The sequence below is a fragment of the Podarcis pityusensis genome, assembly GCF_964106645.2.
Source record: "Podarcis pityusensis genome assembly, chromosome: 3".
NCBI lineage: Eukaryota > Metazoa > Chordata > Lepidosauria > Squamata > Lacertidae > Podarcis > Podarcis pityusensis.
Window position 1 is genome coordinate 5,555,843 of NC_138026.1, and position 116,877 is coordinate 5,672,719.

Here is a 116,877-nt window from a genome sequence, read left to right on the forward strand (position 1 = left end):
TCCCCACTAGAATCCCAGCTGCCCACCAGGCAGAGGAGCAGAGCTTGCCAAAAACAGTCAAACTGATTTATGGGGGAAAGCAGAGGAAGCCATTTCACCTCCAATAGCTTGGACTGGTGTCACACTGCAAAAAGAAAAAAAGAAAAAAGGAACTGAACATGTTCAAACCATGTCTTTGTGTCCCGCTAACTGACTAGCTTATTTTCACAGAGGTGCCTGCTGGAACTTTAATTATTATTATTATTATTATTAATAATAATAATAATAATAATACTCCACCCATCTGGCTGGGTTTCCCCAGCCACTCTGGGTAGCTTCCAACAAAGTATTAAAATACAATAGTCTGTTAAACATTAAAAGCTTCCCTAAGCAGGGCTGCCTTCAGATGTCTTCTAAAAGTCTGGTAGTTGTTTTTCTCTTTGTCATCTGGTGGGAGGGCGTTCCACAGGGCGGGTGCCACTACCGAGAAGGCCCTGTGCCTGGTTCCCTGTAACTTGGCTTCTCGCAGCGAGGGAACCGCCAGAAAGCCCTCGGCACTGGACTTATATAGGATAAGTGCTCCTTCTGTTCAGGATTCGAGCCAATGCATTCCATTCTCCCTCCCAACAGTCAATCAGAATTTTGTAGCTACTGGGACAGCTCACTGAGCTGCTTCCGGTCTTCCCCTACAATTCAGCATCCTGCCCTTCTCAAAGACTCCTTGTACTTCTGCAAACATTGAGGCTCCTACACGGATGGAGGCATTTTCATTCTAGAAGCAATGCAATTTTCACTACTTTAGCGATGGCCAGAACATTGGACACAGTGGGGGGGATCAGAGGCAGAGCAAGGTGGCTGCGGCCCCCACGTGGCAACGCTGCAAAGGAGGATCGTGGCAGCGGCCCTCACACGACGATCAGGGCGGCGGCCTTGTGGGGGGGTCGCCCCACCCCCACCGCACCGGGTACCTGAGGAGATAGCTACGCCCCTGTGGAGGATAACAGATGATGATTCTGTCTACTTCAAAACACAAGACAGTTGTTATTAACAAACTTACAAATAATTACAGAAGAACTAAAAAAGCTAGCAGAGCTTATGAACCAATAGTCACTACATGTTAATAATGGCTAAAACCTGGTGCTATGTATAACAGAAAAGTGTTCCTATTTCCTTTTCTCTCAAATTTGAGCTAACCCCTCTCCTATGACTAAACTGGAATTTTTCTGCCCACCAAATGCAGTTCCTCATCAACGGCCTAAAACAGGGGTGGAGAACATGTGGCCCTCCAGATGTTGAACTCCAGTTTCCATCTGGCCCAACCAGCCTGGCCTTGGGCAAAGGATGAAGGGAGCTGTAGTCCAACAACATCTTGAGGGCAACAGGTTCCCATTAGTGGTAAAGGATGAATATTTATTTACTGATGAAATTTGTATATCACCCTTCAGCCGCACATCTCAGAGTGGTTCACAACATAAAAATGCAAGATAAAAAATACAATTAGAAACAAGAACAAAACCAAACTCCCTTCCACAAACACATTTAAAAGGGGAAGGGATGTTAATCAGCCCAAAGCCTGGTTGAAGATGAACATTTTCGCCTGGCGCCTAAAGATGTATAATGAAGGCACCAGCCTTGGGAAGAACATTATGCAAATGGGAAGCCATTGAAGAAAAGGCACATTCTCATGTTGCCACCCTCCGGACCTCTTGTGGAGCACATGAAAAAGGGTCTCAGAGGAAGATCTCAGCATCCGGGTGGGTTCATATGGAGTTTGTGGCCCTTAAGGTTTGCAGTCCTGAGCTGTTTAAAGCTTTATAGGTCAAAACCAGTACTTTGATTCGGGCCTAGGAGCTAACTGGCAGCCAGTGCAATCAGGCCAGGATCAGTGTAATATGCTCAAACCTTTCTTGCCCCGGTGAGCAACCTGACTGCCAAATTCTGCACCAGCTGAAGTTTCTGAACCATCTTCAGAGGCAGCCCTGCGTGTAATGCATTGCAGTAATCTAACCTAGAGGTTACCAGAGCATAGACAACAGACACCATAGGGACAACATTAGAAATATTGAGACTTAAAATGTGGGTTGTTTATCATGCCTTTCTTCCAAGGAGCTCATGACCACAGCCTTTTCCCCTTTTATCCTTGCTACTGCCTGGTGAGGTAAGTAATGCTGAGAGACAATGTCAGGCCTAAGGTTCATAGCCATGTGGGGATTTGAACTTTCATTGTCCCCACGATCCAACACACTAATCACACTGGCTCTTTTTAAATATATCAGAGCTTCCACTGAAGCTTTGATTTCTGCTCACCCAGAGCCAGGAAATGCGTGCTCATGAGGGAAGGAGTTGAAGCACCCCTAAAAGGCAAGGTGTTGGTTCCTCTCCTCAGCGTGCCACGAGGAAGCACCAGTAGCTAGAACATAGGAAAGTGCCCTAGAACATCTGGCTCAGCTTTGCCTATTCTGACTGGCAGTTGCTCTTCAGGCCTTTATGCAGGCTTCTCTCCCCATCCTACCTGGAGATGCAACAGATTCGGTCTTTTGAATGCAAAGCAGTTGCTCTACCACTAAGCTACACAGTTCTTCCTCTATGCTGAATGCCTGCCAGGCAACTGAGGGGAAAGGTGAAGAGGAGATAATCAGCACTGCCCTGGTAACCTTGAGCCTTCTTTAGGTAGCCTTGCCTTCCAAATCCCGAGAACAAAGTACGTGGGTAAACAGAACACTGGGAATAATGTTTCTTGGGGTCATAAAAGGTAAGAGAGATTTTACTTTCTTGGGCTTCATGATCACTGCAGATCGTGACAGCAGCCACGAAATTAAAAGACGCCTGCTTCTTGGGAGAAAAGCAATGACAAACCTAGACAGCATCTTGAAAAGCAGAGACATCACCTTGCCAACAAAGGTCCGTGTAGTTAAAGCTATGGTTTTCCCAGTAGTGATGTATGGAAGTGAGAGCTGGACCATAAAGAAGGCTGATCGCCGAAGAATTGATGCTTTTGAATTCTGGTGCTGGAGGAGACTCTTGAGAGTCCCATGGACTGCAAGAAGATCAAACCTCTCCATTCTGAAGGAAATCAGCCCTGAGTGCTCACTGGAAGGACAGATCGTGAAGCTGAGGCTCCAATACTTTGGCCACCTCATGAGAAGAGAAGACTCCCTGGAAAAGACCCTGATGTTGGGAAAGATGGAGGGCACAAGGAGAAGGGGACGACAGAGGACGAGATGGTTGGATAGTGTTCTCAAAGCTAACAACATGAGTTTGACTAAACTGCGGGAGGCAGTGGAAGACAGGAGTACCAGGTGTGCTCTGGTCCATGGGGTCACGAAGAGTCGGACATGACTAAACGACTAAACAACAACAACAAAAGACCCCCAACAGTTAAATCCAGTCGCAGATGACTCGGGTTGCGGCGCTCATCTTGCTTTACTGGCCAAGGGAGACAGCGTTTGTCCGCAGACAGTTTTTCTGGGTCATGTGGCCAGCATGACTAAGCCACTTCTGGCGAAACCAGAGCAGTGCACGGAAATGCCGTTTACCTTCCCACTGGAGCGGTACCCATTTATCTACTTGCACTTTGACGTGCTTTCGAACTGCTGGGTTGGCAGGAGCTGGGACCGAACAATGGGAGCTCACCCTGTTGCGGGGATTCAAACCACTGATCGGCAAGTCCTAGGCTCTGTGGTTTAGCCCACAGCGCCACCTGCGTCCCTTTCTTGGGGTCATAGAATCATAGAATTGTAGGGTCATCAAGTCCAACCCCCTGCAATGTAGGAATCTTTTTGCACAGCGTGGGGCTCAGGACCCATGCCCCTGAGATTATGAACCTCATGCTCTACCGACCGAGCCCAGCCGATGATGACTGTGAGAGGTCACTTTATCCATGTGCATAAACCATGGGAAGATTGCCCCCCCCCCCGGGAACATGCCCACTTTTAAAGCAAAAGACAAGAAAAGGTATATTTCCAAATCAGTTTTTGCAGGCTCCCATGTGAGCAAGTGCAATCACTGCCTTTAACTTCCTCTTCCAGAGGTATGATCTGCAGCAGCAGAAGAATTTTTCTGCGTATATACACATGCATTCATAGCAACGGGCCCCACAAACATAACAGAAGGCCCATATGTTGAAAGACTAATCTGCTGTAATGAGAATTGCCGCGTTTTGGGGGCAGCGTAGTGGGACAGCTCCACAGCAGCTGTGGCTTACTCAAGCGGCAGCTAATTTCGTGAGCTGAACTTAAGGATATTTCCCAGAACTACAAAACAATGAATAGCGGTATTGTTTCAGATTACCATGAGGGGCTTACATCCTCCCCCTGACTGGAAGCAGAGGGAGGAAGCCTTTATCGATGGTTCTGGGGCAGAAGTGCGGGATTCCTGGCTAGTCCATCCCAGGCAGCCCCCAGGGGAGCAGAGGGGACTGAGGGGGAAGTAAGGGAATGGGGCAGGACAAAGAAAGAGCAGCCGCCTCAGGAAAGGAAGCACTTCAGATGACAAGGCAGGCCAAGAAGGCCAGATCCTCCTGGGCCTATCTCAGTTCTTGTTACATTAACTTGTTTTAGAAAGGCATAATAATAATATATACATATATTTTAAAAAAAACAAAACTTGAGCAGGCGAGACTTGGTCTAAAAGTGTCTCCAAAGCATGCTAAGCTTAATGTTCTATATATTTAGAGTGCCTTTCTAAACCAGTGCGTTCATTGTTTTGGATATAAATAGGCTGTTTTCAGAACATGTGAGTCTAAGTTAAGCATCGTTTACCAGGGGCTTAAGAAGCATTTCAAAGTTTTCAAAAGAAAGATGGGATTGAAACTTAAGCCCTTTGAGATCTGATGCAGTGCAATGGAAGCACGTGGGTTGAGCTACAAAGCTCTCTCTTCAGCCATGAATGCCGTATGCACCCTTTCCCAACGTTGTGGCCTGCAGATGTTTTGGAGTACGGCTCCTAGCAGGCCCATAACTTGTAAATGGTGCAATGGAATGCGACTGATGCTGGACTGGACTGAGCATCAGTCCCTTCTATTCCGCTCTTTTTTGCTTTACAATTTTTGCAAATATTAGAAAACCAGAGGCCTCAAAGAAATTGCCAGCAACACTTGCTTCTGCAAAAATCTTAACCTGGACTATATCCAAGGCCAGAAAAACTCCAGTTTTTTTAAATGAAAGTTTCTGTTCATAAGGACTGTAAAGATGGGCTTTAAAGTGGGCAGGCGACTAGTGTGGACACACCTGGCACAGTGCAGTGCTCCTTCCCTGGGAATTATGGGAAATATATCCAGATAAATAGAAATCGGCTTCTTTTGCATGATTTGCAGAGTTGCAGATGTTAAGTTGTGGGTGAACATATCAGACAACACAGCGATTCTTCAAACAGCTCTTGTTTATTCACAGGCCAGAACAGAACTGAACTGAAGGGTTCAGCCAGCCTGCTTATAGAGCTCCACTAGAACGCAATAGTAACCATTTTCTGTAACTATCCAGTCACTGAATGTCACTTTCAATCCCTTATTTGCATATGTGGACCTGAGTGAAAACTATCTATAGTATCGCCCTGCTGGCCCAGGGTGAGAACTTCAGTACATAACAGCAGAATGAAGCTTTTATTGTTGGAGAATCCAGTGACTGGTATAAACTCCAGTTTTGTGTGTGCACGTGTGTGTGTGTGTGTTTTAATCAGGTGTTAAAAATGCTTTTCTCATTGTGAAATGGACCATTTAGTCAGATGGCATGGTTAAGTTTTAGGTTGTCTTTCTGCATCTGTCCAGGGGTTGGCACTGCAAATTTGTTACAGGTTTCGTACATGTTAACAGAGCCCTGGCAGACAATTAGGTTAGATCCAAAGAACTTTTTCAGATTAAAAGAAAGCAAACAGGGAACTGGAAGAGGGATTGATTTTACTTTTGTTGTAATTAGGGACAGATTGCAAAACAGTATCATTGCACACAGTGCAGTGGGTTTTCTAGACAATTTCCATCCTCTTCACCCTGTGCACAGTTCATTCCTATAAATATAGTTCTTTATTGCTGTGCAGCTGAGATGACTTCAGAACTAGTGCACCACAATGGACAGACAGGTTGTCGAGCTGGACAGGATCAAGTTCAAATCTTGCTGGACAATTCACAATTTGTCAGCTTAGCCTGCCTCACAGCATTGTGGGGGAGTGATGTTGTAAGGATAAAATGAACTAACCCCAAATACATTGCCCTAAGCTGTTTGTAATAACGGAAGGAAAGAAATATGGTTTAAAAATGAAAATAACCCAGATTCCAGAGGGGTAGCTATGTTTCATTCATACATACATACATACATACATACATAAATACCCCACCCCGCTTAAGGCAGTTTGCATATAAAAATGAGAACCGCTAAAAACATAGAAAAACCCACAATCATGTAAAAAGCAATTAAGCATTGAAAGGAGAAAAACATAAACAACACAATCAAGAGTAGCAGGACATGTGATAGAGCAGCCTCAAAAATGAGTGTACAAAAAAATAGAGCAACACACACAAAAACCCCTTATTAAGCCCCCAGCCCCAAATCTGTGTTACAGTGGTACCTCAGGTTAAGTACTTAATTCGTTCCGGAGGTCCGTACTTAACCTGAAACTGTTCTTAACCTGAAGCACCACTTTAGCTAATGGGGCCTCCTGCTGCTGCCGCGCCGCCGGAGCATGATTTCTGTTCTCATCCTGAAGCAAAGTTCTTAACCTGAAGCACTATTTCTGGGTTAGCGGAGTCAGTAACCTGAAGCGTATGGAACCTGAAGCGTATGTAACCCGAGGTACCACTGTATATGTTTTCAGCAGGGGTGCCAACTTGAATAAAATATTGTGGGGGTCCAGATAGCACAATCAATCACATGACGCAGTGAACACAAACCATTTGAATGGCAGTGCCTATCAACTCAAATATTTTATTGTGGGGGTCGAAGCCCCCACAGCCCCATAGGAGTTGGCTCCTATGTTTAACAGAAAGATTCCAATTAGCCTTTGTCATTGCTCACTTAAAGAGTAGGTTGATCTCATAGGTGGCAAACCATAAACACAGGCACTTGAACCCTATTCAGTGGCGGTCTGAAAAAGGGTATATAATCTGTGACTTTTTAAATGTTGCAATTGTTTTCTCCCCATCCTCTTTGTAATTTTCAAGACTACCAATGGGGGGAAAAAGGGAAAGGGTTTTGTTCGTTGGTTGCTCTGAGCATGAACAAAACCAGAATAAATTCCACATTACTGAGAGCAGGAATGCCGTAGCAAAGGAGAAAGGGGCAGACGATATGCATGCAGAACATGCGCCTTGCGATGTGAACTGCATAGCAAAGAGCAGATTATAGAACAGTCCTGACTTATTTTCACAGGCAGCTATTTTGTAGTCAGCATAAGGAGCAACCACGAATAGAGAATAGCAGACAAGACACAAATTACAACATTGACTAAAAGAAGAATGCTGATCATGTGGCACTTTAAACGGCAGACCAGATGTCTCAAGAGATGCATTCAGGGGTTTGTGATTCGCTTTGTGTGTTTTCCTTTGGGCGGGGGGAGTTAGCTGCAACGAAATAGTCTTGCAAGGCAGTCTCACAACTGTCAGTCCTCCACAACCGTCTAAATTAAAAGGTGGGGAAGATGTCTGGCGACCTGCTAACATTTGCAGTAAAACAGCGCTGCGGGTATGAATTGCAGCGCAGTGTGCATGTCAAATAAGAGTTGCATTTATTTATTTATTTCGCAAAATTTATACACCACTTGATTGTAAAAAACAACAACCCTCAAAGCAGCTTACAGAAGAGAAAACCGTAAAATCAAGAAGAAGAAGAAGAAGAATCACAACCATGCTTTAAAAACCATGCAAAAGTTAAAATCCCAAAACGGATTAAAATTACCTCTGAAAATTAAAATTACTAGTTTTGCAGTTCAAAAGAGCAGGGCTTGAATTGTGGCTGAGGGTCTGCAGTACAGTCAGGGAACTGGCTGCATCCTGCCAGTGTAGAGTGCAGATAATGTTTCAGATACATATACAGTGGTACCTCGGGTTACATACGCTTCAGGTTACATACGCTTCAAGTTACAGACTCCACTAACCCAGAAATAGTGCTTCAGGTTAAGAACTTTGCTTCAGGATGAGAACAGAAATCGTGCTCCGGCAGCACGGCGGCAGCGGGAGGCCCCATTAGCTAAAGTGGTACCTCAGGTTAAGAACAGTTTCAGGTTAAGAACGGACCTCCAGAATGAATTAAGTACTTAACCCGAGGTACCACTGTACTGTATAAAGAAAATTACTTTCCCTCTCATTGGGAGGGTGGGTGCAATCAATGAGCTACATGTCTCAGCACCTCACATCAAGGAACCATAAAACTCAGCTCATCGTTTTTAAATTTCATCTATAGCTAGAAAAGAGGTTTGTTCAAGTTTTTTATGCAGCCAAAACAGCAGCATCTACACACAAGAGACAAGTACCGTATTTTTCGCCCTATAGGGCGCACCAGCCCATAGGGCGCACTTTTTTGGGGGGGGAGGGGGAAATAAAGGGGGAAAAAATTATTTCCCCCCCGAGCCCCAAAGAGCAAAGAAGCTATGACAGCGAGCGGGATGGATCCCGCTAACTGTCCTGGCTTCGTTTTTAGCCTCGGGGCTGGGGGTCCGGGAGCGAAGGTGAGGTTGCGCAACCTTGCCATCGCTCCCGGAGCTTGCGGGGCTGGAGTCGGGGGAAGCTCGGGCTTCCCCCGACCCCAGCCCCCAGAACGGGTCCGGGACGACTAAACGACTAAACAACAACAGAAAGATAATACTATTTATAAGGTCACTCACACATTGGCACCTTTGAAGGCAGGGTGCAAGATTCAAGGTCCCTGACAATGACTAATTAATCAAATGGAGGATAATCAAATGGCTACTAACCACAGTGGCAATGTTCTACTTGTGATCTTCTGTACTTCCTCCAAGCAAGGCAGCAGTCCCGCTTCTAAGGATAACAAATGATGGTACAACAAATTGATTTGTGCCTTCAGCACATTGGGGACCTGGGTGCCCGAGCACCCACAAAATTCCCCATGTGCACCCACAAATTTCAGTGCCAGGGCCATGCCCACCCACAGTCGCGAGGCCCACTGACAAAGGAGGTGATGTCTCTCTTACTGCCCCTGATTCAGTTCATTTGGGAAGTCACAAAATATGCACGCTTCAACTGCAACCCCATCACATTTATCGATTCTTCTGATGGCACAAGTGAAAATAAATATATAAAACACTTGGCTTCTGACCAGAAGCAAGATAGTTTCCACCCTTGAAACTATGTGTGTATTTTTGGTGCTCTACTGGCTTTGCATCCTTCAGAATTTTTAGACCTCCCGCACCCTGCATTGCCGGACATCAAGGCACCATCATTCATCTGATTTTGTCCGTCTTCGCCAGGAATGAACTTCGAACAATATGGCAGTCGCTGGCCTGACTTACTCTCTCACATTGTCACTTTGAATCTAAAGACAGAGCCACTTGGTCGGTTTTAGAGTTCAATGTAAAACCATTGACAAGTCCATTAGCCTTGGGTACTCGGGATTTGTTTTTCTTACTACCATTTTTAGAGTTTCATCTCTTGGCGCTCTCTCTCTCTCTTTATATATATATATATATATATATATATACAAAAAAACCCCACACCTAATTTCTTTATTTTAATTTTAATTTTTTAATTTTATTTTTAATACACACATATTGCAATTATACAAGCATACAAACATACATTTCACACAATCCTTAAAAATCTTCAAACATACTCAGTCCCACAGATAATTCCTTTTCCCATCACCATCCACCACCCCTCACCCCACCTTTGCGTTAGACTTCCAATCAACTCAATTGCAATTTCTTTCCACTTCTATTACCGGTACTTTCTTTCACACACCTTTAACCTAATTTCATGTTCCTTTTTCTATTACACATTGTTATCCATCTTATTTAGTATTTCAGTATTTAAAACGGAACTTGTTTATTCTAATACGAGTTCTGATTTTTCAATATGGTTTTGCAAATATCCTTTAAACACCTTCCAGTCCCTGTCTATCTTCTCTTTTGAGATCCTTCCAATTTCTCCCATTGTTTTGGATATATTGTAATACTCCAATAATTTGGCAAGCCACTCTGTTTTTGTCGGTATAACACCACTTTTCCAATTTTTCGCAAGCAATAGCCTTGTCTTTATATTTCTTTATATTTATATAATTATATAATGTCTTTATATTTACTCACACCTAATTTCAAGACACTTTTACCACAGCATTTATGTTTAGCAAGCGTACGCTCATAGATGAGTGTGGGTCTCCATTAGCCTCCATCTTTCCCTCTAATAGTGAACTTGTGTGGACAAATACCTATCCATTTTAAATTAAAATGGGGCTGTTCAAATAAGAAGATAATGGCTTTTTCACGGGCTCAAGGGCTAGATTAACCAAAGTACAGAAATGTGTACATTTTTTAACAAAATCCCAAATGGCCCTGTGAGTTTCCAGGACATCAAAGGAATCTTGAGGACACAGAGATAATAAAAGGATTCAGTGATTCACATCTGGAGGGAGAAATGCTATGTTTTTGTTTTTTGAAAAAATCAACAACCGCCCCTTTCACTAGACAAGGTCTTGTGCAGTCATAGCACTTGAGAAAGTTCTGTGGAGGCTTTATAAATGTGAGTAGGGGAGCAGACCAGCCATTCATTGGGAGGAAATTATTCACAATAAATATTCTGTAAATTCCTTACAGATATACAACAAAGCCTAGTACAATGAAGTCAGCAAAGTCTTTTCTTTGCAGTAGCATCATAACTTTGGAACTACTTACCCAAGGAAGCCCATCTGTCTTGCTTTGGGAGGCCCGTACATTTTTTGAGACTCATTCTTATGGACCTTAAAGACAAACTGCTGATTTGTTTCTGACTGTCTCCCGCTTGGACTACTGCATTGTGAGGGGAGAGAGACTTTCTGTTCTTTATCAGGCAATAGTGCTTCCACCTGCCTTGCCCTGGGAGCCTTTCCCAGACCATGACATTAAGAACAGTAGCAGCAGCAGCAGCAGCAGCAGCTGGGAAAAAAGGAGTTCAGGGATATTTAAAAAAAAAAGTTTTATAAGTTGTGTGCTTGTTTCTCAATTTGATCCTTTTTTATGGTTTTGTATGTTTTGTGCTATTTTATGCATTGAAATTTGCTGCAATTTTTATTGATTATAGATTAGTAATTCTTTCTTGTGGTTGATGAGTGTAAACTGTTTAAATTATCGTTTGCTGATGTTTAATTTTACTGTTTATGATGGATTGCTGAAAGTTCTTTTGTTTGATAAAAGTTGTTTATTTTAAAGTTATTGTGACTTTTTATATTCGATCAGATTGTTACTATTAATGTTTGATGTTTCATTATGTTTTTATTTGTGTTGGAATCCACCTAGAGTGGCTGGGGCAGCCCAGCCAGATGGGTGGGGTAGATAAATTAAAAAAAAGTTGTTGTTGTTCTGCATTGCACCATTATCTATTACAAAAAGTTTCTCTATTACAATTATTCTATCATTTTTCTTCCACTGCTTTTATCCGAATCCTGCCCACGCTTTCATTTGAGGACAATATTTTTATAAATATTCCATGAAAGGCCTCTGTGCTTCTATAAAATGTTCATCATTTTGATCTCCTAATTTCACTGTCAGTTTTGCCATTTCTGCATAGTCCATTACTTTCAAAAGCCACTCTTCCTTCGTTGGAATCTTCTCTTCTTTCCATTTCTGGGCATATAATATTCTAGTTGCTGTTGTCACATACAGAACTAGTTTGGCCATCTTCTTTGGAGTCTTCTGTCCCTATTATGGATATACAGTGGTACCTCTGGATATGAACGGGATCTGTTCCGGAGCCCCATTCACATCCTGAAGTAAACGTAAGACGCGACTGCACGTCTGCGCGTGCGCAGATTGCGTTTCACCGCTTCCGCGCATGACGTCATTTTGAGCATCTGCGCATGTGCAAGCAGCGAAACCTGGAAGTAACGCGCTCTGTTACTTCTGGGTCGCCATGGAGCACAACCCAAAAATATTCATTCTGAAGCTACTTCAACCCAAGTTATGACTGTAATGAAAGCTTCTGGTCTTTTGGAAGTAGCCCATTTAAATATTTTCATTTCATTTCATTACATATCATTTCCCAAAAGCCTTTAGCTTTTTTACATGGCCACCACATATGGAAGAATGACCCAGCTATCTGCTTACTTGACACATTTTTTGACATCTTGGGCAGTTTATTTGTCGTATGATTTGTGAGTTTAGAATGAGTGGGGCAGCATTTACTCCAGGCTAAAAACTAACTCAGGGCATATAACTTCCCTACCATCTGTGGGACAGGGTAATTTAAGTCTGAAGATCCTACACACCTGGCAAGTCTAAGATGCTCTAGTTGTGCATGGCATCCAGTTGCAATGGTGATGCAATACCCCACATCTATTTCCCCACCACCACCATTGTTGCTACAACAGCTGTCACCATATTGGTCCCTCCACAGGGAACCAAGACTAGTTCAGTACATCTCTAGCAGAAAGCACACCTACACAGTTTCCTTGTACCTAAACTTCAGATGCTGGCAGTAGGTTAGCTAACTGACTCTGAACTGCACTTCGTTAGCACATATGAAGTGTCCGCATGATGCCATCAGCCAACAAACCACACGTCAGCCGCAAGTTTATGCTGCTTCCTTGCTGCAGTTATTTCTGCAACCAAATTAGCTCAAGTAGGCACATAGCATAGCTCTCTCCTCAAGTCAGTGTCCCAGTTCCTGCTGGCGCTGCCGGCAGCTCAGTACCCCCGGCTGAGCTATTGCTTACTTGTGCCAACCTTATTTAATCTTCCTTTTTATTTTGATGGTATCCAACAGTCTTGAGATGCAATGGAGTGCACCTCGGGGGTGAAGTGAAACCACTGGGGAGTCACAGCACCTGCAGAGACCGTTAACTCAAAACTGTTGCCTCCCGTGTTGTTTTTGCTGCATTAACAGCAGCAAAGTGACTTCTCCAGGGTGCAAGCCCAGGCAGCGAGTCTGAAGGCCTTCTCTCTCAGCCGCATTGATGTGGTCCAAAGGAAAGCCCAGCAAGACGTTTGGCACCAGCTTGGCTGCAGGAGTTGCTGGAAAGAGGCGTACAGGACATGCATCTGTCTTCGGGATTCCGCTCCACTCCAGATTTGCGTAGCGGTTATTTTTATAACCACAAACACCAAGGAACACAGGAAGCTGCCTTATACTATCTCAGATAATGGTCTTCTGCATGGGACCAGACCATGTGCTGGACCACTAAGCTACGGATTCTTCAATATAATTTAAAGTATATCATTTTAATTATTTTAACAACACCATTCCTAAGCTTCTAAAAATACTTCTCCCGGCTCCAAGTCCCTCTTTTTGAGGGTATCCTCCCCCGCAGAGCCCAACTCGGAGTAAAATAATTAGTGTGCTGTGTCCTCAGTTTGCTCTGCTGACTTGGGTGGTGACATCACTCCTTTTCCTTTTCTCCCTCCTTCCAGCTCAGCACCACCTGGATGGGGCTGAAAGCAAGACTGAGCATCAGCTGCTGCTGACATCTCAGTGTTAAACTACAGATTGTAAGGATAACTATTTATTATCCTGGCTCTCACTCTTCCATGTTATTACGAAGTGTCCTCTGGCCTTTTACCGTGGGGAACAAGAGCTCTTCCCTTGCTGTTAAATACAGATCTTTCCAGATTGGGGGTATGTGTTTTGGATAGCAGAGCTCAGGGTCTCTTTATCCAGGGAGTTCTCTAAAATGGCATTCAGCGCAGCCATCTGCTGTCATGAGTCACACACACTTTACACTTGCATCTCCCCTATTCTTATCATAATGAACTTGAATAACCTTGGGCTGCGCTTCAGCTGGTGATCACAAAATGCGCCAATTTACCTCTCCCCCAGCATTTAAGATGGATAGTTCCCTTTCCGCTTCTTGATTCTCTGCTGAAAGTCAGAAGAAACAGCACCCCCACCGCAAAAGGAGGGAGGACTATCGTGGATGTAATAATTCCAGGAAAGGTTTGAAAGCCAGCTGGGAAGTGTTTATGGCTACCACACACCAGCTGCTTCCTGGTGGTCATGATACAGGTGTGCATTTCTTCGGAGGGAATTGGAGATTTCCTGTTCCCCGTGGTTGCCATCCTTTTACCAAGGGGTGGGGTTGATTTTGCCATGAAGAAAACCAAAATGCTGCACGTCAGGCAAATTCTGACTGCAGTTCTGCGTAGCTTTTGCAAGCTGTTTCTGAAAAACCAAAGTGTGTTGTGTGTGTTGATGAGGTGCTGCATTCAACATCAGAATTCCAAAGCATTTAAGAGGGAAGAGGGTTTAGTTAGGGCAGGTGAGAGGTGGGAAAAGGAAGACAGTGAAACATACACTTTTCAGTTATTAAGTCTGCAGGCCTTTCTGCAGGTCAGTGGGGCTAAGCAGGAGGCACGCACTGTTGTGCCTTAGGGTTTACTCTCTGCTGACACGTTGTGTAAGGAACATTAGTGAATGAATTGTTTAATTCTTCAATAATCATTTGTTGTCTTTGGACAATTGCCTCTACTTCTTTTACAGGTCTCAATTAGACCGACTGCCTTTCTGCTTTGATTAAGCCATGTCTGGATCTCAACGGAGGGAAGAACAAGGCATCCATCAACAGAGGGCAATACAGGCGACCGCAAGTGGGGTCCACAACAAAATGTTGCGGCGTACCTCTGGTATGTGTGCAATATCTCAGTCTGCAGCTGAGGGGGATGAAATATCAAGGATAAGAGTAGAAACTCTTAAGCTGGGTCTGTCTTCAAGTGTCATTTGCTTTGTTCCAGTTTTGCTGGATTTGACCTGAGAGGAACCCCCAAGGTAGCAATTTAAAGTACCGTATTGGTCCGAATATAAGCCACACTCCCCCCCCCCGCCCAATTCTGACACTGAAAAGTTAAAGTGCGGCTTATATATATATATCAGAATATTTAGAATTAGCCAAATTGACAGATATAATAAGACAAAAACAAAAAAGTGAAGTGAAAAAGGAATGGGAGTGTCTAAATGAATTCCTTGGTGTATACACTGAACAGTAATTCAATATGGAATTTCAATAGGAAAAAGGCCCCCCTCCCCTTGCAGATGTATGAAAACCAGGAATCCTTGAGCCTCACCGCTCTCTGCGTTTAGAGAGACCCATAAATGAACCCCCATGGGAAGAGAATACCATTATCTGACTTTGCAGGGAGAATAACCCCATCTACCCCCCTCCTTATAAGGGACGCGGGTGGCGCTGTGGGTTAAACCACTGAGCCTCTTGGGCTTGCCGATCAGAAGGTCAGCGGTTCGAATCCCCGCGACGGGGTGAGCTCCTGTTGCTCGGTCCCTGCTCCTGCCAACCTAGCAGTTCAAAAGCACGTCAAAGTGCAAGTAGATAAATAGCTCTGGCGGGAAGGTAAATGGTGTTTCCGTGCGCTGCTCTGGTTCGCCAGAAGTGGCTTAGTCATGCTGGCCACATGACCCGGAAGCTGTACACTGGTTCCCTCGGCCAATAAAGCGAGATGAGCGCTGCAACCCCAGAGTCAGTCATGACTGGACCTAATGGTCAGGGGTCCCTTTACCTTTTACCACATCCTATGTTAGACTTCTGCTCAGAGCACTAGCTAGTCGAGGATCCAGGGGTTGTTCAGCTGGCATAGCATGAGACTTAATCTGGGGGTTGTGGGTTCAAGCACCATGTTGGGCAAAGGATTCCTGTATTGCAGGGGTTGGACTAGATGAATCTACAATTCTAGGATTCTGTGTCTGCTGGGAGTGCGCTGTGGCAGGGCAGAGTGCTTCACTCCCAGAAAGGGCACCAATGGAGTGATGTCCATTTGTGAGAAGAATAAGTCCCAGCCTCTTGGGACCACTCCCACCACCTGAACTGTTGATGGGTGGGAGGGGGATACATAGCAAGCTGGTTCAAATCCAGCTGTGGTAGTCCAGAGGCTATTTTGTTACTTTTTGCTTTTTCTTCAGTTGGTCCCAATAAAAGGTATTCCCACATGTCACTTACTGAACCCCAAGGAGACTCCTTTGCCAACAGACTCCAATGACTGCACCACAGTCTACTCTGAGTAACAGGAAGATCCAGAGATTTCCCACAGCTAGGAATCCTACTGCCAACAGCTGCAGAAATGGACACCATCCCTTTACAGTGGTACCTCGGGTTACGAACTTAATTCGTTCCAGAGGTCTGTTCTTAACACGAAACCGTTCTTAACCTGAGGCACACTTTTGCTAATGGGGCCTCCTGCAGCCGGCACGCGATTTCTGTTCTCATCGTGGGGCAAAGTTCATAACCCAAGGTACTACTTCCAGGTTAGGTAGGCTGTATGAATTGTGCATTGCTTTGTAACGATTTGTTGGGTCTATGGACCGTAATAAAGATTGATTGATTGATTGATTGATTGATACTTCCAGGTTAGCGGACTTTGTAACCCAAAGCTTTTGTAACCTGAGGTGTTTGTAACCTGAGGTACCACTTGAACAGTTGCAGCACTCGTGACTATCTAATTCCGAAGTTTTTAACCTTTTTGAGTCCATGGTTCCCTTGACCAACTACATTCTTTCTGTGGTACCCTGGTTGGAATCATGTTGCAGCGCCAGCAGCCCCTCCTCTTTTCAAATACCCTCCTCTGTGAAGTGTTCCCTCAGCCTCCTCTCCCCTCTCCTTGGGAGTCCTCCAAGCAGCCACTGCCACCCCCAAGAGAGGTGCCTCCTTACACTGCCTCCCAGGGGGCTGGGAAGAGGATGCCCCCAGCCTTAGCGGCCTGACGGAAACTGGCCAAAGGTGAATGTGAGGCCAGCACCTTACTCACCCTGGGAGGCAGCAGTGGGTGCCACTGGGCCTGCAAAGGCTCCCCTTTGGCGCTGTGCACTCAGCTTCCAGGCAGGCCTTTGCACACAGCAAGCACAAGGAAGGCCAGCATGGTGCCTGTCTGCCTGCCCAGCCTCCCACTTGTCTGTCCATTCCCAACAGCAAGGGCTGGCTGGGCTCCCTCACCCACTTGCCTGCTTGCTTCGAGGTTGCCTCAGTTCCTGGGAACCAGCACCCCCTGGCCCGCCCCAGAGGCACCATTCACTGGCAGAGCTTGTAGCCAGGGCTGCTGCAACAAACAGCTGTGCAAGCCTTTAGGAGGCAGAGATGCGAGAGGGGATCGTAGGAGGGAGGACAGGAAAGATGGACAGAGGCCAGCATTACCTCACACTGACCTGAACACTGCAGATTGGTAACTTCTTCACAGGGAATCCTGGTTACTATAGTTCTGAGAGTTAGCAATATGTATATAACACAATATTGTGGGCATCTAATGTAGTGTTGTTTTGCCCTGGAGCAGTAGAGGGAAACACTAACCCACCTTGGTAAGATTCAAATGTCTTAATCAGGACACTGCATTCTTCCACAATTCTGTCCTCTATGGACCTTTTCCCCATGCCATAGTCCTGTAATGTGCTTAGCGTAAACCTCCACATCACTTTCCAGTTTTCACCATGTGAGAAAAGAACACCTGAAGAGCAGAGATCAAGTTTCAAGTTATCATGGCCACGATAATATGTTTGGGCTTATCTCACCCTTCTTCTGTGGAACTGAGGATGCCTCTTAGCTGGTCCCTCTTCCGGTCTCTGATAAGACACACATTCTCCAGAACTTCAGCAACATCCCTATGGGTTGTACCCTCAGAACACGATTGGAGAGGGGGTTCTCCAGTTTATGGCCCTTCAGATGTAATGGTACATTATCTTATGACCAGATTCTCCTATTCCCTCAACACTACTCTTTTGCTGGCAGTGACAAAGACATCTGACATTATCCATCCAATGGCTGCAGCGACACTGGTCGATTGGCAGGCTGTCCTCCAAGCTATAATTTCAACTAAGAATCAGTTCTATGAACCTTTTGGCACAGATTCTATATTGCTATGATAACTAAATTTCACAAACAGTGAGAGGGCATCTGAGGAAGGAGGGAAGGGAAGACGGATGGAGTCAGTGTTGCCTGAATCAGCCCTGATGGCACACTGGTTGAAAACCCCTGGCCTGCTCCAAACTCTCAAAGATCTACCAGTTCCCTTCGACACCACTGAGACCTTTATCTTCTGCCTCTGCTGCAGGACCACTAATGGTGGTCCTGAAATCAGCAACTTGCTTTTTGTTCAAGGTAGTGAGCTTGCCTTACCTTCTCATCTGTTCCAGAATTGTGGGCCTACTAACCTCTACCTCCCCTTGCTGGTGGGACACCCTCATGGATAAGGACAGCTATATAGCAGGCCCATCAGACCTCAAAGTGAAGACAAAAATACAGAATGAATACATTTGATTTGGCCGAGAATATTTTCAATCTCAATATAAACGATACCTTGGCATCTCCACATGCTGTATTGCTAGGTTCAAAGATATCAAAGTGGGGGGGTGGGGGTGGGGAAGCAACATAAAATGTTTACTTGCTATCTTTTGCATACCAGGCTGTTAAAATGCACAGGAGCATGGCAGTATCCTGCTTTTGGCAGTGTTTTCCAGAGCATGGTTGGAGGTATTTACAAGCTGGATTTAGCAATATCTCCACAGCTGCAGAGAGCAAGAATCGGGTATCTCTGTTCCTGCAAGGTGTGCTCTGCTCATGACAGATCTAATTCCGAGCAATGGATACAGTGAAACCATTCAGTGTTGACCAGTGTTTTAGGTAACACAAAAAGCAGTGTAGGAGTACAGTTCATCTCATTTCTTCCCTCATCCATTAATGCAAAACAGAGCTGTCAATCAAGCTGCTTTAGCAAGAAAATGCCTTTTTTGTATTTTCACAAGTTACCTCCTGCAATGTTTGATTTTTAGCGGTCATTCTGTGCTGTGCAAATGCACAGCATCACTTCGGACAACTCAGTAGTGGATGCAAGACTCCGAGGATGTTTTAAAAGTTGATGACTGCACTCAGCGAGCTTTACACAAAGAAGCATTGCCACAGATAGCCACCTTGAAAGGGCAGCAGTTTAACTAGTGCATTTTAATTAATATATAATACAACCACAGATGTTACTAGGTCACCTAAAACCTGTAAAGCTTCTAGGAAAAGGAGGAGAGCGTTTTATATGGTCAAATAAAGGATGGCAATATTGCCTTGCCTGAAATTAAGGCTGATTGGGTATCCAATACTGTAATTCTTAGTTCTTCCATACATAAAAGCAAGAAAGTAATCAATAGCCTCTGGAGAGTTACATGAATGCAGAAGGAGACCTCCTTTAGAAAACAAGGCTGAAATCATAGGCTTACTTGCTCGGGGGCAAGTCCCACTAAATTTATTGGGAATTGTTTCAGAATGCCAGCATGATTCCCTATCAAGAGTTAAAGTCCCTTGGGCTATGGATATGCAGTATGTCATCATGTTTAGAAAGCTGCTATGAAGTGTGAAGATCCATGGCACTGATAGGAAGACTTCCTGTTCCCTAGCTGAGCTGATACATCTAATCCCAAGTGAGATCATGAGATACAGAAACCAAAGATGTTTGAATTTTAAACCCTTCTCTCTAGTTCCTGAGATTTGTGGACAGATCACGACGACTGAGAGCTAGTGTGGTGTAGTGGTTAAGAGCTGTGGACTCGTAATCTGGTGAACCGGGTTCGCTTCCCCGCTCCTCCACATGCAGCTGCTGGGTGACCTTAGGCTAGTCACACTTCTCTGAAGTCTCTCAGCCCCACTCACCTCACAGAGTGTTTGTTGTGGGGGAGGAGGGGAAAGGAGATTGTTAGCTGCTTTGAGACTCAAAGGGTAGTGATAAAGCGGGATATCAAATCCAAACTCTTCTTCTACAGTGGAACCTCGGCTTTTGAACATAATCCATTCTGGAAGACTGTTCAGCTTCCAAAATGTTAGAAAACCAAAGATCAATGGGCTGGCTGCAAAGTCAAAGGGGGGAAAACTCCCTGGAAGCCGTTTGACTTCCAAAAAACGTTAGAAAATGGAAGCAATTACTTCCGTGTTTGGGTTCCAAATAGTTCGGCTTCTGAGACGCTCGAAAACTGAGGTTCCATCGTACTGAAGTCAAGAGTCTTCTGAAACAAAGGGTGGAAACACAAATCTGTTTGAAACATTTTGGAGTCTCAAAAGATCAGGATCTTGGAGCTGAAATGTGTACGTTCTGTGAACTGCACACTGATCTCACAGGGGGGAAAAAATAGTACATCACCTCTCCGAGAGAGCTGGGTCTCTCAGACTCACAAGAGGATTATCAACTAGGCTACAGTACACTTTCAGTATCTCTATACCTAAAATGCTTTTATTACACTGGACCGTCTCTTCAAGGTTGATAGCACTGAAAGCCTCACTCACTGTTGATCTGGTTCTCTCCCCTGTGAAACTGGATATATCTGTGTAGGAAGAGGGCAGGGCAAGAATGAACCCAGGGACAGAGAATCAACAGAGAACGAATTCTGTTCTTACATGTTAAGAGAGAGAGGATAACTTGAGAATTCTGGAATTACCACTAGAAATGGGATTATTTTTTTTAAAGCAGTAAACCATATCAAAATAGCATTTTGCATTTAACGACCTATAGTGAAGTTACAGTAATTTAAAAACATTTGGGTTGGATGTAGTTTCTTTCCTGATACAAAATGCCAAGACTGGAGGAAAAGTTAGGATTAACACAGAGGAAGCCTGACACCATACATGCACACACAGAGCTGATTTTACTGGCACTGCATAAGACTGCAGCCTAGTATCAAGTTAAAGGTAAAGGTAAAGGGACCCCTGACTGTTAGGTCCAGTCGCGGATGACTCTGGTGTTGCTTTATTGGCCAAGGGAGCCGGCGTTTGTTCGCAGACAGCTTCTGGGTCATGTGGCCAGCATGACTAAGCCACTTCTGGCGAACCAGAGAGGCACACGGAAACACCGTTTACCTTCCCGCCGGAGCGGTACCTATTTATCTACTTGCACTTTGACGTGCTTTCGAACTGCTAGGTGGGCAGGAGCAGGGACCGAGCAATGGGAGCTCACCCCGTCGCGGGGATTCGAACCACCGACCTTCCGATCGGCAAGCCTTAGGCTCTGTGGTTTAGACCACAGCGCCACCTGCGTCCCTATAAAATATCAAGTTAGGGGGGCACTATGTTGTCACCACTTCCCAACGCACTTACAATGGAGATCAATGTCTCCTCCTTCCTCATGGAAGAACTGCAGGCACAAATACAGTGGTGCCTCGCAAGACGAAATTAATCCGTTCCGCGAGTCTCTTCGTCTTGCGGTTTTTTCGTCTTGCGAAGCACGGCTATTAGTGGCTTAGCGGCTATTAACGCCTTAGCAGCTTTAAGAAAAAGGAAACAAACTCGCAAGACGTTTCGTCTTGCGAAGCAAGCCCATAGGGAAATTCGTCTTGCGGAACGACTCAAAAAACGCAAAACCCTTTCGTCTAGCGAGTTTTTCGTCTTGCGAGGCATTCGTCTTGTGGGGCACCACTGTATTGTCCTGCATATGTTGAGGGAGTGCAGGTGAAGAGCAGCTTTGAATTTAGGACCAGTTTGTGGAACTGAATTTCTCCACCTGAGATCAGTGAAGGAAAAAGTAGGATGAGCTACAATATCCATGACTGCACTTTCTAGATCAGCTGCTACCGTGGGGAAAGGACATGACAACGCTTTCCCAGTTCACGCTACAATTTCCTTGTGCTAAGAGATTATTGCTCAGAAAATGTGTTTGGGTGTACCTTTAGTATTCTAGAATGCAGCACAAAGATACACCTTGGTTCTTCTCATCTTTCAGATACCCAAACCATTCGGTTAAAGACTTGCAAAGCATGTCACACAGCTTTTCTTTTGATATGATGTATTTATATTTACATGGTACATTTTTAAAGCAATAGCTACAATGATCATACATATTAGAAACAATAAAAAAAGAAGTTAAGAACTAAAATATACATCATACACTTGTATATATATTCTTTACACAGAGGTAAAAAGGCTTATAAAAATCAATACAACAGAGTTTTAAACTTTTAGTATACAGATACATAATAGAAGGTTTGCTTCAGGCACTTAAATTTGTTAATGTGAGCAAGAGCTTGGGGGGGGGGGAAATGTTCCGAACTGGGGGGAAAGAAACAGCTTTTGGTTAATGGATTGTTACCACAGATACAAAAATAAAATCTGAATAATTTCTCAGATGATTAATGTCAGTACTGAAAAACCAACAGAGGAAAAACACTACACACTGTTCAGTTGCAGTGTGGAGATCAATGGGAAATATTTACAGGGGGGAAACCCCCCTCCCAGCCTCCCATTTCTACCCTTGTGCCAATTTCGCTGCACTAACGAAAACACCCCCCAACAACTCACATGGAGGGGGAGAGAGGGAGAGGGAGAACAAACATGGAACGACTGAATCAGGATTAAACCAAAACCAGAGAAAAGAGGGAATTTACAGAAGAGGACATACATTGAGGCTTGGAGCATGTCTGCTTTAGCAAAATAAATAGGGGCACTTGAACTGAGAGGCTTCACAACCTGTAAGATCTCTTCTGTAGTGTTGTGCTTTTGTTGGGGGCGGGGAGGAGACCTTACAGAAATTCAGAATAGCGGAACAACTTGCAAAACCAAAATACTGTCCCCATCACTTTGTTATTATTTTATTTTGAGGCTGGCATGATGTTTGCTAGTCACCATTTACAGCGATTTGTCATTTGCTATTAGGCACAAAATATTTATTCCTTCCACGAGTTTACAAAATAAAAATTAAAAAAAAGAAAAGAAAATGAAAAGCTTCCCTTGCCATTTAGCAGTCCATTTACATTTACAAACGTAAAACCTAACCAATGCAGAAACATTGAAGCCTACATTATATATGTTACAGACAAATCCCAAATCTTGAATACCAAAATATGAACTAGAGAGATCATACAGCCAATCTACACATTATATAGAATTCTAGACTGTATCACTGCAGGTTGCATATATTTATTTTTTTTACCTGCTTAATAAGCCTAATAGACTAGCACATCAGAAAAATAGGCATGCTTAATCTCTCTGGTCTGCTAGCTTGTTACAAGCAACGAGTCTTTTGTTGTTGTTTTTAATATGGGGGAAATTAAATGTGACTCCCTAACTTTAGTGGTACAGTCCAGAATTCTTCTGCCTTGGTTCTTTATATATATATATATATGATGATGTCTGGGGCCATCTTTCCATTACCTTTGAGAAATGGAAGTTACTGCAATATGCTCTTTTCTGTATGGAAAGGTAATGTGGGAAGTCCCAAGCCACCTGGGAAGAGCCCACGCTGCACCTCCTCCCAGAAACGAGGGTAATTATTGGCATGGGGAGGAGCTCCAACACAAATTCCCACCCACCCACCGGCCTGGGAGCTTATGGCTGTGCCTTTGTGGTGAGTGGGAAAAGGGCTGTGCTCCAGTCGTCTTCCATGCTGAAAAGGCAAGAAGGAACCCGCAGAAGTCCCTAGGAATGTTCAAGTTTCAACACAGACCCCCACCTCCACCCCAAAGGTCTCCCCGCTTGGTTTCTGAAACGGCTCCTGAAGGTCCCCTGAGTTTCACAACAGTGGCTTATCTGGTGGAAAGAGGGTGCAGGGTCCGTGTTTGCAAACAGGCCTCAAATGATTGCTTTGCCAAATGGCCCTGGATCCTGGCCCATGAGTTTCTGGGTTGGCCCAATGGGTGCCGCCATGTGTCCAGGAGTTTAAAAACCAAACAGAAAAGCTCGTAATCAAATCATTAGGTCAGTGCCTGAGTGTAAGCAGATCTGCTCAAGCTCCAGGTTTCAGCCGTAACATATGCCACACACACCCATTGCATATGTGACAAAAAGCTGTGGTGACTCCTTGTGGCCTGTTTTCACAAGGAGAGTGGCAAGCATGTCGCTATTTGCATCTATTTGGCAACAAAATAAAATAAAACTCAGTTCCTCTTCCTTTAAGACTCATGTCAATGTGCAAGAAGGAGGGAGGGAGGGCAAGGGCAAGCACTCACCGGCACTTGGCTGCGGAAAAAAGATTATGGCAGAAACAGCAGCGCCAGTTCTCACAAGCCGGTGCCTATAGCTGCCTTGGATTACTCAGATTGTACTATGCTATATTATAGCTAAACTGCTCTACATTATTCCTTTGAATAAAAAAAATGGCCATTCCATGTCATATATTAGAAAAATATTATTATTTCCCCAGATAATTACAAGCCTTGTACACAAGACATGGCTTCGAAGAAGAAAATCAAACCCACACAAAGTCAAAAGCATCGTGTCACCCTACTGTACGCATTTCACAAGCAAGAAAGAAGCAGCCTGTTAGAAGGTACAGATCCTGCAAAGCACACACGTTTTATGCACCACCAAGTACTACGGAAATCAAGTGCCTTTCCGTGTTGGGGCACCCACGGATTTCCGCAGGGCCTGCCTCTAACTTAGGTCAGGGCTGGGGGGAAATGCTTCAATCTTCCTAGTGTCTGGTTTGAAGGCACCAAGGTGACCAGGTGCCTGGGATTGACCCAGCTCTGGCCTAAGGGATGTCTGCCCTGGGTTCTCTGCAGATCCCAAATATGCTGGTTCAGTGCATTTGGAAGCAGAAAGAGGCACGACCCTCTGTCGACCCCAGGCGGATCCTGTAGTCTGCACAGCAGACAGAACTGGGGGGTCAGATCAGGACACACCATGGAAAACCCTGGTAACAACATAGCACATCTTCCCCCCTCGGTACTTTCTGCTTCCTATCTGCGCATTAAATCCACCAGGAATTATTCGTGCCCACACTGCAAGTGCGCCTACTTTGCAGATCCAAAGGCTTGGGGGATGGAAGAGACTTGCTGCCCAGGTGGGGGGAAATCCTTTATCGGTCAATTTCACCAATGAACTTGGGGGGGGGGGGGAAAGTGGAAGAAAGAGACCCTGCAATGCGCAGCAACGTTAAAGCTTTCTTGAAACTGACACACACACATTTCTCTACAGCTAGCTTAGAGAATCCCAGTGAAACTGATTAGCTCAGAAAGTTTTACTAGGCTTCTCCGGACTGGTGGGGGTGATGTTTGTCAATTTCACTTTCCCCCCCTTCAGATTCCTGTAGGCCTTCTGAGGAAAACTGAATAATGAAAAAGAGAAGCCACGCCCTTACCTGCGCCCAGGTGATTGTCAAATGCTGTGATGGTCGGATGCCTGTCGTGGTGCTGGATCCACACCCACACCTGACAGTCTCAGATGCAGGCAGTGGTGTTTTTCCCTCTGTCCAAAAAGCTTTCCCCTCATGGGAAGTGGTCCAGGAGAAGTGGTCCAAAAGGCCTCCAAGGAAGAGAGGCAGGCAAAGCACAAATGAAAACACTTTGCACAGACCAGCTCCTGCTGGCTGGAGAGGCGCCCCTGTATTCCCAGGTTGGTTTGGAAACGCTGGAAAAACACAGGGCCCCAGATCCATTCCCCAAATGCTCTTGGATTCTAGAGAGAGCAGAATTGTCACCCATCCTTAGTAGACAAGACTGTAGACACGGTTAAAATAAAAATAAAAATAAAAGACAACTATGTTCCCTCATATGTTTCAAGGTACACCACAAGCACGTGAGTGTACCTGCTAATTTAGTAACTTGTGAAATTCCCCCTTTGTTTCAAATAGAAACACTGTAGGATAGAGGAGTATTTCCACTGTGAAGAATATCAACACTAAAGCTATAATTTCCAATGTTATTTGGAGGAGAAAGACTAAGGTGGTGGTGTGGGGGAGGGGAGAAGAGAGAAGACACTTAAGGGTTTCCCTTTCACGTGTAAAATTGGTCTGAAACACAAGTTCTCAGATTCACAAATGTTATACAGGTGATACTAAGGCTCATTTCCCACATTTTGCTTGAATACTTGGTGATCAGAGAAATCATTCAAAGCAACTGTCAAAAGAACTGATGGGACTCAAAATTCTTACAATAAAGATTGTCAGCGATACTGTGTCATGGTACACATTTGTCATTAGCACAATTTCTATACACACACACACTCTCTCTCTCTCTCTCACACACACACACACTTACTGGCTGCAAGTTGAACACAATTTAAAGTGGGATTTCATTATACCTTATTTCCACATGTGTCGATAGGTTGCTAAATACAGATACAGCCGTAATAAGTTCTGAAAGTCCACCACACTCAACCATTCAACTGAGGGGAAGGGGAGAGGGGAGGTATAAACATGTACAAGACATTCTTGCTTGATTACAGATCAATAATACAAAAGTCTTTTATGCTGCACATCAGTCTGTTAGAACTCAGTGAGCAATCAATGCATAGCAGCCGAGTGGGAAAGGGAGAGAAAGAAAGGGGGAAGAGGAGGAGGGACGAGCCCACCGGTTTCTGAACTCTGGTCAGTCTCCTTGGGCCGTGTGACGACGAACGTAAAAATTGAGAACGCTCCGGACCAAGATGCTCCTTAGCTAAAAGGGGAAAGCTTTGAGTGTTGTTATCCAGCTGCCTTGTGTTTCCCACCGCAACACCTGCACATGACCCCACAGTGATAGCAAGCCCGAAGGGGAAGGTAACAGCACATACAGGGGGCAAGGAAAGACAAGGCGATAAGGGCCAACCACCGGAGGCAAAACTTGTCATCACTGGTATCGCAAGAGCAAGGGTCTGTATAGTCTCCTTCTGGGTCAGACATACAGTGATAGAGCATGCTGTCCGCACACCACATACAGCTGACTTGGCGGATGCAACTCTTTATTCTGTCCGGAGCATCCTGGCACTGACCCCGCCTGTTCTCCTCGTGGTTGAACATGTCCCTGCAGTAGACGCACCTCGACCTCTCCCCATCCTCCTTTCGCCGCCGCGATTTGCACCTGGCAGGCTGAGTCTTAACCACAGCACCCTTGATGTCTTCGCACAGATCGAAGTCAGAGTTGCCCACGTAAGGGTAATTGTAATCATGTTTGGAGGCCTCGGTTTTGGCAAATCGCACATACGAGTCCCCATCGTCCGGATCAATGTACTTCTCCCAGATGGGGGTGTGGCGGTAGTCCTCATAACCCGTCACCCAGATCTTTTCTCGTGGGTTAATCCGCACAATCTCCTCATCGTCGTCCGGGAAGCTGACGTGCCGATAGGATCGTGGGATGGACTGTGGGAGAAGCATTTCAAAAAAAACATCTCAAAAGCTGACAACACACGACACACTCAAGAAGTTTGGATATTAAATATATTTTCTGTTGTTCTATCATCTAATCTCTCTAGACAGATACACACATTTATACACATAACAACACGATACAAGCAAGGCAGACTTCGTTTTAAATTTCTCACGGCTCCAATCACCAAAAGGTATTTGAAGTGGATGAGGAGCACTTTCATTCATTTCGGATGCCAGAAACAGTAATTCTAAAAGTCCCATTATCCAAGTTATTGTGGTACATATAGCTGGAAGTGGATCAAAAGCATTTCGCAGATATAACCCGCACGATATCCCAGCTGTACCCAGTGAGGAACAGCAATACGACCCAGGCTACCAGCAATGACTGCAGTAGTTGGAAAAAGGGCCACTGCAATTGAAATTCTTGCCTGCTGTTGTCAGCTGTAAGTCATATATATATATATATATATATATATATATATATATATATATATATGATTTTTATTGGTTTTACATATAATCACATTATGTACCCTCTTATTTTATCTCTTCGGATCAACTGAGCATTACAACTTCCCTCTCTCCCGTCTGATGGCTTACAAAATTAAACTTTGCATTCCGCTTCGTTTCCTATCCCTGTTATATCATTACCTAAAATTTTGTATTACTCAGCCTGAATAGGTAGCAATTTCATCTTACAGATCTTCAGATAACCCTGCTGGTGATGTTAACTGCTTACAGTTGTCTTTCAAATATAATATAAATGTGTTCCAGTCCTTTTAGAATGCTTCGTCTCGCTGGTTCCAGATTTTTCTGTCAGTTTCGCCAGCTCCATCTGCCACTCTTCTTTTGTTGGCAACTCCTGCTATTTCCATCTTTCGGCTAACAAAATTCTTGCCGCAGTTGTTGCATATAAGAACAATTTTTTATCTTGTCTCGTTATCTCTCTACTCACAATACCCAATAAAAAGGCTTCTGGTTTTCTTAACAAAGGTGTTTTTAAACTTTTTCTTTAACTCATTATATATCATTTTCCAGAAAACTTTTACCTCTTTACATATCCACCACATATGGTAAAAAGTACCTTCTTTTTCCTTACATTTCCAACATTCATTTTTTGTTCTATACATTTTGGCTAGTTTAACTGGTGTTAAATACCACCTATACATCATTTTCATAACATTTTCTTTAAGCGTATTGCATGCCGTAAACTTAATACCTTCATTCCACAACCTCTCCCAATCTTCAAACTGTATATTATGTCCAATATCTTTAGCCCAATGTATCATTACTGATTTTACCTCCTCATCTTTAGTATGCCATTCCAATAATAATTTATACATTTTCGACAATATTTTTGTCTTATCATTCAATAAATCTATCTCAAATCTTGATCTTGTTGTTTCAAAACCATTTTTAATCCTCTTTAAACACTTCATTTATCTGACAATAATGCAACCAATCCCTCCACGATTCTTTTATTTCCTCAAACGTTTTTATTCCAACTGGTTTCCTTCCTCCATCATTACATCTCCGTAGGTGGCCCATTTTCCTTCCACATTTAATTTTTTAACCGCAATCGCTTCCAATGGCAAGAGCCACCACGGAGTTTTACGTTCTAATAGACTTTTATATATATTCCACACCTCATAAATTGACTTTCTTATAACGTGGTTCAGGAATCCTTTATGTATTTTTACCGTCTCATACCATAGATACGTGTGCCATCTAAATCTGTTATTATATCCTTCCAGATCTAACAGATCTGTGTCAGTTTTAAGTCTCGTGCAGCCAGGCTCATGCTGACGTTTCAATTTATCTCAGAAACAGGCAAGATGTATAGCACTGGTGGAGCAGCCAGCTTTTACCTGGAAGCCCTCCCCTGAAATGCTAAATCACTGGGATTTACCTCTGACTTTCTAGGCAACTGGCATATACCAACCTGGCAAGAGAAGTCTTGCACTGCTTCCTGAAGGTCAGCCAAATAGTCCTTGGAAGACTATGGCAAGCAAGCCTTCTTGTCAAGAGAACCTCCACCCCAGCTCCAGCTCCAACTCCCACTAGAAATGTATCCACAGAGAATTATTTGAAGCGTATGGACTCTGGTGTGCCCGTGAGTGGCAGGGGCAAGACAGCAATAGGAAAACACTGAAAACAGGCTTACTTGTTCTAGATGATACTGGTCAGGGTTAAACTGGTCGTGCAAATGTCCCCGGGTGCAAATTCTGTGGTGCTCACAGGATGGAGGAGATGCCAGTGTTCGCAAAGGCTGCTCCCTCTTCTGAGAAGAATTAGAGGAGCTGTCTGTAGCATTCTGTTAGTAACATAAATGGGAACAGGGAAGGTAAGTAACACAGCTCCATTTCCATAGACAATCTGAGCTGCAATCCAGATTTCTCCTTAGGCACTGGGGCCTATCCCCCGCCCCGCCCCCCCAAATCACACTGCCGCCCTATAAACCTCTTTAGAAACACGCATGTTTTTCAGAAACAGCAACATGGTTTGAGAAATGTTGGTCTACAATATATATTTACCGTATTTTTCGCTCTATAACACGCACCCGACCGTAACACGCACGCAGTTTTTAGAGGAGGAAAACAAGAAAAAAAATATTCTAAATGAAACAGTGGATGAATGATTTTTGTGGTTCATGCTGTGGCCACAGACATGTGATCTGACAGTGAGTTTGGAGTAGCCCAATGCAAAAATCCTGAGGATCCATGTGGATCCATGCTTTGTAACCACGTTTTTGCACCACTGCGGCCCCAGGCAACAGTGGGTGCGTGATTTTTTTGGTGCAAGATGTAGCCATGGACATGCTATGTGATCCGATGGTGAATTTGGGGTGACCCAGTGCAAAAATCCTGAGGATCCATGTGGATCTGTGCTTTGTAACCACGTTTTAAGTGGGGAGGGAAGGAAAAGCACTCAAGGGACAAGGAGCACGCGTGGGGTGTGTGGAGAAGGATGCTGCTAATAATGCAGAAGAGGGGTATAAGGGGAGAAGGCTCCTCTCCTCTCCCGCTTTGCTCCTTTAAAGCAAGCAGGCTCTGCTTTTCTCCCTCCTCCCTGCTCATCCCAGGCTTAGCGAGCTGAAAAACTTTGCTGCTATTTAGTGAGCTGAGTGGGGAGGAGAGAGGGACAGAGAGCCTGCTTACACTCGTGTAAGCGGCTCCTCTCCTCTCCCCTCCCACTTTGCTCCTTTAAAGAAGCAGGCTCTCTGTCTCTCTCTCCTCCCCACTCAGCGGCTCTTCTCCTGCTTTGCTGTTTCAAAGCGAGCCACGGAGGAGGGAAGGAAGGGGAAACATGGATCCTCTGCTCACGACTGCAGCAGATCCCCCCTGCCACCCGTAGGCATTCCCTCCATAGCACGCACAGACATTTCCCCTTACTTTCTAGGAGGAAAAAAGTGAGTGTTATGGTGCCAAAAATACGGTAATCTGCTCACAGAAATGAAGTTGGGCAGTTCCTTGGGTTTTGCCTCCTTCGTTGGACACCACTTTGCTTTACAATAAAAATAACGTGTTTTGCGGCACTTGAAAGACTTCGGAAGTTATTGTGTCATAAGCTTTCATGGGCTAGAGTCCACATCATCAGATGCATGCGACGCAGCAGAGACTAACATAGCTACTCTCCCCGCCCCCCCGAAACTGCCTAGTCCAACACACACACACACACACAGCGCACAAAAAGAGTGGGACAAGGGCATATTTTTAACCACGTTTTAATCTAAAATACATGTAAGCTGGGGTCCTCCCAACACTTGTGTGCCTCTTAAAAGTGGAATAGCATTAAAAATACACACCCTGATTTGATTATCTGTACTTATTTTGTACTCCTTGGGTAGTCATACTCAACCTCAGCTCTCAGGACTGGCTGGGAAAAATACAGCTGTATCCTCATATAGCTATGTGACAAGACATGAAGATGCCACACTGACAAAACTGAGCTAACCGATCAACATCAGTTTATTGTCTGCTGCAGCTTATGTGCAAGTGATTTTTTTAATATCTCCACATAGGTTCCCTTCAGGTAGATTAGCATCTTTGCCTATACCAGAGCAGAGAAATGGAACACCTATTGCATCCCCTTGCCCCCCCCCCCCCCGACTGGCTACAAGGAGCCCAGTATCTATGGAATAGTCTAAAATTATTTTATAAATAAATTCGCTGGCTGTTATCTTCCTTCCTTTCTTCTGAAAAAGGAGAAACTGGAGATCAATAAATGTTATGACACTTTACATAAAGCAAAGGCGTATCTTGGAGGAATATTTTGTTTTAGTTTTAGTTGCATCAGCTGTTGGGTTCTATTTCAGTGGCAGATTCCAATTAAAGTTAAGAGTAGATGATCATAACTGCAAATAAGTGACCCCATCTGACTTCTTAAAATATCGTTTCTGTCTGCTCTGAGAAGTCTCTGCCTTCAATAACCTTCCTTTCAACTCTTAAGCACAAGCTCATGAATGCGCAGCTGAAGTCGGGAGGAATTTTTAAAAGCTGTAAATAGCAAAGTATGAATGTAAAGCATGTAGATCTGCATGAAATATTTATCACAAAATTTGCACTCAAATACTTCTATTTTAGAAAAATAGAATATCTCACCTGTCATCTTATTCATTCTTGCATATAAATCTGGAGGGATGAACATCTGTCCCTGGAAAGTACCGTATTTTTCTCCCTATAGGACGCACTTTTCCCCCTCCAAAAATGAAGGGGAAATCTGGGTGCGTCCTATGGGGCGAATGCAAGCTTTCGCTGAAGCTTGGAGAGCGAGAGGGGTCGGTGCGCACCAACCCCTCTCGCTCTCCAGGCTTCAGGAACACATCCGCAGCCTAGGCAGCCTGCGGGAGTTCCCGCAGGGCTGTCTAGGCTGCGGATAGCAGCTTGCTTCCCGGAGTGCCGGGCGCACTGAAAGCACAGCGCCCAGCGCTTCGGGAACACATCCGCAGCCTAGGCGGATAGCAGCCTGCCTACGTTGCGGATAGCAGCCTGCCGCCCGGCGCGAGAGGTGCACTGAAGCAGAGCGCATTGCCCGCCGGACAGACATTGGCCAGCCCCACAAGCTCGGGGGACAGCAAGGAGGCGCAGCGCCGCCATCCCGCTGTTCCTCAACCTGGTTCGGTTTCCCCGACCTGGTTTGGGGGGGGGAATAAAGGAAAAAAAATTCCCTTTATTTCCCCCCCAAAAAACTAGGTGCGTCCTATGGAATGAAAAATATGGTATTTTCTTTCCTCTTTCTGCATGGCTGCTCACTATCTTGCTTCAAAGCCTTTAACCCCCTATTTTGAATTTTATGACCAATTTGCAATTTGCTCCAACAGTTTATAAAACTATGTGGTGGTGGTGGTGTTGTTGCTGCTGTTTAAAGTTCTGGTCTTTTATAGTTCTGGCAACTAAATGTCCATAACTATATTTAAGAAGTCAAAACTACGACTTCATGATCCCAACCAGTTAAGAATTACTTGTCCACAGGCCTGCTGCCTTGATTCATCATATTCTGCATCATCAAGAACAACCTCTTCTGGCACTGCTAACCGTCAAGCAAGCTAACAGTGGAAAGATAATAACTCTGTATATGCCAAGGAAACAGTTAAGCCTGCCACTTTAAGCAGCCTAGGCCTGGGAAGCACCTAGGATATGAAGAATGGACCTACTCAGAGAAGAATCCTCTAAATTAATGGGCGTGACTATTAACTAAGGACCATTAATTTCAATGGGTCCACTCTGACTATACCTTAGTTAGATTCAACCCACTAATCAGGAGAGGCTGATTTTTCTCCTTCCCTCCTTTCTCTATTTTACAACTGTTGCATTTCCCCCACTGCTTGGCTCTGGCTGACTGCCTTTTTGTTTCAAATGCAATTAGACGGAAAAGAACTTCAGTAAAGAAACACATTAAGAAAACTGTGCACACTTTTAAATCTCCATGCATATTTCCTAAAAATCAGAATAGATCAGAGCTCAGTATCAAATCTGAATAGGTCTTCTGGAAGCTGTAGAACAGAAATTTGGCATTTATCTGCCCTGTGGTCTTATAGCAGTTCCCCTGCCCTTCTGCCTCCATGAAGATACCTGGGTCCAAGTCAGCCCTTGGTTGGAACTGCCTTTCCTCCTCTCCCAGCCTGGTTACCAAAGAGATAGGGAAGTCAGGAACAAACTAAGATGCCAGCTGCAACTATCCCTTCCCTCTGAATATTCATAGGAGCCTTGCCAATGTCTTGCATTATAGGCTGCAAGGCAATTCTCTAATCCTTTTCACTTTGTTAACAGGAAGTTGTCAATCATCTTGTTGTCAGGCTGCCAGGGCCGACTTTCTCCAACCATGTTTACATGCCAAGCGTGGCCTGCCCAGTGCATCACCTTGGGGGCAGAAGGCAGGAACACACAAACATTTCTCAGGACTCTGTTTGTCACTCTGGGAATCCAACAAGATGCACATTTTTGTTTTCAAAAAGCATGCTGTTGAATTAAGACCTCTTCTCCCCACTGCACTCACCATCCCAGTCAAAATCCTGTGTGAGTCAAACGGGTAAGAATGGCACATAAAAGCACAATACACTGTGCAGAGTACCTCTAATAAGAATCCAGCTCTCAGGAATATCCTGGATCAAACTTTTATGACATATTGTGATGAACATCTGCAACCATATAGCAGCAGAATTTGGATTTGATATCCCGCTTTATCACTACCCGAAGGAGTCTCAAAGCGGCCAGCATTCTCCTTTCCCTTCCTCCCCCACAGCAAACACTCTGTGAGGTGAGTGGGGCTGAGAGACTTCAGAGAAGTGTGACTGGCCCAAGGTCACCCAGCAGCTGCATGTGGAGGAGCGGGGAATCGAACCCGGTTCACCAGATTACGAGTCTACTGCTCTTAACCACTACACCACACTGGCTTATATATAGATATATAATATACATCTATTGGAATATATAGACCTATTGGAAGTGTCAAAATCCTTGCCAAGGATTATGTTGTTATGGGTTCAACAGAAGCTGCAGCTAGAAATTGTTTATTGCATATTTACACTAAAAGTTACATTGCTATATAGACCAGGACAATACTGTATATAACAAAAAGCTTAAGTTACATAATGGGGTTAAATTACTATGGGCAGGATTCAACTAATGAATCCTGTCAGCTGAAGCCCTATGCAAGGGCTTCTACTAGTGCAATGGGGCCTTCTCCCCTTCTCTTCCCGGAAGACCTCAAAACTGGCTTGGTGTGGTGGCTGGGTTTTAAAACCTCTGCAATAATGCATATTGGGATGCGGGTGGCGCTGTGGGCTAAACCACAGAGCCTAGGACTTGCCGATCAGAAGGTCGGCGGTTCGAATCCCCCGTTGCTCGGTCCCTGCTCCTGCCAACCTAGCAGTTCTAAAGCACATCAAGTGCAAGTAGGTAAATAGGGACCGCTCCGGCGGAAAGGTAAATGGTGTTTCCGTGCGCTGCTCTGGTTCGCCAGAAGCGGCTTAGTCATGCTGGCCACATGACCCAGAAGTTGTACACTGGCTCCCTCGGCCAATAAAGCGAGATGAGCGCTGCAACCCGAGTCGGTCACAACTGGACATAATGGTCAGGGGTCCCTTTACCTTTTAATAATGCATAGGGGAGGAGGGAGGGATTTGGCAAGTCGAAACACTGGCCTTGATGGAATAATCAGCTTAGCGAGGCGTTGAATTCCTCCCTATATATTTTATTTTTAAGAGGTTTTTAAACTGCCCTTAAGTAAAGCTATCAAGGCAGAGCAAAATCAGGACTAAATAAACATCAATTAAGGCAACACACTGGGTGTATCCACCACTCCTATGAGCTTTGGAACAGGTGGGTCTTGTACAGCATTGCAATTTCTGCCCCTTGACAAGGAGAGAGAGAGAGAGAGAGAGAGAGAGAAAGAGAACAAACACCTTGGGACTCCCTGACACAGCCTCTGCTGCAGCATGGGAACATGACTGTGGTCCCTGGCTCCTGAGCACTTGTTGCACCTACAGGGAATGGATCTTCTACAAGAAGACAAGGGTGAAGGGCACAAGAAAGAGCAAGGAAGCCAGAACTGTGCAAGGCACAAGACCTCCAGGACAGGGGAAAAAAAAACAGCAGCAGCAGTCTGGCTCATCAACAGAACAAGTTAGGAGGTGGGTGAGCTCCCGTTGCTAGGTCCCTGCTCCTGCCAAGCTAGCAATTCGAAAGCATACCAGTGCAAGTAGATAAATAGGTACAGCTCCGGCAGGAAGGTAAGGAGCATTTCCATGCGCTCTAGCACTCATCGTTGTGTTCCGTTGTGTCAGCAGCGGTTTAATCCTACTGGCCACATGACCCAGAAAGCTGTCTGTGGACAAATGCCGGCTCCCTCGGCCTGAAGCGAGATGAGCACCGCACCCCAGAGTCGCCTTTGACTGGACTTAACCATCCAGGGGTCCTTTACCTTTACCTTACTCACTATTTCCAAATTCCACCAAAAAAGAAACCTAAACACGTTCTCGAGGGACGTCGAAGGACAGATCAGCCCAAACAACTTTCTAATCACTGCATTCAGCAACGATGGCTCTGAAATTTTCTCTTTTTAGGGAAACCCTGATAAGGTTCTAAGGCACCCCTGGAACATCTGGAGGGCTGAGGTTGAGGAAGCCTGGCCTAACCATCCTATCTCAAGCAGATTGGAAAGAAACAAACAACCATCTGCAGAAACCATTTTTTAATCCTCTTTTCCACCAGATGGTGTGAAGACATTATCATTATTAGAGGGTCTTGTTTCTCATTCAGATTGTCAATTTTCATAATTTTCAGGGTTCCCCTGTACTCCCTAATCTACATTCTGGCAAAACAAACGAAAATTTGTTTTACAAACTCAGCTGAGATGTTGTTTGGGAGAAAAAGGGAGAGCGGGTGGGGGTAGGGGATATGTAAGCGCTGCTCTCCCTCTTGTGTGCGTATTTTAATAGTGTGGCTGAAACATACTTGACACTCATCTGGGAGACCAAAGTAGGCCAAAGGTTTCATGAAGGAGGCAGCAGAAAGAGATCTGGTTTCTTCATTTCATGTTTTTTATGCTGACTACGAAGAGAAAAGGATGCTTGAGTTGGTTAGCAGGATCTAAAGGTCCAGATAAATCTTTCCCATGTGCTATATATACTGCATTATGTATATGGAAAGTCACTTCTAGCAAAGCTAAGACAGTTGTCAACAGGTGGGGTCAAGCATATGCCATAAAAACCTTTTGCTTCAGGCTTCACAACTCCCATGTTCTAAGTAGTCATCAACTACCATGAGGTGTGAATTGCCATGTTGTGTTTCAGAGGCCCTCTCCTTCACTGAAGTGGTGATATTCTTAATTGTGTGGCTTTAGGGGTTAACTGAACCCCTATTGGGGTGACTCAGTAAGTCAAATATGCACATAAGATGACAGGCGGCAAAGTGACCCCAGCAAAGGCTGTACAGATCCATCAGTTGCTACTCTCCATGCCTATGGATGCTTGGCCCAGGATGAGCTCTGCCTGCTTTGTCTTTGCCCATTTACTTCGTGCCAGCAGGGGCAGTCCGTTCCAGTTATTGCAAGGTGTCACTAATTGTTCATCATTTGTATTATTCTCATTTTGGCACAAAAGCACACACTCTCTCTCTCTCTCTGAGTGTGTGTGTTGGGGAACACAACTCAGATTGTGCACAGGGGCACACCTATCAGAAATCATAGGGAGGGAAATACTTTACATTGTGTGAAAAGTATAAAATTTGCAGCACCAAATGCAGCGGTGGCCACTAGTTTTAAATGCTTTAAAAGGACAAAAGGTCAAATTCATCAAAGCACAGCAGCAGCACTGGTCATGATGCCCACACAGACCCATCAGGTTCAAAGGCAACATGCCACGGAGTATCACTGGCTGAAGAGGAATGGTGGCCGGACGGGGAGGTGATTGTCTTCCAACACGCTCTGGGTGTGGACTTCCCAAAAGCATGTCGTTGATCACCGTGAGAAACAGGATGAACATTTGTCTGCTCTAGAAGGAAGTCAACAGCTAGCATAAGCAAACCAGGCTGGGAATAGCCTGCCAAAGACAAGTGTGGACAGAGCACAGGTCCGCACAGAGATGCTAGCTCCACTGACCTGGTCCACACAGAATGCTAAGCCATAGGCTTAGGTTACCTAAGTTAAACTTTCTTATTTGAACCCAACACTTATTCACCAAGGTTTGCTGTGGTACTTTTCCGTCTATAAGACGCCCCCATGTATAAGATTCCCCCTATTTTTGCGGACTCAAAGTTAAGAAAATGGGGGGATTGCCCAGGATTGTTGAGCTTTATTTAGGGGGGATTGCCAAAAATCGCTCACCTGCACGTGTCCCAAAATCCGCCTTCCGTCTGTCCCATCCCAGCAGAAGCTGCCTGTCGCCTGCCCAACTGCAGGAGCATCAGCCAATCAACACCACCCATTGACGCAGCAACCAATAACACGCACAACAGCCGCTGGCAGCTGCGGCAGCAACCAATCAAACATCCACCCTGTGCACTACCCATGTATAAGACGACCCCCACTTTTTGGCATGATTTTTATAGAAAAAACGTAAGTCTTATACATGGAAAAGTACGGTAATTCTTGGTCAAAGTTAACCTTAGCATTCAGCATTAAATGCAAAACCAGAACCTCTAGTCGCAGCTCACAAGATGCAGAGCCACAAGAGAAGAACAGCTCAAAACTCAAAATAAATGGGGGGGGGGGGAGAGAAACTATGCTGTGACGTGGTCTGAGTGAGTGCCTGTGAGATGCTCTGGCTTTAACCACAGTATATAATAAGCTATGATCAACATTAATTATGGTTACTGCACAAGTCCAGGCCTTTATCACAGGGCTGGAGAAATCACTATTCAGAAAGATGCAGAGCTGTGAAACACTCAATTTCTCAGTGGATTTTTATTTTTTTAAAGAATCCATTCACAAAGCCTTCCTGAACCTTGGGTCCCCAAAAGATGTCGGGCCATAATTCCCTGCCACCACAAAACTACCGTATTAAAAGTCAGCAAGAGCCACGTGCTCTTGAAAGGGCGTGCAGCTCCTGCAGGCTTTTCTACGAGATGGGGGAAGGACAGCCCATCAGTGACGGGCTGCCCTTCTCCCTCCTTGGGGGGAAAAGCCCCCAAGAGCCGCACACATGCTCCATGCAGCTCGTGAAAGGGAGTGCGGCTCTTGGGGGCTTTTCTAGGAGGTGGGGGAAGGGACTGAGGGGCTGCCCCCTATCCCTTCCCCCACCTCCCGCAAAAGCCCGCAAGAGCCGCATGCTCTTTAAAGGGTGTGCGGCTTTTGGGGGCTTTTCCCCAAGGAGGGAGAAGGGACTGACTGGCCGTGTCAGTCCCTTCTCCCTCCTCGGGGAAAAGCCCGCAAGAGCCGTGCGCTCTTTAAAGGGCGCGCAGCTCCTGCGGGCTTTTCTACGAGGTGGGGGAAGGACAGCCCATCAGTGAGGGGCTGCCCTTCTCCCTCCTCGGGGAAAAGCCCGCAAGAGCCACGTGGACTTAGGGGCTTTTCCCGCCTGCATTCGTTCCATAAGACGCACACACATTTCCCCTTACTTTTTAGGAGGGATAAAGTGTGTCTTATGGAGCGAAAAATACGGTATTTGCATCCCTTCAAAAGGCTACATAGGAGGTTTACAATGACCCCCATCTTCCAGAATCTGCATCTATGCTTTCAAGGACAGCAATGATAATCTGCACCGTCAGCTTTTCTTAGCTCCCTGAGATTGATTTCGGGACGGTCATCTTGGGAGGGTTTCGACAAGTTTTGCTATTTATTGTCCTGCTGCAATAAGGAGACAAAGCAAATATGGTAGTTGCAGCCTCCTGTCACTTCCCTTCGCTGCTGCACAGAATGAGTGGCTATGCAATAGAGAGAGCACATTACATCATGATTCAGTGGTACTTCCCAAAAGATGAACATTTATCCAAAGGGGAAAACAATCTGAGTGCAGAAAGTGGATTAATTAACTGGAAGCAAAGTGCAATTTCAGATTGCTGGCAAGCAAGATGCATTCTCAGTCAAGGCAAAAATGAACAACTGGCTTTACTCAGGTCACCTCTAGAGAGGAGCAAGCGTACAATGCGCGGAGGCTGGAGAAATTTATTTTCAAACATATGGAAAACATTTGTGGATTGTAATGAGGCTCTGGAGTTAAGGTAACATTACATTACATCGCAGAGATGCCTCCTAAAGGGAAACTTCATCTTTGGAAAACACAAAGTGCATAATTCAGCCACAGTAAAGACCTTTTAGCTCCCTTTGATTTCATTGAAAAGGGGTGAGGAGAAGGGAGAGAGTTAAGTGCATAGTAAACATTCACTGGAAATCAATAGGGCTCATATATGTGCATTGACTTTACCATCTTCCAAATAAACAAAAAGCTTGTTGCCCTTTCTGGAGATACTGAGGTCTTTGTTCTTGGGCTGATTCAGGGATAGAGCACCATCTCTGCACAGATTGCAATTTGCGTTTTAGGGGGGGCAAAGATATACACAGCTGATGTTTTTAAGCAGTACAGACCTGATGCAGATGTACGAAGGTATCTTTGCTGAATAATTTGCTATTAAATAGTATGCCATTCCAGCTCTCCTACAGCAAACCGCCGCCCCCCCCCCCACTTCCATTCTTCCCTCTCCATCACAGAATCTATAAATCACTTCTGGCAGGTAGCTGGGAAGCAGCTGCTAATGATAGTTTTGCTCTGGAGGAGAGGAAGTCACCTTTTAACCCTGCCTGCTGTTGTTTGTCTTATAACTATGACAAAAGAACAGAGGAAAACAACATGCCAACTGTCACGGAGGATCTGGTCACACGCCACAGGAAGCCCATTTCAGGCCCTCAACATTATCAAGCCTTTCAGGCTGAGGATGTTCGTCCTCTATAATCAAAAAGATTTGACTGCATGGGTCCCGGTCCTCATGTCCCCCCCCCCCCCAACTATCTCCACTATTTTCTTCTCATGCAAAAAGAAAAGTTCAGCAATACATTAGAGAGGCAGTCATGGTTTTCCACTGAAACAGAAATGTCAAAGAAGTCTGTTCTTTCAACTTTCATCTCCTTATTTTAAAAATCTGCAGATACTTCCAGCAGTCCCCTCCTCTGCTTACACGACGGCAACCAGATTTTACATTGCTCATTAAGAACAGACTTAAAACTGGGTCACACAAGAGGTTTTTTTCCTTACGGACCGGACTGAGACTCTGCCTCCCCAGTGCACACATCTGTTCTGTTGTGACAACTCTGCTTCAGCCAGCAAGGAGGTCTGAAACAGGGTATTGCAGAGGTGGCTCTGCTGGATCCAAAGTTTGTTGGCTCACCTGACAGGCCCCTGGATTGGATCCCTAAACTGTGGCTGCCTGGAGGTGGCGTAGTTATTGTTAGCCCTCTAGAATGCAAAGAACTGAACAGCAAGTCCCTGTTTCAGTTACTTAGCAAGAAACAAAAACAGGGGTGACATTATTATTATTTTCAACATGCACAGTATTTTACAGAGTACAGTCATACCTCATGTTATGTTTGCTTCAGGTTGCGCGTTTTCAGGTTGCGTTCCGCAGCGACCCGGAAGTACAGGAAAGGGTTACTTCCGGGTTTTGCCACTCACGCGCATGTGCAGAAGTGGCAAATCACGACCCTCGTGTGCGCAGGCGTGGGTTGCGTTCTTTTCAGGTTGCGAACGGGCCTCCAGAATGGATCCCGTTCGCAACCAGAGGTACCACTGTACAAGGCCCTTACAATCTAAAAACTGCCACTGGGAAAACTGAGGAACAGAGAAGTACAGTAATGTTTTGTTGTTGCAGTTTCAGGCTTAGGGAGTGATCCTTAATCTTTTATGCCCTTGTCACTTCCAGGCTGGGTTATTGTAATAAACTGTATGCATGGGTTTGTCCTTGAAGACAGTCCCCAAGCTTCAGTTGGTTCAGAATGCTGCAGCCGGACATCGCATTGTGCCAATTTTGTTTCGGCTTCATTGGCTACCTACCGTATTTTTTGCTCTATAAGACTCACTTTTTCCCTCCTAAAAAGTAAGGGGAAGTGTGTGTGCGTCTTATGGAGCGAATGCAGGCTGCGCAGCTATCCCAGAAGCCAGATCAGCAAGAGGGATTGCTGCTTTCACTGCGCAGCGATCCCTCTTGCTGTTCTGGCTTCTGAGTTTCAGAATATTTTTTTTTCTTGTTTTCCTCCTCCAAAAACTAGGTGCGTCTTGTGGTCTGGTGCGTCTTATAGAGCGAAAAATATGGTATTTGTCCTAGGCTCATTTCAAGGTGCTGGCTTTGGCCTTGGGACGAATGACCCTGGGACCAGTGTCCCTCAAGAATCACCTCTTCCCGTATAAACTTGCTTAAGACCTGTGCTCCGTTTCTGAGGCCTTCCTTATTGCCTATTCACCAACAAAATGCATGGCTTGTGAGGTCAAGAGAGGGGGACGTTCCAGGAATAATTTATCCTGCCCCACTTCTGCCCATTCTTAAAAAACCTTTGGATCAGGATTATTGTTTCTATAAGAACTTGTGCAGGTCTATACTAATGATGCTGTGTGTTTATAGTTAGTATTGTATTTTAACTTGCTCATTGATATTTAATTTTTTTTTTTTTTTTTTTGGTAACGTAGTCCTGAGTATGATTTTTCACAGAAGGGTGGGGAAAGAGGTGCTGAAATAATAGAACAAAGAAATACATATTCACGCGTCTTTGGACTCTGAGAATATCTTTCATTGTACTGATAGCAACCAGACAGATACACGACAGCCTTTAGTGGAGAGCAGCAAAGCCATTCCGAGGGCATAAAGAGCAATTCCTATTGAGAGATACTTACTGTAAAGACATCATCATCTCCAACTTCAGTCTCATTGTGGATTGTTGAGGATGAAGTTGTAGATCCTGGAAAGACATTTTAAAACGGACACTGTTTCTGTATGTAATTATCACAATCCACAACAAGCCTATTGACCCTGGTGCAAAGCGGTGCACGTGTACAACTAGGGAATTTGCTTCGTTTTTGGCACAGATGTGTCTTATAACTTATATATAAAAACTTGCCCATGTTTCAAAAGCCAACTGGTGAAAGGTATGCTCCAGAAAAAAAGAAGAAAAGGAAAAAAACTAAACAAAGAGCCCAGCTGCATGCTTAGAACGGACGTATATGTTCTCCTGGAATGTGGCCAATGTTTTTTTCCCTGCTTGTTTTTACAGAAGCAATTAATTTTATCTGAATATTCTTGGCAAGATCCAAAACACGTATTTGAAAATGGTAAAGAAAATTGTGTCAAAATAAGGGATAGTTATTCTATATGGGTTAGAGAAGTAACTAAGAAAAAACTGCTTCAACAAATTTAAGTTTAGTTTTTTAAATTGCTTAATCTGGTACCATAAAATCCCAAGCAATTCATTCAAGACAAACAACGATTAAGGCTGAAGTCACAGAAAGCTGCTTAAGAAGTCATGTGCTAGAATCATTTGAAACTTCACTCAATATGAGACTTTGTGAGTCAATTAATATTGTATTCATTTGTGGATTAGCTTCAACTATATAAATTCCTAGATCTTACAGAGATTGAAAGCTGAATAACTTGAATCACATCCTCCCTAAGAAATTGAAAGCTGACAAAAAAGACTAAGACTTTGATTTAAGGAGTAGCTCATTTCAGTGAAAAATGTGCGAAATTCAGCCTTCAAGTTATAACAACAACAACAACAAAGCGGCTTAGAAACAAAAAACAGAGTCCCTGGGTGCTGGTTTTGTACCTTCCATGAGATCTTCAATGGCTTTTCTCACACCTCTATCAAATGCTCGTGCATCAGCAGGGCTTAGAAAAGTGAGCCCAAACTTTCTGTTGTCGACTTTCCAGTGATGAAATGTAGGGTTTGCTTTAGTGTAGACCAAGTCCTTCTTCACATAGCATTCCAATACCACCTGGGGTTCAAAATGCAAAGAGGTAAAAGGATGTTAACAAGTGAAGGCCGTGGGTTTGTTAGTTTGGTTCATTACTGCCTCTCGCATCGTCAAAACATGTCTAGTCTCTATGCAATTGCTTTGGTGAGAGAAGCTAGCTCTCTTCACAGAATAGGTCAGCAAAAATAGCTTTGCAAGTAAAACCAAAATGTTTCAAACAGTTCCCGCTGGAATGACAAAGGAACACCATTACATTATACAGTCATACCTCGGGTTGAAGTAGCTTCAGGTTAAGCATTTTCGGGTTGCGCTCCGCGGCGACCCGGAAGTAACGGAGTGCGTTACTTCCGGGTTTTGCCGCTAGCGCATGCGCAGACGCTCACGTGACGTCCCACGCATGCGCAGAAGCAGCGAATCGCAACCCGCAGATGCTGGTCACGTTCGCTTCAGGATGCGAACAGGGCTCTGGAACGGATCCCATTCCAGAGGTACCACAGTACAGAGCCATAGCTGGCGTAGGGGGTGGGGGCTAGCCAGGTGTTTTGTCCCAGGTGAAGCCTCCAGAGGGGCACCATTGAGGCTCCCAGTGTGTAAAAGGTAAAGGTAAGGGCCACTGACCATTAGGTCCAGTCGCAGACGACTCTGGGGTTGCTCATCTCGCTTTATTGGCTGAGGGAGCCGGCGTACAGCTTCCGGGTCATGTGGCCAGCATGACTAAGCTGCTTCTGGCGAACCAGAGCAGCGCATGGAAATGCCGTTTACCCTCCCGCCAGAGCGGTACCTATTTATCTACTTGCACTTTGATGTGCTTTCGAACTGTTAGGTTGGCAGGAGCTGGGACCGAGCAACGGGAGCTCACCCCGTCGCGGGGTTTCGAACTGCCGACCTTCCGATCGGCAAGCCCTAGGCTCAGTGCTTTAGACCACAGCGCCACCCATGTTGTGTATGAAAATGTGCATGGGGAGGGTACCAACCTGGGTCTTGGACCTGGGTTAAATTAAGCCTAGTTTTGCCCCTGACATTATACACTACCACTGCAAACCATTGATGTAGTACAGTATTTTAATATTGCAAACAGATTCCAAAACTTAACCAGAGCTACCCAACTCCCTCTGCAAAATGTGCACCTTTGTCTTGCTTAGCATAAAAACCAAGAAGTTACTCTAGTAGACAAATGTAACAATAAAGTACAGTTCTAGTACCGTTAATAAGGATATGCAAATTTTGTGCATAATAAAATCAAATATATGCAGATAACGCGCGCACACTCTAACTGCCCCACGGCAAACTAACTTGTCACACCCGGCCACTTATTCTGCCTTCTTCTGTAGTGAGCGGCTTGCCTCATTTCTTTGATTCAACTGCAAATATTGAAAGAGAAAATGTGGTGCAGTGGATACTGAATTGCAAGTCGGATGGGGAGACTTTGGTTCAAATCTCCACTTGGCACAGAGTTGCTATGAGGATTAAATGGCAGCGACCCCATGTACAGGGGCTCCAAGCTTCTTAGAGATTACAAAAAATTGTGTTCTGCAAGCGTGTTGGTACTATGGGTGCACCCTGTTAAGTTTCTGCCTATGGGACATTTTATTGTTTTACATTTGATGTGCCTATGCAGGGATGGCTGCTGTTGTGTTCTCAGTAGCCAGCCTTTTATCAAACAGTGGCCCAGGGTAGGTGTATTTATCATATTTCACAGCCCAAACCCCTTCTATGAAGTCAGGATGTATAATAAAGATAGCAGCAAGAGGTCTGTGATTATAGGGCACATTCTTAGATGTGGCCTGATAATGATATATACATGATAATGATATATACATACTAATAGTGAACCAGTTCTCCAGAAGTAGCCAGAACACCACCATCTATGCACAAGAGGGGAGGGAGGTTTTTATCACCCCAAATTTCTGCAGAATGACCAAAAAACCCTAGACAGAGAAGGACAAAATGAGGACTGAGCATGCTCCCTGGGCATGGAGCACTGAGTGTCTGGGTGAGGAAAGAGGATGGAATGGAGTGTCATGGAAAAGAGCATGGCTGGCCAAAATTCAGAACAAGGGCATGCCGTGCACTGCAACATTTTGATGCAGATCCAACTTTTATCACATAAAGCCAAAATGTGTTTAAGTGACGTTGGGCCAACAACTTCTGAAAACAAGAATTTGGTAAGGATCTACTTCACAGGTCATCCACTGGCCATCCCTGGTTGGGCTAAATCTGTAGGTGGAACCTACGTCTGGTAGCTAGCTGATTCGTTCTTGCAGCTTCATGATTTAAATGTGAATCCCCCCCCCCCTTTCCCGTTTTATTTTGTGCAAAGAAGCAGGAACTCTTGGTTCTATAAACAGCTATGGTAAGGAGCAAAGTGTCAATGCGCAAGATAAATTACCCTTGCATTTTTGCTCCGCCAGCCTATACCTCAAGCAGAAGGTGGCATAAATAATTCATTGCCATTTTAAAAGCTTGAATTACTCAGTACAACGTGACTGGCTTTTTCTATTCTTTATACTACAATCTGCGATGCTACAGGATTTTGGCAGGGTGGAGGAAAATTGTCAGTTTCACTTCTTTGAATAAGAAGGTGTTAACTACATAAAAATGGAGGTTTTAAAACATTAATGTGCAGCTGCTATTTTGGGGAGAAAATAGATTGTGTTCCTTTGAAGTAGGAGGAGGGGTTTTTGCCTGATGGGTCATGTATGGTCTTGTGAAATGCTAAGAAAGCTGTGGAGGCGGGGGAATGAAGGGGAAGCAAATACTGAATTAGATTAAATTACCAGTTTGTCTTTTTGCCTTTCTCCGTGGATCAGAAATCCACTTCTTCCACTGCCCTCTGGGCACATGACCTTGCAGACACCAACTCTACTGAGACCGCCTCCTTCTTGCGGCAACCATCCTCCACTGGAGTCATCTCGGGTCATAACCACAGCTTTGACTCTCACAATATAGCTGTCACTGAAACAGACAACAAGAACAAGAGACCGTTAGATCAGGCAGCGCAGTTCACAAATATTAGCATCCACTTATCAGAATCCATGGGGGTGAAACCAGCTAGCTTCTGCAGATGAAGCCGCTAACAGTGCTCTCTGATATAATAGAGAGATACCAGGACCCTTTCATGCTCCAATAAGCCAAAGTGGTTGATTCATATACATGAAGGGAAGTTCTTACTCTGTGAAGGAGAAATGAAACTCAGCATCCTAAAATCTCAAATATTTTGGTTTTGAATAATCAAGAGTTTGTCTTCAGAAATTGGTGTGTGGGCAGTGAAAGTGTTCCATTTTCATGTTTCATTCTGAAACATTATTTTTAATCTTACACATACATTTTGAAGGTAATAATGTATTGCCCACAAAAGCTCTTGCCACAAAAATATGCCTGTGTTTCAACAGTCTTGTTGTGGCAGCTTAGGCAGATGTGAACTTTTTGGGTTAAGAATCAACTGGTGGCAATTGGAAATATGTAATTAATCTGAGGGGATTATGAAGGAACAATTTGACTAGAGGCTGAGCTGGAGCAACAAGAAGCCTAGTGCCATAAGTTCTAGGGTTACCATAGGTTCTAAGTGCATCCATCCACTAGTCTGCCTCCCTTTCCCCCCTGACTGGATTACTGCGCCCAGTGGTGTCACCACTCAGCGGTCGTAAAAGACAACTGAACTTTGGAACATGGAATATACGGACTTTGTTGGATAATGAGCATCCTGAATGCAGAACTGCCATCAATGCAAGAGAGTTGCAACATATTAACATTGATATTGCAGCACTTCAAGAAACTCGAAGAGCAGGAGAGGGACAACTGAAGGAAGAAAAAGGAGGCTACACATTCTTCTAGAAAGAGAACGTTGAATACATGGAGTAGGCTTTGCTATCAAAAACCATCTTGTGAAGCTCCTGTCAGAAGTCCCTACAGGCATTAATGAGCGACTTTCAACCCTTCAAATAAAACTTGCCAAAAACCAGAAGGCCCATATTCTAAGTGCTTTTGCACCAACATTGGATGCCAATGGAGACATGAAAGAATTTTTTTACTCTCAGCTGGATACCATCCTATCAGAGATTCCAAAGGAGGATAAAATTATCCTCCTGGGTGATTTTAATGCAAGAATTGGGTGAGATTTCGAAAAGAAGGAAAGAAGGAATTGGCAACAGCAACCAGAACAAAATCTTACTTTTGACTACATGTGCAGCGAACAACCTTGTTATTGCCAAAATACTCTTTCAACAAAAGAATAAATTTAGAACATCATGGAGGCATCCTCAGTTGAACCACTGGGACCTCTTAGACTATGTTATTGTCCGTGCTAAAGATCGCCGTGATGTGCTCCCTACCAGAGCTATGGCAAGTGCCAACAACTGCTGGACAGATCACAGATTAAGATGTTCCATGATGGCTATCAAGATTATACCTCAATGCAGGCTTCAGAAGGAAACCAAGGCACAAAATGAACACTCAATCCCTTCAAGATCCTATTAAGCGGGACTGCTTCCAAACGACTCTTAAGGACCATCTGCTTTCAGAATTCCCTGAAAACATCGAGGAACACTGGACCAAGCGAAAAACATCCATTGTTGCAACCTGTGAACAAACTATTGGATACCAAACCAAGAGACACCAGGACAGGTTTGATGAGAATGACAGTGAGATTGAATGCACTATTGACAAGAAAAGGAAGGTCTTTCAGATCTGGCAAAGAGAAAGAAACTGCACCACTATGAAGAAAACCTAAGCCAACGCTAAGGCTGAGGTTCAAAGAAGAACCAGAGAACTAAAGAACACCTGGTAGATTAAAAAAACCCCTCAAGAGATCCAGCACTTAGCAAACACTTGTGATGCAGAGTTTCTTTAAAGCCACAAAGACCTTCTATGGGCCAATAAAACATGACATATGCCCCCTATGCTCAACCAATAGTACCACACTTCTAAAAGAAAAAGAAACTATTGCACTGCGCTGGAAAGAACATTACCAGCATCTCCTTAACTGCAACTCCCACGTAGCTGCTGAGGTCCTCTCACAAATTCCGCAAAAACAAATTAGAGATGAGCTTGCAGTACCTCAAAATCTGGGAGAGTTGTGTACAGCTATTAACCAAATGAAAAACTACAAAGCCAGCGGACCTGTTGGGATACCTGCTGAAGTCTTCAAAGTGGACGGAACTGAACTTACACAACAAATTCACAAGCTCATGGAAAAAATCTGGGAGAGAGAGGAGATTCCTGCAGACTTTAGGGGTGTGAAAATTATCAATCTCTTTTTTAAAAGGTGATAGAACGATTGTGGAAATTATCGAGGCATCTCTTTATTAGATGTGGCCAGCAAAACTCTTGCAAGGATCTTAGCAAACCGTCCTCTAACAATATCCAAGACTACCCTTCCTGGATCCCAAAATGGTTTCCGACCTTCTAGGGGGACAGTGGACATGATGTTCACCACTCGCCAGCTTTAAGAAAAATGCAGAGAACAAAACCAACCCCTGTATATGGCATTTATTGACCTGACTAAGTTTCTTCAACACTGTAAATTGTAGTGTCCTGTAGACCATCCTTCTGAAAATTGGCTGCCCAGATTGGCTGTGAACATCCTTTGACTCCTCCATGACAATATAACAGTAACCATTCACAATGGGTTCAGGTGTTAAACAGGGTTGTGTTATTGCCCCAGCTCTATTATTTTCATTGCCATGATCCTACACTTTGTCGAAGGGAAAATCTCCACTGGAGTAGAAATCATATATTGAACAGATGGAATCTGAGTAGGCTGAAAGTAAAGAGTATGGCTACCATAATTTCTGTCATAGAGCTTCAGTATACTGATGACAATGTAGTGTGTGCTCACTCAGGTTGACCTCCAAACCATCCTAAATATTTTTGCAGAAGCTTAAGAAAAGCTTGGCCTATTGCTCAATATCCAAAAAACGAAAGTGCTGCACCAACAAGCACAAAACAACCCCTCTGCAGTGCCACAAATCCAACTCAATGGTGTAATGTTGGGAAATGTCGGTCACTTCTCCTACCTGGAGAGTTATCTCTCCACAAGGGATGGCATTGATGCCGAAATCCAGCAACGTCTGAGCTCTGCGAGTGCAGCTTTCTCCCAGTTGAACTGCAGTGTGTTTGAGGACTGGGACATTTGCAGAGAAACCGAAATGCTTGTTTACAAAGCTATTGTACTACCAACCTTACTGTATGCTTGTGAAACACGGACCACTTATAAATGCCATCTCCAACTCCTTGAAAGATTCCATCAACGGTGACTGAAAATTTTTGCACATCACTTGGGAAGACAGGCAAACTAATACCATTGTACTGGAAGAAGCAAAGATCACCTGTGTCGAAGCCATAATTCTTCAACATCAACTTCGTTGGACTGGTCATGTTGTTCAGATGCCTGATTAACGTCTTCCAAAGCAACTACCCTATTCCGAACTTAAAACTGGAAAGCGTAATGCTGGTGGTCAACAAAAGAGGTTTAAAGACTCTCTCAAGGCAAATCTAAAAAAATGTATTCTTCAAATACAGTTGCAACTGTGTCTGGCTAATCATCAAGCACAGCCTTGCTTAGATAAATATCCATCCTGTCCCCTACTTGTGTGTGTAAGAAAAGAATACGGACATGAATAGTAATGGTAATTCCTTAATTCATGAGGTGAGAAGAAAATGGTAGGTAGGTAGGTGAAGACCAGCTCAGAACCAGCTCCAGCTGGATTTCCCCTCTCATCGCAAGCTATTTGGTTATCAGTTACCCAAAAGGAGGCCAGAAGAAGAGCAGATGCAGGCAAGACCACCTCAGAACCCACCCCAGGGTTGCTCTACCATCAACTCCCCTGCTGGAAGGAGCCTGATGACGTATTATTATTATTATTATTATTATTATTATTATTACTACTGCCATGCCTTTTTCCCTGACTGGGACTCAATCCAGCTTACAGGTAAAGATAAGAACAGCTAAAAACATAGGAAAATAACCATTAAAAACAATTAAACATTGGTTGAAATTATAGATAGATGATAGATAGATAGATGATAGATAGATAGAAGATAGATAGATAGATAGATAGATAGATAGATAGATAGAATCATAGAGTTGGAAGAGACAACAAGGGCCATCAAGTCCAACCCCCTGCCAAGCAGGAAACACCATCAGAGCACTCCTGACATATGGTTGTCAAGCCTCTGCTTAAAGACCTCCAAAGAAGGAGACTCCACCACACTCCTTGGCAGCAAATTCCACTGTCAAACAGCTCTTACTGTCAGGAAGTTCTTCCTAATGTTTAGGTGGAATCTTCTTTCTTGTAGTTTGGATCCATTGCTCCGTGTCCGCTTCTCTGGAGCAGCAGAAAACAACCTTTCTCCCTCCTCTATGTGACATCCTTTTATATATTGGAACATGGCTATCATATCACCCCTTAACCTCCTCTTCTCCAGGCTAAACATGCCCAGCTCTCTTAGCCGTTCCTCATAAGGCATCGTTTCCAGACCTTTGACCATTTTGGTTGCCCTCCTCTGGACACGTTCCAGTTTGTCAGTGTCCTTCTTGAACTGTGGTGCCCAGAACTGGACACAGTACTCCAGGTGAGGTCTGACCAGAGCAGAATACAGTGGCACTATTACTTCCCTTGATCTAGATGCTATACTCCTATTGATGCAGCCCAGAATTGCATTGGCTTTTTTAGCTGCCGCGTCACACTGTTGGCTCATGTCAAGTTTGTGGTCAACCAAGACTCCTAGATCCTTTTCACATGTACTGCTCTCAAGCCAGGTGTCCCCCATCTTGTATTTGTGCCTCTCATTTTTTTTGCCCAAGTGCAATACTTTACATTTCTCCCTGTTAAAATTCATCTTGTTTGTTTTGGCCCAGTTCTCTAATCTGTCGAGGTCGTTTTGAAGTGTGATCCTGTCCTCTGGGGTGTTAGCCACCCCTCCCAATTTGGTGTCATCTGCAAATTTGATCAGGATGCCCTTGAGTCCATCATCCAAGTCGCTGATAAATAGATAGATAGATAGAATAGATAGATAGATAGAAAGACAGTTATACAGCTCATCAATTAAAACCATATAATCACAACAAAAACAGCATGGAACCAACCCTTTCATTAAATGCAGTCAGTTCCACAAAGCCTACTGGAACAAGGTCTTCATCTGCTGGCGAAAGGAAAACAATAAGGGAGCCAGTCTAGCTTCTCCAGGGAGGGAGCAGCCACCAAGAAGGCCCTTTCCCACATTCAAACTAAACTTGCCCGTGAGGCTGGCGGGTCTGAGAGAAGGGCCTCCGTCAAAGATCTCAAAACCGAGGCAGGTTTGTATGAGGGAATATGGTCTTTCAGATACTGCTGCCATTGTTTAAAATACTGTACTACTACTTCTTTTTTAAAAAAAAGATAATATAAGCTGCCTTGGAAGGATTTGTATCTGGAAAGCTGTGGTGTAAATTACTGTAATAAGTAAATTAAAAATTAAAACTTGAACATATCCTGTATTCCAAACGTTCAAATGCAGTAGTTTTCTTTCTTTTATTGGTTCTCTCTCTCTGCTTCTCTTCCCTTAATTCAAACATCAATTTTACCAAAAACACTATTTTCCACATTCTTTAAAAAGATGGATTTCAACTTAAATATCACATTGATTGCCACTTTGAGGACAATTCTGCCTCAACAGCACTAAACAAATTAGTCATTAGCTTTGATCCTGTTCACTTACTGTTTCCTTTATATATTCAAGAATAAACGGATTCAAGAAGGGAACCCAAATCTGTCATGTCCTGAATTAATGACCCCTTTCCCAACATCCAAATTGTTTCCAAAATATATAGTAGACAACCATACTAAGCCTGAACACTCAAAGCTTGCCTGTGAACCCTTTTCTAACTGTGTACAAGACTGAAGCTCCCATCCCACCCCCAAAATACAAAATATACTGAAAACTAAATTTGATACCGAGCTACTTCACGCAACACTGACACAACAACATTTCCTGGTTAGACAGTGTTGTGGGACATCTCTGGGAGAAGAAAAGTCAAAGGAACAAGCCCTCTGACAGACTGAGATGATGAGACCAAGAGTGGCTCCAATGTTCAAGAAGGTGGTTGGCTCCTGCACGTGCTGCAGAGGGAAGTGAGGAGCCGATGGGGCTCGTCAACCTGAGAAGGTAGCCTATCTAGAAGAAGGAAAACTCTGATCCTAAACCTTTGCTGCCTTGCGGGACATCTTTGGGAGAAGAAAAAACCAAGGAGTGAACCGTACAGAAATCCACAGTGGCGTCCCTAAGATGGTTGGATGGCTCCTTGTACACCTCCTTCCAGCAACTCCTGCAGCCAAGCTGGTGCCAAATGTATTACTCTGCTTTCATTTGGGCACCGCAGGACCTCCATACACACTGCCCAGGTCTGCGCACCAGAGAGGTCACTTTGTTGCTGCTAACGCAGCAGAAACAACGCAGGAGACAATAGTTAGAAGAAGAGTTTGGATTTGATATTCCGCTTTATCACTACCCTAGGGAGTCTCAAAGAGGCTAACATTCTCCTTTGCCTTTCTCCCCCACAACAAACACTCTGTGAGGTGAGTGGGGCTGAGAGACTTCAAAGAAGTGTGACTGGCCCAAGGTCACCCAGCAGCTGCATGTGGAGGAGCGGGGAATCGAACCCGGTTCACCAGATTACGAGTCTACCGCTCTTAACCACTACACCACACTGTAGGCAATAGTTACGCATTCCTGGTCTCTGCAGCCGCAGCAGTCAGTGTTATTCTCACCCCTGGAGATGCACTCCATTGTCTTGAGACAGATCTGTGCCAACAACAGATAGCCAGGCCACAAAGGTGCGCCAGGACACATAATCATTTGCTACCCTGCCCTTTTGAGGATACTTTTCTAACATTCCCTCAGGGCAGAAAAATGTAGTTGCTGCTTCATGGTATCAAACACACCAGAAAGAGACGGTAAACCACTCATGAAACTATTTTCGACACCAGTTAAAATGTATACAGTGGTACCTCTGGATGTGAATGGGATCCGTTCCGGAGCCCCGTTTGCATCCAGAAGCGAATGCAACCCGCGTTTGCGCGTGCTGCAATTCACCACTTCTGCGCATGATGTCATTTTGCCCGTCTGCGCATGTGGCGAAACCCGGAAGTAACGCGCTCCGTTAATTCTGGGCCGCCGCAGTGCGCAATCCGAAAATACCGTATTTTTCGCTCTATAAGACGCACCTAGTTTTAGAGGAGAACAAGAAATAAAATTCTCTCCCTCTCTGCGCAGCGCACCTTCAGCGAAGTGGCAGGAGAAGCGGAACCCCTTCCATTTCTCCTTTTCATTTCCATTTCATCGAAGGCTTCGCGTTGCTTTCGCTGAAGCCATGGAGCCTGCATTCGCTCCATAAGACGCACACACATTTCCCCTTATTTTTTAAGAGGGGAAAAGTGTGTCTTATAGAGCGAAAAATACGGTATTTATCCTGAAGCTACTTCAACTCGAGGTATGACTGTACTCTATTGTATGGCCACTGTACCTTCTCTCTCAGAATGAACACAAGAAGAAACAGCATATTTTGAACTCTTCAAGACAAAACTCACACAATAAATGTACCACCATCTCCCCAGACAGCCAACAGAACGATCTGGTGGAAACAAGAGATTGCCATATGCAGTAATATGTCATTCCGTAAGATGCAGGACATGACGGCTGCACCATGGCAGGATTCAGCCCTGGTGCTATACTGAAGTGAAAGCGCCCCTGCCCAGCAATAGCTCCACAGATCCTTTCCTGTATCCACTTTTCATAGCAGAACCACCAAGGTCACAGACGCCCTTGAATGTGTCCCTTGTAATGTGTAACCTGTAAGCCCAACAACTCAAGTCCATTCTTGCAGCAGAGTTTCATCTGTGCAGTCTGCTCTTACTTGTGTTAATTGGCTGATTTAGCTACTTTAGCTCAACTGATATCTATGGTGGTGGAAGCTTAGGGAAAATGCAGGTCTCTGGACTCCTGAGCTACGTGGAAACCTGCCAGCCCTTTCCTTCCATCGCAGTGTCCCAAGGTTTGCATTCATCCCACCCAAAACAAGACTCATAAATTCATCCAATACTGAGGTGGGTAGCCAATTAGCAGGAAAAGCAAAATGGAGACTCCCACTTACAAGGTTTTCTTCAGCATAGCTGGGCAGTATACCATACCGAAGCGAAATATATTGGAGGCTGAGGGGGTGAGATGCCTATCATATGCCCTACACGCCAGCATCCACCAAGCGCATTCCCTTGCGCTGTTTCCATGTGCTGCTTTGGTTTTGCCAGAAGCGGCTTAGTCATGCTGGCCACATGATCCGGACAAACTATCTGCGGACAAACGCTGGCTCCCTCGGCCAATAAAGCGAGATGAGCGCCTCAACCCCAGAGTCGTCTGCGACTGGACTTAACTGTCAGGGGTCCTTTACCTTTTTATATTTCGTTTGCTATTCACCGAAACAGATTCAGTGTAACAGCAGTATCCTTTCAATTTATTTATTTTTAAGTCTGCATTGCAGAATCATCTTGCTTTGACTTAAAATACAACTATAGAACTTGCAGTTTATCTCCAGGGGTGTTTAAAATCTAAAAATACTTTCTGGAGTGTATTCTTTAAGTGTTCCTTGGCAAACATAGGACTTGGGTCAAGAAGCAGAACATATGCGTTTAATTATCTGCTGTCTCTAAATGTGTAGCACTAACAGCGCTCCAACACTCCCCCCCCCCCCAATTCTCTTTCTATTTCATTTAGAAAGCAGCAAGAACAAGAGGCACAAATTTGGTTACTCAAATATAGCTCAAAACACACTGTCAGCTTTCTTGCTATAACATAAACAACTAATTTCCTTCCAAAATGCGTTTTGTACAATAATTATACTTATTATTAATATTTACTATTTATGTAGTGCTTTTAAGTAGTTCAAAATACTTACGCAAGAATCCTTACAACGGGGGTCAGCAAGGTTTACCTCGCCTGGGCCGGTTCACTCCAGCGGAGGTCTCCCCGTTAGCCAGATCGCGCGGGCGTGTAAGTGCGCGCCCACGATTTCCGGTGTCTGTGTCTGCACAGACGCATTTTGCAGCGCCGCAGAAGCAAGTCCCCACGCCATGCTGGTTTAGCGCAGCACGCAGGGACTCGCTAAGTGGGCAGCTCGGTTTGGGGTTGGCTTGTGGGCCAGTTAATAATAATAATAATAATAATAATAATAATAATAATTTATTATTTATACCACAGCCACCTGGCTGGGTTTCCCCAGCCACTCTGGGCAGCTTCCAACAGAATATTAAAATACAGTAATCTATTAAACATTAAAAGCTTCCCTGAACAGGGCTGCCTTCAGATGTCTTCTAAAAGTTTGGTAGTTATTTTTCTCTTTGACATCTTGTGGGAGGGCGTTCCACAGGGCAGGTGCCACTACCGAGAAGGCCCTTTGCCTGGTTCCCTGTAACTTGGCTTCTTGCAGCGAGGGAACCACCAGAAGGCCCTCGGCGCTGGACCTCAGTGTCCGGGCTGAATGATGGGGGTGGAGACGCTCCTTCAGGTATATTGGTTAACGATTCCCGTGGGCTGCTTGTGGCCCATGGGCCTTAGGTTGCCTACCCCTGCCTTACAACAATGTTTTAGTTAGGTTGGAATTGTTATCCCCATGCCAGGCTGAGAGAGTGTGCATCTTTGTGTAATCAATGCACCAAGATACACAATAACTTCATCCATCTGTATGCAAACTTTTAATCCTGGCTTCTCACGTCCCTTGATGCAAGTGGGGAAGAGGACAAACAAACCAAGGACACCCAGTTTAACCATAGCCTCCCGTTCTCCGCAAGCTGGGAATTATGGTTCATGGTTTCCAAACAAGCCAGGATCAGTATGCCAACCTTAAACATGGATTCAACATTCTAGTTTGTGTGCAAGAGAATAACCAAAATTAATTCAATTTGCTCCCAAGCTGCAGCCATCATCCCAAGCTCCAACAATTCATCAATGGGCTCTTTTTAAGTAATCAATGTGAACTTTTTCATTCTTAGTGTTGTATTACCTTGATTAAAATTATGGTAAAAGGGGAAAGGGAAGTCCCAACCTGTTAAATCATCTGCTCCCTGCCTAAAGTTTAAAGGAACGGCTAAACTGATACAGGAAAAGCAGTAGCTGTGCTAACTTGCATTAGGCACAGTGTGAAAACATTTTGAGTGCCACCTCCTCCCATTAGCCTTAACGCTTTAAAACAGAAGAATTGTAGCACCACAACAGATGTAACACTTGAAACAGACCTACTGTGGCATAAACGTCCAAGGAGGAGAGAGCCCACCTCATCATATGCATGGAAGTAGTAGGCAGGTAAACAACCAGGTGTAGAGAAAACATACCGTATTTTTCACTCTATAAGACGCACCAGACCACAAGATGCACCTAGTTTTTGGAGGAGGAAAACAAGACAAAAAATATTCTGAATCTCAGAAGCCAGAACAGCAAGAGGGTTCACTGCGCAGTGAAAGCAGCAATCCTTCTTGCTGATCTGGCTTCTGGGATAGCTGCGCAGCCTGCATTCGCTCCATAAGACGCACACACAATTCCCCTTACTTTTGAGGAGTGAAAAAGTGAGTCTTATAGAGCAAAAAATACGGTATGTAAATGCACTCCCCATCTCATGCCAAAGTACCTTAATATCGCTGAAAGAGTATTTAAGAAGGAAAAGGAAATCAAAGTAAACAAGAACAGCAGTGTGTGTGTGTGTGTGTGTGTGTGTGTGTGTGCAACCCTTGCAGCAGCTCAGTCAGCCTCAAATAAAGCTGTCTTTACTTTTCACTAGAAAGCTGAGAGAGAGGAGGTCATACTTTCCAACAATTATAAACAGTTGAGCCAAAAGACCATTAAAATCCAATGACTATTCTATGCAAAGTTCAGTTCTATACAGAATGACCACAGTGACTTTTTGCAACAGCAACTTTTTGCAACAGCAGTAATAGAAAATACTTGAATTTTGTAGTGGGAGCGAACACTTTTGATTTCACTTGAGTTCTGAACGGGGATGGGTGTGTTAGAAACCAAGCGTCATACGGGAGGCTGGGGGACAGCCCTTCTCTCAGATCCTTTGATGATGGCACCAGTAGATAGCATTCTGCTCTGTTCAGCTAAGATTATGTGGTAGGCTGATCTGCTTGCAGATTTCTCAGATTGGGAATAGCAAGAAATCACTATAGTTAAAAGCATAATTCCATCCTGTAACCATCAGAAGGGGCCATGGATCCCCAAACTGCAAATTATTAAAGCGTTTGGGTGTGATGGAAAGGGGATTTTTGCTATGAAGTCAGAAGCAAGTCTCTGGCCTTCAACAGACCAAGCTGGGGAGCTGAAACTCTTCCAAACTTTACTAATTCTTCTTTACACTTTTAATTTAAAGTGTTGGCCAATACAAGAAATAACTTGGAAAAACCTAAATTGCTTCTCTCTTAGATGGATTTCATTTCGTAGTTAACACTTCCCATCCCCCTCACCACTCAAAAGAGACAAATGCACTAAAGAAATAAGCAAAGCAACTTTGAATTCACTGGCAAAACAGAGACAAACTGCATAAAAACGAACAATTACCCCTCTCACCATAAACAAGTTGTAATTTGAAATGATTTCAGAACCTGTTTATTTTTACAAGCAAGGGGGGAATTAAAATGAGCAAACTTTTCCCAAGCATTTGACTTATAATTCTTCAATAATTCTATAATTAGACATGCATTAAATTACTTTGCACTGATGTGGCTGCAAAAACAGAACCAAGGATGCATGTAACCCTCATATTCTTACACTTTGCGCTATGACCAAACTGAGTTCTGTGGAGCACAAACTCCCTTATTTCTCTCCAGAATCTTCAAGTATAGAACAAACCATTTGGCACAGCAAAAAGCTTTAAGAATAGAGCGCTCCTAATGACTCCACAATTTACAATGGAATAATCATCTGGCTCTAAAGCGTCCATTCAGCAAAAGAACATTATAGTGTCAGAGGTCAAAGGTGGAGGTTGTTAAATGGGAACAGACAAAAGGAAAGGGCGGAATCCAATAAAGAGGCAAATTAATGGCTGAAACACCATTCAGAATCTGCACTAACTCCATTCAGCTTCACATTCTGCATTCGCATTCACATGAGGTCATGGTAAAAAGGAATAAACCAGATTGATCCAATTACTTGGAAAGAGCAAATTTCATTGGCTGCCTGGTAGGTGTTTTTTGTTTTCGGGAAAAACAGAGCTTTATTTGAAGGCTAGCATTCTCTAAAAACAGAATTGAACTCTAATCTCAAATCTACTGGAGGAATCATTTAACTACAGCAGTTCCTCAGATCTTTTACCTAGGGCTGCCATATTTTGAAGAGGGGAAAAAGAGGACGCATTTGCCGACTTCTACTTTTAACTACGGGTCGCTATGGCGACTCTCATTTTAAACACCCCTACTATACGTAGGCTATAGAAGCTGTAATATATATTGCTAGCAGCAATGTTCTTAACTTTCAACAAACGCCCTTCAGATGGCCATGCGTGTCACCACAGTTTGAAGTTAAGCTGGCCCTGCTCTCTCTGGATCTATTTGCTGAGTCTCTGCCTGAAACTCTTCTTCAAAACACTCACGGGAATCACAGCTTTTCTAACGCAGGTGATTACACAAAGTTCTTTTCTTTGCAGATCAAGAACCTATCAATACATTATGCAGATTAAAGCAGCAAGTTCCTGAATCGTGCTACTTCTGGTGGCGGGTATGACATATCTGTCAGATCTGAGCGTGCTTCTGCACAGACAGAATTCCCTGCATAACTAGGAAACCAGAGGGGAAAAAAGGTTTAGTGCAGCTTTCTTTGTGGCAAGCGAATGCATATGCAATCCTAGGCTATCATCACATTCTGTGTGATGTGTAGAATGGCTGCAAGTTTAGCACAGTACAAGTTTTAGTGGTGACCAGTAAATTTTAATACCCACTTAAATTTGCATGGAAACTAAATCACTAGCAGCAACACCCCCCCCCCGCCAAGAAACCCCCAAACTCAAAACCAAACTATTCTGGTGGCTAGCAAGATGCTACCTACTCAGCTGCTATCCAAGTGGTCTACTCTTGGTGATGAATACAGCCTACATTTGAGACTCTGTAAACACAAGCCAACATTGGGAAATTGAAATGGTTTACTTTTAAACACTGTGGGTAAGTCTCCTAACACCATAACAAGAATATCTGCTCCTACTTACAGCAGGCTATAAGGGCTGCAGGTCCTTGTATGATAAATAGCAATAAATCCTTTTGGAAAGTATACATTAGTCTGCATTGCTTGCACACAGAGAAATCAATGCATCACTTTTACCAGAATCACATAAGCAGAATTCCTAGGCTAAAGCATTTTGTTACAATATCAACAAAGGACAAGAACGCTGGCTCAAAAGACAAGTATCAAAAGATCACATTCCTAGGTTTTTTTTTATAAACTAAAATGCTTTTCGTTCAAAGGTTTACCTCTTCTAGAATAGATAAAGCTTAGATGCCTGGAGAAAGACAGGTCCTCTAATAGACACACCTCTGGTATTGCCTTAGACATGTTTCTGGAAGTGGAAGCGGAAGATGTGGACCAGCAAAAACTCTTCTCTCTATTTATTGGAGGGTTGGTCTGAGATCTGGAATCAATGACATCATAGCTTTTGAAGTTAACCAATGAAATTTATTTTATCCCAGATGGGCCAATGGTAGGGAGTTCCTTTCTAGGATACCACCCATGGGATAAAACAAACCTATTAATAGAAGCATGAAATTGTTGACATGTAGACCAGTGAATGGGAGGAGTTCCCTTGTTGTTAGGATGAGGCCGTTTTCCTCCCAGAAAAAAAGTACTGTGCAATCTGCCGTGCTTTTCCTTGCATGAAACAGTGGAAAATGGGATGCCAATTAGGTTTTTTGCTTGGGATAGGCAAAAGGATTTCTATCCCAGGAGAAAGCATATATCCAGGAATCATTGGGAGATGCTATCACTTTGATTGCATTCTGCTGCCCTATCGGTTGATCTTGGGCAAGAGTTATCAGGGGACATGGTGTCCTGTTCTTTTAGATGTGGAGCTACTGGAGTGCTTCTGTGCATTCCTGGCAGAAAAGACACAAAAGGTAATTGCTGCTCAGCGCAATGAAACCTTCTTGTGATGTCCTTCTGGGTCCCATTTCACAGCTTCATTTTCAGCCATCGGGAAGATGCAGGAGTCTTGTTTTCCAGACATAACTCAAGGAGATACTATCTCAACAAGCCCTTAAAAAGCCTGGACCCCCAAAGACATTCAAGGTCATATTTTCCCTTACATCTGGTTGAAATTGCCACAGCATTCTTCTAGGATATTTTTTCTGCAAAAGTTTAGGCTGCAAATGGCCAGAAGTGTAGAATAGAGTGGGCTCAGCAAAAAGCCTATGCCCCCTGCAGAGTTGCCAAAGCAAGATACCTTTTTTGGGGTGGCTTTTGTTGGTGATGGTTGATGTTTCAGCCTTATGAAGATCTGTTTTTAGATCCCAGGTTATAATCAGCTGGTGAGTGAGACAAGCTACAAACAAAAAGCAAGATTAGCAGAACACTCAAAATGTGGAGAAGCCTCACACAACTGGATGGGAAAGTCCAAGGTCACTGTGTTTATGTGATGGAGATTCTTGACAGCAAGAAAAAAGGCAGTGTGCAACCTGTCATGCTTTCTTCACATCCTTGTCGATTTGCCTTGTTTACTATTCATATTTCACATTCTCTTTGAAAGTGTGTTTCTTTGGGGTTCACTATTTGATCGGGGGCAGACTATTGTGATACTTTGGCTAGATTCTTTGGATTAGATCTGTGCATGCTGGTCTGATCCTGACAGCTTGAGACCATGGGTGGGGAAGGGAGAACTTAATGATTACTGATCACAGTATTGAAAATCACAAGAGAATTGCAGGCTGAAAAGTGACATGAATTCCATAGGTGAAAAGGTAAATATCTGGATCCAAGTTTTCGAGCGAAACATCACATTATTTAACATTCCAACAAAAGGCATTTGGGAATGAGCTACATTTTCTGATTTACATCAAACATTTATTTCTCTTCTCTTTGCCTCCTTTGTTCCTCCCCCTGCCCAACTTTCTGTCCTATGAGTCATAAACTCTGTTCTTCAAAATAAAATAAAATGAACGCAGGATGGAGGTGAGTGGGGACAAGAAAGATTGAAAGCAACACTGAAAACAATATAATCCAACTCAGGATATTTCATTCACCTCGCCTTTTGTTATCCCACAAGTACACAAGTGGCAGCCCCCAGACTGACTCCAAGGATAGACCCACATAGTAATCCATCTGGGAGGTTACGCAGGGCAGGCAACTTTCTGTCTTCCAAGATCCAGGAACCACTCACTCACAAGTTTCCTTCCCTGATGTCCAGAGAATGAGCATGTAATAAACTGTGAAAATACAGACATATACACATATCCTCTCTTGCCTTTCCTCTTCTTCTTCTTTGCCAATTGGTGAACGCTTTGTTTTATTCCAGCAGACTTTTGCTTCATGCAGCAAGTGTTTGTTTTTAAGTGATGGCTCCTGTTTCCTTTAGATAATTGTAGATTTCAAATACTGTAAGATGCGCAGAGTGTGGGGTACAATTGCTTTTAATAAAATAACTAGGTGTCATATTGAGAGAGTGAACACACAGAAGTGGGAATTTTAATGAATTGATAATTCTTCTACAATTGCATCCACGGCTGAAAACGGTCCTCAGAGAATTATTTGTTACTTAATAAAAAAAGAAAAAAAGACATACAGATGATGTATGTCATTTTTAAAAATCAAGATAACCTTGTCGTTAGACAACTACTATTCTTCCTGTTTCTTCTAAAACTTCCCAGACAAGTCTCCCTGTAGATAGCATGGTCACATGTGCTATGGCTACAGTTCATTAATACAAGTATTGCTTGCCGAGCCGTGTGTCAAAGCATTTGTCCTTCCAGGCTGTGATGCCTTATGATTAACATTTTTTATTATTGTGTTTTCTTTGCTGCTGTTATGTCTGCATTTTGTTGTTGTTATCAAATTAATACAAAAGGGAAAGCATTTATTCAATAACATTTCTCTATCAAACTTCACTTCTGTCTTTTGGCAAAATATTCCACAGATACGGAAATGATAGGAAGATGGGCTCTGTTGGAAGATGAGCTTTTGCTGGTGAAGCCTGCTTAAAGTTTTGGAGGGGCTTTGAAGGGGACCTAGGGACAACTGGGACATGGTGGTGCTGTGCTCTAACCACTAAGCCTAGGGCTTGCCGATCAGAAGGTCGGTGGTTCAAATCCCCGCAACGGGGTGAGCTCCTGTTGCTCAGTCCCAGCTCCTGCCAACCTAGCAGTTCGAAAGCACATCAAAGTGCAAATAGATAAATAGGCACCGCTCCAATGGTGTTTCCGTGTGCTGCTCTGGTTTCGCCAGAAGCGGCTTAGTCATGCTGGCCACATAACCCAGATAAAGTGTCTGCAGACAAACGTCGGCTCCCTCGGCCAGTAAAGCGAGATGAGCACTGCAACCCCAGAGTTGTTCGCGACTGTACTTTACTGTCAGGGGTCCTTTACCTTTAGGGACCATTAGCTTAAGCTGTGATGCTAAGCACATCTATCAGCAAAACTGGCCCGACCCCTAGGCTTTGTTATGCTTTACAGGCATAGCTATAAATAGAACAGTTGGATTACTGGATCACCAAGCTACACCACCAGGCCACTGGCCAAATGTAAGTGTCCCCACAGACTTCCATAAATGTACCTCTACCTATGGTTGAATTTGTCTTTTTTTCATCCCTGGTTTGTTTTGTTTTTTTAATGCTGCATAAAGCAAATACAGACAAAAATAAATAGCAATACAGCATTTTGTGAAGTATAAAAGAAATTGTCCCTTTTGAATTTGGTGAGAGGGAAATCCTCCCCAGGGCAAGAGCCCTCTGTTATTACTGCATACACCGTTGGTTAAAGTTTAATTTATCACAACTCAAATCAGCTATGATAGATACACTCATCCTTCAAGGAATGTTAGTCACCTGCCAACTCATATAGATAAGAGCCGCAGTCCCCAATGGTATGCTTTGCCATTCAAAATCCAGTTCCCTTTTTGCCCTGTCACTCAGTTCATGAAAAGGTAGCCTTCATCCCCCACCCAAACTCCACATTTCAGTCCAAAGGGGTCATGTAAGCACAAGTTACTCTCCTCAGTGAAACATCTTAAATGCCAGTCATTAAAATGTGCCTTCTTTCCACAACACACCACTGCAGAATTTACAGACTTGTTTTTAAAAAGGGAGACTAGAAACCATGGAAAGAGGAAAAATCCGGCTACCTGAGCCCAGGCACACACAGCATCTAAAAGAGGAAGACACGTACCTGCCGACAGATGCCATTTCCTCTACATTTTATAACCCCGCGTGCAGTTTTTACCATTATTGCCACAATAAACCATACGATAAAATGGATTGCCTTGCTGACTCGAGTACCAGCTGGTTAGTAGAAAAGTGGCTCCCCCCCTTGAATGATTCAGTCTCCTTGACAAATATACTGCATTGTACTAGATGAGTCATCAGAGGACTATTCTGCATTTTATAGGCCAGTTGCGTAGTTCCTCATGTTTCAGCATTCCCACAGTGAATTAAACCAAAAACTGACCAAACACTTCCACCTTTACTCTTCCACCTTCTCCGTTGGTGTTGTTTTAAAAACCAACAGCAGCATCCTGCTATTACCATTTATATCCTGCCCTCACTACTGAACAACCACCCTTGCATTGCCCTGAACCAACTGAATGTCTCAGCACTGCTTCCAGTGTTAGGAGGTTAAAAGCTGCAACACAAACATTTTACTCAGGACCGCTAAGGATGCTAGGGGCTGGTGCTACTCCGATTTGGTGCAATGTACATCTGGGGGAGTGGACCACACCTGCACAAAACAGTGACCAACCCAGTCAAACACATGCCACGGAGCCATGCGAGGCAGCCCACTGCACCGCTGAGAAGTTAGCAAGAGCCTTGCATTGTGGCTTATGGACGGAATCTGTTAAAAATAGCTTCCCCTGATAAAAGAGCAACTGTCCTTAAAATGCACTGAAATATTTATCACAGTGTCATTGTAATAAATACTTAATTCCATTATATATTTTTATTTTCTTCCTCCCATTCGTGATTTGGTGTTGGTCATTATGGAACTACCTATTGGTCTCATCTGGCTGATCACTTGGGGCTTACAGGGGTCAGCAAACTTTTTCAGCAGGGGGCCGGTCCACCTTCCCCCAGACCTTGTGGGGGGCCGGACTATATTCTGAAAATAAAAATAAAAATGAACGAATTCCTATGCCCCACAAGTAACCCAGAGATGCATTTTAAATAAAAGCACACATTCTACTCATGTAAAAACACCAGGCAGGCCCCACAAATCACCCAGAGATGCATTTTAAATAAAAGCACACATTCTACTCATGTAAAAACACGCTGATTCCTGGACTATCCCTGGGCTGGATTTAGAAGGCGATTGGGCCAGATCCGGCCCCTGGGCCTTAGTTTGCCTACCCATGTCATAAGCCATGTCCTTCATAGGGAAGCATCAATTGCCAAGGTCCAACAAACATTGGGGGGAGGGGCATAGGGGTCATTTGTATTGGAGAACTGGCATGGGGAGAAGGGGGCGTTTAACCCCTTCTGCACTCACCAATTCTTTTAAAACCCCTTTGCTCCCAGAGGTTGAGCATATTTCTGGTTTTGGAGCTCAACTGATTTAAACATGGCGGGGGGGGGGGAGAGGTAGAGGGGGGAAGTTGTGGGAATATTAGTTCTACCGCACAAGTGCTCTCCTGCATTTGCACACTTGCATTTCCAAGTGCAAGGGCTACCAAGGCTGGGGCCAGCAAACCACAACTGAAGCTCCCCTATAAGCAAGTCAAAACTGGATGTTAGCACAAACTTCCTACAAAAGAGAAGGGTGCGGAGGAACAGGACAAGCCTCTGCCTAAGAGAAGGGGAGGCTACATAACAATCAGAGAGCAGGAGCAGGTGGAACCCCCCCCCCCCAATTCCACATGTTGGGACCAGCCACTGGAATTGCCTGGAGGGACAGTTAAGAGGTATGTAGAGATGAAAAAAAAAACACCATAATGTGCCAAAAAAATAGTGCCACTGTATTCTGCTCTGGTCAGACCTCACCTGGAGTACTGTGTCCAGTTCTGGGCACCACAGTTCAAGAAGGACACTGACAAACTGGAACATGTCCAGAGGAAGGCAACCAAAATGGTCAAAGGCCTGGAAACGATGCCTTATGAGGAACGGCTAAGGGAGCTGGGCATGTTTAGCCTGGAGAAGAGGAGGTTAAGGGGTGATATGATAGCCATGTTCAAATATATAAAAGGATGTCACATAGAGGAGGGAGAAAGGTTGTTTTCTGCTGCTCCAGAGAAACGGACACGGAGCAATGGATCCAAACTACAAGAAAGAAGATTCCACCTAAACATTAGGAAGAACTTCCTGACAGTAAGAGCTGTTCGACAGTGGAATTTGCTGCCAAGGAGTGTGGTGGAGTCTCCTTCTTTGGAGGTCTTTAAGCAGAGGCTTGACAACCATATGTCAGGAGTGCTCTGATGGTGTTTCCTGCTTGGCAGGGGGTTGGACTTGATGGCCCTTGTGGTCTCTTCCAACTCTATGAGTCTATGAAGAGTGTGGAACTAGAATTCTCTAGATTTTGACAGCCGAGAGAAGCCTGAAACAAGGCAGATAGTTCTGCAGGCTTATGTAAATCTAGTTATGCATCACAACCACCCAGTTTTGATCAATCGTGTATTAACTGTGCAGCTTACAGATGACAGAGCTCAGTAGCAGAAGTGGTTTGCGAAGAGGACGGCAGGCGTTGATGAAAGGGATAAGTGAGTCAGATCAAAAGGAGCACAGAGTGCTCTTTTTAAAATTAAAAAGCAGCATTTATCTAAATATTCAGAGTATGTTAAAGGCTTTAGTCACAACTAAGTTATCAAATAATATAGGAGAAGGCTGGAAGAGATCCAGGCTTGCTGTTTCCAATAGGCGAAGGACTCTATTGAAGAAACATTCACAAAAATGCTACTATTTTTAAATATAGCTGGCTTTGAAGCTCTAATTGCTTTTAATTCACTTGGATTTTTCAAGGAGAGAAAGGGGGAAATTATGAAGTACCTTTGAAACCGTTTCAAGAGCACAGTGTGACACAAACAGCAAGGTATTTTAAAGATTTCATTTTCATTCAAGATAGCAGAAATGGAAAGGTATCTGATGTTTATTTAAAAGCGTACTTCCTTCCCTAAGAGAGATTAAAAACACCATAACAGGCCTGTTTATCATCCTAAGGCAGGCAGGCAGGGGGTGTACTTGAAAACAAACCAAAGACAAGCTTTTCACACTCTGGCTGCTTCCAGACAGATCTGTTTACTGAACATTCATCCTGATTTGTCTGCATATCGGCTCTTTCTTGGGCATTCGCTCCAATTTTCTTTGAAGGGAGGTCACACAATGTTACACCAAAGAATTCTCACCCCACACTTCCCAGTGCATTTTCCTGTCACTTTCCTAACTGCAAGAAGTCAAGTTGTTTGAAGGTTGGGGGCAGGGGGGGGAGAGAAACAGGTTTGTTGTGCAAAAGCACCAAATCCACTTTAATTTTACAACCTGAATTTGCCAGTATGTTATTAAACTCCCCCCCCCCAAAAAAAACACCCCCAGTGACAATATGAAAGCTGCCTCTGTTTCAAAAGAGGAAAAAGAAAAGGAAAATCTTCCACAGATCCATGATGGGCAGAAGAATCCAATGGGTATTCCAGAATGGAATACGTAGAGTCTTCAGGCATATATTATATGATTTAATTGACATAAGAAGAATCCAATGGGTATTCCAGAATGGAATACGTAGAGTCTTCAGGCATATATTATATGATTTAATTGACATAAAGCAGTGGTGTCCAAACGTTTTTTCAAAGAGGGCCGGATTTGATGAAGTGAAGGGCTGTGAGGGCCAACCAAAGGGCCAACCAAAGTTGTTGACCAAAGGGTTGGAGTTGTTGAGCTTCTTTTAGGATTGAAGTTGGTGAGGTTTTTTTAGGGTTTTACCCCAGGAAATAAACTGCCAAAGGGGATGGATTAAACTGACCGGCGGGCCAGATTAGCCCCCGAAACGGACTCTGGACATGCCTGGTGCAAGGGATGTGAACCAACAACAGCTTAAGCCATCATTGCTGGCAAAACTTCCCATGATTTCTCAACAGACACCTCAAACCAAAAAGCCAAGCCATCCCTGTTGTCCTGCATGTAATATCGACACAGCGTTGTTTGGATCATATCTTGACTTAAGGAGAGATCAGCACAAACTGTTTTTCCCCCCTTCACAATGCACAGGAAGTATCTAATTAACCATATCTTCCCATCTGAATGGGAAAACTATGGCTACCAGCTTTGGGATCTTAAACTACCGTCTTTTTTGCTCTATAAGACTCACTTTTTCCCTCCTAAAAAGTAAGGGGAAATGTGTGTGCGTCTTATGGAGCGAATGCAGGCTGCGCAGCTATCCCAGAAGCCAGAACAGCAAGAGGGATTGCTGCTTTCACTGCGCAGCGATCCCTCTTGCTGTTCTGGCTTCTGAGATTCAGAATTCTTTTCCCTTGTTTTCCTCCTCCAAAAACTAGGTGCGTCTTGTGGTCTGGTGCGTCTTATAGAGTGAAAAATACGACAACTTTAAATGGATGAAAAGAGGGAGAGAGAAAGGCATGATAGACTCATAAAATTGAAGAGTTGGGAGGTACCTGAGAGTCATCTAGGCTTCCTCAACCTCGGCCCTCCAGATGTTTTGCGACTACAATAATAATAATTTATTATTTATACCCCGCCCATCCGGTTGAGTTTCCCCAGCCACTCTGGGTGGCTTCCAATCAAGTGTTAAAAACAATATCGCAATACAACAATACAATTCCCATATTCCCTGACCACTGGTCCTGCTAGCTAGGGATCATGGGAGTTGTAGGCCAAAAAAACACCTGGAGAGCAGAGGCTGAGGAAGCCTGATCTAGTCCAACCGCCTGCAATGCAATAATCTCAACACACAGCCCCCTATCCAACTTGAAACCAGACCCAACCCTGCTTAAGCTTTGCAAATGTGCTAGCAGTTCTAGGAGGAGACAGGTATGTGTGTTGACTCTTTTTCTTGTACCTTTCTGAGTCTTCTTCCTCCCTTAAATTCGGGTGGTGGTTGCTATATTAGTACCTCTCATACATCTCTACATGTCTGTCTCCTTATCTGCTCCTCTTGGCTGTGTTGCTTGAATGAGGAAGCGAGTCTCTTGTCTTTCTGACATCATGTATGGAGGCAGAGTTTCTATGTGCATTTATAGGCGTCCTGTGACTGTGTTGCATCCGCTGCAAAAGGAGAAGTAGCGAAGGGGAGCTTGCATTTGCATTTGAACTCTCTAACATGAATTCATAGATTTCCCTTGAAGCTTGTCTCTCTAATCTGCAAAATAGGCAGGAGCTTTCTAGAGTTTCTCCTGTACATACACAGGTAATTTTGACCTGTAACTTGGATTGTTCGTTTTGGGTGAGTGGTTGAGAACCATTTGCTCTGCGTGCATACCGTTTATTCATACTTTCTGGTCATAGCACACCTATCTGTTACAATCTTTGGATGTCCAATAATGTTAGAATTGTTTGGGGCACTCCTGGACCCACCTGAAACCTGTTTGGCTGCTTCTCATGTGTAAACCTTAGTCTTCATTCTCCCCATTTTTTGCTATCTAAGCTGGCTGCAAAATTATGTAACAGGCACACAACAGGCAACGCTTCAGGTTACAGACTCCGCTAACCCAGAATTATTACCTCGGGTTAAGAACTTTGCTTCAGGATGAGAACAGAAATCGTGCTCCGGCGGTGCGGCAGCAGTGGGAGGCCCCATTAGCTAAAGTGGTGCTTCACGTTAAGAACAGTTTCAGGTTAAGAACAGACTTCTGGAACGAATTAAGTACTTAACCCGAGGTACCACTGTATAAGGAAATCAGCCCTGAGTGCTCACTGGAAGGACAGATCGTGAAACCGAGGCTCCAAGACTTTGGCCACCTCATGAGAAGAGAAGACTCCCCGGAAAAGAGACCGTGATGTTGGGAAAGATGGAGGGCACAAGGAGAAGGGGACGACAGAGGACCAGATGGTTGGACCGTGTTCTCGAAGCTACCAGCATGAGTTTGACCAAACTGCGGGAGGCAGTGGAAGACAGGAGTGCCTGGCATGCTCTGGTCCATGGGGTCACAAAGAGTCGGACACGACTAAACAACTAAACAACAACAACCACAGTATATCCAATTCCCTCTCTTCCTAGTTTTTCTAAGTAAAGAAATTTATCTCTTGAAACAAATCAGGTATATAAATAGGCAGAAACTTTAGCATTTCCTGGGCACCATGAATCAATTTGGATGAATGTCCCCTTTGAATGTAAAAAGCTAAGTATCCCGGATTTAAGCCATCTCTAAGAGTGGGTTCACTTTTAATAGCCTTTTTGAAAATGCATATCATAGGTAAGGTTTCAGGAAAGTGGAACAGTCAGGTATATGAAAGAGAAACCTAAAAATAATAGTCTAATAATACTTCAGATGATAAATGCCATAGATTAGGGAACAATACTTAGAGGTCATCTTTTTACCTAGAAACTGAAGTAGAAAGTCTCAGTCACTGTGGTTATGTAGGAAGCTGAGCTGTCAGAGAAAACCTAGTGACCCCATTACAAAACCTACGTATAAAAATATAAGGCGGCTTTTTGTGAAGCCAGATTCCATAAAGTGTTATCTCCAGTACCAGTTTTGAGCACCAGTCCTATCAGCTAATCAATGTAGGTAACATATGTGTGTGTGTGTGTGTATTAACACTGGCAAATTCGCAGTACCCAGTCAGCACCCTTTGCTCCCTTCAGTAGGTTCACAGGTGGAAGTACCGTATTTTTCGCCCTATAGGACGCACTTTTTCCCCTCCAAAAATGAAGGGGAAATGCATGTGCGTCCTATGGGGCGAATGCAGGGTTTCGCTGAAGCCTGGAGAGTGAGGGGGGGTCGGTGCGCACCGACCCCTCTCGCTCTCCAGGCTTCAGGAAGCTTGCCTGGCACCCAGAAGCTTGGGGCGCACTGAGCTCAGCACACCCCAAGCTTCTGGCTTCGCGCAGCTCTCCCACGGCTTGCGGATAGCAGCCTGTTCTGGGGGCTGGGGTCGGGGGAAGCTCGGGCTTCCCCCGCCCCAGCCCCGCACCTGGGGGGGGGAATAAATTTTTTCCCCTTTATTTCCCCCCAAAAAACTAGGTGCGTCCTATGGGCCGGTGCGTCCTATGGGGCGAAAAATACAGTACATCTCTCAGGAGCTGAATTTAAGGTGTGGGTTCTACAACACCCAACTTTTACCAGGTTAAAAAGAAAGAAACACAATTTTATCGACTGATTTACCAAGGTTGTTGAAAAGCAATTTTGATTCTGTACTCCTAGAATTGTTCTGAGAAGGGCTTTCAAAAACTTAACATCTTAAAGTTAGGAGTGAACTATATGTTGGCCTAACCCAAAAGATACTCCACTTTCCCTCATCTAATAACCAAGGCAGAGATAACACATTTTATAAAAAATAAAGGTGGAAACATTAAACTTCAGCCTTTATGGTAAAACAGATCAGGTATAACGTGATGGGTTTTAACAATTAAAGCAGTTTCCACCAATAAAATGCAAGATCTAGCCAATGGCAGCTAAAAAAATCCTCACACAAGCAGCAAGGTAATGAAAAGAATAAATTGTGAAGTCCATGTGTGCAACTGAATGCTTCAATGTACAGCGCTAATGTACAGAATAATAAATAAATGATACAATTTAAACTAGAAGCTACATGTTCAGAATCCCAAGACTTCAAAATAAGATTTGCAACATCCAGCGCTGCTCCCATAAACCCATCCCAAATCCAAATTTAAGAAACTGACATTGGGGATTAAAGAGACCACAGCATAAATAAAATCAGTGATTTATTGAATTTGGATCCTATGATATATAGTCGCACTTCTGTTTACGTAATGCGCGCGGCAAACCCTGAAGTATTTTACCAGGTTTCATCGCGCACACATGCGCAGAAGCGGTCTTCAGATTGCGGAAACCTCGGGATTCGACCGGACCTGTGGAACGGATCCCGTCCGCAACCGGAGGTACCACTGTACAATGATGCCCTAATCTTAAGACCACATATTTGGAAGTTCCATTGAAATCAATATTGTGATCGTAGCTAGGATCACAAGAGCTGAGTATTGAGGGATTTCTTTAAATGGTATGTTAGGGGAGTAGTACCTCTGGTGTGGGGGGCGCGGGTGGCGCTGTGGGTTAAACCACAGAGCCTAGGGCTTGCCGATCAGAAGGTCGGCGGTTCAAATCCCCGCGATGGGGTGAGCTCCCGTTGCTCGGTCCCTGCTCCTGCCAACCTAGCAGTTCGAAAGCACGTCAAAGTGCAACTAGATAAATAGGTACCACTCCAGCAGGAAGGTAAACAGCGTTTCCGTGCGCTGCTCTGGTTCGCCAGAAGCGGCTTAGTCATGTTGGCCACATAACCCGGAAGCTGTACGCCGGCTGCTTCCTCGGCCAATAAAGCGAGATGAGCACCGCAACCCCAGAGTCGGTCACGACTGGACCTAATGGTCAGGGGTCCCTTTACCTTTACCTCTGGTGTGGGGTACGCTGCACTCCTTCTGGGGTAGTCTGTGTACCTTCGGCCCCCACCCTGCACTCAGATCTCACCTGTGCTCCTCAAAGTTGTCAGCATGCAACAGCGGCCACACCCCAAGAACTGCTTTGACTGGCCAACTAAAGCAGGTGAGGGTAGCCAATGGGTCTCAAACTGTTGGTGAGTTAGGGACTTCCTGTGTATGTGAAGACAGCCTCTGACAGACTGAGAGGACACTTCCTATTCTTTGCTCTGGGAACTGCCTTCTAGAATCCCGGGAGAGGGGAAACAGACGACATGTAATTAGCAAAGTTTTGGGTTAGTCGAACAAACATAATTCTTCCCCCAAAACATGTACTATACCTAGGAAGAACCATTTGTGTGTTCACAAAGAGCTTCACATGCGCTTCGTGTACATGTGTGAATTTGTAGGTCAGAACGTCACTGTTGGAGCCACCTCAAGGTCATGTGGCCCCCAACCCCTGGTCCCAATCGACACACCTGAGATGTGGACATCTGCAGGGGGAAGCCTAGGCCCATGGCTTCCCATGTGAACTAGAAGCACAGCAGCTCAGGGTTTTAGCTCATGACCCTGGATTGGGCCAAAAGCCCCTTACTATGTGTGATTCCCCCTCCCCCAAGATGCATGTAAGGGTTTCCCTCAGCAATCTATTCAGCAACCCAGTAATGTTGCTCACTATCATCATAGCCATACAGCAGATAGGGTGGTGGTGCAAGAAGGTAAAGGTAAAAGACCCCTGACAGTTAAGTCCAGTCGCGGACAACTCTGGGGTTGAGGCGCTCATCTCGCTTTACAGGCCGAGGGAGCCAGCGTTTGTTCGCTTCCGCAGACAGTTTTTCTAGGTCATGTGGCCAGCATGACTAAGCCGCTTCTGGTGAAACCAGAGCAGTGCACGGAAACACCATTTACCTTCCCGCTGGAGCAGTACCTATTCATCTACAGGGAGCTCACCCTGTTGCGGGGATTCGAACCGCTTACCTTCCGATCAGCAAGCCCAAGGCTCAGTGGTTTACTTACACCACAGGGCCACCCGCGTCCCAGTGGTGCGAGAAGGTAAGGCTAAAAAGGGAGAAGCTTGCCTATGACCATGCAGAGAGTTCATGTGGGAGGCAAGACCTGAACTAGGGCATTCCTAGCAATCTGCACAAACAAACCTAATGCCCAGCTTTTGCCTCCGTTGTTCCTGCTTGTTCCTACAGCTGCTGGCATGTGGATTCCACCCCCCTCGCCTTCCACTAATGATTAACACTTTTCAGGTAAATATACAAAAGCTCTCCTATACATTTTTTTCTGCATCTACTGGCAGTGACACTGTATCAGGCACAAACATGCCCCTGGAATTAGTTTTGCCTGAACTATTTTACTTGAGCACATAGCCTGTCAGCTAACTCTTGGGGGTACCATCTGACGTCTACTAAACACAATCCATCTGAAAAGCCATTTCCCCAGGGGAAAGCACTGGCGGGGCAGAAAGGATCCATTGTGTCTTCTTCTGTGTGGCTTAGGAGAAAAGGGTGGGGTGGGGAGGGGGGGAGAGACTGCGAAAATGTGGGAGTTTTAGGAACCGTGATTCTGTTGTGAATTCTGCCACTCATTTCATTCCTGTTTCACTGCCTAGGTTGTACTTTTGTATGATGCCCGTTCTAGCGCATTGGAAGTCACCATAAATAAATAACACCACCAATAAAAATAAAATAAATGAAAGATTAAGGTTCCTTTCCTTTGCAGCACTGCGCTTACTCTTAGGAGGAGAAGGTGGCAGATTTCAAGTTACTGCAGCATTTGCAGCTCAGTGTATCCTGCCACCTTTATGTACCCTATAGACCAGGCATAGGCAAACTCTGGCCCTCCAGATGTTCGGGACTACAATTCCCATCATCCCTAGCTAACAGGACCAGTGGTCAGGGATGATGGGAATTGTAGTCCCAAACATCTGGAAGGCCAGAGTTTGCCTATGCCTGCTGTAGAACTATAGTTCATGCCAATGTCAAACTTTAGACAAGAGGACAATTTTTAAGAATAACCAGGTGTATAAGAATAACCAGGTGAATAATCAAGCAGGACTAAGAAGAGTTATCTATAAACCAAGACAACTTGTAGACTACTCTCACTTCCAAGATTAACATCCTTTGGCTTCTTTGTTCATGCCCTGAAGCACCATGCGAGGAATTTAGTAGTCACTCAGAAATTCATTACACGCCCCAGCACTGTTTAAATTTGACTATATACTGTACAGAGGGATGCTACAAAACATCATGTCTAGACATGCTGCTGGCAAGCTTTTCTGTAACAGTAAAAGAAAAGAAAAGGATTCATTATTAAAGCTGTTCTCTTTGCACCTTTTCCAAAATGCTGGTTTTGTTTTGGCTGTTTTATACGATACAAGGCAAAGATCCCACAAATCTATCCAAAGCATCCATTTTTATTTTTATTTCAAAACGAAAAAACAACTGGGGGTGAAATTCAATGTTGTGTAAGCACCCTTCTACTTATGATTGGGCTTCCCCTTTGCAGATGCATTAGACAGGGTCCCCCACACCTCCAGAGTAGACTGAGGAGGGCATGGGAGCTGCAGTACAAAAGAGAAGGAGGGAGAGTTTCATTGCCCAAGCAGAAGCCTGTTCTACTCATTCACATCGTACAACTTCCTACACATGCCCCCTTGTACAGTGGTCCCTGAATACTTTTGCCTACCTGAAACACCTGTAGGAGGAAAGAACAGGGCTTGCTAGTCCCTCCCCCCCAATATGCCATTATCTCCTCCAAGCATAAAAACAACTGCTTTGGGGACTTTTCTGCAAGTGACTAAGAGCATCTTCACTCACCAGGAAAACCATGCATTTTTCAACAAGATTATGAACTGCATGGGGCTGCAGCCAGTCAGCGTGCATTTGAAACATCAAACAATTGGGGGGGGGGGTTAAAAATGTGCACTGTCATTAACACTAGAAGAAAAGCCCTAAAAATCAGGTACTCAAGCATTTTAACTGCAGTTTTTGCTTAGTTGTGACTGTTTATTCCCCATAGATGATGGATGTTATGTTTGGAGTTGTCGAGTTTTGCATTATTGCTTTAACATTTTAATCACTTATGGCATGCCAAGCAAGACAGATAAAGATAAGTATCGTTCAAAGTGATCAGGAAAATCCCCTCTATCCCAGCAAATTTTCTGCAAACTGCAGGGAACTCAGAAGGCGGGATCAGATACTCACTTCTACTGCTAAATTCTAATTTGCTTCCTGCCAGGCTCCAGGGAAGTAGTAAGTTCAAGGGTGTTTTTGATCAAATCCCTCCTCCAAGTTCTCTGAGCATGGCAGATGACTCTTGGGAAGAGATCTATGACAACCATAAATAACAGCTGGCTACTAGGGCAAACCAAAATCTGTGGATCCCCTTTTGCCCTCTCACCAGTCTCTTATGCTCCAGGGTAAAGGTAAAGGGACCCCTGACCTAGATCCAGTTGCGGATGACTCTGGGGTTGCACACTGATCTCGCCTTATAGGCCAGTGGCGTAGCGTGGGGGGTGCCAGGGGGGCCGGCCGCACCGGGCGCAACATCTGGGGGGGGGCGCTCGCTGCCTCCGGAGTCGCCGAAGAGCCTCGGGCGCAGGCTGTAGCAGAGCCCCATGTCTCGTGGAACCGACGAGCTGTGCGCGCGCCCGGGCTGAAGGCGTCCGGCAGGCAGCGGCTCTCAGCCCCGCGCGTCAGGGCCGCGGAGGACGTGCCAGGCAGCCCCTCCTCACAGCCCCGCCTCCGCTGCTGCTGCTGCAGCTGCTGGGCCATGTTGCATTTTCCTCGCCTCTCTGCCCCCCTCCTCCTCCGGGCAAGCGGCGTGGTTTGGGCGGCAGCGCCAGCAGCAACTCGACTCAGATCGGCAGGTTAGGGGTTGGGGGGGCGCAAATTACTTGCCTTGCCCCGGGTTAGGGGGCGCAAATTACTTGCCTTGCCCCGGGTGCTGACAACTCACGCTACGCCGCTGTTATAGGCTGAGGGAGCCGATGTTTGTCCGCAGACAGCTTCTGGGTCATGTGGCCAGCATGTGGCGAACCAGAGCAGCACATGGAAACACCATTTACCTTCCCACCGGAGCGGTACCTATTTTTCTACTTGCACTTTGATGTGCTTTCGAACTGCTAGGTGGGCAGGAGCAGGGACCGAACAACGGGAGCTCACCCCATCGCAGGGATCTGAACCGCTGACCTTCTGATCAGCAAGTCCTAGGCTCAGTGGTTTAGACCACAGCGCCACCCGTGTCCCTTATGCTCTGGGTTACATTGCCACAATCATTTGAGGTCCAAATCTCAACTAACCTCCAAAGAAAGAAAGAGTCTATAAAGCAAAAGCAACAAATAATTCTTGTGGTATCTTAAAGACCAAAAAATGTAGTAAAGAGACGTACTGTACAAAATTTTACTCACAGTTACACTATCAGGATGGTCTTGCCTTTCCCCCCTTGTTGCACTCCAATTTGAGGGGGGAGTAAGAGAATCATATCATAGGATCATAGAGTTGGAAAAGATCCAAGGATCATCTAATCCACCCCCTCCCCTGCAATGCAGGAATCTCAGCTAAAGCATCCATGACAGATGGCCATCCAACATCTGCTTCAAAACTTCCAAGGAAGGAGAGTCCACCATATCCCGAGGGAGACCATTCTACTGTCAAACAGCTCTTTCTGTCAGAAACTTTTTCTGTTCGTTTAGTCGGATTCTCCTTTCTTGTAACTTGAAGCCATTGGTTCAAGTCCTACTCTCCAGAGCAGGAGAATACAAGCATGCTCCATCTTCCATGTGATAGCCCCTGAGATATTTGAAGGTGGCTATCACATCTCCTCTTTTCCAGGCTAAACATACCCAGCTCCTTCAGCTGTTCTTCATAAGGCTTGGTTTCCAGACCCTTGATCATCTTGGTTGCCCTTCTCTGCGCACGTTCCAGCTTGTCAACATCCTTCTTAAATTGTGGTGCCCAGAATTGGACACAGTATTCCAGGTGTGCTCTGACCAAGGCAGAATAGAGCAATACTATTACTTCCCTTGATCTGAACACTATTATTTCAGTTGATGCAGCCTAGAATAGCATTAGCTTTTTTTTGCTGCTGCATCACACTGTTGACTCATGTTAAGCTTGTGGTCCACCAAGACCCCTAGATCCTTTTTACATGTACTGCTAGTAAGCCAGGTGTCCCCCATCTTATATTTGTGCATCTGGGTCTTCCTGCCCAAGTGCAGAACCTTATGTTTGTCCCTATCAAAATTCATGTTGTTAGCTTGGGTCTAGTTCTCCAACCTGTTAAGGTCATTTTGAATTTTGAATCTGTCTTCTGACAGTAATACCCTAGTGCTCATTGGCACACAGTTAGGCAGTTCTGATCGGCAAATTCACGGACTTTTGCGTCCAAGAGCCTTTTCCCTTTGATCTTGTAAATAACCCATGTTGCCATTTTTCTGTCTCTTGATAACAGAGGCTCTTGCTGCTATAACCAAAGCTGTGCAAATTGTGTCATGCGGTGGTTCAGTGGAATGCTTTTGCCTATGCTAGAAGAGTTTACTTTTAAAAATTGTTCTGCTCTATTTGACTTCAAATACTTTGCCACTTTAGACACATCTGCTTTGGGGAACTGCAAACCATGTCATAAACAGTGAATATCAAGTTCTTGTCAGATACTATTCACAGCAGCACCTGTAACAGGCAAGCGAGGTACATTTTGGAGATGGTAGCACAAGTTGGAGTATCCAAACCTAATTCTAATAATAGACAGGAGACAGGTAAATCTCCTCCCAAAGTGTGACAAGCCTGTATTTGACTTACCAAGTTTGGATTACATATGCCATTTGCAGAGGATCCAACCTGGATATTTAGCGAGGGGTGAAAATGGACTAATTTTACAGAGATGGAAAGAGCAAGAGCACGCAACAACAGCGGCAAGAATTCTACCAGCACAAGCTTGGAAGACAGAAGAAACCCCAACGAAAAAACAGTGGCAAGAGAAACTCATGGAATATGCAGAATTAGCAAATTAACAGATAAATTACATGAAAGGGACAACAAAGACTTTAAAAGAGAATGGGAACCATTTACAATATATATGAAGAGACAACATGAAGAGTTGGACTCACTGGCAGGGTTTGAGTAAACATTCACAAATGTATATAATAAAAAATTAGATGTAAATGTATTAGGAATTAATTGGGGAAGTAATACGCAGGATGAATAAATTGAATGTAAAACAAAGTGGAAGTATGAGGGAAGTCCAGGGGAGGGGGGCAGGAAAAAATGGAAAATTGTTAGAGATATATTTCATAAAGGATGTATATATCGAAAAACCAATAAAAACTATTTTTAAAAAATGCATGCCTAGACATTTCGTTGTTGAGCCCATAACCTAGGTTTAAGGTGCCATTTAGCTGCTAGCTTTCATATCTCAGTTTCTAACACTGGCATCACCACCACCATTCAGTAACAGAATGCTTAGGCTGAAGACAAATGTCATGGAAATCCATATTCTGGGAACATATCGTAGCATTACAGCTTGATTTCTCACTCACCACCATCTAGCTCAAAGACACATTTAATACTGAAGCTCACCTTTAACATTTTAACTGTACAGATGATAAGAATCAGTACTTCTCAAAGATTTATCTAGGTATCACAGAAGTCAAGGGGCTTCAACATGGTGTCCTTCAGATGTTGCAGACCCCCAACCCTGATCCTCCCTCATCATTCTGTCTGGGGCAGATGGGAACTGGAGTCCACAACATCCGATGGGTGCCATGTTGGCTATTCCTAATGTAAGTGATGAAAAATCACCACCATTATACACCCAGAAGAATAAAATTAGGGAAATTATAACCCCACTCAACTCAAAGTAAACCACTCCTATTGATAATCCAGAAAGGATAATCTGCACTGATAACAGACTCAGTCAACACCAGATCTGACGTAATACCCATGAAAGTACAGTGGTGCCTCGCAAGACGAAATTAATTTGTTCCGCGATTTTTTTCGTCTTGCGATTTTTTTCGTCTTGCGAAGCACGGTGTCGGGAAAGTTTTGGAAAAGCTTCAAAAATCACCAAAGTCTTTAAAAACCTCAAAAAAGGCTACCACACCGCGTTCTATGAGTTGTTCCTCGAAGTCAAGTCGCAACTGTATTAATGGTGTTAAGAAAAAGGAAACAAACTTGCAAGACGTTTCTGTCTTGCGAAGCAAGCCGATAGCGAAAATCGTCTTGCGAAGCAGCTCAAAAAACAAAAAACCCTTTCGTCTAACGAGTTTTTTGTCTTGCGAGGCATTCGTCTTGCGAGGTACCACTGTATGTTGTATGCAAGTATTATTCTTATAGAACTAGTGATATGAGGTACTTGTGGTGGATGGGTGATTTCTATGACCAGCTGTTGCCAACAGGAACTAACCACCACTGACGATAAGCCACACAGGCATTCCCAGTCCAGACAAAAGTGGTTACATACATGGTGTTTAAATCCAGGACAGTAGGTCTGGGCAATGTATCGATACATCGTCCAAGATCAGTATGAGGGCCAAACTGCAATGGTTGCTTCACCTGGCAGTATACCATGGGTGAAACAGAAGCTGCTCCTGTCACCATAAGGTCATATGGAAAAGTCATTGTAAGTGTTGAATTCCACACATGGGAAATAATTCTGCTATGGTTGTGTTCTTCACAACGCTATAACCCAACACCATAAATCCTTCTGGTATTCCCTCCACCCAAACATTTTAATTTTCCACGTAGTTTTGCCATATATTTCTTCTATGTAGATTCACTCTCCCCTCTTTGACTCTTGATTCATGCTATTTTGAATTGGTTTGGTTAGCAAGGCACTTGAGTCTACTCTACATTCCCCAACCTCTTAAAGAAGATTAACCATTTAAACTGCTTTAAATTGATGAGTTTTGCCCCCACTGCTCCAGGCAGTACTATAAGTACTCTGATTCTGCTCTGTTTGTTGGGAGACAATGCAAAGGAGAGAAGCAGAGATTACTTCTTTTTGTTGTTTTGGGGTAACATCCAATTATGTCTACCCACACATGCCATAGAACCTTCAGTTCCTTTTCACACACACCCTCCAGAGCGGATTCAGGGGGTGAAAGAGTAGTTAAAAGGGGGTGGAGAGGAAGGACTCAGAACCTGCTGGATTCCACCATTGGGGCTTATCTGTGTCCAGTGTTGCTTGGGTGTTGGCAATGGCCAGGTTGATTTCTAAGTGGTATTTGCATAGTTTTAGAGATATCTCAGCTCTTGACAGTAGTAACTATGCTAACACTAGAGAACAGAATTCTAAAATAATTGGTAAGGAAAGAACCAGCAACTGAACCAGGTTTGAAGTGTTCCAGTTACAGATAGGTAGCCGTGTTGGTCTGCCATAGTCAAAATAAAAAAAAATCCTTCCAGTAGCACCTTTAAGACCAACTAAGTTAGTTCTTGGTATGAGCTTTCGTGTGCAAGCACACTTCTTCAGATACACTGCAGATACACTTCAGATCCCAGTGTATCTGAAGAAGTGTGCTTGCACACGAAAGCTCATACCAAGAACTAACTTAGTTGGTCTTAAAGGTGCTACTGGAAGGATTTTATGTTTGAAGAGTGTGTGAATATTCGTTTTTTAACCAAACTGTATTTATGGATGGCTTTCACTGATTTTATTCTTAATAATAATACGTTTTAAATATATACCCCCATCCATCTGGCTGGGTTGCCCCCGACACTCTGGGCAGCTTCCAACACATATAAACACACAATAAAACATCAAACATTAATAATAACAATCTGATCCAAGACAAAACGTCACAACAACTTTGAAATAAACAACTTAAATCAAATAAAGCAATATTCAACAATCCATTAGAATCTAATAGTAAACAGTAAAATTAAACATCAGCAAATAATAATTACCGTATTTTTTGCTCTATAAGACTCACTTTTTCCCTCCTAAAAAGTAAGGGGAAATGTGTGTGCGTCTTATGGAGCGAATGCAGGCTGCGCAGCTATCACAGAAGCCAGAACAGCAAGAGGGATTGCTGCTTTCACTGTGCAGCGATTCCTCTTGCTGTTCTGGCTTCTGAGATTCAGAATATTTTTTTTCTTGTTTTCCTCCTCCAAAAACTAGGTGCGTCTTGTGGTCTGGTGCGTCTTATAGAGCGAAAAATACGGTACATAGTTTACACTTATCAATTACAATAAAGGATTACTAATCTGTAATCTATAAAAATAATGGCAAGTCTCAAGGCATAAAATACCACAAAACATACAAACCATGTAAAAGGATCAAAATGAGAAACAAGGACACACAACTTACAAAATTACTTTTAAAAATGATATGCTTCATATCATATTCTTATGTGATGCATACCACCATGATATATCTTTATGAAAGTGCTGATTATAAACACAGAAACAAATACACACACAGAGAGAGACAATATTGGCAAGAACAGAATGCAGATCTGAATTCTACATACTCTGCTTACTATCAGCCCTAGAAAAAGCGTGTAAAGTTTGCCTACAAATGCAACTGCTCTTATTTATTTTAGAGGGATAAAACCGAAGCACTTCCTATGTACAGTGGTGCCTCGCAAGACGAAATTAATCCGTTCCGCGAGTCTCTTCGTCTTGCGGTTTTTTCGTCTTGCGAAGCACGGCTATTAGTGGCTTAGCGGCTATTAACGGCTTAGCAGCTATTAACGGCTTAGTGGCTTTAAGAAAAAGGAAACAAACTCGCAAGAACTTGCAAGACGTTTCGTCTTGCGAAGCAAGCCCATAGGGAAATTCGTCTTGCGGAACGACTCAAAAAACGCAAAACCCTTTCGTCTAGCGAGTTTTTCGTCTAGCGAGTTTTTCGTCTTGTGGGGCACCACTGTAGCTCTTTGCACATGGGCCAGCAGCAGGTTAAGAACTTTTCCAATCACATTTAGTGGTGCCTTTGGATTCTTGGGTTATCACAACAGCCTGCAACCCCTGCTGGTCAAGTGCTCTCACTAAGGCATCTTAGACCACAGGTCAAATTCTTAGGATGTAACTACTTAGTGTAACGTTACCACAGGCTTCCCTATCTCCTCTGATAAACTATAGGCCAGTATAACCTTACGCTTCAGTGTAACATTATATAAACTACACTCCCATTCCAGGCCAGTATTGCTTGTATTCCTCACACACCGTTAAAATGAAAGATTTCACCGTGCATTTTTTTTCAATTAAAAAAACCTGCTCTGTTGGAGAAGCATCAGATGATGTAGGAAAGCAAGCTGCTAACTGCGTGGAAGGGAAAAACACATGCAGAATTCCTAGGCACAATCACTGCATAGGACTGAACAGTTTCAGATTTTCGAGCAGTAAAGGACATTTCATGAAAGCCCTTTTTTCCACAAAGTGAATAAAAGACAGAACACACTCATAACCAAGCCTAAGAACAACTCCCTTTACATGGTGCCATTGTGAGCGCACATGCACAGAGTTCAGTATTCACCTTTTGTGTGTGTGTGGTTCTAAAACATGGGTGCAATAAGTCATTTTTCTGCTTTCAAAACTACTTTCAAAGTGAGGAAGAATAATCCCTCTAGAACAGCAAGTGTGCTGACTTTTGGAACACATGAGCGCATCATCAAGATGAAAAACTACATAGATACAAGTTAAGAACTTGCAAAAACATGAATTGGCTTGACTAATGGCTCTGGAGAAGCTGCTGGATAGAACAGGTGTTTAGGAATCAATTTTAATACACACATCTGCTAGAGATGCTTGAAGCCTTGTCCCCCAGGACATACTGGGAGAAACTACAATTAGCTCCTTTATCCACTGCAGGCACTGGGGAAGGGATGTGGTTCGCTTGACACAATGCACTTAAGATGAGAGCTCGCTTATCAATCGTACCCTCTGATCTGGAAGCCCTTTTCAGTAACAAGGTTGTCAGGTAACTAAGAACACACCAGTTGCACGGAGCTCTTCAGATGTTGCAGACTACAAACCCCATAACCACTGGCCATACTGGCTGTCACTAATTCTAGTTCACAATAACTGAAGGGCACCTTGTTGGCTACCCTTGGACTAGGTCAACAGCGGCCTGGGGTGCTTGAAACCATAGGCAAATATTTTCATATCCCAGAGGGGAAATTGCCACCTGTTCATGTCTGCAGGCCAAGATGCTGGTTAGAGGCACAACAGACAGATCTGCAAAGAAGATGGAAACCCCGGGTTGCAGGTATTGTGTGACTATTCCAATCCTTCCGCATATGCAAAGACATTTTCATTTCAGGATCGAAGCACAGAATTAAGACCTTGGAACAGGCAACGGGGGTGAACTTCAAATCCAGCTCTGACATGACGTCTTAAACACAGGCAGCAGTCACAGTGCTTGCTTCCCACCTGCCAGCCTACCCGCCGATTCCGGTCCCGATCATTTGGACTAAGGAGGCTGCTTCCCTTTCAGTTTTCCAGATTTAGGAACAGAGTGAACAAAGTGAACCACGAAGTCAGCCACATTAGCAGCACTCTGCCATGGAAACAAGCAGCATTGCCATGGAAACTGCCTGTTCCAGTGGCATGCAGTTGGTGGAGGAAAAGGTGGGCAGTGACAGCCTCTCCTTTCTTAAAAAAGGTACAAGAGTGATGAGAGCTAACGTTTGGGGAGGGGAGAGGAAGAAATATACGGGGTCAAATCACCAAATAAGCCCATTTGAAGGTATCCACTGATTTGATGCCTAATGATGGGAGGACAGGAATTTCTTGAGGCGAAACAGATTTCACAGCCCTTTGAATATCTGGCTCCTAAACAAGTGAAATTTCTCTATATGGACAGCTGACTTCCAGCGATATTTTTTGGGGGGGTGGGGGGAGAAAACTGGTAAAGTTACCATAAAGCCTCCCTATGGAAATTTGGGTGGTTTTCACTGGAAATTTTCCTGATACCCTAGGGTGTGATCTAACTCAATGTGTTTAGTTTACTTGAATTTTAGTAAACAAAGCTTGAAAGATTGAAACTGCCAAGCTTGTCTTATATTGCAATTGGCAGGCATTCGCAGTTAGCAGTGGACTTATGAAATGGGGGAAATTGTTGCTGAAGAAGAAAGCACTTGAAAAATGTTATGCCCCGCAACACCGCCAACTTCACCTCAGGATATATGCAACTGTACGCCACCCCTCAGTCTTAAAACTTTGTAAACAAAACAAAGAACGACCAGCAGTTAAAGGCCCTTTGCAAAGAGGTATTTTATTCAAGACTATTAACAACAACAACAACATTTTGTTTGTATCCTGCCCATCTGACTGGGTGGCTTCCAACATATATAAAAACATAACAAAACATTACACATTAAAAGGCTTCCCTATACAGGACTGCCTTCAGATGTCTTCTAATGGTTTTATACTTACTCATCTCCTTGACATCTAATGGGAGGGCGTTCCACAGGGTGGGCACCACTACCAAAAAGGCCCTCTGCCTAGTTCCCTGTAACTTTGCTTCTCACAAGTGAGGCAACTGCCAGAAGGCGCTCGGAGCTGGACCAACACTTTAAATTGTGCTCGGAAACATACTGGGAGCCAGTATACATCCTTTAGGACCAGTATTATATGATCCTGGTGCCCTCTCCCAATCATCAGTCTAGCTCAGGTGTAGACAACCTAAGGCCCAGGGGCCGGATGCAGCCCAATCGCCTTCTCAATCCGGCCCGCGGACGGTCCAGGAATCAGCATGTTTTTACATGAGTAGAATGTGTCCTTTTATTTAAAATGCATCTCTGGGTTATTATTTATTTAAAATGCAGAGGTGCATTTTAAATAAAAGGACACATTCTACTCATGTAAAAGCATGCTGATTCCCGGACCATCCGCGGGCCGGATTGAGAAGGCGATTGGGCTGCATCTGGCCCCCGGGCCTTAGGTTGTCTACCCCTAGTTTTAAGTACCAGAAATACAAAACAGTTGCACAAGCACAGCTTATAGACCTGACATGTACGTGCACATACACCCCTTGCTTCACCTCCAAAGAAATCCAAATCCATGTTTTGATCTTGTGCAAATAATATTGTAAAGTGGGGACAGAAGCCTCACTAGGAGTATGGAATGTCAGTACGGAATGAATTGTGTAGTAGGGCTATGCAATAAATTGCTATAGCGTCCAATACTAGTATTGAAATGACATCGTGGGCAAGTGCTTGAACCAGGCAATATACCGTGAGGGAAATGTGAGCAAAAGGTGGGGACTGACAGCTTCTCAGGGGGGCAGCACTTTTCTTGGCAAGAAGGCACCTCACGCTGAGGGTGGGCAGCCATTTTCCCGATGAGCCCTTGCCTGCAAGCACACAAACCAACTCTTTAAGCGTAACTTCCTGCTCTCACCCCCAAAACTTCCCGAGTTCATCTAATGACACGGATCCTGCTAGCAATCCAGGAGCAAAGACACGTGTGCACACACGCCCATGGCTAGTCAATCAAAGAACCAGCGGCAGAAACGCAAAGCTGAACTGAACTTTAAGCAGCCAGCAGAGCCCAGACACGGCACCTCCCAGCCCAGGGAGGGACATGCCAGCCAATTGGTACAGCAAGATCTGGAAAGCAGAGCCCTCGGCAGCTGATTTCCCAAACAGATACTTTTCTTGGCAGGAAGGCCCCTCCGTCTCCCGGCTTGCTCCTGGTATGTTGCTGCCTTTGCCTTCTTTTGCATGTGTGTGTTTGTGCCTCTGTGTTGGTGGTGCCTTTACTTCAGAGAAAACACACAAAAAAACCAAAACCTTGCTGTGTGGTTTAAATCTCTGTACCTCCAACCCTATACAGTGGTACCTCAGGTTAAGTACTTAATTCGTTCCAGAGGTCCGTTCTTAACCTGAAACTGTTCTTAACCTGAAGCACCACTTTAGCTAATGGGGCTTCCCGGTGCTGCTGCGCTGCCGCCACACAATTTCTGTTCTCATCCTGAAGCAAAGTTCTTACCCTGAAGCACTATTTCTGGGTTAGCGCAGTCTGTAACCTGAAGCGTATGTAACCTGAAGCGTATGTAACCCGAGGTACCACTGTATTTCCTTATATGCTTCATCTTCTTCTTATTTCCTTATACAGTGGACGCTTGGGTTGTGAACGTGATCCGTGCAGGAGGCATGTTTGCAAGCCGCAGCGCCATGTCTGCGCATGCACAGGTTGCCATTCAGCGCTTCTGCGCAAAGCGCAATTTAGTAGTTCTGCGAATGCGTGAGCGCCAAAACCCGGAAGTAATCCGTTCTGGTACTTCCAGGTTCGGTGTGGTGTGCAACCCGAAAACACGCAACCTGAAGCGTCTGTAACCCGAGGTATCACTGTATGCTTCGTCATTTCCACCACCACGGTTGGCCTGCAAAGGAACTCAGCCGCCGCCATCGTGAGGAGGCCCAGCAGGGTCCAGCCCCTCAACACTGGGGGGATTCAGCCCCATCATCCCTGCATACTTTGGGGCCCCATAGAGTTGGTGTGTATGAGTTGAAGCATGCTATCAGACATAGTGATACATAAAAGTATTATGATTTAGTTGGTGATATATCGCAATGTTGAAAACCAGTTATCGTCCAGCCCTATTATGTAGCCTGGGCTACAAATCCTGGCTGCAAGATAAAATTTCCACTGTAAACCCTTGAGTAGAAATGCAAGAGCATGCAGCAGTGAAACACTATTTATTTCATATAAGCATGCTGGAGATAGAAGCTAATCATCAATGCATTTACTCCATTCAGAAAAATTGTAACGCTTCTACAAACATTATGTGTGTTCTCTCTCTCTTTCTTTCTCACGTAAAGTCACTCTCCCAGCAAATATTCCTAAAGAGCCCAACCTCATGCTTGAAGGATTTATTTATTGTTACAAAGTACTGAAGTCAACTTCTACCTGTATCTAATTCAGCATTAACTGCACCCAAAGCTGAAGTCTAGAAGTGGCTTAGTAGACAGAGAATGCCCTTTCAATTCCCTGCCATGAGTGCCTTGGAAATCTCACTTCCATCAGCAAATTCAACAAAAATACAAATGATGTCCTACAGCCCATTCTGATGGCATGTGGCTCCCAAATTTTACCTGGGGAGGGAATTGTGAGGACGCCCCAGCACGTCCCTGCTTCATTCATCCTCCAAACCGCCCTGTATCAGGAAAAGACCCGGCCAAGAAGATCCTGTGTTTAAACTGAACATGAGATTTCACTGACTTAGTGATCTCCAGTTTGATCATTCACTGCTTCCTGCAGTGAGGTGGTGAGGGGGAAAGGCAAGGTGGAGAGAGCAAGGGAGGAGGCCAGCCAAAGAATCCAGCATGCAAAGTATTGTCTTCACCAGTGCTTAGAAAAAGAGATGCTATGGTCTGGACCCAGAGAGAGAAACAATGATCTTCCATTTTATCGATGGTCATAAGCTTTTCTGCCTCCAGCCGCATTTTATGTTCCTTTAAAGTTTCCAGGCATGGCCAAACTTGGCCCTCCAGAAGTTTTTTTCAGACTACAACTCCCATCATCCCTAGCTAACAGGACTAGTGGTCAGGAATGATGGGAATTGTAGTCCCAAAGCATCTAGAGGGCCAAGTTTGGCCATGTCTGCTTTAAACACTATATGAATTAATTAAGAAAACAACCATGTCTCATTAACAAAGGTAGATACCAGAGTTAGGGGACTGCTGGTTCCATGGCAATTTTAAATTTGCTGCTTTAAGCCTTATATAACATGCCTGTGTGAATCTTTCTGGGCTAAGTCTAGAAACTGCCTTGAGGGGACTAATCACTATCTTTGCCCATTGTGAGCTCTCTTCCAAAGCATTACAAAACAGCATCCTATTTCTTCCTACTATGTAGTACAGTGGTACCTCCGGTTGCGAACGGTATCCGTTCCGGAGCTCAGGTCACATCCCAAGGAATTCGCAACCGGAGGTGCCGCTTCTGCACATGCGCGGTTTAGCACTTCTGCACATGTGCGTGGTGCGTAGAGTGTTTCTGTGCATGCGCGTGCAGCGAAACCCGGAAAATACTTCCAGGTTTGCAGCGGACGTATCCTGAAGGATACGTAACTGGAGGTGAACGAAAGTAGAGGTACCACTACAGTACACACACACACACACACACACACACACACACGTGGGGGAGAAGCAGCAGAAGTGATTGACTGTTGTGTCTGAAAATGCAGGGATAATATTAAAGCTGTCCATTTTACCCATCTGGTAGAGAGAATGCCCACTGCCTCTGGTATCACATCCAATGCAAAAACGGCTTCCAAAATGAACACATCAAAACCCCATCAAGATTGCACTAGATCCTGATTTAAAGTATGTATTGCTATAGAGCATTGTGCTTCCTTTTGCTGGAAGGTGAACTGTAATGACTGTGCCCTGAAATGCAAAATATCTGCTAACTGTAGATGCATATTGGAAGGAAAGCCATGAAAAAGCACCCATTTAAAATTTCAGGTGAGGCCAGCAGAGCTTCACATTTCACCTCACAAGCCTAGCAATTATTCACATAGAAGATTTCTGAAAATGCAGTCTTAGTTTTCCCTATCTGATTAGTACATTGATCCCAAAAAGTTGCATACAAAATGTTGCCTGTTCATGATATGGTGGATGAGATAATGAAATACAATTGAAATGTTCTAACTTCTCAATTTTATTGCTCACCTCCTGCCTTCTGGTTCTGAAAATCACATCTCTTAAGATGTGTCAGAACAAATCAGAATTATCTGCATAGAAGGTTCCTCAACAATGTAACTGGAAATAAGATAAGCGTTCCAAGAACTAAGCATGATGAATCAGATCAGCGCAAGACAACTCTTCTCCGTTTGCAAGATATCATATCACCCATTGTGCCATTTAAAATAACTTTGCTAAATCTGAGTTGCTAAATAATGTGGTTCTGATGTCTAGCCGTTCAAGTTTAGCAAAGTTAGCTATTAATTCTTTGATTTCAAGATATACAGGGGATACCTAGGCTTCAAAAGTACAAAACAGAGAAAAGTACTAAATGTATTGCTTAACCTTTGTAGCCTGGTGCGGCCAACACCCAACAAAGATTTCAGGGCAAATGTAAGAATATACAAATGAGCTCACCAAGTATCTACTTTGATTTTCTTGACTGTCAAAAACAGGGACATAACCTTAGATTTCAAGGTCAGAAGATGATGTTTAGTTGCTCTCCTTTTAGATTGTCAACAGACTGCTGTTATGAACATTCTGCAAGCTATCAATCCCATTCCTTTTCCTACAGTGGGAACATGGGAGGAATACAAGGTTAAGAGAACTTGTATTCCCAACAGAGGGCAAAGTATCAGCTCCATACATTCCAAGTACTCGAAGATGAACTGTTTTTATCCTTATAAAATTCATCATATGAAAAAAAAAAAAGGATTGGATAGACAAATGCATTCATTTTCAAACCTAGAATCAAAAGCCATAAAGGAATGACTGGGGGCCTGATCCACTGAATACCACACATCTCAGAATTTTCCTCACTACATGTGATAAGAAATCAGGTAAAATGCCTGCAATGTTTTAGATTTTTAAATACATACTGAGATGGCAATGGTTCGGGTTGATTGCATGATTTCATTAAATATCAGGTCCATAGCCAGAAGACAAGGGATAAGAAAAAACAAACACACACACGTCCCAGCCTCCCACCCACTCTGGCATTTGAGCATTAGTGTATTCATAGCATTCATGTGCTTTGCTTCAACTTGAGATTCACGTTTTTGTGTGAGTGCGCGCACACACGCGCGCACACACACACACACACACACCACTCCTGTATATGTTTCAACTTGAATTTTTCATAACCTAGATCAGCTCCAGGGCATAACTTTTTACTCACAGCCTATATAAACAGGCAGAAGATTCCTTACCAAGTGTTAAAATACAAGCACAGAACCTTCCCCCCTCCCATCTTAACAGTTCTAAAATTACACTGTTAAAACATGTTTGTGGAAAATATAGGCTGAAAGCAGGAGTTAACTATACAGTGTTCGCCTTGTCTCTAGGTGGTCATTGCCCTGAATGCCTTTAAAGAAACAGAGAGAATGAGAGGGGGCAAGGAAGAAGAAAGAAGCTGCTCTGATTTAACTGCCCTTCTTCGAGGAGACCATTTTGACTTGCTTTATGCTCTGTGTCACGTCTCTGCGCCAATCCAATTTCTCAAGATCCTGAGAGAGGCGAGTAAAGGTGGTCATCCATGATGGGACCAAGTCTGAATCTAAGTCAGGCGTGTCAACTTTGCCTCGGGGGCCTAATCCACCCCACAACTGGTTTTATCCGGCCCCTGTGGCAGTTTATTTATTGGGGTCAAACCCTTAAAAAAGCTTAAGAACTTTGGGGTAAAACCGTAAAGAAAGCTCAACAACTTCAATCCTAAAAAAAATCGTTAAAAAGAGCTCAACAACTTTGGCCGACCCTCACGCATGTTCACTTCACCAAATCTGGCCCTCTTTGAAAAAAGTTTGGGCACCCCGATCTAAGTCATAGAGGAATTAAAATAATGTGCAACTTATGCTCCACTTCAGAGTTATACAAAGAAGTACTTAAAGACAACAGTAAATGTCATCATCCCAATCCTACCTGCATTTAGGAACCCATTTCACGAATGAACATTCCCCAATCACATAGTTTGCTTTTGGGGTGAAACAAGGGATCACTAATGTGCAAGGAAAAGGACACACCACATAAACTCCTATGTCCCAGTGCAAGAAACACCTCCAAAAAGGTGAGATTATGCTCTAATGGAAGCAGAGAACAAACTTTACTGCAGTTTTTTCTGTGTACCATAAACACTTAATTCACAAACCAAGAACTTGCACAGCTTCTGCCACAATTGTATTTCATATGCTGCTTCTCCATGTAGTTGGTCCAAATATATGCAAAGCCAACCTCTACAACTTCCATTAACCAGCTGGAGGACACACACCAAAAAAATTAAGAATGGGTAGCATTTGACCAAAGAAGGAAGAAAACTTTAACTCTATATTCAATTTTATTTACCTTTATATTTTCAGTACTTAACTTAAAAAAGAAGATTGAAAATATTCCAAAATTTCCTGGTTCTACAAAGGTCTGAGTGCCTAAATACCCAAGATGATGGGATATTTGCAGCTCTCTCGTCTAGTATAAAGAGGCTTGCACTGAATTAACAGGGAATAAAAATTACTAAGTGGGAACAGAGGTATTCAGTTTCTTAAATATTCTCAAATTCCAGAATATTCTAAATTGTTGCATATAATGCCAGCAGGGTTAGAGACAAGTTGTACAATGTTGCATATTTTACAAATCTAATTTGCATTCAAAGATCTGCTGCATATGTATTCAGCATCTCTCAAGCCCTCTTGTTGCACAATAAATTCATTTGCTCAATTATTACTAATCCCAACAGCTAGATTACTATTCCTTATTCCTCAGATACCAGAATCACAACTGAATTAAGTAGTTAGAATTGCTCCAGCTCACAGAATCATAGAACTGTAGAGTTGGAAGGGACACCAAAGATCATCTAGTCCAACCTCCCGCAAAGCAGGAATTTCAGCTAAAGCATCCATGACAGATGGCCATCAAATCTCTGCTTCAAAACCTCCAAGAAAGGAGAGTCCACAACCTCCTGAGGGAGACTGTTCCACTGTTGAACAGCTCTTACTGTCAGAAAGCTTTTCCGTATGTTTAGTTGGAATCTCCTTTCTTGGTGCTTGAAGCCATTGGTTTGAATCCTACCCTCCACAGCAGGAGAAAACAAGCTTCTTCCCTCTGAAGCAGAAGAGGGGAACTGCTAGCCCATGACCAGACGTGGCCCACAGCACCATCCCTCCTTGTCCCTTTCCATGTGGCGACCATGTTTAATGAGAAAGAACAAGCTTTCTATTGACTCCAATAACTGTTTTGACCATGGGTAGGCAAACTAAGGCCCAGGGCAAACTAAGGTCCTTCTCAATCCGGACCGCGGACGGTCCGGGAATCAGCGTGCTTTTACATGAGTAGAATGTGTGCTTTTATTTAAAATGCATCTCTGGGTTGTTTGTGGGGCATAGGAATTCGTTCACCCCCCCCCCAAAAAAAAATATAGTCCAGCCCCTCACAAGGTCTGAGGGACAGTGGACCGGCCCCCTGCTGAAAAAGTTTGCTGACCCCTGGTTTTGACTAATTGCTAAAGGCATGTAGGTGGGTGAATTGGTCGGGTTATATGACCACCCTGCCAAATATATCCCCTGTGGAGCAATTAAGCATTTGAAAACAGAGAACCAAAAATAAAAAACCACCATTCCCATTGGCTCAACTGGGAGGCTACCTTCCAACTCTTAAGTGGTGCACAGGAAGGGGTGGAGAGAAACCCACACCTGGAGAGGGAAGGATTAGGCCAATCAGAAGGTCGGCGGTTCGAATCCCCGCAACGGGGTGAGCTCCCGTTGCTCGGTCCGAACTCCTGCCAACCTAGCAGTTCGAAAGCACATAAAAGTGCAAGTAGATAAATAGGTACCGCTCCGGCAGGAAGGTAAACGGCGTTTCCATGTGCTGCTCTGGTTCGCCAGAAGTGGCTTAGTCATGCTGGCCACATGACCGCCGGCTGTACGCCGCCTCCCTCGGCCAATAAAGTGAGATGAGTGTCGCAACCCCAGAGTCGGCCACAACTGGACCTAATGGTCAGGGGTCCCTTTACCTTACCTGTGATCTCTGTCATTCCTCATTGCAGGAATGCTTTTTTCCAGGTCAAGTTGCCTGGTGTCAAGGTGTGACTATACACGTGCACACACACATATGTACCGCGGACTGCAGCGCTGCAATAACACCGTTAACTAGATAAAAGTTATGTCTCTCTGGCCTGCAAGTTCCTTACTATGCAACTTCAAAAAGCCCTTACATACAGAAGTTAAAACATTTCAACTTTGAAGGCAAGTATACTGCTAAAATCACCTGTTCAAACCCTCTTCTTGCCCAGTGCCCACTATTTAAACTTAAAGGAGCTTAATTTTTGTTGTTTTGGATGCAAGGCACTGGAACTCATGCTTATATTTCCCAGGACAGCCTTTCCTGCCTTAAAAGTGCAGGCTGATGTCGCAACAGGCGAGCACAACAGGGGTCCCTCCACACAGCCAGTGCTCCCTGAGGATAAATACAGTTGGGTAATTACTGTTACTACAAAGCCATTGATAATATTTCATAGGAAGGGGCTGCCTGGGAGAGAGAGATAGAACTAACATCACACAGAGCAATCTTTGGGAGTCCTCTGAAGCAAAGTAATGTTATATTCAGATTTGTTGCGCTTGTTCTCACTGCTATCCACGGACGCTTGGTTCCAGAGCTCAAAGAACAAAAGCAGCGCATGAAATGTTCTCTTGCTCAGGAAAAATACTAACAACAACAGTCATTGAGAAGCAACCGCAGCAGCCTATGTCCTCCCACCCACGCAGCAGCAAAAATCACGTTTTAAAGGCACATTAACGTTCGGTTTTTAAAGTTGTTAAAAGAACTGATAGAACAGCTGTGCTGGCTGGGAGTTGTAGTTCAGGACATCTGGAGGGCAACAGGCTGGGCAAGGCCACCGCAATAATTAATCAAGCGGGCAACAGGATTTTATTTATGGGACAAAATTGATGTACTGCTTAACTGTAATAAAATCTCTAAGAGGTTTCCAATAAATACTAGAACTATAATTTTTTTTTAAAAAAAGTAAAATTAACAGTAAGAGAGATTGAAATGCAAGTGGGATATTCTTCCCTCAGCCCCCATCAGCAATTTTGGAATAAGAGTGGCCTAGGCTGTTTTTAAAGATCACTGAGATAGCACATGACACAGGCTAAACACGTTAAAGTCCTCCATATACTATTATTGGTTACTTTAAAAATATATATCACAAAGATCATATCCAGACACAGGTCTGTTTCTTACCCAGTGTTCGAAATTAGCCAGTGCCAGACACATTTTGCACCTGGCTTTCAACCACTTGCAACAAAGTGAAGATGCCTGGGAGCCAAGATGGCGGATGACATCTCCACCACGGAGGTGCATGCCTGGGGATAATTGAATCTGGACTGCTTTCGCAAGCTAATGCCACATCCTTTTTTATTATTATTATTATAAGATATTTCTTAAAATTTTCAATGTTTTACAAAACACACAAAGAAAAAGAATAAAAAAAGAATAAAAAAGAAAATACATAGTAAAAATATAAAAACAATTCTTTCCTTCCATTACTTAACCTTCATTTACTTATTTCCAGGACCTCCTCACACCTTTCTTTTTTGTATTCCAGTTCAATTATTTTGTTCAGCAAATCCCTCCCCTCTTTTAATATCCTAATCATTAATCATAAAAATGTTGTAATTTTAGATTTTTACCTATTACATAATAAACCCTTTTTTCATCTTCCCTTGTAACCTTTCAGCTAGAGACCACTTAGTTTCTATCCAGCATCATTCTAACATTCATTAATTTTACAATATTTCTGTAAATAATCTTTAAACTTTTTCCAATCTTCCTCCATCGACTCTTCTCCCTGGTCTCGGATTCTGCCAGTCATTTCCGCCAGTTCCATATAGTCCATCACCTTCATCTGCCATTCTTCCAAGGTGGGTAGATCTTGTGTCTTCCAATACTTTGCAGTAAGAATTCTTGCTGCTGTTGTAGCATACATAAAGAAAGTTCTGTCCCTCTTTAGCACCAATTGGCCGACTATGCCCAAGAGAAAGGCCTCTGGTTTCTTCAAGAAGGTATATTTAAATACCTTTTTCAATTCATTATATATCATTTCCCAGAAAGCCTTGATCTTTGGGCACGTCCACCAAAGGTGGAAAAAAGTACCTTCACTAATGCCACATCCTGTTAGAATTCTATCCGTTATATTTTATCTGCACAAGCAGAATGAATTCTGGAACCAAAATGCTTTTTCTGTGCAGCCTGAGCAGGAACAGTCACCATTAAGAAAAAGAAGTCGGAGTAGGCCAATATATGACTGTCCCTGGATCATGGGACTTTTCTTCTTTATGTTTTCAAAGCTCTTAACCTAGCTCAAGGTAGTCATCTGAAGTAGCCAGATGTTTAACTGAGAACCAATCACGGTCAGTCCATCATTTGGAAAATAAGACTTTAGAGCTGTCTTGCCCAAAAGTGGCAACTGTAAAATAGTGTAAAATGCCCAAAAATGGTGACTGTAACCTTGGCTTAAGAAGCCATTTTGCACCTGGCTTATATACCTGAGATTCTAACACTGTTTTTACCCCAGCTTTTCCACAGAATGTGCCATTACTAACACAAGTACCGAAATATCACGAAGCAATTCCTGTCATCGGACCAGGAGAACAGGCAAACTGGCTTTGCTTACTCATAGGAATCTGCCTTATACAGAATTAGACCACCAGGTCCACCTTCTCAAAGCGGCCGCAGCTCTCCCAAGGTTTCAGAAAGGGGTATATCACCATCCCACTTGGAGCTGTCAGGAATTAAAACTGGGGCCTTCTGCAAGCACTGCATGTGCTGTGCCCCAGATACGGTCCTTCCCATCATTGCAGGCTCATCAGGCAGCCAACACTGACCCCTTCCCTTGAGGTCGTGTTTCTCCCTCGCACTGGGCTTTCTGTGGGACTTATGAGCAGCAGCATAGTGGAGGAAAAAGGGACACACTCTGCCAGTGCACAGGAGGAAAATGACTGCATGGAACCTGGAATCAAGACACTTCATCTTTCTATAAACTGACGTGAGAAGGAGGAAGAGAAAAGAGGAATGTGTATTCATTCAGCTGGCTCCCAATTTGCAAACCATGGTTTGTTGGGAGTCAGTGTTATGCCCACATTAGGCCAGTATCATAGAGATGCAAACTTCTGCTTCCAATGTCACAAGCTTGAAACAAATGTCTTATGTCTAAGAGCGAGCTGGCAATAAAACACTGCTCAAAGTTGGAATTAACTCTTTATCAGCAAAAATATGATCTCCACAAACTTGGTTGAGTGTCAGGCCTAATGACACTTCTTGGTAGTCTTACTCCCTGAAAATCAGTTGTCGAGACTGAAAGTCCCTGTCGCCTCACAGCCTTCTATGTCCCTTCTCCTCCAGGGCTTTCCCTGGAAGGGGCTTTTTTCCATTGCAAGTCTAGGTTTCTAAACCTAGAAATGATTACATACATAGGAAACATTCATCTACAAGCAGCATTCTACGGCAGGGACATGGAGTTTTCACCCAGTTGGTGCGCCTTAGACAAACAACAAAACAAAACCATATTGTCCCATACAGAGGCATGCATTTATTTCATTCCACTTTTACCCATGTTCTTCCAAGGAGCTCAGGGACACTTACGTTTGATTCCCATCCAGGCAATTTCAGACTCAAACCAGCTCAGCTCCAGCCTTCAGCCTATTCTTAGGAGACAGCTTCCTGGCCTCCCATGCTTCTTTCCTATTCCACCGGAAATTCCCTTGAGCAAGAACCTTCTTAACCACAAAACAGAAGCTGACACCAGGCAGTTTTACAACCTATAAAACAGGACTCTAAAGCAGGTAAGGATGACAGGGATGTTGCAATGGGTCCAGTGGAGGCAGATCTGACACAGCCGCTTGCCTGCTCTGCCCTCAGTGGACGGATCTGCAGCAAATCCAACACTGCTACTAGGTGGGCAGCTAGCAAGGAAAATAAGCACTTTTATTATTCTTAATTATCAGTTATATCCTTAATTTACTCACACGAGCTCTTGCTTCTGCCTTAAATGGCAATTTATAGAAATGTTCCCACGATGCCACCACTCCCACCCACACTTAAGGTTTAAATCAGACTTCCTCGACCTCAGCCCTCCAGATGTTTTGAGACTACAGTTCCCAGCATCCCTGACCGCTGGTCCTGCTAGCTAGGGATCATGGGAGTTGTAGGCCAAAAACATCTGGAGGGCCGAGGTTGAGGAAGCCTGGTTTCAATCTTTTGGATTTCACAGACAGGAAACTTTGGATTATTTATCCATTCAGCATCAGAGTACCACAAACAGGTTAATTTTATTTTCTAAGGCCGAAATCCTTAGGTCGCCTACTCCAAAGAAATGCCAATGACCTCAATGCAGCAGTGGGGAACCTTAATTAGGGGCTACATAGGGAAGCCAATTTGTTGCATGAAGCTACTATCCAATTGGGAGCTCTGGGATGTATCTGATCGAAGCAGGGCTTTAAGTCACCACTGCTCAGTTGATTAGTGGTGACTTCAAGCTTCCCCTTGGATCGGCTGGGTCTTCCTCTGCAGTGTGTCTTGAACTCAAATCACACTGCAAAGAAAAAATGGGTGACCTGGTGCCATGCAAGGGATGGCAGGGATGGCTCCTCACCTGACAAAGTGACCTGAGTGGAGGGCAGGAAACAAAGGAGATGAAAAGGTTCCCTGCTCCCGCTTAGTGGAATAACCCTGGAACAAGCTGTTGAATTGCAGTCTAACACCTGATCTTACAATGGAAGGGGTGGAAAGATACCTCCAAACAAAATTAGCAAAACTGTGAAGGTCAGCTTACAAATGACCAGCTTCACTTAAAAGCATGATTTACACTAGACCAAAGAATGTGTAACCCTGCAGGACAAGGGGAGGAGAATCCAACTTCCAAGGAAAAATATCCTTTAATTCCAGAATTTTCATAGAATTGTAGAATAGGAAGGGACCCTGAGGATCATCTTAGTCCAACTTCCTGCAATGTAGAAAGATGCAGCTGTCCCACATGGAAATCGAACCTGCAACCGTTGCATTATCAGCACCACACTCTAACCAACTGAGCTATCCAGATGTTCTATATACATTTCTCTTGCTGTGGTCTAAACCACTGAGCCTCTTGGGCTTGCCGATCAGAAGGTCGGCAGTTCGAATCCCTGCGACGGGGTGAGCTCCTGTTACTCAGTCCCTGCTCCTGCCAACCTAGCAGTTCGAAAGCACGTCAAAGTGCAAGTAGATAAATAGGTACCGCTCCGGCGGGAAGGTAAACAGCATTTCCGTGCGCTGCTCTGGTTCGCCAGAAGCGGCTTAGTCATGCTGGCCACATGACCCGGAAGCTGTACACTGGCTCCCTCGGCCAGTAAAGCGAGATGAGCGCAGCAACCCCAGAGTTGTCCGCGACTGGACTTAACGGTCAGGGGTCCCTTTTTACCTCTTGCTTCAGAATACATCTTCTTTCAAACTTTATACCTTAGGCCCCTTCCATACATTTGTCTGCAAAGGAAGTTCTGGATATTGCAGAAGATTCTAAATGCAACCTAGAATACACATCCAATCCTCATTCTTTAACGTTAACCAAACCACTCTTCCAAGTAATCATAGAATCGTAGAGTTGGAAGAGACCCAAGGGTCATCTAGTCCAACCCTCTGCAATGCAGAAATCTCAGCTACAACATCCATGACAGATGGCCTTCCAACCTCTACTTAAAAACCTCCAAGGAAGGATAGTCCACAATCTCCCAAGGGAGTCCGTTCCACTGTCAAACAGCTCTTACTGTTAGAAACTTTTTTCGCAACTTGTCAGATCATCTTCTTGAAGATCCCAACCCCACAAAAAGCCTTCAAGGAACTCCAACTTCCCTTGAAATCTTTTCAGAGAAACCTCTCAGTGGAAGAAGAAAAATAGTTCCTTCTTTCCTGGAAGTCTTATGAGTACTTTCAGAACATTAAAAGATCAAACCAGGCAGAATGAGGCAAAATTGAATGAGGCAGAAGTTTAAAATATGCAGTTCACCAATATCTTCTTCAGAATGCATCAACAGTGACGGTGTGTTTAGAAATTTTTATTGTTATTGTTGATTAGACAGGCTGCAATCCTATTTGTAAAATAACCACTTCTACGTAGATATGCATTTCATTAATGATTCTGTGTGTGGTAGTCTTAAGAATATGGATTTTGGGAGTTGTTCTTTGACAATGTATTTCCACAACTGTAAACCTTGGAAATATTAGTGTTATAGTGTTACGCTTTAGCAATCATACTTTTTGCAATGTTAGCATACCAGGCTAGCTGGTTGTAAAACCATCTTACCACGCTTTGAGGATACAAGCAGTACATCACACCCGAAGAATTTATATGCCGGCACAAAATATCTTTATATCAGATCATATCCGTAAGGTTTTAGGTAGTGTCTCCATTGATAATACTTACAGTGATCAGTTACTTTTAAAGATTGTTTCTAATAGGAAATGAAACTAAAGCTTAACAGTAATCAGTTAATTGAACATTTACAAGAAAGTACATTAAAATCATTGGAGAACTTCAGCCCCCCCCAACCAGCTGCTATTTAAATGGTGTATTGCTAACAGAAAGCTGCATGTAAAAAGACTTAATACTTCCATTCCCATTCAACCTTGGTTAACATAATGCACCGAAGGGAAATGTCTTGCACACTTAACTGTCGATTAATGTACTGGGATACAGGAAGTTACCTAGGTTAGTATTCAAGTGCATGGAATCCCGTAACAAATGTAAATATTCATGCAAATGGCCTAGAATCTCTGCCATCAATAATGGTATTAGCTAAATCAAAGGGGGGGGGGGAGAGAAAGACATAGTCTTTAACGGCCAATACATTTCTCCCTGTTGTGCAAAGTCAGGATGTCTGAACAAGGCGGTATGTGCTGAAAAGACACCATTCAGTTTCTGAAGAACAAGAAGCAGTCATCACAGGGATGTCCCTGATAAACAGATTAGAGCTCAAGCAGACAATATGCACACCCCCCCCCCGCATTTACAAAACTAGTTCTTCATCCTCATGCATCCAAATATAAAGGTAAAGGTAAAGGGACCCCTGACCATTAAGTCCAGTCGTGACCGACTCTGGGGTTGCGGCGCTCATCTCGCTTTATTGGCCGAGGGAGCCAGCGTACAGCTTCCGGGTCATGTGGCCAGCATGACTAAGCCACTTCTGGCGAACCAGAGCAGCGCACGGAAACACCGTTTACCTTCCTGCCGGAGCGGCACCTATTTATCTACTTGCACTTTGATGTGCTTTCGAACTGCTAGGTTGGCAGGAGCAGGGACCGAGCAACGGGAGCTCACCCCGTCACGGGGATTCGAACCGCCGACCTTCTGATTAGCAAGTCCTAGGCTCTGTGGTTTAACCCACAGCGCCACCCGCGTCCCTATGCATCCAAATATAAGCGATGGCAAAAATGGCATCAATGAAAGCAGGGAATGAAACACAAATTTGCTATTTCCATTTTCAGGTCTAACAAATCACCTGCATTAATATTACAATACAACTATTAGAAGGAAAAAGGATAACATGTAACATCCAGGCCAAAAAATAATATTTGGAGCATACAGTTACACGTTGGCTCCCTCGGCCAGTAAAGCGAGACGCGCGCCACAACCCCAGAGTCATTCACAACTGGACTTAACTGTCAGGAGTCCCTTTACCCTTTACAGTTACATTTATCCTACAAATTAGCTGTGGCCCTCTGGTTCATTAAACACTGTCAATGTGGCCCTCTGTGCTGGAAAGGGTTGGCTATCCTGATTTACAGCTACTAATATTTTGCAGCCATCTGCAAGAAGGAAGGATTTTTGTTTTGAGTCTTGCACATTCCATACTGTGAAATCAATGGTGGGAAGCCTGGGGTCTTAAGAGATCTTGTTGGAAGCCCCAGCCAGCATGGTCCATAATCAGGGGTGATGGGAGCTCAGTCCAGCAACATCTGCAGGGCCAACCCTCCCCAACCCTGCTATAAATGAATGCTAAAAATGGTTGCTTATAGCAGACACCCCACCCCTGCCAAAACTAAAATAGCCACCGCCATTGGTAGAGAGGACTAGGCAACTGTTTTTATCATCCTTGTACCCATGCCAAATAAGCTTGCATCAGACTGCTTACTATAAAAGGGACAGAGATTCTGCAACAACTGTGTTGGTCTCACAGAATAAAGGGCATTTCTAGATGTTGGTGGTGCTGAAACAGTAAGTGCGATGTAAGGTATCTCATGGTTAGGTGCCACACAAATAAGGCGACTAGTTACAAATGCCCACTGGATTCTAACTTTGAGCTATTCCTTTGGATTGCATGTGGACATATTCAAATGGACTGATCACCAGCATGCCAGCATCATCAGCTTGGAGGAGAGCAAAATGAGTGGCTGTAACTAAATTTTAATGGGATTTGCCTTTGCTGCAGCAGAGTAATTAGTTCAAAACAGCTACAAACATAAAGCTATGAGGTGAAAGCCAGCCATTTTTTCCTAGTTGCAACCCTCATACCAAATCTACAATATGGGGAATGCAGCTCTGAACCACATTAAAAAGCTGTTCTAAGTCACTCTCCTCCCACAGGCCCCAAAATATGGTCCTATATACGGTAATCTCTCAGCCTTGTCTACTATCCCTACTTTGCAGCATGGGTTTACTCCTAATGCACAGTTTATTTATTTCTCTCACAGTGTAAGAAGTGTTTGCAGAACGTTTTTTAAGAAGCTCCAAAGTTCAGACTGTTCCCACAAGAGCAATGGATTTATCTCTTACTTCTTGGGGATGGGGTGAGAGAGAACAGAACAAAGCTGCCAATCATTGCAGGGCCCATGATTTCCACACTGTCTGTTGCCCAGGAGCAGTTTTCATTTTGCCACCCTAAGAAGAGACTTCTCCATGAAAAGGGAGAATCAGGCAAGCCAGTGTAAAAACTTGTACTCTGGCCCTTTCCCTGTCCTCACAGCAGCAACCTGTCAAGGTGAGGAGTTTAAGGCTTGATCAGAAGGACAGAAGACCTTAGGGACAATGCAGGGCCTTCAATTCAGGGCCCAACAACAAACCACAGCCCTGTATTCAAAGCAGCCTTGGAAGCCGAGCCACAAGCAAGATGGATGTTGAAGCAATCTTCCTTCCACCTTTGCAAGGCCCAGAAGCCCGAGAGGGTTTTGCAGCAGTCAAGTGCAGCTATATATTATTTTCGCGGCAGCAACAGATCACAAACTAAGCAGCAGACGATTCACAATACTGCTAAGATTCTCTCTTGTCAAACTCCAAGCTAGAAACGGGCAAGGGCGATTTATGTAAGAACTGCTCTTTCCCTCCAGCCCTCCCCATTTCCACAAAGCTGAATTAGCAACAGCAACATCCTCTCCACGGATGTGCGCTTCAAACCTTCGACCATCAAACGTTGCATTAAGGAGGAGGGGGGAGGAAAGGGGGGGAGAGAGAAAGTGACTCACTTCCCATTTCCAGCATGGAAACGAGGCCCCTTTCTGGTGCCAATAAGGACTATTTTGACCAGGGCGCCTATTTCCTAATTCTGCAGGGTTGCCTTTGCTCTCTCTCTGTCCCCCCCCCCCCCACAAACACACACACACAGAGAGAGAGAGAGAGAGAGAGAGAGAGAGTGTAACCCCTGCTTCTCTCTCCCTATTCAGGAAAAGGGCAAGGCAGCAACGACAGCGAGTTGGTGAATGAACGAAGGCTGAAGGTTACCGGATTTATGAATGTCAAGATCATGTGACAATAACGGGAACCCGTCTTATTCACAAAAACACAGGCCGAGGGAAAGTGCCGCGGTGCGGAGGAAACGCTGCCGAGCCCGAGAGAGAGAGAGAGAAAGGTGTGTCCCCGAGGCAAGTCACCTTTCACCACTACTAGCCTCAGCAGCCCCGCCCCGCCCCTTCGCCAAAGGAAAGCCGTGCCTTGCAGGAGAGGTGCGGTTGCACGGAGATCAAGCGCGGGATTCGTCTGGAAATTAGAAAGCTTTCGAGGGAAAAGGCGGCTTGAAATTAATTAAGACCCCCCCCCCTTTTATTTGCACGCAAGCTCCCGCGCTCTCTCACACACACACACGATGCCGATCCGCTGCAGCGCTAACCACGAGCTCCGAGCAGCGCCTGGGGCCCGAGGCTGCCTCGCCTTCTGCTAGTTATTTTTTAATTCAGTTCCTGCGCCGCCTTTCGCCCGAGGACCGCAGGGCGGCTTGCAACAGAAAAGCACACGAATGCGTGGCATAGTAACAAGCGGACACAAACACCGCCCCCTGCACAGCTTCGCAGGCCGACGGGAGCTGCTGCCCCCCGATCCCCCCCCCGCGCAACTTCGGCGCCGGCCCAGGCCGGGGGCCTTCCTCGCCGCGCGGGAGAGCCGAAGCCTCGCTTTCTCCCCTCGGCGGGGCCCGGATCCGCCCGGCAAGAGAAGCCCGGCCTCACCCCCCCCCCGGCTCGCTTTCTTTCTCCCGCGGCCAGAGCCCCGACTCCCGGCCTCCGAGGAGGGCGGCTTGCTCTCTCCCTCTCTCTCTCTTTTTTTATGAATGGAAACGCGTTATGCAAATGAGCGCGATTCAAGGGGGGGGGGGAGGAACACGACGCAGCAATGGCGGACGCGAAGGGGGCGTGGGGGGGGCGAGCCGCGGAACAGAGCGGACCGCGAAGAAGCGAGGGCGCCGCGGGGCATTGGCCCCAAGCACATCCGGCGAAGGAAACGCAAGGCGTCCTCTTAGCCCCCCCCCCCAAGCCACTTCCCAGAGGGGGGGGCGTACAACATCTCCCCCCCCCCACGAAAAAGGAGAAGCGGGGCGCCCTCCGCCACAGCCTCGCCACCCAGGAGGGGGCGTCGTCGGGGGGGGGGAGAGAGAGACTTGGGAAAGGGCAAAGATGCCCCGGCCGAGCAGCGCGCTCTCCAGATGTTCCCCCGCCAGATGTTCCCTCCCTCCCTCCCTCGCCGCCGCCCGCCCCCCCCCCCCCCCCGCGGCCGGCCACTTACTCGTCGGGGTGGGCTTCTTCGGTCATCTTCTCCCCGTCGGAGCTCATCCCCCTCCGCCAGCCGCCTGGGGGGCTGCGCGCCTCTTCCTCATCTTCCCGGGGCTTCACATCGCCGGGAGAGATGCGGGGAGCGCGCGAGAGAAGAGCGGGGGGAGGACGGGACGGACGGCGGGGAAGGCCGCCTGGGGGGCAGGGATGGAGAAGGCAGGCAGGCAGGCAGGCAGGCGGGGGGCCGGTCGCCCGCCCCCCCCCTCGAAGGCCTGGTCGGGGCAGGCGAGGAAGCGCGGGCTCAGCGCGCGGGGAGGCAGCGCGGCGTGGGCGCCTTGTGGTCCGGTGCGCCCGGGCGCCTCCTCCACGGCAGCAGCAGCAGCAGCCGGCGGCCCCGTCCGAGCCCCATCGCTGCCTTTACTCCATGTTGGATTCTCGCAGCCGCCAACAGGAGGAGGAAGCTGGGCGGAAGCGATGACGTGATCCCAGCCCAGCTGCTGTCGGGGAGGGAGAGCGAGGCGGGCCGGCCCCGCGCCAGCGCCAGCGCCGCTTCCCTCCCGCGCTCCCGGGACTCGAGATGGGCGGGAGGCGGCGGCGGCGGCCTGGGGCCAGCGCGGCTCCGCTGCCCGCCCCGCCCTCCGGCTCGGGATCTCCGGGGCCCCGGGGATGCTCTGGGGGGAAACGGGGCGACCCCTTGCCCACGGGTGGGTGGGTAAGAGTGTCCCCCCCACCCGGAGCTTCCAGGGTCCCGGCACGTGCGGCGCAGCGACGGGGCTTCTCTGAGCATGTGCAGAATGCTCCGCGAACCGATCGCAGCTCCCCCCCCCATTTTTTTTATTGGTTTTCACAATATTATAAACAAACAAACAAGCATAAATCATAGCCATGTTGAAAATTACACTTATTTTTCCCCAAATTTTTTAATTAGTTTTCACAATATTATAAACAAACAAACAAACACACAAGACAAACAAACATAAATCATAGCCTTATTGAAAATTATACTTGTTAACGTTGTTAAGTGACTTCCTCGCTTCCCCTTGGTTGAATTTCATTGCATGTCCTTTTAACGGTTTTCCAAATCACAGTTCTTATAAAATTTAACTTAAACATGAACATCCTTAGTGTTGGTTTCTGCTTTCCTTCACTGTGCAGCGAAAGGGCTTGTCACGAGACAGGTGTTTACATTCCACAGTCTGTACTGTTGGAGTTTCTCACGGGAAAGGGAAACTGGATGTGACGTACACTGGTTTCCTGTTTTTCACTGTGTGATTCTCTCCGAGCTGTTGAGGAGAGAGGATGCATTTTTCTGCTCCGGCAGAGGCAAGATGTCTTTCTGTAATATACCAGCTTTGAACTGTAAATAAAGCAATATAGAGTATGCAGCACGTACTCCTCATCCTTCCGCTGGGCACGAGACTCTGCTTTAAATCAACACGTGGTTATGGGCTCCAGAAGTCGAATCGGAGTGCCGGCAAAGGATCGGAATGCAGAGGGACAGATCGGATCGGAATCTGCTCTGCGCGTAAAAGTGATTGATGAGGTATGTGCTACTGCTCCGGGCAGCCTGCCAGCTTCTAGTTAATGGATTTATGGCTGGACTTTGATCTTTTAAAGCCGTTTTGCCGGGAATAGGCAAAAGGCTCCCAGGCACAAGTTACTATGCTGGGGAAATCGAAAGTAACTTTTAAGTGCGCTTTTGGAATAAGGCAGCTGCAGCAGTGACGCAGCAAGATTTAAAGCAGCATATATGACGCTGAAGGCTAATGCCAGAGTCATGATGGCCCTTCAGGATGCTTGTGGGATTCCTAAGCTCAACAAGAAAAATTACGCCGACTGGGTTCTGTATGCAGAGGCAATTCTGCGGAAAGAGGGTTTGTTTGAGGTGATTACAGAAACCCCCCCAGCTCCAGTTACAGATGCATGGGAAGCTAAGGATTCCAAAGCAAGGGGAACTCTTACATTGATAGTATCCCCAGAAGAGCTCTGTCTATTGCGTGATAAGACCTCAGCCAGAGAAATTTGGGACGCTTTGAGAGAAGCTCACTTAAGGACAGAAGCTGGGTCCACTATGTTTTACTTTAACAAGCTGCATAATATGGCTCTTGCTGAAGGTGGAGATGTGCGTTTACATCTGATGGAGATGCAAAATCTGAGACATGAGCTGCAACAGAGAGGACTCAACTTTCCAGAGGCTGTGTATTCTTTCATGATACTACAATCTTTGGGTACAGGTTGGGAGTCTGTTGCAACCCAGATTGCTGTGCAGCCAACCGCTCAGCTAACAGTGGACTATGTAACTGCCGTGATTTTAAATGAAGCAGATCGCCGGGGTGCTAGCTGCATGGGCAAGGGGGAGTCTTCACAGACGTCATCCCATAGTGCAGTGGAACCACCAGATGGCGCCAAAGCTTTGAAGGCAGTGAAATGCTACTCGTGTGGACGTCTAGGCCATATGAAGAGGGAATGCAGATATCCCAGGGCCAAGACAGAGCAGCGCAGCGATAGCTCATCGCGCGGAAAAGGCCGAGGCAAAGGCAAAGGTCCGGTGTCTAGGACAACGCAGCACAAGGCTATGGTTTCACGCTTCACTCCAAAGGTTGCAGAGGTCCAGAAGACGTCTAGATCTTTCTTCGTTGTTGATTCAGCGGCGACCCACCACATGTGCAACGATAAGAGACTGTTTGTGTCTTTTACACCGCAGGAAGGTGCGATTCACCAGGCGGATGACCACACTATTCCCAGTAAAGGCTACGGAACTGTTGTTCTTCACAGTTTGGACTTATCGATACAGAATGTGCTTTACGTGCCAGACGCCAAACATAATCTGCTCAGCGTTGGACAGCTGAATGAGCGGAACATTGACGTTTCCTTCAAGAACAGGAAGTGCATCATCACAAAGAAAAATGATTATGTATTGCATGCTGAATATGTTGATCGTTTGTTTGTTTTGTATTATGATGATGTTGAAAAGGATGACACTTGTTGCATTGCAGGTTCTAACAAAAGTTTGCATGCAGAATGTATTCACGATTTTCATAGAAAATTTGGTCATTTGCATTTTGAGGCAGTATCTAAAATGCCTGCCTTAGTTGAAGGTATGACTATTAAACCCTGCAGGTACCACATGAAGTGCAAAGCATGCGCAGCAAACAAGGTGAAAATGGCTGCGAAAGGTAAGGTGTCTAGTAGGCAAGCTACAGAACCATACCAGGTTGTTCATGCAGATTTGGTTGGACCACTAGCGCCCTCTTTGGGTGGAAATAGATACTTCATGGTTCTCATTGATGCATTTTCCAGATATATTTTTGTGTATAATCTCAAGCAGAAATCAGAGGCTTTTCCTAGGTTCAAGGAATTCTGTGCTTGGTTGGAAAATGTGCACGGTAAGAAGATAAAGACTCTTTTCACTGATCGCGGGGGGGAATTCACTTCTCAGCAGTTTGAAGCTTTTCTGACTGAGAAAGGAATTCAACACGATTTGTCTAGTCCTCGCTCGCCATGGCAGAATGGACTTGCGGAAAGGGCAAATCAGACATTGCTTCAAGGGTTAAAAACCTTGCTGCATGATGCCAATCTTCCAGAGAGTTATTGGGCCGAATCTCTCTCGTGTTTTGTTTACAGTTACAATCGCAGGTTATCTTCAGCGATTGGTTGTACCCCCTATGAGAAGATGTTTGGCAAGAAGCCATACACCAAACACATGAAGATTTTTGGTTCTGACATGTGGGTTCACTCACCACAAAATTCCAAGTTAGACAAGCGTGGATTGCATGGTATCTTTCTAGGTTATCAGAAAGGGTCTTACAGAATAATGATGACTGACTCTAAGACAATTAAGCTCACGAGAAGTGTTGAGTACAATGCAAAGTGGGGGGAGAATGTGGGAATTTTCCAATGTTATCCTGATGACGGTGATGAGACTGAGGATAGTCAAAAGCAACCACAACAACCCACTGATGAAGGTTCTGAGTCTGAATCTGAAACTGAATCGGGTGATTCAGAGGATTTCAAGAGTGCGAAAGCCTCTATGCGACCCTCTGAAAGCTCTGATCAAGAATTGGAGGAACCATTGTTCACAGTAGGTCGTTTTTCTCCTAAGAAGGAAGAGGAGAGTGTTGAAGACTTAAGGCTAATTCGTAGGTCACAGAGAGCCACAAAAGGCAGACCTCCAAAGAGATTTGCTGATGAGTTTGCTACGATAGCAGTAACAGCTGTTAAAAGCTCCAAGAAGGTATTTGAACCTTCAAGTTTCCAAGACATCCAGGGTTTGGATTCAAAGGAAGCTGAGCCATGGTTAAATGCCATGAAGGCTGAGCTTGATTCCTTAGAAAGGAACAAAACATGGGAGCTAGTTCCAGTAGTTCCAGGAATGAAACTGCTTGGAAGCAAATGGGTCTTCAAAGCGAAGACAGATCAAAATGGCAAGATAGTCAGACACAAAGCCAGATTGGTAGCCAGAGGTTTTGCACAGGTACCAGGTGAAGACTATCACGAGACCTATTCACCCACAGTGAGATATGAAAGCATTAGGCTTATGCTCAAGCTAGCTGCAGAGGAAAATCTACACATTAGTCACCATGATATTAATACAGCTTTTCTGTACGGATCTCTGGATGAATCACTTTATATGCTTCCACCTGATGGCGTACAGGTAAAACAGGGATTTGTTTGTGCTCTGAAGAAATCCCTTTATGGTCTCAAACAAAGTGCACGGTGTTGGCACACAAAACTCACTGAAGTATTGTTTTCTCAAGGTTTTCAGCAAGGGAAAGCTGATCCATGTGTATTTGTCAAAGAGGAGGGGCAAAAGAAACTGTACTGTTTGTTTTATGTTGATGATTTATTATTCTTTTGGAAAGATGTCGCAATGTACAATAACGCCCTAGCTCAACTGAAAGAGCACTTTGACATGAAAGATCTTGGTGAGGTAAACAACTACCTATCTCTGGAAATAGAGAGAGATCAAGATGGTAACATTCTAGTACACCAGTCACGGAAAATTGCTGATGTGTTAAGCAAACTAAATCTGATGGATGCTAACCCTGTAGACACACCGATGACAACAGGTTATCAGGTAGATGACACTGAAGAAGCATTTTCTGACACTACACTGTACAGAAGTGTGCTAGGCAAGCTAAACTTCATTGCCAGATGTTCAAGACCAGACATTGCTGTTAGCTGTAATTTGCTAAGCAGACAAGTCAACAATCCTAGTGTCAAGGATTGGAAAGCTCTGAAACGCATAGCGCGGTATTTGAAAGGCACTATGCATTACAGACTGAGATTTAACAATCAGAAGTCTGGTGGTCTTGAGATATTTGCAGATGCAAGTTTTGGAAGTGACACTACAGACAGGAAAAGTACGTCTGGAGTTTGCTACATGTACAATCAGAGTCTGTTTGATTGGTCATGCAAGAAGCAAACAACAGTTAGCTTAAGTACTTGTGAAGCCGAACTGAATGCACTATCGTATTCACTTAAGGATTGTGAATGGTTAGTACAATTGTGCAAAGATATGAAAATTCCTGTCAAATGTCCAATCCAGGTTTACCAGGACAACAAAGCATGTTTGGCTTTGCTGAAGTCTGAAGGTTGTAAGCAAAGCACGAAGCACTTGCAATTAAAGTTGCAGCATGCTAGGGAATGTATTCAGAAGGGACTCGTAACGGTGTCCTATATGCCAGGTAATGAAATTCCTGCTGATGTATTGTCCAAGATTGTATCAAGGGATCAACACTGTACCTATGTGCAGAAGTTGGGTTTGTACTGATATTGTACGAACACGCTGCCCAGTGATGTTCACAGAAAGGGGGAGGATGTTGGTTTCTGCTTTCCTTCACTGTGCAGCGAAAGGGCTTGTCACGAGACAGGTGTTTACATTCCACAGTCTGTACTGTTGGAGTTTCTCACGGGAAAGGGAAACTGGATGTGACGTACACTGGTTTCCTGTTTTTCACTGTGTGATTCTCTCCGAGCTGTTGAGGAGAGAGGATGCATTTTTCTGCTCCGGCAGAGGCAAGATGTCTTTCTGTAATATACCAGCTTTGAACTGTAAATAAAGCAATATAGAGTATGCAGCACGTACTCCTCATCCTTCCGCTGGGCACGAGACTCTGCTTTAAATCAACACTTAGATCGTCACATTATGAAATTAAACATATTGATTCGACACTCAACATAAATAAAATCCTAAGCCAATTAAGTATCTGCAAGTTGTTTTCTGTTAATTTAACTTAACATATTTAACTAAGTAATCATTAAATTTAATCCACTCTTCCTGATACTCCTCCTCCTTCTGGTCACGGACTCTTCTGGTTAGGTCGGCTAGCTCCGAAAAATCCATCACCTTCATCTGCCATTCTTCTATTGTTGGTAATTCTTGGGTTTTCCACTTTTTAGCTAACAGAATACGAGCAGCAGTTGTGGCATACAAAAATAATTTAACATCTTTCTCGGGCAATTCCAAACCTGTTATTCCAAGAAGAAAGGCCTCTGGTTTCTTTATAAATGTATAGTGGCTGAGGAAACCAGGCCAGGGCATCTCGGATCTTTTGAATTAAATGCGAAGTGCTAGCTTGGTAGTTAGGATGGTTTCCTTGCGGGATTGGGCCCAAAGGTGCTGGAGGAGAGGAGGCAGAATTATTCGACAGGTTGCTAATGCCATCTTCCAAGAGATCCTTTGCAATTTCCTTCACTCCAAGCAATACACAAATTATTGTTATTATTATTAATTGGCCTGCTGTGATCGTAATGTTTCTTTTAAAAATTCATTTTTGTTTTTATTTTAACGGTACTCAACCCACAATTATACATTGGTTATATTTCACAGTCAAATAAAATGGATATATATATATATATATATATATATATATATATATGGAAAATCTCACCTTACCTACAATAAACCTATCAACAAGAGCTTCCCTATTTCACACTTCACATGTTAGAAACATTTCATATTGGCATGCAGGTTATTCATATAATTAGTATCCAACACCCTTTCTTCAATACCTCACAGTTTTACACAATCTAATACTCTAGTTTCCATCTTCAGTCGACCTTCCCTCAATTTTCAAAGCAAGCAGCTCGTTTTTAGCTGCATTAACCTTAGAACCTTACATTTTTGCACTTCTGTTTAGCTCCTCCACTGATTCCTCTTATGTTAAGAAATATAACCAGATTGTCAGCATACCGGTTTATATGCCTTCAATATGATATGACTGAGTTTGAGGCAGAAACTGTTGGACATCAGTTCATTTCATTTCACTTTTAATTTGTATACCACCTTTCTATATTACTATACACAAGGCAGTTTACAAGCGGGGGGGGGGGGGAGAAACAATGAAATATACAGCAAAGGTCACACACATAAAAATTTGATCCATAAAAAGAATCCTAGAGACATATCAATAAAATAGTATAACATGGGAGACATCAACTCCCATCAGCCCCGCTCAGTATGGCCAATGGTCAAGAACGATGGGAGTTGTAGTCCAGCAACACTGGGAGACCACAGGTTAGCCATCCCTGCAGTAAATATATCCTTCCCACAGTGAACTTCACACAGTGTTCAAAAAATATTAATATCCTTCATGCCCAGTTTATGGCCTTGTCTTTAGTAGGGTCTTCTTCCACATTCAATAAGGTCAATAGACCAGGTGTTGGGAACCTTTGGACCTCCAACCGGCGTACAGCTTCCAGGTCATGTGGCCAGCATGACTAAGCCGCTTCTGGCGAACCAGAGCAGCGCACGGAAACGCCGTTTACCTTCCCACCGGAGCGGTACCTATTTATCTACTTGCACTTTGATGTGCTTTTGAACTGCTAGGTTGGCAGGAGCAAGGTCACGGGGATTCGAACTGCCGACCTTCTGATCGGCAAGCCCTAGGCTCTGTGGTTTAACCCACAGCGCCACCCGCGTCCCCTTTGAAGCAGCATAGCACGTTGCTGATGATTGGTGAGCTCACGGTGTTTTCCTGCTGCACACAAGAAAGGGAACGCCTTGCTCAACATGCAGCACAGAAGTCAAGATGTGTACAGTGGTACCTCAGTTTACGAACTTAATCCGTTCCGGAAGTCTGTTCTGAAACCAAAGTGTTCTTAAACCAAGGTGTGCTTTCCCACAGAAAGTAATGGAAAATTGATTAATCCATTTCAGACAATGAAAAACAACCCCTAAAACAGCAATTTAACATGAATTTTACTATCTAACAAGACCTTTAATCCATAAAATGAAGGCAATAATGAAGTACTGTACTACAAAATAAGACAGTATTGTAGTTGATAAAAATTAAAATTATTATTTTTTCTTACGTGCACTGATTATAATCATTGTTTGGATGGAGGGCTTTTATCCATTTCTGCAGTCACACAATCAACCAGTAGCTGAACTGGGTTCCACACAGTCACAAAAACAAAGTAACAAGCTACAGTCACAAAAACGAAGAACAAGTCACAGTCACAAAAATGAAAAAGCCACACAAAAACACAATTATTTTTTTTGAGCAAAAACAAAAGCTCCAAATATCCCTTCTGTGTTGCATGGGTGCTTGGGACTCAACAGCCAACAGACTCAACAGGAAGCCTCTGATTAGCAGCGGGAGACTCAATTTACAAATGGAACACGCTCAACAGGAAGCGGAACATGTTCTGCTTCCAAGGCAAAGTTCACAAACCAAAACACCTACTTCCGGGTTTGCAGTGTTCTTATTCCAAGTTCAGAAACTAAGCTGTTCTCAAAGCAAGGCACCACTGTATGTGAATGTGCAGGTGCAGTTACCACTGACCCATTTACCACACTTTTGATGTGAAGGGAATGTGACTCTTTTCCTACCCCTGGATTAAAGCAAGCTCATCCGGCATTATAAGGCATCAGAATGGCTTCCACCTTGTATTTGGCACATTCAAGTCCAACTGAGTCAGCAACAAGTCTGCCCCTGATGTGGCAAAATGGATGTGGATTGCTAGATGGCTTCATAATGAAACAACAGTACAGCTCCTAGCACATTCTTGGTGCTGAACAATTTTTAAAATTTATAATAGGGGCCATAATTTAGTGGTTGACCACATGCTTTGTGTACAGAAGGTTTCGGGTTCAGTCACTGGCATCTTCAAGCAGAGCTGGGTTAGCTCTGCAACCTAAAGAGCTGCTGTCTGTATAAGGCAACTTCCTAATAAAAGGTAAAGGGACCCCTGACCATTAGGTCCAGTCATGGCTGACTCTGGGATTGCGGCACTCATCTCACTTTATTGGCCGAGGGAGCCAGTGTACAGCTTCCGGGTCACGTGGCCAGTATGACTAATCTGCTGCTGGCGAACCAGAGCAGCGCACAGAAACGCCGTTTACCTTCCCACTGGAGCAGTACCTATTTATCTACTTGCACTTTGATGTGCTTTCAAACTGCTAGGTTGGCAGGAGCAGGGACCGAGCAATGGGAGCTCACTCCATCGTGGGGATTCGAACCGCCAACCTTCTGATCGGCAAGCCCTAGGCTCTGTGGTTTAACCCACAGCGCCACCCGCGTCCCTAATAACTTCCTAATAACTTGTACATATTTTAAATCTGTTTACCATCTCCAGTGCTAAGTCAGAAGCATGGGGCATCTCTGTTTGTAGACTGTTTTTATCTCTTTCCCTAGTGGTTGTTTTCATAAGTCATTTTATTGCCTGCTTATATAAAGTGCCTTCCCCTAAGGCATGCTGTAAACAGAATCCCATGCAGGGCAATAAGTCATGATTGCTATGTATTTTAAGTGCGCAGCATGCATACCTATTATCCTATAATACTTAATGGGCAATTCTGCAAAACCTCACATGAATGTACAGCGGTGCCAACTGCGAGTAGCTGCATGGAATTCGGTGGCAGTGACTGCCAGGCATAAACAGCCTAGCCAGCACATGTGTCTACAGGATATGAGAAGTCATCATTACTTTTTCGATTTGAGATTCTGTATTATTGCCTTAATATGTTCAGTGGATCCCTGGTATAGTTCCATCACGAAAGCCCTGTTTTGGAAGGCATTGCTCCGTATTTTTCTTCTGTCCCAGACCTCATGGCTGACTTTGTACGTTTTCGAGCACAGTTCAAAGTGTTGGTGCTGACCTTTAAAGCCCTAAACGGCTTCGGTCCTGTATACCTGAAGGAATGTCTCCACCCCCATAGTTCTGCCCGGACACTGCGGTCCAGCGCCGAGGGCCTTCTGGCGGTTCCCTCGCTGCGAGAAGCCAAGTTACAGGGAACCAGGCAGAGGGCCTTCTTAGTAGTGGCTCCCGCCCTGTGGAACGCCCTCCCACCCGATGTCAAAGAGAAAAACAACTACCAGACTTTTAGAAGACATCTGAAGGCAGCCCTGTTTAGGGGAGCTTTTAATGTTTAGCAGACTATTGTGTTTTAATATTTTGTTGGAAGCCGCCCAGAGTGGCTGGGGAAACCCAGCCAGATTGGCTGGGTATAAATAATATTATATTATTATTATTATTATTATTATTATTATTATTATTATCCAGGCAATTAAAATGACGGTCATTGAAATGAGCTGGGCTTGCTGTTAAGAGTGCAAAGCGATGGAGATTGTGCTCTGACACTCCCCAGCCTTTGGTAACCTGGCGCCTTCCAATCGTTTTGTTTTGCAATTTGCATCAGCACCAGCCAGGACAGCCATGCTGTCCTGAGGCTGATGAGAGTTGTAAGCCAAAGCAAACAGAGCTGCAAGAATGAGTCCAGTTGCCACTGGAACCTTAACAATGTGGTCCCTGGGTTGCTGGAAAGGTCAGGAAGTCGATTTATCCTGTTATGTACTGAAGTTCTCACCCTGGGCCAGCAGGGGGATACTGTAGATAGTTTTCACTCAGGTCCACATATGCAAATAAGGGATTGAAAGTGACGTTCAGTGATTGGATAGTTACAGAAAGTGGTTACTGTTGCGTTGTCGTGGAGCTCTATATAAGGCTGGCTGAACCCTTCAGCTCATTTCTGTTCTGGCCTGTGAATAAACAAGAGCTGTTTGAAGAATCGCTGTGTCGTTTGATATGTTCACCCACAACTTAACACATTCTACTCCCCCCCCGCCCGATTTACTGTTGTGCTTCATCCCACTCCCTTTCTTTCTGATGAGAACAAACACCTACCTAGTTCTACCTAGAAAGGCTCCCAGTTCAGAAGCCATAATTGCCAGTGAGTCTTGAGTAGCCCCAAAAGGAAAAAAGAAGAGGGAAGGGAATATACTTGAATATAACAGTAGCAACATGTGTTCTGACCAGAAGATTAACACAAGTACATGGTACTCAACTTCTAAGCGAGATCCATCCCCACAATGGTAAGGTGATTTGAAGGCAGATCTCAGACAGAGATGCCTAGGTTCAGATAATTGCTCACTATCAAAGCCTTTCACCCTTTTTTTAAGCAAACAAGATGGCCAGTTTTAGCCAGTTTTCACTAAGGTGGGCAAGGTGAGGATTAGGCAGGAAATTCCAGAACTATGGGAATTATAGAAACCCCTTGGCAAAAAGGTATTAAAAAAACCCTTTGGGTAGGCAAACTAAGGCCCGGGGGCCGGATCTGGTCCAATCGCCTTCTAAAGCCAGCCTGCAGACGGTCCGGGAATCAGCGTGTTTTTTCCATGAGTGGAATGTGTCCTTTTATTTTAAATGCATCTCTGGGTGATTTGTGGGGCCTGCCTGGTGTTTTTACATGAGTACAGTCATACCTCGGGTTACAGAGGCTTCAGGTTGCGAGATTTCTGGTTGCGCACTGTGCCGAACCCGGAAGTACCGGAACGGGTTACTTCTGGGTTTCGGTGTTTGCGCATGCGCAGAAGCGCCGGATTGTGACCTCCGCGTGCGCAGACATGGCGCTGTGGGTTGCGAGTGTGCTTCCCGCACAGATCATGTTCGCAACCCGAGCATCCACTGTAGAATGTGTGCTTTTATTTAAAATGCATCTCTGGGTTTTTTTGTGGGGCATAGGAATTTGTTCACCCCCCCCAATATAGTTGTCCCCCCCCCAAGGTCTGAGGGACAGTGGACCTGCCCCCTGCTGGAAAAGTTTGCTGACCCCTGCATTAGATTCAAAGGTTAGTTGGCTTTTCACGCACCAACAGGACAGCGCTTAACCCAGCACTCCCCAGGGCTCAGCAACCTTCTGCTTCACTTAAAGAACAGATGTATTTTCCTTCTCGCCCTTTTCTCCACTTCTAGTTTATGCCCAGGTTTCTGTAGGCCTTTTAAAATATTTACTCTTTAATCAAGGGAGTGGGTGTGTTGTAAACTTTGCTATCTAAAGCAGTATTTTATGTTATGTACTGAAGTTCTCACCCTGGGCCAGCAGGGGGATACTATAGATAGTTATGCAAATGAAGGATCGAAAGTGGCGTTCAGTGATTGGATAGTTTTAGAAAGTTGGTACAGTAACGTTGTACCGGAGCTCTATATAAGCAGGCTGACTGAGCCCTTCAGTTCAGTTCTGTTCTGGCCTCTGAATAAACAAGAGCTGTTTGAAGAATCGCTGTGTTGTCTGATATGTTCACCCACAACTTAACATTTTATATATTTATATATACTGTATTTTTCGCTCTATAAGACGCACCAGACCATAAGACGCACCTAGTTTTTGGAGGAGGAAAACAAGAAAAAAAATATTCTGAATCCCAGAAGCCAGGACAGCAAGCGGGATCGCAGCTCAGTGATCCCGCTTGCTGTCCTGGCTTATGGGATAGCCACGCACAGCCTCTCCTGGGCAGCGGCATGAATTCTCCCCCTGGCTGGGAGAAGCTGTGCGCGGCTAAGCAAGAAGCCAGGACAGCAAGCAGGATCACAGCGCAGGGATCCCGCTTGCTGTCCTGGCTTATAGGATAGCCACGCACAGCCTCTCCTGGGCAGCGGCATGAATTCTCCCCTTGCCTGGGAGAGGCTGCGCGCAGCTAAGGCTCCCCCAAGAGCCGCACTCCCTTTAAAGAGCGTGTGGGGCGTGTGTGCGGCTCTTGGGAGCTTTTCCCCAAGGAGGGAGAAAGGCAGCCCTTCTCCCTCCTTGGGGAAAAGCCCCCACGCTCCATGCAGCTCTTTAAAGGGAGCGCTAAGCAGAGCCTCCCACCTGCATTCGCTCCATAAGACGCACACACATTTCCCCTTACTTTTTAGGAGGGGAAAAGTGCGTTTTATAGAGCGAAAAATACAGTATATCACTTTCTATTTTATATATTTTATATAATAAACCAAGCTTTATTTATTTCTTTGTTGGAGAGCTTATTGTGGGCCTAAGGTTAAGGGTTGACACACATCCATAACAAGTACTCAGCAGTGTGTATATGAACATACATGAGTGCTGGCTTTGTACGCGTGAGTCCAGGTCCACACTCTTAACCATTCCACTCCACCAGGAAAACATTTTCTAGCCCTTATGCAAGTTTAGCAGCATGAGAATAAGCCAGCTACAAAGCATCGACAGAGAGAAACAAAATATGATTGTGGCCAAAGGGTTTTTAAAAAAAATATTTGACTTA

At 44.6% G+C, this 116,877-nt stretch overlaps 1 protein-coding gene across 3 annotated transcripts; it reads right to left on the reverse strand.

Moving 5' to 3' along the window:
* Positions 1–21,987: 21,987 nt before the first annotated feature.
* On the reverse strand, positions 21,988–103,795 carry SPRED2 (sprouty related EVH1 domain containing 2). Of its 3 annotated transcripts, XM_080999246.1 has the most exons (7): positions 63,397–63,499; positions 59,500–59,657; positions 45,796–45,973; positions 42,871–43,039; positions 41,942–42,006; positions 29,291–29,440; positions 21,988–27,117 (listed from the first exon to the last, which is right to left on the reverse strand). In XM_080999246.1, the coding sequence occupies exons 3-7, from the start codon at positions 45,937–45,939 to the stop codon at positions 26,464–26,466; spliced, it is 1,182 nt and encodes a 393-aa protein (XP_080855372.1). In that variant the 5' UTR covers positions 45,940–45,973; positions 59,500–59,657; positions 63,397–63,499; the 3' UTR covers positions 21,988–26,463. The 3 variants fall into 3 exon arrangements, with proteins under 3 accessions (XP_080855372.1, XP_080855370.1, XP_080855371.1); XM_080999244.1 differs by lacking the exons at positions 59,500–59,657; positions 63,397–63,499 and adding an exon at positions 103,392–103,795; XM_080999245.1 differs by lacking the exon at positions 59,500–59,657 and having other exon boundaries at positions 63,397–63,514.
* Positions 103,796–116,877: the final 13,082 nt, after the last annotated feature.

Bases quoted from the DNA above. Each gene is read 5' to 3' on its own strand.
- SPRED2 (XM_080999244.1), bottom strand. From the start codon at position 103,438: ATGAGCTCCGACGGGGAGAAGATGACCGAAGAAGCCCACCCCGACGA. The intron at 45,974-103,391 runs GTAAGTGGCCGG...TGTCTGTTTCAG, and splicing joins GAAGAAGCCCACCCCGACGA to TGACAGCTATATTGTGAGAG. The intron at 29,441-41,941 runs GTAAGTATCTCT...TGTTACTAACAG, and splicing joins GAGATGATGATGTCTTTACA to AATGCTACAGACAGCTCCTC.